General features: G+C 28.2%; 4 protein-coding genes, 1 long non-coding RNA gene and 1 pseudogene across 11 annotated transcripts; 3 read left to right on the top strand and 3 right to left on the bottom strand.

Annotated features, from left to right (window-relative positions):
* Positions 1-52619: 52619 nt before the first annotated feature.
* On the bottom strand, positions 52620-79046 carry eIF2Bepsilon (eukaryotic translation initiation factor 2B subunit epsilon). The gene is made up of 15 exons (XM_087161074.1): positions 78646-79046; positions 74846-74970; positions 70998-71183; positions 68007-68181; positions 67755-67910; positions 67200-67285; positions 66015-66134; positions 64302-64402; positions 62394-62539; positions 61141-61264; positions 59828-60070; positions 58602-58692; positions 58279-58483; positions 53704-53847; positions 52620-52794 (listed from the first exon to the last, which is right to left on the bottom strand). The coding sequence occupies exons 1-15, from the start codon at positions 78745-78747 to the stop codon at positions 52738-52740; spliced, it is 2061 nt and encodes a 686-aa protein (XP_087017200.1). The 5' UTR covers positions 78748-79046; the 3' UTR covers positions 52620-52737.
* Positions 75099-75926, bottom strand: LOC147810949 (protein GVQW3-like; annotated as a pseudogene). The gene has a single exon (XR_015433051.1). The product of XR_015433051.1 is annotated as a protein GVQW3-like (transcript).
* A 5532-nt stretch (positions 79047-84578) lies between the features above and the next one.
* Positions 84579-88214, bottom strand: LOC147810948 (uncharacterized). 4 transcript variants are annotated; one of them, XR_015433050.1, is made up of 5 exons: positions 88040-88214; positions 87067-87305; positions 86913-86925; positions 84869-84892; positions 84579-84697 (listed from the first exon to the last, which is right to left on the bottom strand). It is a non-coding gene; the product is annotated as an uncharacterized LOC147810948 (long non-coding RNA). The 4 variants fall into 4 exon arrangements; XR_015433048.1 differs by having other exon boundaries at positions 84579-84892; XR_015433047.1 differs by having other exon boundaries at positions 84579-86925.
* An 18-nt stretch (positions 88215-88232) lies between these two features.
* mus101 (mutagen-sensitive 101) lies at positions 88233-101835 on the top strand. Of its 2 annotated transcripts, none has more exons than XM_016047678.5 (4): positions 88233-88545; positions 89983-90059; positions 93054-93515; positions 97681-101835. In XM_016047678.5, exons 3-4 carry the CDS (start codon positions 93065-93067, stop codon positions 101691-101693), a joined length of 4464 nt encoding a protein of 1487 aa, XP_015903164.1. In that variant the 5' UTR covers positions 88233-88545; positions 89983-90059; positions 93054-93064; the 3' UTR covers positions 101694-101835. The 2 variants fall into 2 exon arrangements, with proteins under 2 accessions (XP_015903164.1, XP_015903165.1); XM_016047679.4 differs by having other exon boundaries at positions 88233-88560.
* An 8276-nt stretch (positions 101836-110111) lies between these two features.
* Positions 110112-116097, top strand: LOC107436103 (uncharacterized). 2 transcript variants are annotated; one of them, XM_087161071.1, is made up of 3 exons: positions 110112-110232; positions 113691-114017; positions 115987-116097. In XM_087161071.1, exons 1-2 carry the CDS (start codon positions 110221-110223, stop codon positions 113994-113996), a joined length of 318 nt encoding a protein of 105 aa, XP_087017197.1. In that variant the 5' UTR covers positions 110112-110220; the 3' UTR covers positions 113997-114017; positions 115987-116097. The 2 variants fall into 2 exon arrangements, with proteins under 2 accessions (XP_087017197.1, XP_087017198.1); XM_087161072.1 differs by lacking the exon at positions 110112-110232 and adding an exon at positions 110725-110825.
* A 13132-nt stretch (positions 116098-129229) lies between these two features.
* Positions 129230-143401, top strand: LOC107450724 (uncharacterized). The gene is made up of 3 exons (XM_087161069.1): positions 129230-129284; positions 140400-140808; positions 143278-143401. Exons 1-2 carry the CDS (start codon positions 129273-129275, stop codon positions 140784-140786), a joined length of 399 nt encoding a protein of 132 aa, XP_087017195.1. The 5' UTR covers positions 129230-129272; the 3' UTR covers positions 140787-140808; positions 143278-143401.
* The last annotated feature ends 778 nt before the right edge of the window (positions 143402-144179 follow it).

Below are 144179 nucleotides of genomic sequence, written 5' to 3'. Positions count from 1 at the left end.
ATTTTAATAATGTAAAACAATTTGTGCGCTAAAATTCAAGAAGTTTTCAAAATCAATAGTAAATAAAATGGCAAAAAATGATAAATAATTATTAAAAAATTAATTTGCTTTAAATTATCCTTTAATAAATGATTTTAACAATTATTTACAAAAGTGATTTGATTCAATTGAATAGTTTCAGACCTATGACGAGCTGAGCACTAATATTAATAAGTTTAAAGTGACACTAATATTAGGAGGCTTAAATTTCACAAAATAACCTATTAAATTAATATTTCCCACACACTGTGGCTACTACAAGGTTAAAACATCCATATCCATCGGAAAAAGTGAGTTTTCGAGTGAAAGTACGTTTTTGTTTCCGATTTTTTATTTTAAAACAACGTCTTTGAAAGAATTAATTAACAGGATAAAATTTAGACTCATGAACAAATAAGAATGCATTTTAGTTACTGCAAATTTAATCGTGAGATAAAAGGCTTAGAAGGCTTACTGCTAATTTATTTTCAACTTTAGACATCAAATGTTAATATTCATTTTCTATTTCATTTGTTTAACTAAGAAATAATTTAATGTCATCGTATATATTTGTCCAAAACTACGTCTTAAACTAATGAGTTAAGCAAATTTGCATTCATTAATTTTCAGGCAGAAGTTAGTAATTTAAGAACTAAACGAGTAAATGAAATTGTTTATATAAGTTACCGAATTTCTTAAACCAAAACCTCACTACAGCACTTAATGCAGACAAAAATTCTTAATTTTACCAACTAAATTTTTATAGATATTTCATTCTATAAGGTTTATTTAGGCCAATACAAACTATATAAGCCCGTATCAAAAATTTATAGCAATCATATATTTTCTTCAACCTCTTTTTCCTTTTTTTCTTCTTTTAAATCTGAAGTTAAAATCTTATCTAGTAAAAAATAATAAACACAAACGAACATTAGGCAGCTTTTTCAAGGAAATAAAATTATATTTTACGTCTTTTAACATTTTAAAAATTCTTAACTATTTAAGGGATCAAACCATAATCAAATCAAGCGATAAACCTCTATGAAATGTACGCTTTTCTTGAAATTGTGCCTATTGTAAAGTTCTGATTGGTATATATCAATTTCTTTACATTAAAAAAGAAAGAACTTTTGTACTTTTTATCGTGACTATAGTAATCATTTTGATGTTGAATCGATACCAGTTATTTTTAACTCTTCCTATTTTTCTACAAAAAATCTCGTTTCTATTGAAATTTATCTTATTATTTTTTCTGTTTGTGTCAATATTAAAACAATTGTTTGTAGAAGAAAGATATTATTTTTAAAATGAAACGTTTTCCTTTTCAGTCCCTTTATGCTTTTCGTCTTAAGTATGAAAAAAATGGAATTGTTTTCCCCTTTTTTAAATTAATTGAAAAATATCGCTTCATCATCTTTTATTTTATTTTATTATTTATATATTTTATTACATTTCATTATTTATTATACTTTTATTATCATTATATATATATATATATATATATATATATATACATATATTATATAAGGTGACCCATAACTGGTCTGAAATCACGTCGTAACGTGCTAGACGACGCAACGTGAAAGAATTTTTTTTTTGGGGGGGGGAGGATCATACAGTTTTTTTAAAGGCTATAGTTTAGATAGTTACTTGGATGCACGTCATTATAGTTATTTGGAAAATACCATGCTCGTCAATCTGCAAGCCACGAGCTACAGAATTGAAATTTGATATTCTAAAAGAATCATATTTAATTATGAACTTAACATAAGGTTTTTATTTTTTTTTTTCTGAATTTCAATTTTTTTACGTTACATTTAGTTTTACTGCGCAAAAACTATAAGATTTAGAAATTTGAAATTAGGAAGTCGTGTAAAAATTTTCAAAGAGTGTGATAAAAAGTTGTTAATTTAAAAATTATCAGCTGTTAAATCTGTAGAATGGGACAACAGTACAATGTTTAAATTTTCAGTGCATAAAAGTTTATTTTCAATTTTAAATTTAACGCAATTTTTTTTTCTTTTGAAATTCCGATTGGCTTTAAGGTTAATGTAATTTTAAGAGCTTTTCAAGATTTTTTAAACGTTTTTTTTTTTTGCTATAAGTAATAACTGTTTACCCAATATTGAAGAAAAACTTACTTATTTCTCTCGAGATTTTCATTTTATAAGCTCACGTTTAACTTAATTTTAAAAACAACGAAAAAGTTAACAAATAAAATTTTTAAAGAAAATGAGTGAGAGAGACTTTCGATGTTACCGTATATATGTCCTACCATTTGTGTTGAAATTTCCAAAAATGAGAATGACTCGAAAGATATAAAAACCGCTTCCAATTTTAATTGCTATATACTGCACATGGGTTAGACAATAATAAGGAAACACTTCTAAGCTGACTCTGTGTAAACAATCTTTTTCGTAGAAGTAAATGTTTTGGAAAATTTTACTAGGCAAGATACTTTTAGCTTTTAGAAATGATGTTTTTTTTTACCCATGCAAATTTCCGGTTAACCAAATTGGGGAGAGGAAGCTTATAACTTCTCTATAGCTATAATACCAGCAATTTTGAATAAATTTTTATAGAATTGCGACAGTTATATGAGAATAGTTTTAAAATTATAGTAGTATTAAAAAGGAAAAAAGGTTTCAAATTTCCACGCTAATTTTGTTCGATGCACATTTCGCTCGAGTAAAAAAGTCATAATTTTTAAAACTATCAAGCATGATTTTTCTAATTGTGCCAACAGTTTTGATATGCAAAAAATTCCAAAACATTTGCTCCTAAAAGGAAAATTGTTTACTTAGGGTTAGCATACAAGTGTCTCCATATTTTTGTCCAACACTGGTAGCGTTATATTTAAATATAAAGTTACTTCATTCCTATTTCTTCTTATTGTGGAACACGTTCTGTATTTCTAAGTATTTTTTTCAAGTAAAGTTGAATATATTCCAAATCTAAGTAATCGATTATTTTGTTATAATTAACATATTAACAAAATGTTTATTTGATTAAGCATCATTGGGATTCGAATCGCAGGGATCACCTCATTGGAAGGTGAACGCTCTATCCCATAAGCCACCACGACTCAGCTTTAAAAAAACGGTGGATTTAAAAACAACGGTGTAACATACTTTTATGCCTGAATTTTTTCTTCTGAGTCTAGACTTTTACGCCTGGACTTTTTCTTCTGCAGTCATATGAAAAACTACCCCATCTGCAACGATGGTCCCATAGATACAACTGAAGATCGTGTTGTCCAGATTTTCGTAACTACTGACACCATAAGAAAATGTCTTGGGTTTTCGCCAATGTACGGCGGCCACACTTTCGTCCGTGTGAACCCTAAGTTCATATTCGTAACTACTGACACCGTAAGAAAAATGTCTTGTGTTTTCGCCAATGTACGGCGGCCACACTTTCGTCAGAGTGAACCCTAAGTTCATATTCGTAACTACTGACACCATAAGAAAGATATCTTGGGTTTTCGCCAAAGTACGGCGACCACACTTTCGTCAGCGTGAACCCTAAGTTTATATTCGTAACTACTGACACCATAAGAAAGATGTCTTGGGTTTTCGCCAAAGTACGGCGACCACACTTTCGTCAGCGTGAACCCTAAGTTCATATTCGTAACTACTGACACCATAAGAAAGATGTCTTGGGTTTTCGCCAAAGTACGGCGACCACACTTTCGTCAGCGTGAACCCTAAGTTCATATTCGTAACTACTGACACCATAAGAAAGATGTCTTGGGTTTTCGCCAAAGTACGGCGACCACACGTTCGTCAGCGTGAACCCTAAGTTCATATTCGTAACTACTGACACCATAAGAAAGATGTCTTGAGTTTTCGCCAAAGTACGGCGACCACACGTTCGTCAGCGTGAACCCTAAGTTCATATTCGTAACTACTGACACCATAAGAAAGATGTCTTTGGTTTTCGCCAAAGTACGGCGACCACACTTTCGTCAGCGTGAACCCTAAGTTCATATTCGTAACTACTGACACCATAAGAAAGATGTCTTGGGTTTTCGCCAAAGTACGGCGACCACACTTTCGTCAGCGTGAACCCTAAGTTCATATTCGTAACTACTGACACCATAAGAAAGATGTCTTGGGTTTTCGCCAAAGTACGGCGACCACACGTTCGTCAGCGTGAACCCTAAGTTCATATTCGTAACTACTGACACCATAAGAAAAATGTCTTGAGTTTTCGCCAATGTACGGCGACCACACTTTCATCAGTGTGAAGCCTAAGTTCATGTTGGAGACTGCAATTTTGAGCAGTTCCTTTGAAAGAGGATCGTAGTTTTGTTTTTCATTTTGTTGAATAAAATTGTTTTCTTCATTTTATCGGTTTCTTTAAATTCCATCTCTGTCTCTCTTGTTTCTTATCGCTTTTATGACATGAAATATTTCGTGCTTTAGCGCTTTACGGTGATTTGTTGTCTTCTTTCAATCTCAAACGTATGTACCATGAATTTTGGAACACCCTGTATATAAACACTAAGGCAAAAATCAGAACAAGCTTGTTTTTATTGGAAGACTTCATTTTGGTCAAAAATGAAATCTTTCAAATCCTCAGTAATACCTAACGTTAAAATAACTAAATAGACTGAATACGAATTCTAAAAATTTTGCTAAAGTGGAATCAGATGAGAATTCTGGAAGTGGGATCAGTGGAATTAGGTGAAAATTTGTTAAAGTGGAATCAGGGTGAGAATTCTCACCCTGGATTCCGGGGTTCGAATTCCAGAAGAGGAACATAAGAGTGTGTCGTAATAGTTATTCTAAAAAAATTAACACCTTCTTTACCAGAATCTAAAAACACTGTCGTGAGAAAATGTTACTATTTAAATACTTCTATTTCTAGTACTTAACTTAAAAATTAATATAATAATATAACTTGTAAAAATAACATTTGGCTAAGGTCGTTTTAAGATGGAAATATTTAACCGAAAAATAAATTACCGAGAAATTTTTAACCTATCCATGTTTATTATGTTAGTGTGCTACAATAATCAAAAGTACTTAACTATTAAATAAGGAGATTAAGAAATATACCGTTTCTAGTAATATTTTATGAAATATAAAAATGTGAGGAAAGAAGGAAAAATTATAAAAAGGGATAAAATTCATTTAAAAAAGAGTGTTTTAATTGTATTTATTAACCTATCGAACCCTATTTACTTTTTGCAGGTTTTACTTACGTAATGTGTGAAAGTAAATAATAAAAATATACATTGAATTGTATTTAATCCTAACATTTTCCTGAAACAAAAAATATTATAAAATTTAATTTTATTTACTTATTTTTTTATGTTGGAGATAAAGAAAATTAATTTCATTCTATAATGCAATAAAAGAGCATTACAAAATTCGATACAAATGTTAGAAAAAAATAACAAAGTTATATATGTCTAATGTTAAGATTAACAATAAATCATCCTTTCTTAAAATAAATTCACTATTTCTTCAGTTTTTTTTTTCTTTTGTTTTGTAAATCTTTTGTTAAATCACATTTTCAACAAATCGAAATTATTCTTTCAAACGTACCTATATAACAGCCTGCAAAGTTTAAATTTCAAATACTACTAAATAAAGGAATAAATAACTTTTCTGGAAATACTTGCATCAAAAGAAAAGCATTTTTTTTGTACATTTAGTTCTCAAACTAAGAAACTTCTTCCGTGAATAATTTAATACTTTACGACTTATTTCAAACTATATTTCATCCTTAGTGTCATTCAAGGATATGAATATTTCTAATAATTCTTCATCTTTTGCCAACTTTCATATTCTTTTTTTAGAATCCTTACTTCTCAAAACAAAACTTTCATTTTAGAAGCATTCCATTGAGATTCCGATTGCTTTTTTCCCCCTCTCATCTTTATAACGTAACTATAAGGATTTTATTCGAAATTTCTCTCTATCTATTTTAAGCTTTGTAGGTAAATGTTTGAAATTTCCATCTATCAAGTTCGATCTATCAGTACAATTATGATAATGTAAATCGTAAATAGAACTGTAAAATGCTTGTTTCTTTAAGAAATTATACTAACCAAAAGTTGCCAAAATTTCTAAATTTCCTCACAAATTCAGGATTTTTTAGTTGTTCTGATATTCTTGATTTTTCAGAATCGAAAATATTTTGTCCTTATTTGTCCTGATTTTTTTTTTTTATCTTTATATTCATGATTTTTGTAAGTGTTTAGAACATGCTATTTTGATCGAATACAATATATTTGAAAAATCAGAAAATATTGAATTTTGATGCATCTTTTTATTTTACTTAATAATGCTAGAAGAAATCGCAAACTTTGATAGTTCAAATTTAGGGACTTTCTACTAATTATATACATGGTTCAGGCATATATCATCGTCCACAGAGTTTTCTGTTAAAATCTTTTGAGGAGTACAGTCAATCTATGAAAAAGGAACTCAATTAACATTGTATATAATCAAATATTTATGGTGATGAATTAGGTGTCGTATGCTTATTTATTATTTTTAGCAAATGCATTAACAAAGTTCGTAAATTGGACTTTTGTAGCTCTACAATTATTAATTCGTTGCTTTTATGTGATTTTAAAAACGATCTACTGTAATCAACGTTACAATAATCAAATCGCAGAATATTGTATGATGAATTTGGGGGATCAACAATTAATTGTACTTTGATATAAAAATGCTAAGTGACATATACACTGTGTTTACATTTCGAGACCATTTAAAACTTATTTGATTACTGAAATCTTGAATTCAATTATGAATTTTATTTATGCATTGGCATGAAATATTTTTAACTGGTTGAATTGTTTATATTTTAATACAACAGTTTAATACAACTTTTCCATGCTGATTTGAAATCACTATTATGAATGTTATTCAGTATAGTGTATAGTGCAAAATTAGGAGAGTTATTAAGTTATTATGTCTTAAAAGTGTCCACTTTTTAAGACATATGACCACTTCTTTTCAAAAATGGAAATTAGTAATTTATTTATGTATTGGCATAAAAAGTTTTAACTAGTTGAATTGTTTATATTTTAATACAACAGTTTAATACATTTTTTTCATGCTAATTTGAAATTACTATTATGATTTGTATTCAGTATAGTGCAAAATTAGGAAAATTATTAAGTGATTATGTCTTAAAAGTGTCTACTTCTTAAAAAATGGAAATTTTAAGCAATTAAAACAAAACTATGAATAAAGTAAGACATTTCTAATGAAGCCTTTCTCAAAAGACAATATATTTTACAGGATTAATTTTTAAAATTGAGCAACAAGCATGAAAATAAAATAATTTTCAGAATGTTATAAAATATTCATAATAATTCCTTATTTATGAAACTAATAATAATAACAAAAAATAATTGCTTAACCTGATCCAAACATTGCTTAGCCTGATCCAATATTTTTTACAGTGAATACTAGCTCAGATTTTTATTCCAATGCTGATGTTTCTTTTTTCATATTTCTTGCATACAAGTCTCTAAGAACCTCTATCTTATGTGGAAGCATCAATGTTTTCTTAAATGATTAAATAACTGTCTATTGTAAGTTTTCCCTAAGAATGTCCAATTTGAAACTAGTATAACTAATTGAAAACTATTAATAAATTATTTCCCAAATCGGTACTAAGTACGTGATTTAAAGTTGTTGATTTTCATTTTATATTTTTTATTCATATCCTAGTTTAATTAATATCTCTTTTTTATACAAATCAGAAAAAATCATATAGGACAATTATTAAAGATCAGAAGGAATGATTTTCTCCCATAAACGAAATACAAATTAACTAATTATTTAGCTTTTTATTTAAATAAGTAACACAATTTATAAATTTGTCAAATAATTTCAAAAAAGTAAACTAAAAAAGCGATTTGTTCGTAAAATGTCTACAGTAAAAACCTTATATTTTATAAAATATAAAACTAGGTAAGAATACAAATACTCTTCTAATAACTTTTGGCGTAGTTTTATGCCTTAGGGCATCATTATTCTAAACGGCATCACTAATTGACTGTATATCTGTCAAACCAATTAGCCATGTTTTATCTGGTAAAAGAAATATACGTCCTGAAACATTTTTACCCAATTTTATGACGAAAATAAAAGAACGGTAAATATATGAGCAAAGGAATATACACACTTAACTAATAAGTAATAATAGTTAAAAAAATCCTTAAAGAATAAATACCTTAATTAAAAGAAGTTTTTTTTTCAGTAATGAGTTAAAACTTCTAATGCAAATCAAATTCTTAACTTAGATGTTTTATTGCATTTAGGTACATGTCCACTTCATTAGTATTCTCTTTAAGAAACATCATTAAGTAAACTTTTAAAATCATAAAGCATAATTTTATTCTTTATGGTTCTTCGTAATTATCAAACAACTGTAATACAATGTATTTTTTGTAATACAAGGTCTCATTTTACTACGAAATGTAGTTAACTGAAAAAAGAAAATTCAATCGTTAGAGTAACCGACAACTTATTAAAATTTAAGAAACTAATTTATTTGTTTTATTATGTGTAACACCTTACAGACAACAAAAAAAGTTTATTATTATTTTTTAAATGGCCATTTTCAGTAGAAAAATAAGACATTTCTTAGTATATACACTAAAAACTGTGAAATAATTTCTATCTCCGAAAACGAAAAAATCCTTTGATGATTGTATTTAGACGGCTATCAACTATATTTTGAACTATTATCTTGTAAACAAGTTGATATACTGAGTTAGGGACAAATGTAGTTTAAAAAAATTTAAATTCTTGTCCTTATGACAAAAAAAATGAAATTCCACTTTTTTCTCTTAGTCAGTGGTTCAAAACATGTGTGCTATAATAATTTATTTTTTCAAATGGCAGGCACTGAACATTATTCTTCGCCTTAGAAGATGCCGGAATTGTTACTCACTTCACGTTACCCAGTGGGCATCGGTGAACCAAAGTGACGGAGGCGAGCAACATTACCCACGCCACACTGACACAAACCCGTCTATGGGGTGGGCCACATTCACACATCACACGCAACAGCGGACAACACAAGAGAGAAAAACATCCATGCCCAGAGCAGGATTCGAACCTGCAGCCATTGGCTTCGCAGTCAGGCGCGCTAACCGCTCGGCCACCTGCCGACGTGCTACAATCATAAACACTCACGAAAAATTGTTGTCACTAATGTAAAAAACAACATGAGATATCGTGTTTAGGGTGGTGTAAAATGTTAAAATATCTGATTTTGAGATAAAGGCATTTAAAGACTTAATATCACTAGTCTATCTACTGTTATCACCTTGCACCAAAACTGCTATAATTTTATAAATAATTGGAGTACAAACAAAAGTAAAGTATTTTTAGAAAGCTGACAGTACAGGAAATCCAAATTTATAATAAACTCAATTACTCTATTTAGTTTTGCAGTTGTTCTAGTTAGAATGCTCTAGTTAGTTTTGCACTATACCTCAAAAAAAATGTAGTATTAAAATAAAATGGGAGGTATGTATTTAATTTTTGATTTAAAAAATAACAAAAATTAATAAGGTGTATTGAAAAAGAGCTAAATGCAACTTATTTGTATAAAATTGCAATATTTTTAATATTTTTACTCAAAGTATTCTAAATTGATTCATTCCACATTAAGATTTTGTACTTAAACTTTAGAAATAGCACTTTATTAAAATACCTTTTAATTTCAAAATTAAATGATTAATAAAAAAACTAGTTTCATATTATTTTAGTTATACGAAGAATTTCTTCGCTATTCATAATTAGTAACACAGCAAATTAAAATATACAATTTATAAAAATGGTGGTCCAAATTTTTCTCCTAATCTATTAAGACATTTTTCCAAATTGAGATTCATTTAATGTTTGGATTAGTTAAAAATTTCTATTACTTTATCAAGCTCCTTCTAAATCTATTTATTTCTTAAAAGTTTTTTTTTAAAAAAAAGTCTTTTCTTTGGACTACGCTAGGAAATAAATTTTTTGTTGCATTTATACTAATATTTGCTATTACCAAATTTCGTATCTGAAGTTAGTTTTGTTCCTAAATCTTCAGATGTTATTTAAAATTACACTTTTAGTCAATTTTTGTCTTATTGTACAAGTTTTAGGACGTTATTTATAACAGGGGGTCACATAAAAGTTTCGACATAATTCTTGGGATTAAAATTGCATAGAAACCCATACCCGGAAATGTCGTCATACGCGAATAGGGACGCTTCCTCATTATGACCTGTTTGAAAGCACAGGACAAAACTGTTCTTTATAAAGAAGCACCTTAGTGGAGTATGAAGACATTTCCGGGCAAGGGTTTCCATGCAATTTATATCCAGATGATTCTACTCTTCCAGAAGTTGGCCGCACCATTTACGCAAAATTATTACATAAAACTTTTTGTAACGTGTACAGTACGACAAAAACCGTCCTTTAAAAAGAAAAGCGTAGCTTGGAGAGGAAAACCAATTGCAGATTTGAAATCAACTATACAAAAATATAAGACCTGTTAAAATAATATCATGCAACAAAAAACTTTAAAAAAAAAATTTTCTTCAGTGTTATCCTCTTTTAAACATTGAAGTCTTGTTCTACAATTATGTTACTAAAATATATTAAACATTTTATTTTTGACAGTGTTAGGATAAAGAACATGGATATTGACTCTCGCACCAATCCCATCAAAAGTAAAACACTTAAAGCTACAAGAAATATTGCAATCTTGCCTAAGCATACTTCTTAAATAAGAAAAGAACACTGACATTCTTCTCGATGGATAGAAAATTCCTCCCTGTGGCACAAATATGAAGTTCTGATGCGAATCTTTTCTACTTTATTCGTTTCGTTAACTATTCATTTGGGAATTTCTGATACTATGAACTTCAATGCCAAAAGACAACTGACATGTCAGTGAATATTGAAACTCATGTTTGATTAATGATTTTTATAAAAGGAATTCTTTCCACGATTTTGTCTCGAAATAGGAAGCATTAAGTGGCAATGCTAATTTGTAATTTTCAAAACGTTTAATGTTATAAATGAGAAGTATACAATGCATTTTATACTAATGGTATATAAAATTGACAAAGAATTTGAGAACTGTGGTATTTCGTTAAAACACTAACAGTGTCTATAACTGCTTTATTTTATTGATTCAATCAACAGTTTAGTTTAACAAAGTACTTTTATTCATGCAATTTCTGTTTTAAATTTCTTTATTTATGTCATTATTTTTTGTTCATCAAATGATGATCACTAAATTATAATTTGTTCCTCACTTATTACGTCTAATTTTATTAACTTAATAATGAGCCGCACTTACTCAAGGGATAGAGCATTCGTCTCTCAATGAAGAGAGCCAAGTTTGAATCCCATCGGTGGCTTGTTAATTCAAATTCTGATCCCGGTTTGCACCGACAAAAGTGCTTACGTAAAATTTCTTCAGTGGTATAAATCTTAGGTGAGAATCGCCTGATCATCTGGCTAACCATAGGAGGTTTTCTTCTCCATGCTACGTGAATGTGGGTTAATCCTATCAAAAAGTTCTCCCTGAAAGGTAGTTAGTTCCAATACTTGAACCAAGAATCACCTTGTCTTCTGGGTTAAGTTCAAAATCATAAAGCTACGGAATTAAACATAGATAGTTGTAAACTCCAAATTTGTTCGGCTGTTCAATTCCGGTTTTAAAACAAAATACTAACAAAAGTTGACATTCGATTGCACATGGAAGTTTAATGGTTGAAATAAATCTAAAGAGTAGATACAAATTGTGTGAATAAAAAAATATAAATTCAGATTTTAATCATCGGTTGGAATCCCCTGTACCGCCAGGCTAACCAAGGTAGGTTTTCGTGGTTTTTCTCTCCATGTAAAGCAAATGCAGGTTAGTTCCATCAAAAAGTCCTCCACGAAGACTAATTTGCAAAAATTCTTGATCCATGAATTCCCTTGTCTTCTAGGTTGCGTTCAAAATATAAGACTTCGGAGTTGAACATTGATAGTTGTGAAATCAGAATTGGGACAGCTGTTCAACGCCTCTCATTAAAAAAATTTTATTGGAGTAATTATGAGAGCCAAATTTATTTCTTTACTCAGTTTCAAAACTCCATAACTCTTATTTGTAGAGCAAAACTTCTTTACGTCTAGGCTTAAACAAATTTTGAAACGTAAGTCTTTTAATTCAGCGAAATTTTTCCCCCTTATAAGTTTCACATACAATTTATTTAAAAATCTCAGATTCCATTAGCAAACAACAGTTATCAGACGAACTACAACGTAAGAGACAGCAAAGTAGATAATGTATGCTAGGACTTAATTAAGGATTATGAATTCCGTGTGAGAGGTACATTCTCACATTTTTGTCCTGAAATAGAACTCCTTGAGAGGAAATTCAAATAAGGAATTCCTCAAAAAGCAAATTGTTTTATTCATTTTAGTGTTTTATCATTTTTCGAATCGAAAGAGCTATTCCAATTTGAAACACTTTACAAGAAGCTAAGCTGAATAACTTTTAGTAGTTTCTGTTTCATAATAAACTTTTTATGTGTGCTTGTTATTTTTAAATAATCGAACGATGTATAAATTATAAATACTCTACATTAAATTTCTAACTTTTAGAAAAAACTATATTTTTAATAGCTTATAGGGTTAGAAAATTCAATAATAAATCAAATTTATTTCTTCATTCAATTTCAAAACTTTTAAATAGCGAAAATTTATTTGGTGTAAACTTAAGAAATTTTCATTAATATTTGCCTTGATTCAAAAAATGGTGAACAGTAACGCATAAAATAAAATTACTGATTAATTTTTACTTAAATGCTTCTTTGTTTTGGTATGATGTCCTTTATTTTCTCAAAAACGCCACTGAATAAGTTACTCTTTAAAAAGGATTTATTACCCTGCTTTATAAATGTTTTATAATATCTATAAATTTGATTATTTGTAAAAATTATTTGATTATACGTAGATTTGAAAGATTTTATATTAGTTATAGCCTGTTTCTTTTGTGCGCGAAAAATATGTTAAATAAAATCGCTAATACTTGAAAAACTAGTGCTTTTAAATTCGGAATTATTTTATTCAAAGTATTGATTGCTAAGAGAATTTCGTTATTTTTTAACAATTTCTAATTTCTGTTAATTTCTCAGCCTCTCAGATGACATTTAATATTGATTTTTTTAACTTCTTTATAAAATCAAAAATCAAATCGAATTAGTTAATAAAATAATATTTTTTCTTTTGAATAAATACTAGATGCTACTAATTTAATAGTTTAATTTTGAAATGATTTTTTTATTAATGTATAGGTTTTAACATTGATTGAAATAAACTTAGTTAAGAGTATTTAATCAAGACTGTATTTTTGAAATAAAATTAGTTCTATTTTGGTTTTACTTACCATTTTTATAATTAACAGTCAAAAGAATTTATCAAATTTATGACGTCCATATTAACCTCAGATTATAGAGTGAGTAGGGGCAAAATAAAGAAGAAAAGTATACATCCAAATAACTTTATATCTTTCAAAATTAAAATAAACTTTCAAATTTTAATTAAAAAATGTATTGTGTCCAAGATTATGTTTTGTAAATTTGCAAATAGGCTTATAAAAATTTTCATATTAGCATCCCTCTTTTCTACTTTTAAATATGGTTAGACACAATTAAATAAATTGTGCTGATTTATGTTTTATGCTTTCTTTCACTCTATACTGTAAAAATTCCAGATCAAATTGAGGTAAAAAATATTGCATTATGAGTGCAGTAACAGCAAGATCCATTTTACAATAAAATTAATTTTACCGTAAAATTATTTTTCACCTCAAAACTTCATTTTACCGTAAAATCAATTTTTACCATGAAATTTTGAATCATAATTTTTACAGGAAATATTACTGTTATATAATATTACTGTATATTATTATAACTGTAAATTAATATTAATAATAGTGTGTATTTTATTTTACAGTATTATTAATATTACTGAAAAACATTACAGTAAAAATTACGATCTATCATATTTTCAAAATAAATATTACCATAAAAATATTATATATATTGTAAATTTAAGTAATTTTTAAGGTAAATATTAATGTAAAAATTATGATATATCATATTTTTTGTACCGTAAAATTTTACGGTAAGAGATACTGACATCCTGGGGGTACGTTTTACCGTAATTTGATCCGGAAATTTTTAAAGTGTATGCTGTTTATTGAATCATATATGCATCGCTTTGTATTTCTTAATGCTTCTTATTAAAAGGTGAATTTTTGAAATTTTGAGTTGTCTAAACCAAATTTCTAAATAATAAAAATTTAGTGGTTTTTTCCCAACCTTGATTTTCAGCTTTAACTGATTTTTCTATATCTATCAATATTCAATTCTTCAACTCGTCTAAATATAAACTTAAGAAATAAATTCGTTTTTAAAGAAAAAGCATCGTTACAATAATTTACATTAAAACCTAAGTTTAAAAACATTTTTTTAAAAAAAATGTTAAGTAATGTTTAAAATTAAATTAGAAGCCAGAAAGAATTTTAATTTTAAACTGTTACTTTAAAAAATGATTAATTTAGAAAAATTTTAAAAGTTTGATTATCTCTAAAAGTTTAATTATTTAGCTTTTTTGAATCAAATTACTTTATTGAAAAACCAGCTGTTAAGCTTTGCATTTCTTTAATTTAAACTAAGAGTGTATTTAAATTTTCTCTTACGGTCGTTGCCCGAAGTGTAGTATTAAGAGTTTAATATTCTAGTACAGTTAAAGAGTGTTTATGGTTGTTTTGTTTCATTCCGTTAGAATGTATTTTTTTTAAGTTATTGATCTTTTAATTCCCAAACAATATTTTTAAAAAAAACACATTAAATATTTAAATAAAGGATTACTTATAGTTTTTTGCCCTTAAGTCCAAAACGTGCTTTAAATTTTTAGATACGATTTCTAGAATTATATTTCAAGTATTTTTAAATATTTTTTATAATCTTCCTGGATAATGAACTAATACATAATTCAATTTCAATAATACCTTTTTATAGTATATTTTTAATTTGAATTTTCCTTTTAATATTTTTTATCGAAAAATATTCTTTTATGTTTCAAAAAAAAAAAAAATTAGGGTCTTATAATTAAAGTTTAATTTTTCTTAAGTATGCATAATAAAATCATTATTTTTCTTGGCATATTTTGCTCCATTATTACTAATTATATAACAGCATATCTTACACTATTAAAATGATTCTGATAAAATTACCGTACAGAATGGCAAAGCTATTTCAGGTTAAAAAAATACAATCTGGTAACAAAACCAAAATATGCGGTATTTAAACCATTTATTCGTCAACTTTTACTTTCTTATAGTATTAGTTTACCGGAAATTTTGATTTCCAACATTATAGATAACATCATCGAAATTTTGATTTCCAACATTTTTACCACATTTTAAGAAAAATACAAAACTAATTGTAAATTTAACCGTATATATGGTTTTTACCCTATACTCTAAGGCATAATGATAAAATTACCAATTTTTTCCATATTTATTGAGCGTTAGCTCATATTATAAGCTATTAATTTGTTGTAAATGTTACAAAAATCATTTCTGAAGCTTTTCGATAAAAATTTACCGTGATTTTTGATGTTCCCTTAGAGCCAAAAATACAGTAAGTTTTCTTATATTCCCGTAACTTTACCATACTTTTCCTCTCAATGAACATAAGTAAACACTTTTTACATTTCTACAGCACTACAAAATATAATTTTTATCTATAATAATTTGTTTTTGTTTTAAATTAAATCATTTAGAGTAAGTATATATGTTACTGGCAAAGTATGAAATCCGGCATTATATATAATGCCTAAAACTAGCCGGCAAAGTATGAAATGATTTTTATTTCACAAATGTCCTAGGCATTATATATAATGCCGGCTGCTATTTAGGCAAAGTATGAAATAAACGTCCTGATGAGGTTATTATGTAAATGATGTGCATGTTACGGTGAATGACCGAAATCGGTGATTGTTGACTTTCACCGGTGAATGTTGACAATCTCATAGTCACTTTAGTGAATGTCCGAAATATTTATTACTTCCGATTTAATATTAATTTAATCGCGGATGTAATTACATTTATTTGATATCTTAATACTTGCTGACGATAGATTAGAAAAAACATCAGTGTTTGGAGTATCGGGCAAATGCATACCGGTCAATGGCCCTTGACCTTAAAATAACATCAGTGTAGGGTATACCGGGCAAATCTATACCGGGCAATGGCACTTAACTACACCCAGTATATATTTCGGACATTCACCAAAGGTCTAGTCATACTAGGTCTAGTTAAGTGTCACTGCCCGGTATACATTTGCCCAGTATATCCTACACTGATGTTTTTTTAAGGTCAAGGGCCATTGCCCGGCATACATTTGCCCTGTATACCCTACACTTATGTTTTTTTTAAGGTCAAGTGTCACTGCCTGATATACATTTGCCCGGTATATCCTGAACTGATGTTTTTTAAGGTCAAGTGCCATTGCCCGGTATACCCTACACTGATGTTTTTTTAAGATGAAGTGTCACTGCCTGGTATACATTTGCCCTGTATACCCTACACTTATGTTTTTTTAAGCTCAAGTGTCTTTACCCGGTATACATTTGCCTGTTATACCCTACACTGATGTTTTTTAAGGTCAACTGCCATTGCTCGATATACCCTACACCAGGGATCACCAAACTTTTTTGATCATCGACCCCCATATAATTTTTCGAAATCTCTATCGACCCCCACAAAAGTAATTTTCTGTTAATTAAAATAAAACTCAAATAGATACTGTGTTTGTACATTTATTTTTTGATTTTAAACATTTATTAAAGTAATAGTACATTGTGTAACAATAGTTTTATGAAAAATATATTAATATTGAAATTTAAATACCTTATTATTAAATAATAAGTAACTATGCATAAGTAGATATAATAAGTACAGTAACTAAAGATTTACTGCTTCTTGATCAATGAAATGGGTGGGCCTGGTGTTTTTTGCGAGGTTCGCTATATTATGTTCAAAATTGGTCAATTTTAATTTTCGTCAAAATTGGTCAATTTTGTAATTTTCGTAAAGTGTGCTATAATAGTGTGCTATAGTTTTGTCACGGGGTGTATTAATCCATATTATTAGTGCTTACCTTCTTTTTTGTGCATTGATAATTGAAATTGATATCTAAACTAAACGAATGGTTTTATCGAAACAATAACTAATTATCCAAACTATAAAAGTTTTAATAATGACACTGCAAATATTCAACACAGTTTGCGAAGATAGCTAAAACTGCGTATGATATTTGCATTTGTAACGTCAATGCTCGTCACACGTGACATTTGGACAAGTGCACATATGCATATGACTTATAAACTGCGCTGAGTTCGTGCCACTGCGCGGTGGTACGTAAATACCCCAGTAAATATACGTTTATTAATTTATGTTTTATAAAGAAACTGATATTGAGTCAATTATAAAAAAAATTCAAAAATTTTACATACATTTACATACAAATTTTACATTAGGTGTGTGTGATTTGCGTATTGAGAACTGTTTTTTTTTCTTCGACCCTTCCGATTCGGATCGACCCCCATTCGCCCCCCTGTCTCAGATCGACCCCCGCTTTTATTAAATAGACCCCTGGGGGTCTATATAGACTTTTTGGCGACCTCTGCCCTACACTGATGTTTTTTTAAGGTCAAATGTCATTGCCCGGTATACATTTGCCCGGTATATCCTACACTGATGTTTTTTAAGGTCAAGAGCCATTGCCCGGTATACCCTACATTGATGTTTTTTTAAGATCAAGTGCCATTGCTCGGTATACATTTGCCCGATACTCCAAACACCGATGTTTCTTCTAATCTATTTTCAGTAAGTATTAGAATATCGAATAAATGTAATTATATCCGCGAATAAATTAATATCAAATCGAATGTAATAAATATTTCGGACAGTCACCAAAACGACTATGTGATTCACCGGTGAAAGTCAACAACCACCGATTTCGGTCATTCACAGTAACATGCACATCATTTACACAATAACCTCATCAGGACGTTTATTTCATACTTTGCCTAAATAGCATCCGGCATTATATATAATGCCTAGGCAAAGTATGTAATTCTTCTCATATTTCATACTTTGCCTAAAAACTTCAGGCATTATATAAAATGCCTAGGCATTATATATAATGACGGCATTTCATACTTTGCCGGTAACATAAACATAAAAAAATATCACTTTTCTCGTCTTTTTTTGCGCCATTATTATTCAATTTAAAAGAACTTTATCCACAGAACTAAACTTTTTTCTAAACAATCTAACTGTTAAAATTGCTGTTCTCGTATTCATCTGTCTCCTAATTCAATTTACGGTGATAAAAGTTTTGTTTTTAAGATAAAAATCCTTCTTTTGTTTACAGAAACATAAATTGTTAAAAAATTCGACTTAAATTTTTCGAATAAACTGCTTTTTACCAATTTAATTAGTAACAAAACACCTTTCTTTACTTTTCTAAAATTTAAAATTAAGCTTAGTTTTCCGCTTCAGATAACATCTTACTTAAACTAGAATAGGACACATTTCATAATGTGCAAAACTTTTTTACGTGTTGTACGTTGATTAGTAAAATGAGAGTAAAACTAAAGTTTTTAATTAACTTTTTTAAAGTTTAAGTGCCTTTATAATCACTTTAAGAGATTTAAACAAAATACATTTTGGTTTAGGACATATTTTTTTCTGATCTCAGAAATTTGCTGAATGTTTGTTAATTGCTCTTCTTATAAAATGACTTTCATGCAGTATACATCTTTGTTTTCGTACATATTTATTTTCAAATATTTTTTTTAAATTATTGTTTACTTAGGGTTTTATAAGTAAATAACAGCGTCAGATATTATAATCATATTCTATATATTTTTAGGTTAGTGTGAATATATATTTTTCATTTTATTTATTTTGATGCTGTCAAAAGGAAAAATATGTATGTTTTCCTTCTATAGCCTGCAGTTATATTGTTCAGAAATCTTTTGCATAGACCTTAATCAGAAATTTGAATAAACTCCAATTGCATTTCCGTTATGTCAAAAGGAAGAAGTACTTTTAGATTTTAAATGAATCAAATAAAGCATCAAACAGTAATTAAATTGAAGTTGTAAAAGTGGTATGATTAAATTATCTGTTAAATAAAGTTTTTTTTTAATTATTAAAGGCATCATTGAAACCGCATTTCTTTCTGCATATTTTATTTATCACTAGAAAGTTTAACCATTTAATGTTTTATAATTAAACACTTTATTAATAAAAATTTACATTTTAAATCTTGAATGTCATTTAAAATTAAACGTTTTTCTTCCCAAAGTTGAATAAAAAACTTTATTTCAATAAATAAAGTTTTTAGAAATTTGTAAATTAATATATATTTATTACGAGTGAGTGCAATCATGTAAAATTTTATGATAAACTACTTCATCAACAAAATTTTCATTTAACCATTTGCATTTGAATATCAATTTGATAAACTAACGATAGGTTTTTTTTCGAAATTTTAATTTGTAACCTTATTTGTTTTAATAAAGAATTATAGTTTTTAGCTAAAAAAGTCTTTGTTTACTGCAACAGTAGGTTAAAATTAGGCAAATTATGTCGATGCAAATTATGCCTTTAAAAAAACTGTATATATATTGTGTTTTAATTTGTTTCACATTAATCCAATGCTATAACGTGAACTGTAGAGGAATAATTATTTATTACTCTTAAGATAGTTATTTGATCATAATTGCAGACATTAATCTCAATTGCATTTGTTGGCAGAAATTTAGATAAGTGATAGTCATCAAGTAGCTTCTAGAGACATTTAAATATATCAATGGAAGGCTTATCTCGCATATAATATTATCAGATAAGATTTTTGGTAACATGAAACAAAAATTTGTCTAGAGACTTACTTTCAAATATGTATGACTTGTTTTTGCTGTTTTGAATATATTTACTGAAATTGAAAATCTTTGTGTACTTTAATGATTTGCTTATCTAAAAATAGTTTTATATATTTCTTATAACTATTTAGATTATTTATTACATTAAATGTTGTAACAGTTTTCCAATTAGACTGCTATAATATTTTATTCTTGATTTTAGTCCAAACTTAGCTGATTTGTCGAAAAACCATTTATTAATGTCCTTTAATACCCACAAATTTTAGAATATACTTTATTCTATGCAAAAAAATAATGCGAATAAAGCACAAATTAAAGTACATAGTTTAAATAATAGTTTAAGGAAATTTAATCTATGAAAATGAATTTTAATAGATGTTAAAATTTTAACATCTATTCAAATTTTAACTAGTTACCAGAATGTACAATTAATTTCTATTTTAAAAAAAACATGCTCTAAATAATTGATTTGAATCTAATATAATGAGCACCGGAATATTTGTTCTAATTAAGTCTTCGTTTATCTCATGTATTTGAAATTAGTATAACTCTCAAAGCTAAAATTATGATTTACATCTTGCTTCAAACCAGCATGTTCCTTAATAAGCTCTTGAATTGCATTTAGTATATTTTGCTAAAGTAAAAATTTAAAAAGTAAGATATGTAGTATTAGTAGACAAGGAATGCGTAGTAGAAGTTTATATTAAAAATAATTGTAATCTCTTCAGATTATTTTATTTTATCGAGATTGATACAATCATCCAAATCTAGTCTAGAGCAATAGTCAACTATAGTATGTGCCACGCGTCATTCAACATAAACTTCTGTGAATATCTTTAAAATCAATGTACACCGAAGAGCCATTACATTATGACCATCCTCTATCTATAAGAATGGGCTCGCCCAGGTTTTCATGGTTTTTCGCCCAGGAACAATGTTTTCATGGGGCACATTAGGACCCATAATCTTCATAACCCACAATCCCTAACGTCTGTGAGCTACTTGAACATAATTGCAGACCAGGTTTACCCATTCAAAGCAACAGTTTTTCCTGGGGGGATGGTGTTTATCAACAGGATAATGCACCATGTCATAAGGGTCAAATCGTTGAGGAACATTCCAGTGACTTTCAGGTCATGTCTTGGCCCCCAAATTCACCTGACCTTAATCCAATAGAGCATTTGTGGTCCCACTTGGAAAACCAAATTCGTGCTGCCACCCTACCCCCTCGCAATATGAGTGAATTGCAGGACCAGTTGGTGAGCGCTTGGTACCAGATACCTCAGACTACCTATCAGCACCTTGTGGAATCAATGCCACGGCGGGTGCTAGCAGTTTTGAGGGTTAAAGGTGATCCAACGTGTTATTAGCGGGGTGGTCACAATGTAATGGCTCTTCGATGTATATTGTTTACTGTTTTCCCTTGTTTGCGGTCATTTTCTCTGTTTCCCAAATCATCATGAAAGAATTAAAGAATCAATTAAAAATATTTCTGACCATTTATTTCAAAACATCCTTCGAATCCAATATTATTTTTCATCAAAAAATAAATAATGTTATTAAATAATATCAATCAAAGTTTTTTCATGATTCTTAAATAAATAATACATGCATTATTATAAAGTATTAATTTCTGAGTGCGTTGTTTGATTTCTTAAAGGAATGAAATCAGTGATTAATTTCTTATTCATTTCTGCAATACTTCAAAGAGAATGAACTTTTAACGATAAACACTTTCTCATTTTCCCTAAGCGTTAACTTGATTTCATTTTAATGTAAGTATAATGGAGGAGAGAATAAATATCGAATAGGGATTTAGGCTACTGTAATTTTCTCTTTTAAATCACATTTGCGCGTTTTAAACGCCAGTCAGAAGGCAGGCGTTTCTTACATATGTAATACACAGGTGGTTATCAAAATAATGGAAACACCCTAGATTTTGAAGGAATCCCTTATTAATATGGCCGTAAATGTTCTCTTTATGAAGAACATTTACGGCCATATTAATAAGGACTCCTAACTGTAATTGTTGACACTGGAGAATCCAGATGCTGATTGAGCTCTGCGGTCACTTTGGCTGCAGTTGTTTTCTTTTTAGACATTACAATCCGCTTCAATACCCGTCGGTCTCTTTCACTCAGCTTCTCCTTCCGTCCACTATTTTGCTTTGATGAGCTTGTCTTTTCGCGCTGTGTGTATGCTGTCATGACTTTAGACACCGTACCTCTAGAAACGCCTAAAAGCTGGGATGTTTCGGTCACTGTTGCTCCAACTAGTCGGGCTCCTACAATTTGGCCTCTCTGAAAATCTGTGAGGTCTGACATTTTAAGCTTCTGACAAAAAATCAAAACGTAGACAACTCTGCTAAAGCTCTCTCATACCACCTAATATATGTACTTTTTGTATTTAAAAAAACTGGTAGCTAAGATTATATTTTAATGCTTATGAAGCGAATTCTTAAATGTCCCTTTTATTCACAAGTGTTTCCATTATTTTGATAATCACCTGTATATCTCCTGCTTGACTCACTTATAGCCAAGAAAGTTAGTTCTCAACTGAAGTTAGGATTGGAAATATGCAACCTAGAGATGACGAGTGATAAAGAGCATGGAGTGGTAAATACCTAGTTTTCAGTATATTTTAAACATTATCTACGGGTATCGCCATCTAGTCAGAAATTATAATCCAAAAAACTGAATCAGCATAAAGCATTAATCATAACTCGCTATAACAAAAGCATATGCATAGAACCTTCTAGTAAAAAAAATAATATCTTTGAGGATTGCCATCGAGAAAATTACATTTTATATTTTGTATAGACATCAATAACTTCTTAAAACGCTTTTCAGCGAGTTAAAAATCATAATTCTAGCATTATGTCATCATAAAATATCAAATCATAAACTATAATCCTAACTATTCGAAGTCATAGAATCGTCTGTATAAATATTTTAAAGGGGTTGCATCTAAAATGCAACGTGTCATTCTACATTTCCGTGCAAACTCCATTAATCTATGAGCCAAAATTCATTTACATAAGAATTCCACGAACAGGCGGATGTATGCTTTTCAAGTAATTACGCGTGCAACATACGTGTTACCCATAATTCATAATGAGAGAAACAAGTCTGAATTTGTAATTTTGCAGACTTGAAAAGCAAGTTATATAATACACTAGTTAAAATAACGAAGCTAATATCAATTCCTTTCAAAGTAAATTAATGAAATATTTCTCATCATTCAATCAAAGAATATATTTCCTTCAATCTCCACTCGAACTCCTTAATGTAATAAGCAGAATCGTATCCATTCTACCAAACTTTAAATATGAAAAAGGAAACTGATTAATTATGTATTTTCAGAGGGAAATGTTAATGTGCTCATCGGTATAATACGAAGAAAAATTTTTGGTAGTACATTAGAAATTTTAAATTGAAATTTATTTCAAATCACACAAAGAGTTTTCCGTACCAGAAACAAATTCGAAAGTGCTGAGGTATTTTTTTTTTTAAAAAACTAATTAAATTAATAAAGAAATTCCTCAGTCATTTTCAAATGACATCAAGCTAAGAAATAAGTTTAGTGGTGAATTAAATCTATTGAAATATTTTAAATTAAATATAAAGAAATTCGAATTAAGAAATGATTAAAAAAAGTTGCCAACGAAAACAAAATGATAGGGATATCAATTAGGGAATAGAAAGTGTCTCAAGTGATTAATACAAACCTCAAAGACACCAAGATATGCTGATGTAAGAAAGATTTCTTTCTACTTCTGATACTTCAAAAAAAAAAACAATAATAATAACTGGAAAGGGAAAAAAATGCTGCTCTTTCTCTCTCAAATAATCACATGTGTCTTAAAAACTTCACTTGTTGAAATAATCGCATGCATTTAAAAAACTTTACATATTGAAATAATCGTTAAAAAAATCCACTTATTGAAATCATCGCATTTGTTTAAGACCTCCACGATCGGTTAATTTTCAAGAAAACGGTCATAAAAGTGCATATTTTGCCAAATGCACATATTTGATTAGTGCTGACATCTAATTTAAAATGAACTAACTATCTACAATTACCATAGAAATATCCTGGTACTGCCATCTGATGTGTAAAATGACAAATAAAAATTTTCCGGGCAAAAGAAATGAATTAGTTTTATTCTTATTGGCACGTTTCTACTGAACACTCCTGACCGGAAATTTCACAAGAGCGAGAAATAGAGGGCGAAACCTCACCCCGTCATTTTCATGGGAGCGAGAAGGAAGGGGTTAAGAAACTTCACCTATTGAAAATAATCGCATGAGTTTTAAGAACTTCACTTATTGACTAGACATCGATATAGAATAAAAACATCCTTTGTCAATATTTTCTGGTAATAAAAAAAAATTTTTATTAAAATATAATCAGTGCTTCTAAAAATAACAATATGTTTCGTGCCCTCGTCGTTTTTTTTTTCGTTTTATTTAATTTTTAAAGACGTAAGAGAACGCTACATTTTAATACAAATTGGGTTTTTTTTATTTCATGTACTGCGATTCAGTTTTACACAAGAAAAACATGTAATATAAATATTTAAAAAAGTAATCTAATATTCACACTCAACTTAAAACAATTTACCTAATAATATTTAAAAATATTTCCATAGTTTGGTTTGCTCTATTTAACTAAAACGCTTCTCTTCAAAAAATCAATTTCCATTTTCATTTTCCCTTTTCAGTAGAAACAACTCATCCTATCTTCTTTTATAATGATGATGGATTTACATTTTATGCTTAAAAACACTGTCATGTTAAAAACTCTAACGTTTCCTTAAGTATTAATCATTCAAAGCAAAGGCTTAATTTTTTGTGACGTATATTTTTAACGCTTGAAAAATGTTTCAATTTTCTCTCTATAATTTAAGAAAAAATTATAACCATATTAATTTTATTAAAAAAAGATTAAAGATTAATACAAGTAATAAATGAAGAAAATTGTAGTACACTGTAAACAATTCCAGATCAAATTACGGTTCAAAAGTGCCGGCACTCAGAGAGCCAGTACTTTTTACCGTATAATCCATATATCTGGAACATGCTACGGAACAAAAAATCAAATATACCGTAATTTTTACAATAATAATTACAGTAAAGTCACTGAATCACTCTACAGTATAAAACTACTGTACGTTATATTACGGTGAAATTAATTTTACGGGTGACGAACCCCAAATCGCTGGTACTTTATACCATGTAACTACAGGGAACTATATTCCATTTGTGTTAAATTACAAATAAATAGTAGAAGAGTCTCATGTAAAAAGTCCTAAGTAATAGTCTAAAAGCTCTAACAACTTCGGGTTTAAAAGCCAGTTACGATCAGCTATGAAAAAAACATTAAATATTAACGGCAAGTCTTTATTTAAAGTGGTTTTTAAGGTGAAAAATGTTTTAAAAGTTGTTTCCTGCGGGAGCAATATTTTCTAAAGTTTGCCATTCGTAAATTCGGTAACTATCCCTTAGTACCCTTCCTCTACAAATTCTTTTCAATTGCTAGTGGGAAAGAATTGATTTGGGAATTGTTTTTAAATATTATTTAGTTGTTTCATTAATTGTTATTTAAAGAAACAACTGTAAAAGATTTACAAAGATAAAAATGAATATTTATATAGATATTTAAACTATAAATGTAAAGCTATCACTCAATTATTCACAGTAAAAAAAAAGTTGGTTCATTGATTACTATTTAATGAAACAACTGTAAAAGATTTACAAGATAAAAATGAATATTTATATAGATTTTTAAACTATAAATGTAAAGTTGTCACTCAATTGTAAATAGTAAAAAAAGTTGTTTCATTAATTACTATTTAATGAAACAACTGTAAAAGATTTACAAAGATAAAAATGAATATTTATATAGATATTTAAACGATAAATGTAAAGTTGTCACTCAATTGTACATAGAAAAAAAAAGTTGTTTCATTAATTACTATTTAATGAAGCAACTGTAAAAGATTTACAAAGATAAAAAGGAATATTTATATAGATATTTAAACTATAAATGTAAAGCTATCACTCAATTATTCACAGTAAAAAAAGTTGGTTCATTAATTACTATTTAATAAAACAACTGTAAAAGATTTACAAAGATAAAAAGGAATATTTATATAGATATTTAAACTGTAAATGTAAAGTTGTCACTCAATTGTACACAGTAAAAAAAGTTGTTTCATTAATTACTATTTAATGAAACAACTGTAAAAGATTTACAAAGATAAAAAGGAATATTTATATAGATATTTAAGCGATAAGTGTAAAGTTGTCACTCATTTGTACACAGTAAAAAAGAGTTGCTTCATTGATTACTATTTAATGAAACAACTGTAAAAAATTTACAAAGATAAAAAGGAATATTTATATAGATATTTAAGGTAAAGATAAAAAGGAATATTTATATATATTATAAAAAGGAATATTTACATAGACCTGACGGCAGCTAACGGAACTCTCTCTCTCTCTACATCACCTTTAAGGCTATGCAATTTGTTCAAAAATTAGTACATGGTGTTTCAGTTTTGAATCCCTAGGGTTTTCAAATTCGACTACTATTTGTTTTGGAGCTATTTCGACATATTTTTGCTCAATTTTGAAAAACCATTCCTTACAGTATACTTTTATTTTAAAGCTCAAAATTCTAAATTATAATCTAATCCAACATATCTAATTTAGTTTATAAGACCAAAAGATGCTTTATAAGTAGTTTTCTATAGTTGCTATATTTTCTGTAACTTATATTACTAACCTTCGAAAAATTTTACTTACAAAATTGTATATATACAAAATAACATTGCAAAACAGCAATATGTTTAATTAATATTAATTTTCAATTGTACATAAATATATTTGATGAAAGATACTCATGATGAAAAATGATTTTTTTACTATGTAAAAAACTTCTTTAATAGATCCTTTACAACATTGAAAGAACAAAGAGATTTGAAAGGAAATAAATAGCTTTGATAAGAAAAATTAAAGAAAGCAATTTTCTTTGAAAATAAAATCATATAAAGGATAATTGAAGAATCCCATGGCTTTCGAAATAATTCCTGTTTAGATCTTGTAAAAAATGGTTTTAATTATAATCCAAGATTTGCTTGTTGTAATCTTTAACGATATTACTAATATATGATTACTTTTTACTCTAAAGCATTCATTATGTATGTCATTAATTTTTGATATTGATAGAAATTTTTTTATTCCTCAACGTATAATTAAATATTTTTGTTTGGATTTCAGAAACATTTTTTGTTAATGCAAGCTCATTTTTATTCATTGCTCATTTGTTATTTAATACGTTTCATTCTTTTCAATTAGATTTTTTTTCAGGTAAATAAACTTTTCAAATAAAATTTGACGACATTTTAATTAACTTTTTTGCACAGAGTTAATTAATCTTAAAGAAAGAAAATATATTTTTATTAGTTTATTCTATTTTGGAAAAAGATATTTAATTGTAATCGAAAGTCAGATTTGTTAAAGTTTTTACAAATTTAATTTCATAATCTACCTTTTTTATAAATAATTTTTCTCGGAAAATTTTCTAAAAGAAATCATTTTCCTCTTTAATTGTAACGTGACAAAACCTGCCTTGTTTTAAAATTGAATGATTTAAAATAAATGATGTAAAATATATGATATAAAATAAATTATATAAAATAAATGATACAAAATAAATGATACAAAATAAATGATATAAATTAAATGTTTAAGCTCTCTTATGTCTAACGTGTAGTTTGGCACATTTCGATTAAACACTATACAAATTAAATTTTTAAAAAGTAAATGAAGTAAATTTTAAAAATAAAATTCAAGTGATTAAGTTAGAAATAAATAATTAGGTAAACAATTTAGGTTTCAAATCGGTTTCAAACAATATTTTTAAATAAAATATGTTAATATTTTTGTGCACTTTAACGAAAAGCGAAGTCCTTTCTGATTAGCATGGAATAAGTTATAAGTACACTGAGAAAAAATATGGTCGAAACTACCAGAATATGGTAAAATTTATCGTGTTTCTGGCTCTATAACAACACCAAAAGCCTCTAACCGAAGCGCTTTGATAATGTTTTTGGGAAAATTAAAAATGAAACATGTGTTTATTATATGTGGTAAAATTTGGTAAAATTTGATAATTTTATCATGATACCTTAGAGCATGACATGAAAACAATTTATTCACTACAATTTACTTTCAGGATTTGCATTTTTTATTAAATGCGTGGTAATAAAAACTATATAATTTTGAAAGCTTGAATTTCTTTCAAACCGTTAACATACAAACGGAAAGTACGAAATGAATGGTTTAAATACCATATATTTTGGTTTCACTACCAAAATTATGGGATTTCGTTTACCATAAATGTCTTATACAGTACGATTATTTTGAAATAAATTTTTTTATCTGTGCATAAATGGTGATAATTATTATTCCTTTTTTTCGTTTTCTAAATATACCACTTAAGCGTTTAGAAATCCGAAAACAAAGAATTTTCCTTCAAAAAAGTAAATAAAAAAAATGTAGCAAAATCCTTAACTGGTTTGGTTATTCAAAGTTGTGTTCTTAATTTAATACTGAAAAGAAGCATTTTTTGTAGGGTCCATTTTCTTTAATACGTTTTTGTGATGCGCCTATTCTCTTAAATACGCATTTTGTGCTCTGTCAGTTCTCTTTACTACGCATTGTGTTGAGTCTATTTTCTCAAATACGCATTTTGAGCGATGTCCATTTTTTAAAAATACACGTTTCATTCTAAGTTTATTTTCTTTAATGAGCATTTTGAGCAACCTCCATTTTTCTTATGCGAATTTCCTGTATGCATATTTTCTTAAATGCGAATTTAGACCTATGACCGAAATAAAAGGCTCAACAACGACATTCTTCATAATTAAAGTTAACTTACCATAAATTATAAATTACTATAAATTAGTTGAAAATTAATTAATTAAATAATAATAAATTACCTGTACAAATAAACACATGCTACATACAATTATATCTTTGTGCAAGAAAAATTTTTTATTTCCAATGAGCTGCATTATCGGTCCTGCCGATGAGCAGACCTAGTGCGTTCTCCAGAGGTGGTATCCACTCTTTCAGGACCACCACAATGGGTGAGATACCGCTGGTCATGTTAATTTGGACGTCTAGTTTCTGCCACACTAGATGGCAGCACCGAGACTCTATTTGGATGCTAAAGTGCACTAGGAATTTAATTTTGCCGGAAATGCCAAGAGCCAATAAGGCACTCCAGGGATCTTTTACATGCCGCATAATCAAGAAAAATACAAACAGTTTTTTTTTTCTTTTTTGGGGGGGGCAGGTAAATATAAAATTTTTTCTTCGTCATTTTCCCACATGGAGATAAGGTAACAAATACTTACAGCTTCATACAAACAAAATTTCAAAAAAGTATACAAATTCATTCTATCTAGTCTAATTTAACACTTACAAACATACAAATGTTGACTTTTTGCAAGAGGGTGGAAACAATTTTTATAAACGTATGAATATAACAAATTTTTTAGTATAACTTAACAACTACAAAAAAACTACACAATGAACTAAAGCTTCAAATAATTATAAAAAATACTTCATGAAAACTAATTGTAAACAAACCTTGGAAACAGAAAATTCTATCATGATTTTTAATTCAATTTAAAAAAAATGCATAAAATCATGCCTTGCACAAATATCAAATGTATGCTTCATGCAACCAGGATGCTAACAAAATTAGTAAACATATAAATAAAAACGTACTTTCTAATTCAACTTAACGCTTACACACATCTACCATACAAATACAATTTTCAAATCTATTTCGAACAATTTGTTTGCCACAGGACTAGACAAATTACTTTTTCAAAATAAGAACGCTCAGACATTGTTTCAAACAGCACCGAAATTACTTTCAAACACATTGTTTCATAATTACGTAAAAACAGGAAAATATTTTCTCTCTTGTGCGTTTTTTTAAAAAAAACAACCACATATCACGTCGACTGAATTTCATTTAAAATCGTCTGAGAGAAGAAGAAAAAGCAACCAAGAAAAGAAAAGCTTTTTGGTGTCCCGTTTTTATTTCAAACATTTGCGTGTTTGGGAAAATAAGTTTTTCCAGAAGCACAAATAAAGTTGCCGCTATTGATTCATGCATGTCCTGAATTGACCTCCAACACAAAATAGGATGAAATTCTTTTGAAGTAATATTCTCCCAAACCTGATTGAATCACCGGGACGCATGTTTTCGACACAAAAAATTCTATCATTTTCAAGTCAAAGCTGAAAGGAACATTTCATTTTTTATTTTGTCAGATATTGTATTTTCTTTATTTCAAACAAAGCTAATTTTCGTTAACAGCACAAATTTAGAAAACGTCACTAAATTTTTTACATTAAAATGTGCGCTCATTATGAAGTTTATAAGTTCATTAATCATTGGAGCCAATTTTGTAGATTTAGAACTATTCCACGCCAATGCTACCATATCTGGTATTTTAAATTTTATAAAATGACTATCGGATGTTAGGTGGTAGTCAGATTTCTGCATGAAAGTTCCTGTAGAACTACAAATTTTATTAAGGTGGTAACAAACAAATTAATTGACCTTACAACAGATATAATATTAACTAAAACAATGTAGCCAAAGTTTATTTGTTTAAACAGTTTTGAAAAAAGAATTCTCTTGTATTTAAACTGTGTCTAGAATAATATTTTCTGAAAAAATTATTTCTTAATTCCTATTAAATAAATATTATTTTTTGAATAAAGTACGCATTATCTATAAGCCTAAGCAAGATAATTTCTGTTTAAGTAGCACAACCAAACAGAAATTATCTTTTTAAAAGGCAAGATAATTTCTGCTTGTTTATTTAACATTTGTTGGGTTTTTAAGGGCATATAAATGTAGAATTATTATTTTTATATGTATTTTTAAGAAAGTAGTAAAACTTTTCATAAATAATAGGTTGTCTATTAAAATGGAACTACCCTTTAGATATTTTCGATAGTTATTAGTTCTAGTTCACATGATATAAACTGTATTGAGTTGTTTATTAATAAATAACATATAATGTAGATTGTTTCGGTATTTATGAGTTCCAGTTCTCAGAATATATATGTTACGGACGGGGAGTGTCGATGAAGCTTCAAAGCAGTCTAGGGTTGCATTTTAAAGCTTTTATTATGACAAAAAACACTTAAATGGCAGTACAAAATAATTAGAGCTGGAACATCTTAATGAGCTCGCTCCCCGTAGCCGTTCAGTGAGAGAATGTAAGGGAGTCTGCTTACTTACAGGTGGCGCTGCATGGCGTATGCAACACTCTGTCATCCTGACTTAGTCGGTCTCCGACTAATTGCTTTAAAGGTAAATATTAAACATTATTAAAGGTAATAAACATAAAATATTGATGACAGAAATATTTTGACAATTCAATTGAAATATAAAACAATAAATTTATGAAAATTTAAATCTTAACTAATTTTAAATAAGTAATAAAAAGATATTTTCAAATATATAAATCCACAAATTTTTTTTTTTTCACTTCTGAAAAATACGATCAATATGAATATATAGATCATTAAAATAGAAATTTGTCATTATATTCAGTTAACCCCTTATTTCCGAAGCGTCACGAAAAAACATCTACATGCAAACTCCGGATAGGTGTTGTTTCGTGACTCTCCAGGTGAATAAGGTGGGGAAGGTAGCTTCGCGGTTGTTGGGGTTCATTGGGGGAGGGGAGAAAATAGGATTGTCAGTTAACATCAATTAGTTCCCTCCCTATGCATTGTTGAAAAGTTTTCTCCTAAGGTTGCTATTGCAGGCAGGGCTCTTAGAGAAAGGGCCAAACACCAAATTTTATCTTCTAAAGCAAACTTCACAAAAAAGACACTGTTTTAAATCAACAAATGGACGTATCCTGTGCTATAACGAAATGCTTCACAGCCCTTTTTTATAAAAAATAAATAAATAAATAAATGTTTTTCAGAATTGATGTTAAAGTACTTACAATTATTTAATCAATAAGAATTTATAATTGTGTCAAATTTCAATTAAAACTAAAACATAGCGTTTTTTTATTCTTCGCTGGAATTCCTAAGAGCTGCTATACTTTAATAATTCTTTTCTCTTAGCCACAAGAGTTTTTCATATTGCAACCGTTAAGCAAACTTCGAATAATTATGGAACATATATTAATTTCTTCGGTTTAATAATTTTTCTTTGCATTAGCACTATAAACTTCAAAACGAAATTATAATTTTTTTCATATCACATTATGAAATTTTATTTTTGAAGCAAAAAAAAAAAAAAAAAAGAACCATTTAATCAACGGCTATGTTCTTTTGTGGCAATTTGACTTGTTAAAATCGTGCTAAATATAAGTATATATGAATTTAAAATTTTTTCTTTTAACTGAAACGTAAAATAAACTGTTGCCATATTGGATTTTCATGTCGAGTTTTTTGACAAAATAGCCTAAACTGACGAAACTGTACTTCACTCTAACCACATTAAATATTCGCTATTCATAGGAATAAGAAAGTTGTTTAATTAATTCTGTCAAACATTGATTAACATTTCTTTTACACTTGTTAAAATACATCCGTGGTTAAAAAAAATGAATAAATAAAAGAAAGAAGGAAAAAAAAACACTTTTGTAATAGAAAAAAAAAAGCGTTTGTTATTAGCGCATACGGAAATTTGTTTGATATTTCAACTTAATTACCTAATACAATTCTTATTCTCAAGTCTTTGGAGGTTATGATGCTTGAGTAATTACCTTATACTGAATTTTTCTTATTAAAAAGTGGAATGTACACAGAGGAAATGTAGTGTTTTATACGTACATATACGAATTAATGTGCTTTTGAGCAGGTACACAAGGAGACCTCAGGAACACTTACATAAAACTTTCGAATGATAAAGGTCAATGCTTTATTGTTAAATAATAATACGCCGCATAAATCGATAAAGGAAAAAAAAAAGATTGAAATTGAAAAAGGACTGATTTCTTGTTTTAGTTACTTTTTAAATTTAAAAATGTATAACAACATTAAAACTTATATTTTTCACTATGATATGCGTCGTTATGTTACTCGATATTGATCGCGAATAAAGAAACTTAGACATTATCTTTTAATATTTTATGGTGCATAAAAATATTGAAAATACAATACATTAATGTCTACAAATTTATTTCAATGTAAGAAAAGATACGAATTTATTCTAAGGAATTTTCAGTATTTCTACTTTTTTCAATATCTTTTTCGTTTATTTTTGTTCAGAAAATGTTTAGAAATAGACGACCTAACAAATTTTCGAAAATGTTTGAAAGCCTTTCATTTGTCATACAAAAATCAAGTTTTTATCGATCAAAATACTACTTTAATTTCTCATTGATTCTCAACCTCATTGATATCAAACCGTTTTAATGTTATTCAAAATACTAATGATTAGTGTTAATATTTTACTAACTTTAAATAATAAATATTTTCTTTTTTTTTCTTTTTCTTAATTATGCGTAATAATTTTTTTTTTCATAAAAATCATTCAGCGTTCTATTTCAAATTTATATTACTGTGGTAGTACTCCCTTAGGAATATTTCTTTCTTTTTTTTTTTTTTTTCGCGGCAAGGGAAAGACTAATGTTTGTAAGTATTCTGAGTAATGATTTGCACAATACGGTTGTCCACTATTTGCTTTACATAGAAAAATTTCACAAAGCTTTTTGACTCCTCTTCACCACAGGGCATCTAAACCATCCTACTAACCAACAGTTACCAGAGGCAGAAATTCTTTCAATACTTGTCTATTCCTTCTTCATTGTTACTTGTGGAATTACAATAGCTGCGAAAAGGCATTGTAAGGTATTGCACACAGTAAACGTCACCAAAGAAAAATACACAAAATTCAACCACTTCATTTTCTGTTGTTTTTTTTTTTAAATTCAAGAAAAAATTATACTATTTTTTTTTTTCTGGGAGAGAGAAATTAGCGATCATCGTAAAAAATAAGGAAAAAACACGGAACACCTTAAGAAAAAGATATAGATAAAACTGATATTGGAGAAAAAAAAGTTAGAGAAATTCAAAGATTGTCACACCAAAAGGTCGTGCAATTTTCATCAGATTTATAAATATAATATTAACTAAGTACTGTTGGTTTTTCTATGGTGATAAAATTAAAGATATCTAGCCTTTTTTCTATTGTATTTAATTAGTTTCTTTTAGTAAATAATGTCTAATAATTCAACTGTTAGTCTCTCTCTATTTAAACAATAACATGAGTTAATTAAATTTTAATTGTTTTAATTAGGGGAAAATAATATATACTTCAATTTATTAAGTGCAAATTTTTCATGCATTTTCAATTTCATATATACCTTCTCTGATCGACTACGTACCCTAGTTTATGGTGTTTCTCATAGATTTAAGAAAAAAAATAGAAAAAAATTTTATCCACACAGAAACAAAAATATAATTAAGTAAGTAAATAATTAAGCAGAGACATATATTGTTACTAATGCAAAGTAGAAACAGAAAATTATAAGAAATAAACTTCCTCTACTTAGTTATTTTTCTCTCTTCTTAAATTTTTTTTTTTCAAAATAAGAAATGTGATTTTTATTAGAAATAATGAAATTTAATGTCTAAAAACTAATACTTAAAAATTAAAAGATTTTAAATATTGTGGGCATTTTTTTTTTTTTTTGCTGGCAGCCAATCTTAAAACAGATTTAACAATATTTAGAATATTTAATAAAGATTTTGAAAACAGAACTTTTGAGGAATTTAAAATACTTGTTCAAAAAAATCTAATTGCGCAGAAATTATAATTTAAAACTTTAAAGATTTCAATGATATAAGAAATTACATTGTATAGTTATATTTAAATTTTAAATCACTTCACAAAATCAACCATTTAATAAATGTAAGCATATTCATAAAATAAATTTATTTCAATGGTACCATTCAATTGAAATTAATTCAAAACAATTTATTCAAAATCTGATGATTAATATTGGTAGACATAAGAAAACTCTATCATATTTTATGTAATCAAATCTTTTTTTTTTCTTAAAGAAAATTCTTAAAAAGAAAACAATAGTTGTTTTGCTGTCTTTTTAGCTTTTTTTTTCTCCTTTTTAAATTTTCTTTTTTTTTTCTAATAACGCAATTGGAAAAAGTTACCTAAGTTTTTTGTTCTGTTTCGATTTTAGCAATTTTAATAAATTTTAAATTTTGTCAATAAATTAATCATTTGAATACAATTTGAAAAAGACTTTAGTTCTAGTCAGTCATAATTTTCCTTTTATTTTCTTTTGAATAACCTCTTTGTCTATGTATGCTTAAATTAAAAAATAAATAAAAATCAACTGTCTCACGAGGGAGGAAACGAGGGGGATTAAGTCTAGTAATTTTCGTTATGAATGAATGTGGTCTGCCGTTTTTCTATGTGTTCTAATTTAGGAGAAAGTGCAATAATTTTTCTTCCTATATGAGGAATGGATAAAATTTCTAAAAAATCGTTTCCATTTCAAAAATATTTTGAAAGTTTGATTGTTCTAGACGACGTATAAAAGTATTTACTGTTAGCCTGGAAGAACGAGCGGGGATAATTTTATGACACCATGTATTCTATAAGTTCGTATTCCTGAAAAACTAGGAAAGAAACCTTTTCATCCCTTTCTTATTCGTAGCTTCCTCTATCTATCTTATTCTGTCCTTATCTACCTTTTGTGAGTAATTAAAATGATATTTGGGCATTTTCCTTCATCACCAATAGACGTTTTATCATTTCCCCAAATATCTTCCAGTTTGTTCTACCAATCATTTTATTTTTTGGTGGTTGCTGAGTTTAGTGTATTATTTTTTGCTCCCAACTGAATTTTCTTGAATTTGTATACAATGTTCACGAAAAGTTTTGCCGCAATACTTACAAGAACTGAGCTATCTAATAAAAATCCACAATTTGTACCTAAGACGCTATCTGTGAATGAAAATCAAAAACCTTGCTACGTCATTGATTAGAATTACGCGTTCAAATATTAAACGATTTTCGCCTGGAATCAACCAAAGTATAAAATAAAAACTTCTAGAAGTTTTCTAGACTAACGATTTGTGCCTTATTTTTTTCCGGCCCAAAACGTATGATTTCTGTCTGTAACTATTGTCTCTAATATAGCAAAATATAAAAAAAAAACATTATTATATACAAACATGTCTGCATTAAAACAATCATATCGAGTATAATATAATAATTTATATTCAAATTATCAGTGAAGTTAATATTACGCATTAAATTTTATTGCGAAAAAAAACAATGGTACACGTTTCAAATAATTTAGCAATAATTATTCAAAGTAAGTCTAAGACTAAAAAGTGATATATTTCTATAAAAAAATTGTAATTTTTTTTTGCAACGTATAAATGAATTTCATTTTGCGTTAATCAAATTTTGAATCGCACAATACTTTGGCTAGAGTTGAATAGAAAATATGGCTTAACTTGATGTTTCTTTGCGGTTGTAGCAAATTTAATCTTGCACTGATTTTTCTGACATTGCATGTATCTCTTCTTATTTTGTTTTAAGAAATTAGAAATGTTTTTACCTCATTAATTAAATTTAAAAAAAAATTATTTAGTGTGTTTATTTATTATTATTATTTTCTTTCAAGATTTAAGTTATTTTAATGCTATTAACCATGCAACATACTACTATTTCTATTTATTAAAATTATTCACGTTAATATTGAAAAAAGGAACATAAATGAAACATTTTACTTTTAAAAAAACTCAAGTATCAACAGGTTTTATTTAAAATGATAATATAACGGAATGGACATTATCACCTTCCCGCTTCCCGCACCAATGTGCTGTTTACTTTATTCATTTATTTAATTTTTTAAAAAACTGAGTGTAATAAAAAATACTTTTAAAATTTAGAAAAAGCCTTCCAAAATATTAAAATTAATCAGATAGTATCTTTAATTGTATTAATTTCTTTATCGTTTATACTTTTTTTCTATAGAGAAAATTTAAAAACAACTGAATTACTTTAGTTCTGTTTTGTATAAACTTTTGTTTTTGCAACAATAAACAAAGCTTAGCACCTATGTGACTTATTAAAGCATTCTAACGTAAGAAATAAATAAGAAAAAGATAATTAAGTAGATAAATTAATAACATTTGCAAAATTACGACAGCAATTATTTTTTTTAAAAATTATCTAGGGCGAAATGTTTCTAAAAATATACGAGCAAGAAGGATTCACATGCAGTTTCCGTTTTATTTATCTATTTTTTTTCGGAGAAGGAGGCCAGCACACCTTGATCGAAGAATATAGTGGTGTCAATCACCATACAAAAGCGAAAGAATTCCCGATGTGCGTTGTGAATGATTGAGCCGGTTGGAAAGGGTACTGAGTTGAGGCGTGTAAGACGAATACCTGCTGCGTAATGAGAATATAATAATATACTATGCAAAACACTTCTTGACATAAGATAGTAAAAGCTAAAATTTATTTTACTTTGGCCATTTTTGCTGAAAAGGATTGCAAACCAGCAAGAAACATTTTCTTAGAAAAATAACAGTTGGGCTGCATTTAACCATGAAGAACTAACCACATTCTTTAATTTATTGTTGAACGTTTACGCAAACAAATTCCGATTCGACGTCAAAAGTGGTTATTGGGAGAAAAAAAAGAATCTGTAACTAGACTTGTATTTTAAAACTTAGACTAAATAATATACTTTCAAACTACAAAAGAAAATTCTTTTATTTTTATTAAAAAATGAATTTAAGGAATTCTAACAACTTTGAAATTCTCCATTATCAAATATTAATGTCAACAAATTGCTTAATATTACACTTATACCGTTAAAAGTAAATTATGCCTGATAATTATATACAAATTAGCTAAGATGATAGTATTCTATTTTTTCACAGATTTCTTTTCACTGAAAAAAAAAAAGATACTAAACAGACTAATCCATCTTTCTGATTCTTCAATCATAAACTAACCATATATCTATAATAATACACACAAATAAAATGTGATAACTTGTGGCCACCAGATGCGGGAATAGTTTTTGTTATAATTTAATTTAAAGTTAATGAAGCCGATGACACTATCCGAATGTTCTTGCCTACAAGATAGCGAGCACGTTATGTAAAGGCTTAGTTCTTAAAGATGAAAACGCAGGTCTTGATATCATTCAGTTTTATTACTAATTTATTGAACAATATAAGATGTGCTCTGCAATAAAATGCTGCTCTAAATATTATCACTCAAAATTTAATAATTTTGAGTGATGATTCTATTTAATGAAAAGAAATAATACTTTTGTCTTAAGAGGTCCACTTAGAATATGCATATAATTTCATATAACTATTGATTTCTATGAAAAATTCAATACACAGGTGATTCCTCAGAATGAAAATAAATATTTTTCAAAATATTGTTGTCAGAAAGGAAAAGATAATTTGGAATATATGGCCTTCATAGATCAGTAAAGAGAAAGATTGAAACTTATACCTTTAACTATTATGCCTTTCTATTACTCTCTCTGAATCTAATTATGGGGATCAAAAAGTATTACTCAAATAGTATAAAATTTGTTTACACTAAGACAATTTGGTTGAAAATAAGTGAAAAATATTATATTTAGCATTTTAATAATTTATGGTTATGAAATAGAGCATGAAACACCCGTATCTTTTTCTGAGTTAACTAAAATCTTCCAAACACACATCACTTCCAAACATTATATATATATATTTTTTTAAAGTTTGCCTTTATTTTCACACACAGTTATTTTGATCTAAAAGAAACAATTTTCTTTAATTTTCAATTTTTACAATTTCTTTAATTTTGAAAATCAATTTCGGATAACTTTTTTACATGTATGAAAACAAAAATTTTGTTCAAATTATTATATTCATATTTCATATTTTAGTATAAATATAATTCTGATAATCTAACAGAGTTTTTTAGAAACTATCATACTGTTTTTTACAATTAAAAAATGCTGAAATAAGTTATAGATGGTAATTTGAGTGCAAGAAAAAGTATATATAAAAGGAACACCGGTGTCTCATCTTCGTCAAACGGTTAAAAAATAAATTCTAGTATTTTTTAGGGACTGTTCAACTGATCATTTCGAGCCATGGGTATTCTCAGTTATAAAACTAAGATAGCTAAATCGTTCAGATTCTGCAAAATATTAATCTTTAAACTTTAATCTTTAAGATTGAGCAAAATTTTATGATTTGATCTTTAAGATTCTGAAAAATTTAATGCAATATACTATTAAAAAACTATTTAATAAAAATCTCCATTTAATAAAAAATAATAGATTATTCAAATTATTTTTAAGTTAAATAAAATTTGAGAAAAGAAGTCTCGAGATTCGATATCGGAAGTGGTAAAACAGAGAAATTTGTGAGGTATGGTATACATATTATTTAAAGCTAAATTAATTATTCAGGAATTATTTGAAATAATGCAATGTAATAAAAAATTTATGGAAGAGCAATTTTTATCTAAACTTTTTACATTTCATGATTTTGTGAAAAAAATCGAGTAAAAAAAAAAACAATAGAAAAGATGTAAAAAGAAAACAAAAAAAGAAGGAAGGAAACTTTTACAATTCTAGTTATTCGTCGCCAAAAAAGTGCTGAACTAACGTTTTGGTAAATGGGGTGTTTTAAACTTATCCAACAATTTGTTGCTGCATGCATTTTTTCCCCACTTGACTGAGTTTCAATGAAGAGAAAGGAGAATCATTTACACCCCTTTTACTTATCTCACTGGGTGGGAACCGTGGTCGAGTTCAAGTGAAAAACCTTCCTTCTGAAAACTGCCGTAACAGGGGAACTCAAAATCTCAGACCCTACCGGAATGAAAGAGTTAAATATGTTCAATTAATTTTTGATTTATGCAATAAAATCCAAAATGAAAATAAATTTTAAAAAAAAAATCGAAAGTCTGTGTAAAAGTTCTTGCACAGTTAAAAAGTTCATATAAAAAAAAAGGAAAAAAAGTTTATGGATCTTCCCATGGTTTCATTAAGTCCGCTGATGTGGATGTGACAGTTGGTCCTTCTCCTATACCGATCTTGTGAACATCATATCTATCGTTGGGTCTAATTTTTGTCACTGTGTATGGACCGAAAAATTTTGGTCGAAGTTTCAAACCTGTCCCGAATTGGGTTCGTTTGATGGCAACTCTGTCGTGGAGCTTATACTTCGTTGCTGTCTTTCGTCTAGTATTATAATTGTGCTTGGTTTTTTCTTGCATCTCAAGTATATTGCTTTTTGCTTCTTTTCGCATTTGTTGTTGATTTTCAAGTAAAATATGTATGTGCTCTTCTTCGAGGATTTTCTTGATGTGCAGGTCTTCTTTATTTCTCATCTTAACTCCTGTTAAGAGCTCGAAGGGTGTAAACTTTGTTGTTGAAGAAACAGTGCTGTTGATTACACGTTGGACTGCTGGTACATGCTTGAACCATTTGCTGGGGTTGTCAAGGGATAACTTGGTGATGACTGAGATTATCGTAGCATGAAATTTTTCCACCTGTCCATTCCCACGAGGTTGACCTGTGGTGATTGTGACATGATCAATTTGTTCGTCTTCACAGTACTTTTTGAATTCTATTGAGGTGAATGCGGATCCTTTATCTGATATGATTCTTCTTGGATTTCCAAAAGTAATTTGTTGCAGTTGTAGTTTTTCCAAGGCATCTTTAGCTGATGTTGACTTGACTGGATAAATCCATAAGAATTTGGTGAAAGCATCGACGACGGTGTAAATGTATTTATAATTCTTATGTGTACTGGGTAAGGGACCAAGAAAATCTATGTGGTATGTATCAAGAGGAATGTCTCCTTTTGGGATGGGATGTAAGAAACCTTCTTGTTTTCCTACTTTACGTGATGAAAGTATACATGGAATGCAATTGGAAATTACGTTTTCAACAGTCTTTCGCATGTTTGGAAAATAGAATTGTTGTTTTAGCAAATTTTCCGTTTTATTTATGCCAAAATGTCCTTTAGAATGTTCAAGTTGTACAATTTGTTTTTGCATGTCAAGTGGAACTACCAAAAGTTCTTGATCATTGACTATTTTGTAAAGCACATTGTTTTTTAATGTATATAATCAGGTGCTGAAGAATTATTAATTAGTTGCTTTATACTTGCTGTAAACTCATCATTGATTTGTGCTTCTCTGATTTTCTGTGTTGTTTCGTTGTATTGTATTACCATAACTGGATAGCGGCTAAGAGCATCTACATGTTGCATTCGTTTACCTGGCCGATGAAGTATTTCGTAATCAAAATCTTCTAAGAAGAGTGCCCATCGTGCTATTTTGGGTGGTAGATCTTTTTTGGTCATTGTCTTTTGAAACGCCTGGCAATCTGTATATATTTGGAATTTTGTGCCTATTAGATAGTGTCTAAATTTTTTTAATGCTGTAACTATCGTTAAAACTTCTAATTCGTAGCTGGAATATTTCTCTTCTTGGGGAGAAGTTTTACGACTCATGTATTGTATGGGATGGAAATTGTTTTCAGAGTCCTTTTGAAGGAGTATAGCACCAAATCCTTTAGCACTGGCATCACAGTGGAGTTGTAATGGAGTACCTTGCTGATATAGATGTAAAACAGGTTCAGATGATAAAATTTGTTTCAGAGAAATGAAAGCTTGTTTCTGTGCAAGGCCAAAAATAAATTTGACTTTGTCTCGTAGAAGGTCGCTTAAAGGTCTTGCAATTAGTGCATAGTCTTTGATAAATTTTCTAAAGTATCCGGTTAGTCCTAAAAATGATTGAACATGTTGAGTTGTTTTGGGTTCTGGAAAGTTCATGACGGCGGTTGTCTTAGTTGCTGAAGGGCGAATGGTGTTTTGCTCAATAATATGTCCAAGAAAGGTTATCCTATGCTGTAGAAAATTGCACTTTTTGAAATTAAATTCTACACCATAACTAGAAGCTACTTCAAATACTTTTTTGAGTTTTACAATTCCTTCACTCTTATTTTTAGAAGGCACTATGATATCGTCCATATAAATTATAACAGTACCATCATTTAAAAGATCTTTAAAAATAATTTGAATGTATTTTTGGAATACGGAGGGAGAGTTACACAAGCCAAAAGGAACTTTGTTAAATTCGTATTGTCCAGTTGGTGTTACGAAGCTGGTAAATTTGCGACTGTCAGGTTCAATTGAAACATGGAAATAACCGTTCCTAAGGTCAAGGTTGGAAAATAACACTCCTCCTTGAAGTCTATCGAAAATGTCATCAATGAGTGGTAATGGGAATCTCTGTTTAATTGTTTTGGAATTAAGAGCGCGATAATCTACGCATATTCTTGTTGACTGATCTTTTTTCTTAACAAGAACCAAAGGTGCGGCGTAATCGGACGAACTTTCAGAAATAATTCCATCGGTAAGCCATTGGTCCATTTGGTTTTCAACGATAATTTTTTCTGTTTGGCCTAGCCTTCTTGGTCGTAACGTGATAGGTTTATCGTCAGAAAGAATTATTTTCATTTGTAAGTTGGTATCTTTAATTTTGTTTGGCTTATAAGATTTAATAAGTTGTTCAATTTCAGTACGCGTATCGGATTCTAAATGAGATAAATCAACATCGGTGTAAACTATATTTATATTAGATAAACAATAGTTTGTATTTTCAATAAACGCATTTTTAATCTCTTTATTTTCCGGATTAGAAGAATTAAAATCGTTTGTTTCTGTTTCGGCTGACGAAAAAATATCAGTTTCGGTTTGTTTGTTTACATCGGAAAGAGCACGGTGAACATTGGATGTGACGCAGCGATCACGTGTTTCGGTAGTATCCGCTTTCCTATTAGATGCAGACGTCATTGAATCAAACTCATTTATTTGTTTTTCAAATAAATTTTGAGTAGAAGTACTTTTGCATTCGCATAACAAATTTTCGGTTTCAGTTTGAAAAGGGAGTGGTTCATTATTATTCTCTATCTCAAAGAAAGACTGACCTTCGTCTAACTGACGCGACTGTATTGCACCCTTGTCGGATCTATTTTTAGAAACTGGGGGAGAAAAATTATCGTTTTCTGTATTGGAAATGAAAGAATTTTGATTTTCTTTTTTAGACATTGAGTTTAATTCGAAAGTATTTTGTTGTTCGTTTTTAGACAAAGGAAATTTAGTTTTAGAATAAGGAGAAATCATGTTTTCTTTTGAAATTCGATCATATTCTTTTTTTGCTTCATTTAAATCATCCAAAATATTTGGGGGAATTATTGAATCACAATAAAGATTTTTACAAACAGCTGCCGTTACTGTTATGGGATTTTCACGAAAGCTTGGAAGCGCTAATTTTATTTTTGAAAGTTCAGCTTGTACTTCATTTCCGAAAGCACAAGTTAATTGAACAGTTCCGACACTTTTAGTTTTGGAGGGAATTAAGTGTTCTCGTACGCAAATAATATTGGCTCCCGAATCAACTAACGATTGAACAACTAGTTTATCATTAACGAAAATTTTTTCATATTGTAATTCATGCTTAGACTCATTAAATATTTTAGCTTCGACTTTGCAAACAGGGTCTCGATTTGAGTTAAATCTACGATTTGAATTAGTTTCGTTTCTGTGAAAGCTTTCGCGCGGATTATTTCGTGATGGGTTTTCTGTATAATTTCTCTCATATGAATTACGATTAGAGCTTTGAAATGGGTTATTTTTTTGCTTGCAGTCGAACGGTTGTTGACGGTAGTGTTTTATTTCGGCAAAAGATTTCCGTTTCGAAACAAAGTATACATCGCATTCTTTCGCTAGTTCAGTTGGTTTAAACCAAGTTTCGTTTTGGCGTATCGCAATATGTTGTTGCGTTTCACGATCGAGGGTAGAAAACAATTTATCGGCTATCATTAATTCGCACAAGCTTTTATAATCATTAACGTTACGAAGGTTACAATAGTATTCAAAAGAGCTTGTCAATCTTGAAGAAAATTGTACGTGTGATTCATTAGGTAATCGTTGAGCTCTTCGGAAATTAATTAAGCATTCCTGGGGTGTTGGCTGAAATTCTCGTAATATAATATTTTTAACTTTTTCGTAATCTTGGAGTTCGTTTTCCGAAATGTAAAGTAAAATACTATTCGCTTTTTCACCGAGAATATTTATTAATATTTCTGATTTGAATTCTGGCGGAACATTTTTGGTGGTAAATGCGCGTTCTAAAGAATGAAAGAATAAGTTAAAATTTTCGGGTTTAGTAGGAATCGGCATACTAAGTGTTTTAACTGATTTAATTAGACTTTCGAGATCTGAAGATGATGTTGTAATTATCGCGTTTGTGTTTTCGGAATTATTTTGATTTGAGCCGGAGTTAATTGATGCTAATTCGATTTCTTTTTCGATTTGGGCTAACTTGATTTTTTCTTTTTCGCTTTGTTCTACTTCTTTTCTCGATTGTTCTGCCTCTTTTCTTTCTTCGACGATTAAATAAATCATATCTTTAACAAATTCTGGTTCATTTTTGAACGTATCAGTTTTTTCTATAAGTTCTTTTAAACAAATAATAGTAGCATTTTCTGGAATATCTATTCCTAATTCCTTGACGGTATTAACTAAATCTTCTTTTTTAGTATTACGATACATGGTTGATAATAAAAAGGATTGATCCTACCTTGTTTGAAGATATCGGTGTTTGTTGATATAAGTATTCACAACTGTTTCACTACGATGCTACGACTTTTATCGTTGTTGACGTTGAATGTCGTGACTTATGTAGAAGAGAAGTATCGATTTCTTAATTCGTTGAATTTTGATGTAGAGATTTCTTAATTGTGGACGGGAAATTGGTCACACAGGTGGTTGAATTGGCCTTGTTGTTGAACGTAGTTGTGGAAGATATTTCTTTAGACAATTAGGCGGGGAAATTGGGCTCTTGAGTTGTTGATTTTTCGCTGTAGAAGATATTTAGATCTGGAAATATATCATAGGCGGTGGAATTGGCCTTTTGAAGTTGAACATTTGTCAGCAATAGTTCGCTGTTTTCAAAGCGGGAAATTGGCTTTTCAGTTCAGGCGGGAAAATTGGCCTTTTGTAGTTGAATATTTTTCAGCAATAGTTCGTTGTTTTCAAAGCGGGAAATTGGCTTTTCAGTTCAGGCGGGAAAATTGGCCTGCGTAGATAAAATTGTTCGAAGATATTTTGAATTATGCGGCGGGGTTATTGGCCGACTAATGAAGTAGAGTTATTGCGCCATTCGGTTTGGGCGGCTATCGCTTTCAATTTTAAGCATCAGGTTCCGATGACCGGGTAGAGCCCCCATGTTACGGACGGGGAGTGTCGATGAAGCTTCAAAGCAGTCTAGGGTTGCATTTTAAAGCTTTTATTATGACAAAAAACACTTAAATGGCAGTACAAAATAATTAGAGCTGGAACATCTTAATGAGCTCGCTCCCCGTAGCCGTTCAGTGAGAGAATGTAAGGGAGTCTGCTTACTTACAGGTGGCGCTGCATGGCGTATGCAACATATATTGCATCAGAAGTGCACACATATGGTTACCAAGAGAGACAAGTTTTCATGAAACAAATCCTTATTTCTTGTAGAAGCAATGATAGGATGCAATCTCCTTTCAAAGATTTCAAAGACAAAGATTCTTCATAAATTATGGGTTGAACTCTTAAATTCGGTAGAATTAAATTTATCTGTACAAGATTGCAAAGATTTGAAAAGTAATGCCAACATTGATGATGTAAACTATCTTAATAGGGCAATTAATAATTTTTCCGAACAGAATGAAGAGGGTGAGTTAGAGGAAAAACCAAGAGACTGGATTTTGAAAAGTTTTATGGAACCACTTTACTCTTATTTCCCGATTCTCTTATTTCCCGATTTTTGGAGACTTTATTAACTGTGAGCAACGAGTATCGCAAATTGTTTTGTGGAAAGGGCACTAATCATAGTTGAACTTAAAAAACATTCTCCGTCCTGTTGAAGAATTGGTATTACATGAAAAAGAAGGAAAAAAACACTGGTAAAACTTACAAGAAAAAAACAACACGACGTAAAATTAGGCCTGATTAGTTAGATAATATGAATTAAATATTTTTAATTATATAAATATTTGATTTAATTGAAGATTATTTTAAAATTAATTTATATATGAGAATTAGTTTGAAGTTTACGAAAAGGAACCTTTCACATTTCATACTTTTCATACTTTTATTTCATACTCTTATATACGAGCTTTAAACATTTTCTAATAACAATTACACTTAGAGTACTGTGATATGATAATCAATTTGAAAGTTGCGTGATAATATAAAATTAATCAAAATTTGTGATTAAAATATTTTTTTCAGCGATGGTTGTGCAAACTATTCACACTTTAAAACTATTTTCGAGGTATGAAAAAAAAGTGCGTTTTCCTTCTCCTTATTAATGCTGGATCTGTAAAAACAAATAAATAAAAGTTAAACTAGAAAACGTTTTAAAAAATATAATATGTTTTTAAAAGTATTGATTTTGAACAATCTACAATATCTACAAAATCGTTACGATATCTCCCAAAGCGACAAGTCAAAAAGACTTCCATCAATATGATATACATAAAAAATGTCAAGAGATCTACAAATCAAGAATCATTGCAGTCAGTAAAGTCTATCGGACAGTTAATAGCTATATGTGCGCTTTCCTACTCTGCAACATCGGTAGATAATTATCTAACGCACCAAAAATAAATAAAAGATAACCAAGACAGTCTACTATATCTTCAAAAATATTGTGACAGCATCCAAAAAAAAATTAAAAACACAACATTGATCTGATTCATAAAAAACACTTCCAAGAGATATGCAAATCATGCTCGTTACTGTCAAGAAAAACTATCTGGAAGTTGTTAACTAAGCTCTAGGTTTTTGAATAAGAAATAACGCGAAATACATAAGGACAATGTAACATACTGCGATTTCAAAGCACGTACGCTCCCAAATGACAAAGTAAAGAAACATATTAACATATTACCAAAAATGCCTTCAGGAAGAAAAAAGAATCATTTTTTCGCTATTCAAAACCAACCAGAAATTCAGAAGTAAATAAAAAAAAAAGGATGGAACGAAATCTATTTACACATGCCCAAAATTCTCATGGGAGCTTCAGAAAAAGACTTAAGGATAAATATTTATCACCAGCCTTAATACGCAGAAAAGGAGAAAAAAAATCCAATACACTAACATTGTAGAAAAGAGAACTGAATATTAAAGAACCAAACACATCTTGAATTCAGATCGTTGCAAATACTAAGGCTTATGACGATATAATGTTCGAAAAAGATTTTTATTATACAATGTAAAATGTTCTAAAAACAAACAAAAAAATTTAACAATATCTAACCGATTTTTATCACAATTTATATTGTTTCTCAATAATTTCTAATGCGTTTATATTATTTCTCAATAATTTCTGATGGGTTCCTATCATAATTTATATTATTTCTCAATACTTTCCAATGGATTCCTATCCTATTTTACAATACTTCAACAAATTTTTTATAACAGGTTCTTATCATAATTTATATTATTTCTCAATAATTTCTGCTGGGTTCCTATCATAATTTATATTATTTCTCAATATTTTCCAATGGATTCCTATCACATTTTACATTATTTCAACACATTTTATAACAGGTTCTTATCATAATTTATATTATTTCTCAATAATTTCTGATGGGTTCCTATCATAATTTATATCATTTCTCAATATTTTCCAATGGATTCCTATCACATTTTACATTATTTCAACACATTTTATAACAGGTTCTTATCATAATTTACATTATTTCTCAATAATTTCTGATGGGTTCCTATCATAATTTATATCATTTCTCAATATTTTCCAATGGATTCCTGTCATAGTTTACATTATTTCAACACATTTTATAACAGGTTTTTATCATAATTTATATTATTTCTCGATAATTTCTGATGGGTTCCTATCATAATTTATATCATTTCTCAATATTTTCCAATGGATTCCTATCATATTTTACAATATTTCAACACATTTTTTATAGCAGGTTCTTATCATAATTTATATTATTTCTCAATAATTTCTAACGGATTCATATCAAAGTTTATATTATTTCTCAATTACTCCTAATGGAATCTTATTAAAATTTAAGCCAGTAAATTATTTAAATTTTAATGGGAAGGAAACATATTCTAAAATTTGAAAAATTATTATTTAGTTATTAGAAAAATTAAAATTAAAAAACATAAATTGTAATCATTAAAATTGACTTACAAATTTAACTACGATACGGAAAATTTATTTACAGTTGTCCTCATAATCGTCGAAGATCTGTTCATAATTATTATTTTTCAGCAAAATAGCTTCATTTCCTTGATAAACTTGTGGTACTCTTTTTCCCTATGCAACTTTACTAACAAAATCTTTAGGAATATTCAACTTCTGAACTATCTTAACCTTATTTAAACTTTAATAATCTCTGCGATGTTGAAAACGGTTATAACTTGGTTAAAACATTTTATTGTAATAATTAAAAATTGTAATTAAATCAAGGGGAGAAATTAAATTGAGTTTTTTTCCCTGTTTAATGATTTTTGCAGATCATTCACAGGTAAGCAACAACAGTAACGTGTACGACTTATAAAGACAATTTTTCCAATTCACTTTCAAAATACTACTATCAGTGATACAAAAATGTATGTTTATAACAATATACCCACTGTTGCGACATTTTTTTTTGTACCATTTTCGTTTCCTTTTTTAGAAAAGAGAAAGTACATTTTTTTATTGTTTTAATGCATTTTTTTATTTTATTTATTTTACTGTGCAAGTGATATAAAAAGGGTAAAATAAAAATCATTCATATTCGTTTCTGGCATCAATGCAGCAAAGGGAAAAATGAACATCATTTCACCATTGTGTGTAATCCTGAAGGATTATTATGTTATGCATGAGTGACTGAAAGTTACAATATCTTCCTGCCTACTCAAAATTCTGCTATTTTTAAGAATCCTGACATATTTAAAAATAATGCACTTTTTTTGACAACATATCCCTAATGTCCCTTTAATTCTCTTTTTGACAGCTTAGTATTAAAATCAATAGTCAGTGTTATTGACGATTTCTAAAACTATTGCTATTAATATTCCATAAAGATCCTGCTGTTTCCATGATATTTAATACATTTGTGCAGTGTACAAAATTTAAAAAAAATACCCTAAATAATGTTTGGCCTAATTTTCGGACTTTTCCTTAATAATACCCAAAGACGACGGCCTAACCATACGTATGACAATTAGTGCAGAGGACATTTTTATGAAATTAGACACTGGAACGTACTGTAAAATGCGGTTAATTTTTGGCAGGTAAGCTTAATTTGGGGTATCCACGATTTCTTGAGTTAAATGGATTCCAGCGATAGTGTATCTTCATTGTTGGATAAGCGGATTTTATAATTGTGTGCAAGTAACTTTTTGTGTCAGATTTCGTAACTTGTGGTTAGGACCTCAAAACATTGAGAAAATCTAATTATTTGATCAAAAGTTATTTGGGATGTTCACTTTTTTGCGCACTTAACAAATTATTATTCAAGAACTGCAATTTGAGCATAATTTTATGTTTTTAACAAATCATGTTAATTTGTTTATATTAATATTTCTGTATGACTCTCTAAGATGATTTAATTTTCGTAAAAGGGTTTTTTAAAAGAAGAAAGAATTTTTAGAAATACCCAATACAATTTTCCATTAGCATCAAAAATCTAGACCAGGGCATGAAATTTCAGTTCTAAAGTACAAGGTCAGACTAAAATTTATGCCCTATATCTTGGACCCCATTTCCAAGAGGTCGTGAGTTTAATCTCCGCCGGCCGAAGACTCCCCACGTAGTAAATGGTGACTGGTGCACGTTAAATCTGCCGGATCACAAAGTTTTCCATGTTCTCATAACAAACCTCTGGGGAAACTAAAGAGATTGATCGTTTTTTGGTTCAAACCAAAATTATGATCTGTGGATGGATATATGAATAAGCCCGCCCTTCAAATGAGCAGTGTAGCTGAAATCGTATTCTTGTCCACAGATGGCCCCAGTGAAAACAAGAAACGCACCCTCTGCCTTAAATTTGCTTGGTTTCACCGAGCAAGCTTGCTGATATCGACATGTGGCATTAGAAACAACAACAACGGAGTTATTTTAAGCAGTCTTCAGTATATTTTGACAGCTAAAGCTTCTCTCATGGGAAGAGATGATCACTGATAAAATAGCACAAAATTTATAATCTGGAGCATATCTCGATGAACATTTTCATATTTAAAACTCTCCAGCATCTGAGTCAATGCTAGTGAAGCTATATTTTGCCTACTCTGCTAACACAACATCCACTAGTTCATAAAATTTGAATTTAAACTTATGGAAAATTTCTTTATCTCCACTCTTCTAATTTCAAGAATTTTTAAACCAAAAACGCCAAAAGCATACAGAGATGTCTACACATCTGTTGACATACATTGCAATCTTTCTGTAATGCTCAAAGTGAAAAAAAGAAAGAGAATACCCTGAATAACTTTTGAACAAATTATCGGATTTTCATACACTAAAACTAAAACTTAAAGGTACACAGGGGTGACCGCAAATATGCTAATTATTAATTAAATACACATGATACTTTAAATTACGAAAACAATTGCAAAAATTTCTTTTCTCTGAATAAAGATGCCTTTCTTTTCTACAGATTCGCATTCTTGACCCTCAATACATGGTCCCAATCAGGACAAGAGAACCGTCAGATGTTTGAACTGATTCAAGATTTCTTTCACTTTTATTAAATTAAATCGTAAATAATAAATAATCATTAAAAATTATATTTTCCTTGAAATTATCATTGAATAAACAAATTGTTTACATTTGTGCAAAGAGTTTTCAATTCGCTTAAAAAGTTCTCGAGATATCATGAAATAAGCGAAAAATAATCACTAAAAATTATATTTTGCTTGAAATTATCATTGAACAAACAAATTTTATACTCGTAAGCAAAGAGTTTTCAATGTTACTTGGCAACTGACATCAAGGGGTCCTAACTTTATTTGCTCTCCTGACCAAACTATTGGGATCATATTTTCCGCATTATGGCAACCCCTCGTATTTTTAGGTTCAAGAATACAAACCTATTTGAGAAAAACTATGTCTATTCAAAGAAAACACGTTTTTACGTTTTGTTTTTTACGTTTGTTTTTTACGTTCCTAAGTTTTATCAATGAAAACAATTTGAATAAAACATTTTTATTTCATTATCACATAGAAATGTTGAATAGTATTGTGCATAGATACATGTAAATATTTTCGTGTATAAACAAACAACACAATTTAAAAAACAAAAAATAGTCAAGTTCAAAATATAAGTATTGTTCAAAATATAAATAATATGTTTAAAATATAATATATGTTTAAAAAACAAATTAAAGAGCAAACTGAAAATATGACACATTTTTTTCAATAATTCGTTCAATAACTGAAAATTTTTGAAAAGCAGCAGTACAAAATCATTTCATGTAAATGAAAATATATTAATCTAAAAGCTAATGATAAACATTATCGTGGAATAAAAATAGTGTTATTAACAAATAAACTTCTATGATATTCAAAAAATTATCATTTTAATCAGCGATTGTGATAATTTTTTTAAAATTTTACCAGGAATAGTACATTTGCAGATATATTCAATAAATTACATTATTAAAAAAGAAAAAGATAATTTAATACTATAGCATTTGTCTTCATTTTAAAAAAATATAATTTAATACTATTGCATCTGTCTTAATTTTAAAAAAATATTTTTAAACATCTATTTTAAAGTTAAATATTAGTTACTGAAGGAGTCTATTTTCATTAACACTAAATAATTTTTCACTGCTGCTTTTCACTCAGAAGATTTAGTGGATCAAAATTACAAGAAAATTTGGAGCATTTATTCATTACTGCACAATGTGCTTCAACATTCTAATTGCACTTTGATAAATGCATAATAGTGAGCACACAAGGATATATAAAGTGCTATACTTTATTTGAATTGACCCATTGAACATTCCAAGTGAAAATGAATCCATAATTTATCTTCAACAAATTGATTTTTGTCCACACTTTCTAGTTTATATAGAACATTTTTAAAAAAAGATTGATAATTAATGAGCAGTTTAAAAAAAATGAGATAAATATGTTTTAAAAGTTATACAAATTCATGACAAAAGGCATCTTTCAAATAAAGTTATACATTTTTTTTAATAAAAGTTCATAAAAGGTACAGGACATACAACAGAAATCTGGTTGTTAAGCACAAATTTGCCAGTGAAATAACATGGAGAAACACTGTATAGGTATACATTAGCTATAATATACATTTTCTCTAATTTACATTAATATTTTTCCTCCTACCTTTTAGAAATTCTTTCTCAAAGTAAAAAGATTTGTCGAACTTACAACAGCGATTTTATATTTCTTCCTTTAACCAAACAAATAATATGTAGGCTTATTTAAAAAATAAAAGAAAACTTCATTAACAGAGTACACAAAAAGAAATCAGCATACTTTATTAATTAAATAGGCAGTCAGTTCATTTTCATTCAAGCTTTATGCAAAAACGGTTATTCAAAGATATCATCTAGTCTTCATCTGATTCTTCATCTGCTGTTTTCAGCCACTGAATAAAAGCACTAGCCTAGAATTTTAAACAAGTTTAATATAATATTAAAGAATGCTTCAAAATTTAAACATAATTCTTTAAATAAATTCAGCACCTAATTCGGATATATCAGCTATTTATCCACTTTACCCCATTATACAACTTTATTCTTTCCGAAATAAATAATAAAAAAAAATTTACTCCATAGTTTCCTAACAAGCTCAACAAATCAAGCTTCAGATAGAACAATGCTGTGGAAAAACTATTTCAGAAAATAATTTTTATTAACAACTTATTTCGAAATTTCATTCAACTTTATAAAATACATAATTAGCTTGTCTTGATATTGTAATGTTACCCTGAATGAAAATGCTCAGTGCTGTGAATTATTAAATAATATTTTATGAGGGTTTAAGTGAAAAATCTGTATAAGTCGAAATAGAACTCTCAGAAATGTTCAGAGTTTCAATTGACCATTTCAACTAATGACACCACAGCCCTAATAGCAACCACTGCTAGTTAGGTTTCTCTGACTTCATTTTTGACACTTTCGAAAAATACACTCCATTTGAGGTTGTGCAAAGTCGTAATTTTTAAACTTGTCTTGATATAAACTAAATGAAATTGAAGCATCTAAAGAAAATCAAACTGACTTATAATGATCCCGGATTTAACAAGATCGTGGATTTAAGAAAGAAATCAAAAGCACTTGGTTGGTACAATATTAAGTCTATCGGAGCACAGCTCGCTTTAAACAAGCGAATCCCGGATTTAGAGAGTAACATTTTTGGAATCCATAAAATATCAGTGTAATTCCACCTCTCAAGATCAGCTTATCTATTCTTGGAAAAATTCTTAATCTAAAGTTAAGAATTTTAAAGAAAGAAAACCAAAAATGTGTAACGTAAAGCAAGTCTATGAATATTAAAAAATGATAATACTCACTGGTATTTTTATAGCTTCTTGTTCAGGAGTAAGACTATCGTACCACTTCACAATAACAGGTTCAGAAAGTATATCTTGATCATACCAAAAATGCATCACTTTAACAGCAGCAGGAGCTAAGTGTTTATATTTTTCAGTAAACTCCTGGAATTATAAAAATAAGAAAAATAAATACAGCATAATTCATTTCTATAATGGAACACCATAAATATAGTTCTTAGACGCTTTTGGCAATTTGGAAATAACTTGTAATTAAAAAATTTCAATTTTTTTCAAATTTAAAAATTATAACAAAGCATAACCCAATTGTTCAAAAAAAGGTGAGTTATGTATAGTGCATTTTGAAATGATTTCATTAATAGTGATATGAAAGAAATCATGCTAAATTGCTTATAAGCAATTATCTTTTTTAAAGTTATTTTATAAAAGGTAAGGGGGAAAATGTAAATATTTTAATGCAAGTGGTAATTTTAAAAATATAAATAGTTCAAAAATGTAAAAGGTATTAGTTTATTCTGAGTCAGGTTTTTATAATTTGAAAAGCTTTTTCTAATAATCTCTCTAATTATTCTCATTTTTAAGCCACTTGTCAGCTGTTCCCTGATTTTAAAAAGTTAAACCAAAACGCAATATGTTTTTGAAAAATTTTATGTAACAGTGAATACTTGAAGGATTTCCTATTCAAAATTCAACTAATAAAAACCCTGTTACACAATCTAGACTGCAATAAATAAATACTGAATAACAAAGCATGTAAAAATGCATTTCAGAAACTTTCTTTTAAAGTTGCTTATGAAATTTAAAATCTCTCATTTAAGTTATCTATAAAATCTATATTTTACATGCAGAAATTTCCATATTTTAAAAGATGTAAAATATCTCAACATCAAGGTAACAAGTTTTTTTGAATTAAAAAAAATTTCCTCAGTAAATTTAACAAATAAAGCTAAATTTTTTTTAAAAACATTTTTGTGTGAAATTCTGAATCTTCACAAAATTTTTTGTGATAATTTTTTTTTCAACAACTTTGAATCATAAATTACTTAATCATATCTACTAATTCTTAAAATAAATGATTTCTCTGGGGTATTAGTAATTAATGATAAGAAAACGCTCCCTTATACATCTTTAATGAGTAAATGCTTAACACCAACAGCCAGTGAAAAATTAATATTAAAATTAATATTATAAATATGAAATAATCATGGCATTATATCAGAAATATTATATTTGAAAAGTAACATAATAAAGCTAGGAAAATCTAAAACAATTGTCTTGCATTTAATTTTAAAACAGGGTGGCCACTCAAATCAGGTTTCAAATTTCCCTGATTTTTCCAAGTTTTCCAGACAAAAATCTTAAAATTTCCAGGTTTTTGTTTCTTTTTTCTTATAAAGTCTAGGATGTGTACAAGAAAAGTGTCTATATTATAAAATATTTTATTCACAATGTTATTATTTTTTTTAACATATTATTTTTAAAAAAATAATTTTTGACAATTTGGCAAGATATTTTAATGTTTTGGCACAAAATTTTGAATCAAAAATCATATATTGACCAACAAAAGAGTAAAATTAAATATTAATATATAATTGGTTCTTAAAAAAAACTTTTTTTCTTAAATTAAAATATGTTATAAAAGGTTAAAATGAAATTAAAAAAAAATTTGCATTACTGCAACAATTGTAACGATTTGTCGACAAACATTGCTGTTAGCGATTGTAAAAAAATGTGCGATGGGTTGGTTTGCTGAGAAAAAATAATTTACAGATTTCTTTGAATGGGAGTAGAAAAGCTTTCAGAAAAAGAGTGCAATATAAAATCTAAAAAATAATTTACAGATTTCTTTGAATGGGAGTAGAAAAGCTTTCAGAAAAAGAGTGCAATATAAAATCTATTATTATTAAATTATAACCAAATAACTTTTGGAGAATTTATAAAGTTGAAAATACAAAAACATTTTATCAAAATTACCACTAAAGCATCAGAAAAAAAATTGAGAAATAAATGGAGCCATAATTGGGCTGAAGCCCAAGGACAGAATTTAAAAACAGAAGCTAATATCCTAATCCCTTTTTCCACCTCCACCAGAATCTTTCCTAAATTGCACAGTCCCATAGCGGTCAAAGGTTTCCATATTCGTTTAGCAACAGTGAGAGAATTTTATGTGGCATTCTAATTTAACAGAGCTGTAATGGAGCAAATTTTGATGCAAGCAAAGTATTGCTAAGTTGATGATATTTCAACTGCTTGGCAATACATTTCCGTTTAAAAAAAGGGATGAAATAATTTAAATTAAGAAAATTAGTAAATTATTTAAATTAGTGAAATCAAAAAAATTATCAAAGAAAAAATTTCCAGGTCTTCTTTAAAATTCCCTGATTTTTTCAGGTTTTTATTCAAATTTCCCTGATATTTCCAGGTTTTTACCAGTATAACAAAATTCCCTGATAATTCCAGGTTTTCCAGGTGGGTGGCCACCCTGTAAAACCAAAGTATATAGCGTATGCAAAGTTAAATAAAAAAGATAGTTTAAATCTAAGGAATACTTAAAAAGAAATAAATGAAAAATAAAAATACTATCACCTTAAATTCTAAACCATAAGCAAAATTCATTATAAATAAAAACTGTCACAGAAACTAAATTAGAAAAAGATTTCTATAAAAAATATATATATTTTAGTTAGAAGGAGCATAATTATAAACTACTGAGTGTCACAAAAATGACAAATGATTTTAAAAATCAATTAAATAAAAGCAAAAAGAAATAGAAATGTACAATTTTGCTTCATTCTTTGCTAGGAAAATCAGAAACTTTATTCTTAACAAATTTTACAATTAGTTACAAAGATTGTCAGCAGACAGTGATTAATCAATATTTTATTAAAAAATATGAAGGGAAAAAACTTGCATAATTGTTATTGATAAAAAAAACTAACTAATACTGTTTTCAAACTTACCATTATTTACAGCAAGAACTTGGCATAGTCTGAAGACAAAATTAACAGATATCTCATCTGTGCAAAAATTTCAATTTGAAATGTCTGAAGAGCAGCTAATAAGCAGTACCATCTATTGATAACCTTTTCAATTAATTTTGAAATTATGTGAGAATACGCAACAAGCTTTCATAAGCAGAACATGGCAAAACATACATGTTTCGTTTTTCTTTAATAGATTTTTCAAAAAAACTAGCCCTTTTTTAGACAGGTACAAAATAATGACTTTAACACATTATTCAGGTTGTAGTGTCCTAAAGAAAATATCAATACATATTTGGAACTTTAACTAATCTTTTTTGTATTATTTTTTCAAAATTCTATTTCTTAATTCATTATTCAGAATGAAACCCATTGATATAATAATTCACATCTTGTTTAAAAAATGGATTAAAGAATGCAGAGCTAACAATAAGTTTTTACCCTTAAAGAAATAAAAAATCCCTTTAGAAACCTCAAATGATTATTCTGAACTATTATAATTGTTAAATTACCTCTCAGATCCCATGTGATAGGGAAGATTTACAAAACTGTCCCTTTAAAATTCCTTAATATATAGGACGAAGCTCGTTGATTTTGGTGTGAACATTGTTTTTGCTTACTCTTTTAAAATGATCCAATAAATCTGTGTTCACCCACATGCTTACATTATTTCCTTGTTTAGACATATTACATTAAATCTATAAATACATAGCAGGACTACTTTTAAAAAGAGTAAACGACAAACTTAAGAAACTATGATAAAATATACTATTTTTAATTTCAGAATTATTCTGCTTACGAACAAAAAATTCTGCAGTTTCGAGCAAAAAATAAACTTGTTAATATTCCCTCGGGCAATATTTAATTAAAATTTGTAATTGAGTTCAAGATTTCCTTAATCAAACAATTTTGAAGTAGAGTTTCAATAATCTTGAAACATAGACAGTAGATTTTCTACTTAACATCCTCAAACAAAAGTAATTTAATAAATGATCTCCGTGATATTATTACTGTATAGTAAATTGGAATTGATCGTTTTTAAAATCAGAGGAAAGAGACAGAACATAATTGCAAAACTACAAAACTCCACCTTAGATGAATTTTCTCTGCATTTCCCCAAAAAAAATATGTATATTTATGATCCCTAAATTCATCACCATAAAAAGTTGATAATGAAAAATTTTTAATTGGGTTTATTTTTTACAAAATGACAAATTCCCAAACTATAAGTCCTGTGTGTAAGACTATAAAGTATTCTGCACCATGTTATAATTAGAGGATGGCCCCTAAGTTCAAATTATCAAATTTTGCCATTAGGCAAGTGTTAATTGAAATAAAATGATTAAAAAAATTATATATAAAATCTAACTATTCTAATTGATTATTGAATCGATTGATTCTAATTCGCAACTGTATTCATAAAAATGAAATGTAATGAGCAAACACACAAATCAGGAATATCAAGATAAATAAGAACAAAAAAAATTTGTCAGAAAAATTAGGAATATAAGGACAACGACAAACCCAGCATTATTCACATTAAAAATTAGATAATTAAAATCAAAATAAGTATTAATGAAAATTTTGAACTTACAACTAACGATGCAAGACAATCATTTTGAGACTCCGCACTTTTCACGTAATTTGAAATAAGAGGCTTAAAAAAGTTTAAATTTGTCTTCATGGCATTTAAATATTGCTGAGATGTCATTGAGTCTTTTTGATCTTCAACTGGCAGCCTTAGCAGAGCTGAAACTACTAATGTGGTCACTTCTTTCATTGTAACATTGTAGGCATGTCTAAACAGAAATACACAGTTAAAACTATTTTTACAAACTCAAATGTAAGAATTATAATTATAAATTCAATTTTAATGCAAACATTAAAAAACCTAAAACCAAAAGAGTTTATACTTACTTTGAGGAATTGATTTCTAAAATCAAATTTTCACTTTTTATATTTTCTTCAATGCCCCTTTGAAGACTTTCAAACACTTCTTTATAAAAAACTAAAATAAAATTTTAAAAACTGAATCATGCATAACATAATGCATTAACTTAAAAAATATCAAAAAAGCTGAAAATAAAACAGTGAAACTTTTGCATTTAAAGATAACTTATCAAATTAATCTCACTGAATTACTAAGACACAGTTAAGTTCCACAATTAGGAGATTAAGTTAAAAATTAGTTTTTTAAGAAACGATTTCAAACATTTAATTAGGAAAGTTAAAGTTTATTGAAAACATTAAAGCAAAAAAGAGTAACCAAAGTTGGAAGATTTTTAAGGCAAATAATTTTTTAAAAAGAAAATAATAAACAAAAACTAAAATATTTTATTTTAAAAAAAAAGCATAAAATAAGAAAATACCCTATCAAATTTAAATAGCAATTGAATCTTTGCAAGCGATTCAGCCTTAAATTCTATGTAAAATGAAAAATTCACAAAATTCTTTATTATTACCTAACACATAAAATTTTAAAATAAAATATACAGATCAATAATTTTTAATATAAAACAGGCAGTGAAAATTTAAGTGTATTTACATAATACATATGTTTTGTTACTACAAGAACTTCTTAAAATTAAAGATAACTGTGCTCAAAAAATTTGTGGCAAATTAATTTTTATTACAAACAATAATTTTTCAGCTGAATTATTTACTCTTAAGCTTAGACTATTTTTTTTTTTTTTTTTTGGTTTTATTTTGAAAAACTTATTTATACCATAAAACCATTTTTCCTAGATATTTTTCAGCTATTTTTCCCCTTAAATAGAAAACTATCCTTGCCACTTTTTTTTTATTTCCATGGCATTTTTTTTTTAATGTTACTACATATATCAAGTACTTGAAGAAATAAAAAAACATAATTGATTCATAATGATCGATACACAATTAAAAAATTGAAAATTCAACTAAAATTGTGTACAATAGTTTATAATCAAACAGTTATTAAAAGCAAACAATTAATAGAAATAACAATTATAACAAATTATAAATCTAACTAGTTAATTAATAAATAAATAAAGTCAAAAATTTTAGAAGATTCTATGGTGATTGTTAAACAGCAGGCTTTCAAATTTTTAATGATCTTTTGTTAGCTTGACACTAAATAATCAGACTTAATAAATATTTATGCTTACACATAGTATCTTCATCATCCTCATATTTATCGATTTCCCCATCACTTTCTTCAGCTGCAACGTCATCTAAACTAGGTATTTCAGAACTGGAACTAATGCTATCATCATCATCTTCTGGTTCAAATTCCTCAGTTTTACCCCATATGTCTTCAACAATGTCATCATCTTCTTCCATATCACTGTCACTTTCTGATTGACACAAGTATCCATGCCCTTTTTCTCCAACCAATTTCTTATCACAAACTAATGATCAAAAAAAGAAACAGGTGAATTACAAGACATAGCAAGTTTTAAGAAATTTTACAGTGACAATAAATAAACCAAAACCAAACCAAATCTAATATGTTACGGAATTTAAAAATTGTTCATGTTAAGTAGTGAACCACACAGACATTTTAAGTTGTGTATTAAGTTGTGTATGATGCATTATGATTAACAGAAATTCTGATATTCCTAATTTACATATGCAAGGAAGGACAATGTTTAGATTTGGGGTGAAATATTTGATAGTAGCACACAGCACTGTGCTCTTAGGATGACAAGAACTTTTCTGAAACTTATCAAAACTTTAAATAAGTGGGGGGGAAAGAAAGAAAGAAAATATAAGAGGTAAAAATAAGAAAGAAATCACTCTAAAAATCTGCAAATTCGATTTTGATTTTTTGTTTCGTGATAAGACATACATAAAAAGAGTCAAATGCAATTATTGATGCAAGTCTTGTTCTATGACAAAATTTTCAATTTGACAATATATTCTTTAGTTCCTTTGATTCTAAAGTTCAATTAACAGTTTTCCTTTTTCCCAAAATTTTTCAGGGTGATTTTTAACTTATACCTATGCAAAAACATTAAAAAAAAATACGCATAATAATATAACACTGGAATCATAAGGTATCGTAAGTAAGAAAAGTAAAGTACTTTATGAAAAGAATGCTAGTAAAAAATTTAAATATGCAAATTATTGCAAAAAAATATAAATAAATTAATCAAAATTTCTTACAGTACTTTAATAATTCTTTTAAAACCAGAATGTAGATAAAATGGAAAATATAAACTTCAACCTCTAGAAACTGTTATCAAAGTCAGATAAAACTAATTCAAATATTTAATTACAGACAAAACAATTAATGTAAACAATAAAACATGCAACTTATTTATGTTGAACATATTATTTATAGATAACAACCTATTTAAAGTGAACATGCAATATATTTAACAAGTGCAATATATGAATAATAATTTTAATTTCTAATTCCCAGACACACAATAACAAATCAAATCACTTAATAATTTACTATAATCAAGACATATACCCTTATTGTCATTTGCTTTTGTTTCTTCTTCAAAATCCTCTTCACCAAAGCTATCATCTTCCGTATATACCTGAGACTGAAGTTTTGTACAAGGTGGAAGTGTAACGCCCTCTCCAATGACAACCTATATAAAAAAAAATAGAAAGTTAATTTTTGTACATTAAAAGTTACTTTTCTTCATGTAAACATTATTGTTTTTTATTTATTTATTTTTAAAAAAGCTTAATTTACTGAATTAACATTCACTGAACTCACAAGGAAAAAATATTGAAAAGGAATCTACCTTAATATACATATAGTATTTTACATAAAAAAATTTATGATATTCAAACTCTGATAAATATATTTATACATATATACATACAAATATGTGATATGCAACAAATAAAATATGAATATATCCCCATTGAATAAGAACAACTATACTTTTGAAATGATGATTCAATTTAAATATCCGAGTAAAATTATATCAAGTTACAAAAACATCAAAATTTTAAAAAAACCTTCTATACATTGCTAATAAATGCTTTATTTGCCTTAGAAACCAACTTAATCAAAATTGTTCAATGAAAAAAAAAAAGAAATCTTTTTTCTTGCGAACATATTTCATCTCTAAATTCAATGTTAATATTTTCTCAATGGCTAGACTTTTTTACATCGTCCAAACAAAAAAATTCCACTGTGTTTAATCAGACCTTTAAAGTTTAATACATACATATTTTGCTCTTATTTATTTATTTACTTTTTTAAAAAAAGTGATTTTTAAATCACTCTTTATTACTCAATTGTTAAGTTCTACTAAAAATAAAAAACAAGTTGTACACAATGTAATTTATTTCTTCTGAATAAAAAGTCATGGGAAACATGCTTTATACATTGAAGAGATATGCAATTGAGAGATTTGCATTGAATAGATTAACAACAGTTGAGTGATAGAAATAAAATTGAAAACATAGATCTTTTTCCCCCACAGATCGATTTAGACAATTTACAAAAATTTAAAAAGAAAAAAAAAAAGAATTCATAAATAAACTAAAGAAAAATTTAATGGAGCACACATTTTAGCATGTTTAAGTAATCAAATAGTTAATTAGATCCAGTCAACCATATGAATAAAAAATTAAGTTGGGAACATAATATAGCATCCTTTGAATACCTACAATGTTTAAATTGTTTATTAACACATACACAAACAGTTAAAAAAATAAACACTAACAGTTATAGTTAAATTGAAAATAAAGTTGCATTCTTACCTCACTTCCTAGAACACAACCAGGCTGTATATTCACATTAGAATTCAAGATAACTGTATCAGCTAACAAACATGTATCTAGTATGCAATTATCTTTGATAACTATGTTGTCCCACAAATATGATCCTTTCACCACAACATTTTTACCTAAACAAAATAAAGATATATTGAAGCTAAGTTAAATAATTATTTGAAAATAATAACATGTTATTACTCAGTAAAACAAGTGAAAGTAAGAATACGGTCTATTGTAAGAAATAAGGTCTATTTGTTTTAAGAGCCACTACATAACACTCAAGTTTAGGATGATATGTTAATGATGTTAACATAAAAACACGTGAGAAACATTACAAGAAACTACTAAAGCAAGAGGGGAAGAGACAGTAAATAAAGAACAATTAACCTATGATTAACCTAGCTTGAAAAGCTAGGAAGTAAATCTGAAAAAATGGAAAACTATGAAACAAGCAGCACCAAGAAACTCAGCGAAAATTGAAGCTAAAACTATGTTAGAAAATAATGAATAAAAATTTAATAATAATAAATATTTTTCGAGTGCTTAAAACACTAAATTCCTTGTATGCATAAAATGGGAATGTTAATGTTTACTTTAACATAAACTAGAATAAAAATACATTATAAGATATTTTTAATGATTTTATTTAAATATTTTTAAATTACTTCAAAAATTTAAATTTTGCAATAATAATAGACTTTTACAAAAATAGAGTCTTTTAAATTAATGCAGTGAGAAAGGAAAATTTTAAAATGCGTGTCTTCTACTTAAAAAACAAAATTAAAAACAATTTTCTGTAAGTATCATTCAAGGAAATAAGCAAACAAAATCATTGCATTTATGAGTTTGTTACATTGGTATCTTGATTTAAATGAACAAAGCTTGATTCAAATATCCATATACTTTTGTATCAACTGCAACATAATTGCAGTGTTTACCTATGGCATTTTTAGAAAGGTGGCTTGCCTTGCCTGCCTTTTGATCCTCCCCTCTTTGTCCTTTTTGTAAAAATAAGCCACCCATCCATAATGGAATATGAATAAATAGCCATTAAACTGGCTATTTATTCATATTCCATTTAAAAAATTCAATTGATTATTCAAATATAAATTACACATTGGTCAAATTATCTCTATGTATAAGTTTATTTCTGATTTCTATTACAAATATTTATTTTGTTAGGATCATTCTCACCTGGTAAAATTTTTTGTGAGTTTCTCTTTTTTGTTTGGGGTATATTAATGAATTTTTTAAAATTATTTTTAAGTACCTTTTTTTCAAAAAAAAAATTATTTTTTTTAAATGTCCATATAAGCATCTTTAAATCTTTGCATAGTTTTCAGTTTGAATTGTAAAAAAAAAAAAGGTTCCAAGCCTATAATTGTCTTCCCAACAATAATTCTTTTTTAGTTTACTTTAGTTGAAAAAAAAATTTACACAGAGATTGTCTCTTTTAGAATACCTTCATTTATTATTTATAAACTATAAATTTTTCACTTATTTAGATACTGAGAGAAAATAAATTTCTGAAATATACACATAAAACGGTGGTTGAGGGTTAAATTCAGTTATTACATGATATTACACATTTTGATAAATTTTTACAGTGTTAAGTGAGTACCGTTTCGGAACACAGTGTCCTTTTCTGTGAGGAAGCACCCTGCCCACTTTTATGCCAAAGGAAGAACTCTGATATTTGTAATCGATACCTAACACTATATGAATGCTTTATTTAAATAGCGGTTCAATTCCATAAAGCCAAATCTGAAGATAGTAATAATAAATTATCGAACAAGAGACTAAAATGCAATATTTACAATTTCTTTTTAGTGACAGTGAAATTTCTTTCATATGACAACAAAGATTTTTAAGAAACTGAAGAAAAAAAATTACCAATAGTGCAATTGCGTCCAATAACCGAGTTACTTATAAATGTATTTTCATCAATTTTAGTGCCACTTCCCAAGATAACATTTTTCTGCACTTCACAATTCCTGGAACATAAAAAAAAAAATAAAACTACATACAGATATACTACAATAGCAAAACACTGCTATTTGTATTCAACTTACAAAACACAAAGGCTGTGTTTTATGAAGACAAAAAACTTCACAGAATTACTGATGATAATGTACATATTACAATCGCAGATTCATAATGTATGTGTTACAATCATAACTACACACAAGTAATCCCTAATATTACAACTGGTGCTTTGAAATAAATATAATATTAATTATTTTGACTATCGATGAAAATTTTATTGCTTATAATAAAATAATTTGATTACTTTTCATAAGAAATCAATATTATTATCTCTTCATACATACATACTTACGTGCGTGTGTTACGCTTTGAAATCATAAACATTGTAAGTTCGTAGTGTGGCCAGTGCTTCATGAAAAAGATACAGGAAAATGCAGGAATCATAATATAATTTTATTGAAGTAAGGGCCAGAGCTCCAGAATGACAACCTTACTGGCTGGTGGATAGATAGAGAATAGCAAATTTGACCTTGGAAAGAGGGTTTTTATATCTTTCTGGACAATATATTTAAATAGTAATAGGTCTCAGTAGCGCGAGACTGATCAATTTCCCAAGCTACTAAAGTCACATCATCACATTTTCTGAGATAATTAGATCAATATTATTACTTTCTAGTGGGAATGGTTTTAAACATTTGAGCGTTAGATACAAGCACTATTTAGGGATTAGATTTAAAATACAATTCTTTTAACATTACATAATAAGGTTTTAAACGTTTGCGCGTTAGATACAAGCACTATTTAGCGATTAGATTTAAAATATAATTCTTTTAACATTACATGATATATATATATATATATATATATATATATATATATAATTTCTGAGCCAAAACACAAAATTTACTAAGAGTAACTACATAATTTGAAAAGAAAAATCTAGCTAGATACATCATTATATCAGGCAGAAATCAGCTTTCATAAAAATATTTTTAAATTTGCCTCAATAAATTTTATTCGTCAATAATGCTTTTCAATGTGTTTGCATGCATTCTATTAACATATTTTCTTTATTTTCATTCTTTGGAATATTGGGGGGGGGACTATAATTTACACATGTTATTAATATCACCTATCATAAAAAATGCATTATTAAATATTCTATTAGAAACAAAGATTGTCTTTTAAAGTATATCAAAAAAATTACAAATTTTAAATCAGTGCAATAAAATAAACAATTTTAAAGAACCTTTCGAAAGTTTTTTTTTTTTAATTTTAAAATAAAATTCATAAAATTATTCAATTATAAATATCCAATTAGGTCACATAGAAGGTCTATGATAAACAATAATGGGCAGCTGTAATCTAATTAAATAATTTTTTTATGAATCTTACATGCAAAAAAACTTGAGAAATATCAAGGTAATGTACATCCTAAAAATAAATTAGAGTTATTTCAATAAAATGTTATAATAAAAATATAATTTTTATAATTTTGTTATAATAAAAATATAATTTTTATAATTTTTTATAATTTTGTTATAATAAAAATATAATTTATTTTATAATTTTTAATTTATAATGTTATAATAAAAATATAATTTAAATTTAAAAAAATACCTTCCAATTTCAACATCAGGTTCCTTGTAAACATTTTGCCTGGTAAACGAATACTTGCTCCCATTCAATTTCAGCAAATCTGGCACAAGAGGATATGTCCATCTAGCCATTATATCCTGACTAAAAAAAAAAACACTTAATGATTAATAAAATAGATTGACAGATTATAATCAAGTCAAATTTTATAACAATAATTTAAACTAGCACATCTGCGCTAATTTAAATGTGAAAACTAAATGACTGAGATTAACTTTACTGTGAAAATCCTAAATGAAGATAATTTTCACTGCATAATAATTCTTGAGGAGAACCAATTTTCCCCATTATTAACTTATTAAAACCTAGTAATCCATAAAATGCAACAGTTGGTGATTCAATTATCATTTTTGAGAAAAAATTGACATAATCTATAGTTCCCCTTTGGTCATCAAGTAATAAATTTTCCATAATAACATAAATATTGCATTATATATTATATAAACATTGCACGTTCAAGATGATCACAATAAGCGTCAAAAATTATATTTGCCCTTTTTTTCAAAATTTTTGAAGATTTCATACATACTGATGTTTTGTACTTAAAAGAAAATAATTTATTTAAAATTATATATTTATCAATATTTAAATAAACCACTAAACAGCTTTACTTATAAACCTTTTAATTGGGGGGGGGGGGTTGCATAATTTTCTCAATTTTGGCCCTCATTTTTTTATAAGGTTAAAACCATATTTTAATAATTTAAAAATTTTCCAGTCAAAAACCCAGTTGTGCTAAAAGCACAGTAAAACAGTAAACTAATAAAATATAAATTATTATCAACCACTTAGAATTAGAATTCAAATTTATTATCATAAAAATATTATATATTTAATAAACTTATAGAAAATAGAAATAAAAAGCATTAACATTTAACTAAAAAGTTCCCTTCCTCCCTATTATAAAAATATCTAAAGCTTAAATTTAAAAAGTGAGAAAAATCATAAAACTTATTTAATTCTTAATATTGCTGTCCTTTAAGAAGAATTTGTAATTGTAATAACCTATCTATTTTACAGCTAATGAAAAAAAAGAATTTATTTCCATGTCACAAAATATTCATGATTCCTTTAGAAAATTTACATGATAATTTCACATTGGAAATAAATTCTGTGATTGAATAGTATGATGTGCGAACAAACAGTTACCTGATTGAATCATACATGCACAAGTTTGATATGTTAGAACCATAACCAGTCTTTGAAATGTGGATATACATGGAATTTCCCAAAAGCTGAAAAAAAAAAAAGAAATAAGAGATTATAAAAAAATATATATATACATTTAATTTTTATAATTTAGTTCAATATACAGTGTAAACAAACTTATTACAACATTTATTAAATGTTTCAAATAATACTCAAGCAACTAAAAGAGCAGGTACAAAAACTCACATTTTTCTTCTATTTTATGAAATCAAAATTTTACATCTTATGATACTGTTACATTTTTATTTACATTAATATTGTTTTAAAGTTAACATTTTCTATTTAAGTACAAATAAATTCTTAATTACTACTCTAATTAAGTAAAATAAATAATATCTATGTAAACAGAAGAAATTTTTAATTAAAAATCTAAACAAAAGAATCCAACTTCTTATTAGAGTAATTAAACGTTAGGCCTTTTCACAAGTTTGTATTGATAAAATTCAAATAAAATATATACTGGAGAGAAGTTTAAAAAAAAATCATAAAACTTACTTCTTCATTAACAAGAAGTCCTTTTACAAAATCATCCATTGTTTGATAATCAAAGTTATCAGAAAACAATGGTGGAACACAGGGAGAACAGATACTGATAGAACTATCCAGAAGGTCATTATGAATACTTATTTCTTCACTTTCTTGAAATATCTCCTACAATAATATTAAAAATTTCAAAATAAAACTGATGAACTGTATAAATATTTTTTTTATATGTAAACACACAAGTATCATATATAGTGTACGAACCAAAGGGAAATGCACAGTTCTCATTTTGTTGATTCTTTGAAAATACCTAATCCTATTACTATCTGATTCAACAGCAACAACAAAATTATTTTCCTTGCATCTATTGGCATGATTTGGCAGAGCTTTTCTGTATACAAGAGTAATAGCACTATTTTTATCCGTTTGCCTGCGATTCCTGTAATATACATTAACTATTGTAACATATAAGAACACACAGTACATAATTATTCAGACATACATTCTATATACTAGGGTTGTCCATAAAATAAGGTTCCCCACGAATTCTCACAATGAAAAACATGTTTATTGGCATTGAATAATACATGTTTGGAAAGCTTAGACTTCCCTCTTTTTTTCGGCATAATCGCCGTTTAGATCAATGCATTTTTACATGCAGTGTACCATCTTCTTTATGCCTGAGTCGTAGAACTCTGCCGCCGCTCTGCGAAGATAGCTTAAAACAGACAGAATTTGCTTAAACTTCTTCGGCTTTGGCGAGCATGGATGCTTCCACTAACGGGATTGTTCTTTTGTTTCCGGTGTCATGTAGTGGACCCAGGTCTCGTCCCCAGTGACAACCGAGTCCAAAAATTCCTTGCCATCGGTTTCGTAGGCATGAAGAAATTTGCAGGCGGCTTCCATACATTGCCGTTTGTTGTCATAGTCATCCGTCCGCATTTTCGGGACCCACCTTGCCCAAGCCTTGGCATATCCTAAGCGGTCTCTCAGAATGTTGTGAATGCAGGACTTACTGACAACAGGGATCATCTCGCTGAGGTCCCGAACCTTCACCCTTCGATCTTTCAGCATTGCTTCTTCCACTTTCGCAATAGCTTTGTCCGAAAACGATGGCCGACCAGAATGTTGTTCGTCATGGACGTCTGTAAGTCCGTCTTTGAATTTTCTGCACTATTTGCGCACAGTTTGCACACTCATACACTCTTCCCCGTACGCCTCACAGAGTTGGGAATGAATGTCCACCGGAGGAACGTTTTTTGCACTCAAAAACAAATCACAGAGCGTAATTCGCACCTGGCGTGAGAAACAAATGGAAGCTTTATCTTTCACGGCTACCAAGACAAGAATCAACGTTGTAGATACCTCGCCGGGGCGGGAACTGGGGCAAAGGGAGCTAAGTTACATGCCAGTCTCAACAAATCCCGCTTAACAGCGTTCCTAGCATCCGCACCTCCTTGGGAATTTTATTTTATGGACAACCCTCGTAATTCTATACAGATATAGAATATTAAAACTCAAGAGAGATGAAAAATTAAAAAGGCATAACATGGTTATAATTTTTGTGCTATCAATGCACTGATATTTTTTAATGAGTAAATTGCAATTTTGGAGAAGAATTTAGAAAAAGTTCATGTGCATTAACATCTAAGAAATTAGATGTTCTTGCATAGATTAATATTGCAGTACTATCAACGACAAAACAAATAACAATGGACAAAAATGTTTAGAATGTTCTGTAGTATCTTTATTAAAAAATATAAGTATTAATTTTAAAGAAAAATAGAGGACGAACACTTCACATTACACTCAATCAACTATCATAAAAATCCCAGCATTTTTTGTGTAAATAAACCATAATAAACAAACTTTTGTAACCAGGATAAGACCACAGCGCTTTTTTAGAAAGCCCTTCAAGGTGAGCACTCTACATCTAAATAATTTATTTTCTGTCAGGAGACAGTTTTTTTTAATTTTAATCGGTGTTAGTATGTTTTATGGGAATAAGGAGATGTACAAAGTGGGGTGGGGAGGAAATCGCAAAACTTACATATCTCTCTGGCTTTTAACTAAATAATTGATTGATTAGTGTGAGTGTATTCAATAGTGCATTTCGACAAATATCTTTTTTCAAGAACTTTATGGGACCAAATGCCTCACTGGAAGGTATTGCCAGCCAGTCTTTTTTATCACTGCACTTCAGTGATAAAAGTGTGAATTATTACTGAATTATTACTGATAAAAGTGTGAATTACACTTCAGTGAATTTATTTATCATTAACAAAGGAATTAGGAATCAAAATATTTTTAATGCTCCAGTTTCACTCCAGATAATAAGCTTAAGTTCCAGCTCTTGTAATTTTACTACAGATTTTTGTATTAATATTAAAAAAAACTAACATAAGCATCTGCTCACTTAGGATATACAAATGTAATTAAATTCATGGTTGGGTTATTTGCTCATTCTTAAGAGAAGAATTTAATCTAATAATTCCTTCTTCATATTTTATTTTAAATCATAATAATTATATTTTAATAATGAGAATAGTCGTTCAACATCAACTTGGCTAACAGGCAATGCCTCTACAATGAAACTGCAAGCGCTCTGGAGCATGGACCCTAGGAAAAACTCAGTTCCAAAGCACCCTGGCTCTAATTCCCTGTTATTAATTAGTTTATAAGATTTTCATCAATAGTTTAAATAGGATTGTTTGATTAAAAAGTTATTTGAAATATGTCACTAACATTAAACTCTGAATAAATAGAAAAAATGTTTTGAACTTATTTGGAAACTAAAATAGTTCACCAAAAACAATGAAATAGGAATAGAAATATTAAATAAATTAATGCAAAACAAGATCTAATGAGCTAAAACCATTAAAAAAAAATTATTATATTTTTTCTTTTCATTAGATCAATGTTAAATGCAGTAATGAGAGTCATGCAAGAAGTATATAAAATTTTCTTTTTATACAATGAGTTTTCCTTGGAACTATAACCATAATAATTTCATTAATATTAAATAAATATTAATATTATTCTCCACTTTTACATTTATTTAACCATCATATTCATTTAAAATGATTGACAACATTAATTCTTACAATTAGCATGCCCTTCCCCTTTTCACTCAAGAGTTTGCATTACTAAGATTTCACAATATAAGAAATATTAAGATCACAAATGAAACTAATTATTGCATAATTTAGTGCATTGAGAATACAAAACCGCCAAAAATAAAATTGATTTCCATACTTGTGCTCTTCCAAGATCTTTCCTAATGGAAAGTTTGTAATCACATCTCCATTGATTAAAAGAAAATCTGAACGAATAAGGCCTTTTGAATCCAGTTCTCGCATAATGTCACCCATTGACAAGAAGCAAGTGGAGCTGATGACTTGGACAGACATCTTGGAATCATCTTCAGACCATCGAGAGGAACTAAAATATTTTAAAACAAATTCATAAAAATTAATTTTTAGAAGAATAAAAAAGAACTTAAACAGTCATTTTAAATGAGTTTTTCTTTTAAATAGCTACAGAAATAATTGTAATAAACAATTCTTGAAATAATAGAACAAACCAAGAAAATACAAAAACTTGTAATAAGTTTGAAAGCTATGTTAACCTTCTTTGCTTATCACTGAAGTCGAGATTTTCTTTCACTAGTGCCTGTTCAGGACTAGAGGGTATTTTGCTGTTACGCATGAACCATTAAATCACCAAAATATGAACAAGTACTGAGCATATTCAGAATCTGCTATAAAATAGATATGTGACATACACTGTACCTATTTTTTATTTACTTAAGTTTGTTTTTTTTTCGATTAAATACGTTTTTACACCATTTCTGCAATTTCAAAGTTAGTTAAATATTTTTGGCACTTCGACATTGTAACGGCAAAAAAAAAATTTTACACCTATAAGACACAATCAAGTGAAAAATGGACTGCAAACCAAATACACTCTAGCAAAAATAAAACTCTCCCACATACTATAAACTAACACTACATGCTAATTTTTTAAAAAGCCATCTTAAAGCATACGATTCAGAAACATTCCTTTATCCTCATATTTATATAATCAATAACCAAATGCGAGTCATATATCTATCATTACGTGCAAAAAGTCAAATCAACATGTATCTCAAATCATATGAACTTACAACATGCCATCTTGTGCCAAAGAATTATAGTTTTTAAAATGATCCAGAACACAGTAACAAGATGTGATGGACAGAAGTGAGCTCAGAATCACTCAGGCGTGTCCCATGTTGGCCAGAAAATAAAGGCATTTCATGCTGGCACATATAAATGATAGTCAACGCAAAGGATTAGGTTATAAATAATAGAAAAGGTTATAAATTTGAAATATAAAATTCTCATGAGAATCGTTTTTAAATATACATTCATTAATAATAACAAGAAATGAAATAAGAGTACTTTAAAGATGTTTTTCAATTAAATAATACTGCAAATAATTATGCAAGTTATAATAACAGGGTGGCCACTCAAATCAGATTTCAAATTTCCCTGATTTTTCCAGATAAAAATCTTAAAATTTCCAGGTTTTAGTTTCTTCATTCTAATAAAGTGTAGGATGTGGGTACGAGAAAAAAGTCTATATTATAAAATATTTTATTCAAAATGTCATTTTTTTAACATATCTTGAAAAAAATAATTTATTTTGATAATTTGGCAAGCTTTTTTATTCATTTTTAATGCTTTGGTATAAAATTTTGAATCAAAAATCATATATTAACCAACAAAAGAGTAAAATTAAATACTAATATATAGTTAGTTCTTAAAAAAAACCTTTTTTTAAAATTAAAATATGCTATAAAAGGTTAAGGGAAAAAATTAGCATTAATGCAACAATTGTAACAATTTGTCGATAAACATTGCTGTTAGCGATTGTAAATAAAAAATGTGTGATTGGTTGGTTTGCTGAGAAAAAATAATTCACAGATTTCCTTTAATGGGAATAAAAAAAGCTTTCAGAAAAAGAGTGCAATATAAAATCTATTATTATTATTAAATTATAACCAACTAATTTTTGGAGAATTTTATAAAGTTAAAAATACAAAAACATTTTGTCAAAATGGAAAAAAATTACCACGAAAGTATTGGAACAAACTTAAGCCATAAATGGATTCAGCCCAAGGACAGAATTTAAAATAGAAGCTAATATCCTAATCCCTTCTTCCACCTCCCCCACAATCTTTCCTAAATTGCACAGTCCATAGCGGTCAAAGGTTTCCACATTCATTTAGCAACAGTGGGAGAATTTTATGTGGCATTCTAGTTTAACACAGCTGTAATGGAGCAAATTTTGATGCAAGCAAAGTAATTGCTAAATTGATGATATTTCAACTGCTTGGAGATACATCTCCGTCTAAAAAAAGTGGGTATAATGGATGAAATAATTCAAATTAAGAAAATTAGTAAATAATTTAAATTAGTGAAATTTAAAAAATTTCCAGCTTTTCTTTAAACCTCCGATTTTTCCAGGTTTTAATCCGAATTTCCCTGATTTTTCCAGGTTTTTTCCAGTATAAAAAAAATTCCCTGATAATTCCTAAATCTTTCCTAAATTGCACAGTCCATAGCGGTCAAAGGTTTCCACATTCATTTAGCAACAGTGGGAGAATTTTATATGGCATTCTAGTTTAACACAGCTGTAATGGAGCAAATCTTGATGCAAGCAAAGTATGCTAAATTGATGATATTTCAACTGCTTGGAGATACATCTCCGTCTAAAAAAAGTGGGTATAATGGATGAAATAATTTAAATTAAGAAAATTAGTAAATAATTTAAATTAGTGAAATTTAAAAAATTTCAAGCTTTCTTTAAACCTCCGATTTTTCCAGGTTTTAATCCGAATTTCCCTGATTTTTCCAGTGTAAAAAAAATTCCCTGATAATTCCAGGTGGATGGCCACCCTGAATAAGCACATTTTAAAATGTCACATTTAAAAAATAAATGAAATATTAGAATATTTTAAAGGGTTTTTTTTTTTTTTTAATTCAATGCTCTAAATGATTACGGAAGTTATAAGCATAACAAGTGCATTTTAAAAAGTCAAAATCGGCAAATTAACTCCTAAGTAAAGCTGATTGACACAAATTAACTTTAAAAATTAGCTATACATGAAATTGACCAAAGTTGTAATTTTTCAAAACAGTATTTTACACTTTCATGAACTGACAAGCACAGGGAGTAAGCTCTATAACATGAAGCTAGTGGGACACATTCAAAATTGCTTCAACTGTCATGTTATACACATTTGCTTGAGAACCTAGTTTATTATGCAATATCACAATTCTTTACTTGTTATTAACTCTTTTTTCGAAATTTAAAATATTTCTATTCAAAAAAAAAAAATAATAATATGTGTACACATTCAAACCCCCACAAATAATATTTTATTCATAATTTTCAGAAACAACCAGATCTGATTCAGTTGCTAAATTTTACCAAATAAATTTTGGATTTTTCAATAAATCTTTTATATAAATTTTCATTTCAATGAAAAAATTTCAATAAAATTACAACCTAAACAATGCTAGTTAATATTTTCTAATGTCAATAAAAATCAACTATTAAAACATTTTCTTTAATATTAATTAAATGGTTAATATTAAACCATTTGTTCACATAAAGAGAAGGAGAAATATTTCTACTCTCTAACATATATACTATTTGACCTTTTTCACTTCTTAACATACAGCAACAGGTTTAACAATTCAAAATACGCTTCTATCTTAAAGAAATCACACTGTGTATAGAAAATAAATTTTCACTTTAGTGTAAAACGCTGTTCTCTTTAATTTATCTTTGCTAAAAGAGTTTATAATTCATATGAAATAAATAATAACACATAACTTTAGAAAATATTCAAAATAAATATGTTTATTTTATCTATCAAAATTATTTTTACAGAATTATTTATACAAGTAGATGTTTTTTTCTTATTATTATTTTTTTTAAACATTTTATAATTTTAGACTGACAAGTGTTACTAAGTTATGCTAATCTGCAAAAAATAATTAAAAATATGCCTTAGTGAACAATAAATTAGAGTATGGCTTATAAAAACATACTTAACATAACTTCGAACCAGATGATTATTTGCACAACAAAAAATAAAAGTTTCTTGGATGCCAGATTCTTCCAATGACTGCAAAATGAAATCCAAAACAACTCCATTTGCAACTGGTAAAAGGACCTTGAAAACATCAAAAGAGTTATTTTATGACATCAAGTAAAATCAGCAATATTTAATATACGAGGCCTGTCTGAAAAGTATCCGACCTTGGGCCGGAAAAAATATTTCGAATACTTGACGGAGTTGGGACCCTAATACCCTTCAAAGTAGGCCCCTTGTGCTTGCACACACTCAGCCCACCGATCCTTCCACTGATGGAAACACCTCTGGAAGTCTTCTTTTGGAATGGTGTTCAGCTCCGTCGTCGCGTTCCGCATTATCTCTTCTCTACTCTCAAAACTGGATCCTTTCAGTGGCGTCTTCAATTTTGGATACAACCAGAAGTCTCAAGGAGACAGGTCTGGAGAGTAGAGAGGTTGGCGAACGGTTGTAATTCCATGTTTGGCTAAGAAAGTGTGGATCAATTGGGATGAATGTGCAGAGGCGTGCTTTTTGTTCCGGCGACAACAACTTGGGTACGAATTTTGCAGCCACTCGGTTCATGTTCAAATCTTCACGCAAAATTGCATGTGCAGAATCTTTACTCACTCCAACCTCTTCTGCAATCTCCTGCACTGTCAAACGATGATCTGCCATCACCAAATTTCACAACCTCTCAACATTAACTGCACTCTGAGCAGTTTGAGGCCTGCCACAACGTTGTTCACTCTCCGCTGATGTGCGGCCATCTTTGAATCGGTTGAACCACTCCTTAATTTGTGTTGCACCCATCGCTTCTTCTCCAAACACCTGCTGAATCTTACTAATTGTTTGGCTTTGAGAATCACCAAGCTTTTGACAGAATTTCATGCAGTATCTTTGCTCAATTCGTTCAGTCATCTTGCGAGAAAACTAAATCCGACGAACTCTACGAACAGCACCTTACTTGGCGACCACCAGCCAGCGAGTTGCACAAGCGAACACGGTGAAAAAATTCAGTCATGTGCATTAAGGTTCCTCCTTCCACTGTGCACTAAGGCGCCGCCTTAGAGTCACTACTTTGCGCAGGAAAAATTAAGGTCGGATACTTTTTAGACAGGCCTCGTATGTATAAAAAAAATCTTTAAGTTTGAAAAATTGATTATTAAAACATAAAAAAGTTCTAAATTTTACTAGAAATGTGAAGTAAAAAAAGCAATGTAATTTTCAAACAATTTAAATCCAAGCCATTCAAAATTACTTATATAACATTTTACAAAAAAATAACAGTAATGCAACAACTATCATTATTATTCAATTAATTTTAGTTCCAAAGTTCAATAACTTATATCAAAATACAAGTTTTAAATAAACAAGAGAGAGAATACATAAACAAAGTAAAGAGTAAATAAGAAAATATCTTTAAATGAAACAAATAGGCAATAGAGCTCATGAACAGCATAAAATAATTAAATTAATTAATAGTGTTGATCGATAGCAACTTGTCAAATAATGCTTACATAAATTGTAGTCACAAAATGCTTCATGTTTGGTCTATATTTTCATCCATTTTTATCTTAGATTTCCATTACTTTCTAATTTTCTCCTTATTTTAGATGAAATTTTATTGACATAAAATGTATAGCACATTAGATAAAGTATTTACACACAGACCTGAATAATATTCACAAACACTGTTTGTGGAAAATTTGTCACCATTGCAGAAATTTTTTTACTGTTACTAATGAATGAAAAAAAAATTTGCTTTTTTGCTTTTCCCTACCAATGCAAACGTTATTTATAATTATATTTCATATTTAAAATCACATTTTTAATTTCTATAAGATTTAAGATTGCCGATCATGTTTAATATTTTCCTCTTTTTCATATCAATTATTGAGTTTCCCATTATTGTAATTTAAAAGCCAACAAGTGAGTTCAAGTGACTTAAAATTATACATCGGAATTAATGTTCAGACAATTTTTAAAAAAAAACTTTGAGTTTCTCATTTGCGTATCAAACATCAAGACAAACATCGCGCATCAAACATCGTATTCACAGGACGTTAAAATTTAACATTCAGATTCGTAACAATGTGATTTTAAAATTAAATGTCAATGCTTGCTTTTTGTGACTTCAAAATCCGACATTGAGATTCATATTCACAGAATTGAAATAAATTAATAAAATCTCATATTGATATTATTATTAAAACGTTGCTAATATTCTTTGGATTAATGTTTCCTACATACACACAATTTTTTCTTTCTTAATTTCAGCTTCAATGTCAGCTATTTTTATTTTTCAATTACAGTGCAACCTCGAAAATCCGAACTGCTGGGGGATTTGGAAGGTCCGGATTTTAGATGCCTTTCTTAAATTGATAGAATTATCGAAGTTGCGAATTCGCCAACCCGATTCTGCGATTAAATACGCGTGTGTTGACCTCCGACGTCAATTTTAACATAAATATACTCCTTAAATAATAAATAAGAGACACTAAAAATTTAACTTTCGTCATCTCCCCCCGTCATCAATCGTTATAATATTAGCAATTAAAACTAAAAATATGTGCAGAATTTCAGCTTATAACTGAAACAGATGCTTCTACACCAGATTGTACCAGCTGATACTAATCCCTTTTTTTTGTTGGGGGATGAAAGAACTTGTCCTCGCCTCCTAAGCTTTAAGGTTAAGAAAAAACCAGTTTTCTTTCTTCACAGTTGGGAAAAACAAGGTGGTAGAAAAATTCCTCCTCCTGAGGGGATTCCCCTTCAGTATTTCTCTTTATATTCTTTGTTATCCATACAGAGTTGATAAGAATTACTGGAATTTCCTTATCAGCTATAAGCTTTCATTCATTCCTCACCCTTACCTCCTCAATGCTTCATTGTTGGAGAAGAGTTGTGGTTTTTTGTCTAAATTTTCATTTTAAGTTATTTGCTTTTGTTTTTTTGAAAATTTTCTCTGGCGAGTCCGGATTTTAGAGATTCCCGCATTTCAGAAGTCCGGATTTTCGAGGTCGCACTGTATTTAAAAAGTGTTTATATACTAATGTTTTATATTCAATGATAATAGTTAGTGAGTCAGCAAGTGCATTAATAATTTGGAAAAAGTTGTAACGACAAGTTATTTAAAAAGTTAGTAGTCCTTCGGACTAGAAAGCATTAATGTGTTGTGGTCAATTATTATATATGATTTTACAATGAGCAAAAATAAAAAATGGGACTCTGAATAACTTTTCATCTGGTGGTGGGACTTTTCACTTTAACTTTCAGCAGAATTTTGTCACGGATAAAAAAATTTACAATGGAAACGAAAATTTTTTGCACGCGATTATAAAAATTCCTTTATGCAATATATTTTTAATATTTACTTTGTATAGTTTTACCTAATAATAATTTTTAAAAAAATTGTAAAACATACAAATTTCTTTATCACTTTCTAGATTGTAATTTAAATGATAAAATACAAGATACTCAAATTACAAACAATCAATCAAATAGTTATGAGTAATTTTCGTATAGTCGTCTCAAGGTTTACTCGTTATTATTTACTCTTACTAATCGAAGAGGGGTTGCAATGGTCTTGAACTAATGGACCACTAATGATTTTGAACACTGCTGAGTAATTAAAGAATAAAGTTTTAAAATCAATCATTTATAACTTACGAAACGTCAAAAACAGTCATAAACATATTCAATACTTTTTAAAAATCAAAATATATATATACAAAAGAACTATAATAATGAGAATTATAAAGACAATTATTTTACCTCTGGTTTCAAATTCGTCAGAGGCGCAAGCTTGCGATTGAAGGAGTCTGCAACAATCACAGCTTGATTTATTTCTTGTCTTTTCAATTCGTTCTTAGACATAATTTTATCAATGGTAGAAAATTAAAAACTATTTTTAAAACTGGTCACGTGAATTCAAATTGAGTATTTAATTTAAATATCCAAGAAAAACGACTAAAGAAAATGTAAAAAATACTTTTTAATGTTCTACAACTGATAAAGCTTCCTTCCTTTGTTTACGAAATGCTAAATTAAAATAGATTTTATCAAACTAAATCAAACTGAAACATATGAACAACTTATTGCATCAGAATTTTAGATAAGATAAGATAACAATAAAAACAAGCGACGTTCAAAAAACGGATAAATACGTTGGCATTATTAACCTCACATGCATTATTAGCTTATAGCTTTCATAGTAGATATTAACTTCTTTTTTAAATCTGGCAATAGTATTTTGTGGATTTGAATACGCGCTCTTGTAGTGCCGTAGATAGGAGGAACCCGCAAGAGGAAGTGAAGGTCCTATCTTCCCGATGGCAACGAAAAACCGGTTTTCAGGTTTGCCTTATTTTTGTGGTTTATCTTATTATTGGCGTTTAAAAAAAATTTACTACCATCTTTTTTTGGTGAGTGTTTAGTTGTACTAGGTCTGATTTAGAATATAACAATATACTAAAATATAAAAAATGGATAATAAATTATATTTTTTTTAAGGTTAATAAACTTTCAACTCGATTTAGAAGTATGTATTAACTTAGTTAATTACTTATTAATAATTAATTTGATAATTTAATTTTACAATTCTAAACTACTGACAGAGCCTTTAGTGGAGTGTATTTTAATGCAGAGCTGCCTTCTAGTGTTGGAATTAGTAAATCCCTTCAGAAATGAAATGAAAATAGAAAGTTATTATTATTGTTATTGTTAATTTACGTGGCACTAGAGCTGCACAATGGGCTATTGGCGACGGTCTGGGAAACATCCCGGAGGATAATCCGAAGACATGCCATCACAATTTTGATCCTCTGCGGAGGGGATGGCACCCCCGCTTTGGTAGTCCAACGATCTGCGCGCGAAGTCGAGCACTTTACGGTAGCACAGTTTAACGAGGACCAATACCGCACACCCTCGGTCCCTACGCAGACTGATCTAAGTGGTCACCCACCCGCACACTGACCGCAGTCAGTGGTGCTTGACTTCGGTGATCTGCTGGGAACCGTGTCTTAACGATCAGTCCACTGCGGGATTTTACTGTACTTGAATATTATTTCAAGAGCACAATAAGCTTGAAATCAGAGATTTTCTGCCCACGCTGAAAATGCCTTAAACCTTCTTAGGAGAAGCATTATTGACATGCAATTGCATTTCTGTGAAAATAAAAAAACAGATTAGTCGCATATACATGAATTGGTTTTTGAATTTAGATATTTAAATTTAAGCAAAAGGAGGGAGCACATTATTCTTAATCTATAGTTTTAAAAATTATCTTGTGTGTGTGTAAAATTATCTAAAGTTAAAGTTAGCCTCTTCTGAGAAAGAATGGTTCTTCGAAAATTCGTTGTCTTGACGCTTCAGCTTTTTAACTTCGTCTAAAGAAGGAACATAAATTATAGTCAATAAAATTCAAGCGAGAAAAAAACAATATCTGTGAAAACCAGCAAATCCCAGTTTTGGGGTAAATAACGAAACATTATAACGATTTTCGGGTGGAACAGAAAGAAATTGAAAGGAGATCGGTAGAACTATATCTAAGAATCATTAGGCAATCAAATTGGTTTTGCCGTTTTTTCATCTTTTCTTCTTAACTAGGAATTCGATAGTTTCCAACTATCTTTTTGTTACTCCTCGCATATCAGTTTGCGACCTATAATTGAGTATAATATTTAGATTAAATTACTAATATACACTTATATAAACAATTTATATTAAGAATGAGAAAACGGAACACTCTGTTCACATATTTTAAGAATGCTTGTGGCACTTGAAGTCGCAATTTGATTAAAAACTTCATGTTTGGTGACGCAAATAAATGTTTCAGTCAGAATTTTATCAAAATCTAAGGAATCACTGTTGAGCATATAAATGGATTTAAAATTAATTAGAAAAATAGCAATAATCCAATTTATCAAACTAATAAATTATACCAATCCAAATAATCAAACTAATAAATCTAGCAATCCAAACTAACTAATAAATCTAGCAATAATCACTTTACATCCCCATTTAGTCTACGGCATACAAACTGGTCTTCATACATGCTATCTGTGACTGAAATAAAAAATTTTTTTTTTTCGTTTAAGCATAGGCGTAGTAAGCATATAATTTTTCGAAGTCCTTTTTTAACACCCTAAAAGATAACTTTTTATGAACAATTTAAAAATTTTAGATGGTTTTTAATTTAAATCATTTCACGATTATCACATTCATGTAAGTGTTACTGTAAATATCATTTAAGGATTTTTTTTTTAAAAAATACATAATAATTCAAATAAAATTTTTTAGTGAAACAAAACAAAATTTATTGGTAATTTTTAACTACATTTGAAAGTTCGGGGGAACCACGCAAAAACTGTGGAACTTTGGCAATTAGATTCGTTCGTGCAGGGTGAAAATGTTTTAACTGTTATAATTTTTTTTTCTCTCAGGTTTTTGTTATTTTATTATTTTTTTTTCTTCTCTTTTTTCATCATTGTTCTGTAATTTTCCCCTTGTTTTCTCTACATTTTGAATTTATTTTATGAGTTCTATTTACTTGCAGCTTAAGCTCAATAAATAAAACTTATTGTTTTTCTTAATTTTCTTCTTATTTATTTAGTATACTATATATATACATAACTACTTTTTCTTTCTGACAAATATTTTACAGCATAATTGTTAACGTGAATGACTGAAATCAAGAGAATGTCGATTTTCACCGGTGAATGTCAACAATCACATAGTCGCTTTTGGTGAATGTCCGAAATACTTATTGTATCCGATTAGATATTACTTTATTCGTCGATATTATTTTATTTATTCTCTATTTTAATATCTTTAACCTAAGAAAGTACGTGCCATAACCCAAAACTTTTGATTTTTTAAAAAAAAATTCTTTCTTTAAATCCATAAAATAATACTTTTTATGAATTAAAAAGTTATATAATTTATATGTAATTTAGCAAAGTAAAAATTTAACAATGCAACAAAATTTAAGCATTATTGTTAATTGTTGTATTTATTTAGGTTATAATTATAGTTATTTGCTATTTACGAAAGATAAATTTTCTTTTAATTACTTTTATTTTCCATTAATACAGTGACATAATTTTTAAAGACACCTTTGCTAAAATCAAAAGTTCAATTTCGATTTTTTTTCCTTTTACAATTTGAAATAACTTACTACAGCATTATCGAATTCAAAATTTAAATTCTGATTTTTCAAGGATTAATTTCTTGATAAAACGTGATAGACTATGATGAATGTTCTTAGAATTTTTATCTAATAAGTTCCATTTTATACGATATATCCTTTTTTTTACTATGAATTAATGTGAAATATGGCGCAAGATTTTCTTACATTTCAGCAAATGGTGGTGCTTAAAACTATTTTATTTCATTATCAAATAACTTTAAAAAATTTCATTTCGACCTTATAAGACCGGATTGAGTCAAATGCTTAACAATATTAAGTGGCAGATTATGCAATTTTATTCTTTTAGCTTTTAAGGACTAATTACAAGGTAACTGTAATTATATCTAATCATACTGTAATTATATCTAATAATTACAAGGTTAAATAATAAATGTATGTTATAAAATGTCTTACTTTCTCAAAACTGTACGGAAATAAGTTACGAATGAAAAAAAACTGTATTTAGCTTTTTTACATTCTGATTGTTCTGGGCAAAGAGATTATTTCGCTAAATACAAGCCTAGACAAATTTATGTAAATACCCAGTTTTTCTATTGTATTTCATGATAATTCACGCTATTTTTCAATCAAAACTGAATTAAGTTAAAATAAAGTATTATTTGTTATATTTACTCTTACAGGAAATAGAGTATTTAAAAGTGGCATTTTTGTGTATACAACACTTGGATTGGTAATGACGTCAAGCTTTTCTTAAGAATCTTAAGCTTTTACTGAAACTAATTAGTGAGAAACTTTGTGTAGTCTATTTTTTTTATAAAACAAAACATCAAAATTGAGGCTTGCTATGGCTTCTCAACATGCCCTGAATGCCTTAACTTATACTTACATCAACATGTCTTATTACTTATACTCGCATTAACTATTGCCGATGCTGGCAAAATTTCTGTTATTTTTTGGGCTCTAAAAATTTCAAATTTTTAACATGATTTGTACAAACATATATCAATTCAGAGCATTCTTATTAAGAAAAAATTAAGATTATAAAAATCATTAAGTAAGTAACGGCGAGTGTATGCCTTTTAATTTTGCATACTTAAAAACGATGTTATAAATTTTCATATCAATTATTTTCTTAGGCTCAACGATTGGAAACTTTTTGTATTCGTATAAAAATAAAACATTATTAAGGAATATAAAAGAAATAGGTGCCTCAGTGAAATTATTTATCTATTTAATATCAATTATAATTTATCTATTAAGACTTAAATAGTTCAAATTTTTTTTTCTTACCCTTTCCCATCCAATCATATAAATTTTCGGGACGCTTAATTAGTATTTTAGGGTTTTTTCAATTTATTATTCTCATTCTCGTAGAGGTAAAATACATGCACCGGAAATTTAGGGTGATACATTTTTCTATAAAATGCATGACTTATTGTTTAATCTAAAATTAACTAGTTTCTAAAATAAATAAATAAAAATAAATGTCTCTTTGAAAAATTGTTCCCGCTGCTTTTAATATTATATTTTTTAACCATTGTTGAAATAAAGTTAGCATGAAACGAAATATCTATTTTATTTTTATTTACTAATTAATTTTATACGTCGCGTGAAATTTTTTGACATATTTGCATCGAATGGATTCCAAAATACTTTTTTAGACCGTCAAATAATTTGGAAAAACAGCGGATTTAGAGAGGATCAGATTGCAAAATGCTTCAAATACAAAGGATGATAGAAAAATGTAATCCATGACCATAATTAAGTATTTTATCTTCTTAGTTTTTATTAATATCCTAATTAATATCCTAAATAATAAGTACAAATATAAATTATGATGCGAATCTTCTACACGCTTCCTCAATGATGATTCATAAGATTTCGAAAAGCTTATTTTCTTCCTTGTCATCCTATTTCTGGGTTACTTTAAAAAATTCCACATCCATTATTTTACAAGAGAAAAATAATTTTTTTGAAATGTACCATAAAAAGTATAACCTTTATTTTCTGACTATATTATGCTTTTTTTTTTATAAGTATTTTGTGTTCTAGGTGTTAATAGCTCAGAAATTGTTCCAAGTAGAGTTATTGCTGAGGAATTGTTCCATCTTAATGGATCTGATAGCATTTCGTATGGAATTTCTCAAATTGTTTCATTACCTGAAGATCAAACGTTTAAAAAATGTACTTAATATTGATAAGGAAAATAGGACAGAAAATTTTTCTGAAAAATTGCAATAAAAATTAATAGAATTTAAAAGTGTAGAATTTTAAGTTGGTAGATATCGCAAATTGATATTTACACACTGTTTTCATATTTCAAATTGATAACTCAAAACATATTCCAGTAGATTTTTTTAATGAAATATTTTAAGCATTAAAAAAATAAAAAAATATCTTTACTAATTTTATTTATTTATTGTACAAAGATACTGTAATCAACTTCTTGTAGCTGCATTGGGTATGAATTTTTACTTAATAAATAATTTCATACTTAAATAAAATTTTTTTTAAGTATGAAGCTATAATGAATGAAAGAAGTCAAAATTACTACTGGTCATATGAACAATTTTAAACTTTATTTAATAAAATAGTTGTCACAGTTTTCCATTTTTCTGAAATTTCAGCAGACAGACATCACACTTTCGATAAGACTTCAACTTAAATACACTTCACCTAAATTAATAATCTCAAATAAATGTATTAATAAGCATACAAACAATAGTTTTAGATACAAATATAAATAAGAATTTTGCACAAAAGGATTCTTTCCTTCATAGAACGGTTTTAAAAATTATTAATTAGTGGTAGCTTCTTCAAACATGGGAATTATATTCAAATACATACCAGGAATGGTAAACTCTTGTCAGGCTAGAAAAAACTGATTATGTAAATCAACCCAATACAAGAAACTGTCATTTACAAGAAACATCTAATTTAAAAATGGAAGTTTAATATAATTCACTCAATAATTCTATATGAAAATCTATTTTATTAACTTTTAATGTTATATTTTACATGCTTAAAGAAACTAGTTTAGAAGAAAAGAAAAAAATATTAAATTTCGTTTGGGTCTTCAAAAGAAAAAAAATTAAAAAAAATTCACAAATGAAGTGCCATTGAAAATAAAAGAAAAATTCAGAATAATATTTGCCATTCATTTAAAGCCTACTCATAATTTTAATTAGGTATTCACAACTCTAAAATATTACTTATAGGTTTAATAGTAATTTTTTCAAACTTTATTAAAACAATATATTTAAAAAAAAAAAACTTGAAACATGTGTCTTAGCATTTTATAGTATTTTGTTTCAAACAGAACACTGGACATATCTTTAAACTTACCTACTAAGCATGGCAGTAATATTAGTTTGAGAAAGACAAGCTATAAATGCTTAATATAATTTTTAGATTCAAATACTTAGACACATAAATATATGGTTAAGCATTTACAGAAAAAAAAAATTTAAATTTTCGAGAGCATAACAACTAATATAACACAATAAATTTATCAACTTTAGTTTGCTTAATCAAGTACAGTAGACTTAAAAATAGAAAGACATTTAAGGAAATACATTTACCTAAATATTGTTCTGAACTTAATTGCCTAAATAATTAGACAAATTATGAAAATAGTTCATTGTTCTTGCGTTATTGCAGAAATTCTTAACTGCAATTTTTATTGTTTACACCAGTGAAAGTTAATGTGGTTTATAGAATTTCATTACATAGATTTTCTACTTTAAATAAATTACCAGCATATGAAAAAAAAAAGTTTCACATACATAAGCAAGTATAAACCTTAATAACTATATTTGAAATTGACGAAACTCTCCTCTGAAAAATTGTGAAATCATAGCTGACAACACGGATAGGAAAAAAATCCAGTAGATTTCACGAAATAATATAAATTTCATAACTGTTGCAGAATGTACTAAATAATTGACACAAAAGGGAATTTTAAAGAAATTTTCTAGTTATCAAAATAGAAAAATTGCAATATTTTCCAGTTAAAATTGATGTCATACTTGAAATTTTATGTGTTACGTTTACTCATAATTTTGAATATTAATAGGCATTTAATTAATCAAATATAATTAAAAGATTCTATTAATATAATATATTTAAAAAGAAAATTCTGAATAAATTGAACATTTTAGAAGAAAAAAAGTTTTGACCCGATTTCTGACAATGAGGTTTGCTTCATTATGAATTACTAATACTTATGCAAATGTGCTTACTGACATCTGTTCTGATAGATGTCCCAATAACTAGCTTTTACACAATTAAAAACATTCATAAAACACAATTGTTATAACTTTCATCCCATAACACAAAAAGGCTATATAAGAGTTTATACACAGGCTGTGAAATTAATACATAACTTAAACAGCAGACAATAAGATCATGCATATGTTTGATACATTATACCTGCTTTTTTCATTTCATACACAAAATTAATTTTACTTTTAACAAACTGTACTTTTACCCTACAATAAAGAACTTAAATTATCATCAATGACTTGATCATTTAATCATGTGCAATTTCAAAAACAATACTTAAATTTTTATAAATTAGAAACAATAACCTTACTCCCAAACTGCCGATTAAATTTTGTATAATTACGAAAAATCAGAACTTTGGATTACATTTCATGATATGATTATATGTACACAACTAACAAAAGGAGAATAATGAAAACTCCAAATGCTTACAAATATATCCACATAAATGTGAAATTATAAATAATTGACAATATAAATATAAAATTACTAGAAGATAAGCTGATTTTATATGCATTACAGAAAACTTTCATATCTTTAAAGATCAAAATTAAACTAAAAATATTTTGATAAAACTGCAATGTTTTACTCGAAAAAGGGAACTTACCAGTTTCGGGAGTCTGTAAAAATGGCACATAACTTTTATTGTTGTCATCAATGCAAAATTAATTGCAGTATGAGGTAAAAAATACAGCTAATGTAATAATAAGTTTTTTTAGAACAATCTTAAATCTAGAATTTCAATCTAATGAACGACTTACCCTAGAAAGTAATTAACATCTAGTTAAGTTTGCAAATAAGCTTTAGTTGTTATGCCGAGCTTGGAAAAACAATAAAAAGATAACCATTTTAAAAACATCTATATAGAAAGTTTAATAAACTATCTAAATAGGCAGTTCTCTAGCTACTGTTTCACCAAGTTTATCTTCTCCACAATCAGCTAACTGTATTTGGTACATAGAGATGCTTCCAGTCTTTCCTGTACATGAATCATGAACCACTAGAGAAAAAAAGTATCATTAAAAATACTATGCATTAAAGAATTACAATGTCAAAAGGGATAAATTTCTCACACAGACAAAATTTACAGAGTTAACTAATTTATTTTGAATACATAAATCTCATCTATCAATTTTGAAATATATAAAGATCTAAAATACTTGTAACTTTAATCACCACATCTTCTTAATACAGCTATCCTAAAAAATGCAACCTTCATATTTCAACATTCCTTATTATAAACTAGACATTATATAAATTTTAGCATCGTACCTTAATTTTAATGACAAACAGTACAACACACAAGCATTTCTCTCTATATAAGTTCATTTATTATTATACATAAATAACAGACTATATAATTTCCAAAAATTTATGCAAGCTCATTTTTGCTATATTACCGCTGATTTAACTAAAACATTCTTAATGATCAAAACATTTATATTTTAAACAGAATAAATATTCCAATATGAAAATATTTTTAGGTTATCAAAAATTTTCCTCTGCAAAAATTATCCAACAAATGTTTTAAACAATAACCGCTCAATCAATTAATACATATAAAAATAAATTTCTAGTAAAGTTGAATTATAAAATTCATTCTCAATGGAAAATAACACGTGAAAGATGTTTACGTTTTATAGAACGTAATATATTAACATTCATGCAATGTTTTAAAAATTAATTAGTTAAAAATAAATGTATAAAACTAACATATTAATAATTTTTACTTACCACAACAGATTAGATTTCTACTCCATGCAGTAAAATTTCGGCACGTGAAATTAACAACAAACATGCACACGAACACTGGCGATGTGGCGATTTAACAGATAGAAAAAGTCGCCACACTGATTGAAAAAAGTAACCCATTTTTCGTTGCCACCGGAAAGATAGGACCTTCACTTCCTCTTGCGGGTTCCTCTTATCTATGAAACTCCGCGCTCTTGAAGTCGTGTTGTGTGTTTACATTTGTTGTTAAGTTCAAATTCGAATAATGTGTTACAATTTTCTTGGGATTTATGTACTCGTAATAGTTTATAAAATACGAATGTAACCTCAAGCGTTCTATTCATTTTACGAAACTTCTACACATAAATAAATATCACTTACGATAATTTGAATTCAAGACTGCAGATATGATGTAGTTCTATTGATTGCAAAAAAATTTAGTTAAGAAATATGTATATACATGCCAAAGATGCATGCAATATCAAAAAACTCAAGTATTAAAATAAATGGTAAAATACAATTTAGTAAGAACTTCTTTTGTTACTTTTTTATGAAATTTACTTTGTTTATGAAATCGGTTGGTTGTTGAATAATAACTGACCCTTGAGAAATTCCAGAAAAGAGAAGCGTTCCTATAATTTTGATATTCTATATAATAAATGCAATGTATGCATGATTAGATTTTAGCCAGCATCAACACTCATAAAAAGTTTGTCAAAAATGTTACTAAGCACATGATTTAGTTCTATTTTTCTTAATAGAAATAAAAAAAATTCTTTAATAACAATTAATATTATTATTTTTATCTCTGTCTAAACAAAAAGAAATTTTCCCATATTGGTAACTGTTTACTTCTTGCTAACTGAAATTACCTAGCCTGCAAAAAAATTACCTTTACCTTGAATTAATTTCTTTGTGATTTCCCACCTACTGATTTCTTTTTATTTTTTAAAGTTGATTTCTTTTTATTTTATTGTTTTTATACTCATATATTTTGCCAAAACTTAAACACTGATTTAGTACTGGGATGATTATAAAGTGACCTGTGGTGTGTGGTACAACCCTCGTCAGGGTTGGCAAGTTTTTGACAATTAGCGGTTTTAACCAATGTCAAAAATTCCTTTTTAACGTTTGTCAAAAAACCAAAATTTTAGAGTAAGGATAATTAATCTATTATAAATATGAAGTATTTATAAATAAACTTACTGCATGTTAAATTTCAAGTGATCAATCCATTATGTTCTTCAGTTATATTGATATTAAACTCTTTTTTTTTATTTGACCATTGCTGTTAAAAACCAAAATTTTGTAGTAGAAAGTATTAAAATATGTAAAATTAAAATTTATCCAATCTATAATTTTGGTTATTAAATAAAAATACAAAAACAATCACAAAAAAAACACTTAATCAATTTATTTATCATATAAAAATCAATTTTTATTTACTCTTATCTTAACTCCTTTCTCTGAAGCATATGATTACAAAGAAATAGTTTTGTAATCCAAGTTCTTTTTTCACTTTTGTATGAATAAGACCAAAATTATTCTTTTGATTGATGCTGAGCTGCATGGACTACAATGCTACCTGCTGAAACTATTATTACATAAAAAAATAAAATGTAATTAGGAAATTTATTCTAAAAACTAGACTTGAAAATTTAAATTTTTAGTTATTGACAGATTTACTCTTAGTAGCCTCTTTTTCCTCAACTTTAATAAGTCATTGATTGTCATTGATATGTCCTTTTTGTTTAATAGCCACTTTTTCAAAATTTTTTTCCCTTGGTTTGAATTATTTTTTCCAAGATTTTATAAATCTGTGTTTGTATATTGTTATCTATGTTTGCTATACCAATTTAAAATTATCTATAGTTTCTATTAGATAAACAGTACAGTTGGTATAATTTTTATATTATAATTTTAACATTTATTTAAATATTTAACAGGTTAGTTTTGAAATTGTATCTTGGCCAGAAAGAGGTCTATACGAATTTGTATTTTCTAACTCAGCACGTGCTCAAAAGTAAGTAATTATTCTAACCTATTTTTAACTCCATCTACTACTTTTTATTTTTAGTGTTTAAGTTTAAAAGCATAATAGTTTTTTTAGAGTAAACATTGCTTGACCACTTTTATTGTAAATTGTTTGTGTCTTATGCAATTCTGGGAATCTATCTTTTGCACTCCTCCCCCTTTCAAATTGGAACAGATTAAAATTTATATGTTATATATTTTGTAAATATAATTTCTTAAAGACTAAGTTACTTTTTTGGTTAAAAAGATACTTATCTGCTTAATTTGTCTTTTTAAGATATTTTATTAAACTTAGGGATAATCTCAAAAATGACATTTTTTTCATGAATAAAATTAGTTTTCAAAATATTTTTTCATATATTTGTTATAATTTAAGTTTGCATTTTAGAGAATAAGTTTAGCCGACAGATATTTTCAAGTATTGTTCATATTCATCATATTTTTTATGTTAGTCCTGTTATTAACTAAATTGATGTGTAATTTAAATGATAGTCTTATCAACAACAACAAAAAATTTAACAATTTTTTTTTAATGAAATTTATTACATTATTCGTAATATCTTATAAACCTATGTTTTGAGCTTTTTATGTCTAGCATATCTTTTTAAAACTTGTATATAGTCTATGTACACAAAATTTTGATGTATGTGTCAACTTTTTAAGTATTTACTGTTATTTTTGAACTTGTTTAAGTAATTAGTAAAGAAATTATATTTTCACAAAACTTCATTTTATATTTTATTATTTTAGACAAGATTACAATCAAATCGATTTTAAATAATTAGGTTCTTTTTTTTTAAAAAAAAAAAAACCTAAGTTAAAGATGTTGATACTTGGTTGAAATTTCATTCTGAAGCTTAATACAATTTGAATGTACTACTGTTAGTTTTTTTTTAATATTATTATTTATTTTTCAGAAATATTAATCTTCGGTATGTCACCACTATAATTAACTTATTATTTAATGCACAACTACCAGCTTTTATTATTAATTGTTATTTATTTTGCAAAAATATTAATTTACTGTATGTTGTGAATGTCATCAATATAATTAACTCATCATTTAATGCACAGCTGCCAATTTTTATTATTATTTATCTTGCAGAGATATTAACCTTCTGTATATTGTGACTGCCACCACTATAATTAACCTACTAAACACATCAAGAGCAAAATAGGTTTTCTAATTGTATCATCTTGAAAGTTATTTACATTTTAATTTAGTTTAATAGATTTTATTGCAAATAAATACTATTCCATCAGTTAAAAATATTGCTTGTCAATTTAAATAACCACTGGTTAGTGAAATTAGCTAATGTCATTAAATTCTTAAGAATCGAATAACTTGTGTACGATAGCATTCAACGTTTGTTGTTATCAAATTGTGACCACCAGATATCTGTAAAGTGAGTTAGATGCTTTGAGATACAGCTTGATACAATAGATATGACTCAATACAATAGATTCAATTCGAAAAATATGTTTAAGAAGATGAATATGACTCAAAATGCAAGTTAAAGAAAATGGGCATTGTGGGAAAAATCCCACTCAGTGTATAAAAGCTATCAAAGAAAATAAATGCTTATCTTTGTTTTTTGTGTGCTCATCTACCTTTTTATATTCCTTAATATTGTGTGAATGAAGTTGTAGACTTACTCCAAAAAAAATTGAGGCATTATCATTTTAGTAAATATTTAGATTATATTTTAAAATCTAAGCATACTTGATATTAGTTGATGAACTAGTGTTTTTAACAAGTTGAAGGTTGATAAAGTTAGCGAACTGAATATGACACTTATTGAAAGTTAGTATACATTACATCATTAAACAGTGCCATCCTGTCACAAAAATAATTAACATTGGATTGGAAGATTACCTGATTGGATGTTAAATCAAAAATTTGAACAGCTGAAGTAGGGATATTATTTATTTTTTAAGTATTATAATAATTACAGAAATTGTAGGGTAAAATCTTGGACTCGGGGATTAAAGTGGTTAGGTGTATTTCAAAGTGTATTTTCATAAAACGTGAAGCCCTGGGTTTCAAGCTTTGCATTGTAAGGATTTTCTACTGTAAATATTTTGCTAAAATATATTAATGATGAAAAAAGACTTGTTCTGTCTTGGATAAATTTACGATATTTTTTTTACTAATGTTTTCTGTTGTAAACTAATTTACTCTTTATTGGATATCTAATTTATATGTTCCCTCTCTATCTTTAAAATTCATGAAGATGTTAAACTTCAATGAAATAACTGGTTTTATTCACCCAGTGTTAATTTTATAATAATTAACCATTTTAGTTTTAAAAAAAAATTATTGCTATTTTAGCTATAGTATTGTTTTTAAATAATAATTAGTAAAAAAAAACGTTTATAATATGCTTTAGTTGGTTTAAAAAAATTCAATTTAAATCAATAAATCTGTTTTTCTTTTCTTTTTTTTTAATTTTAATTCTTGTCACTTTTTAGAAACAGAAGTATTCACACACATATATATATATAAAACACCTGACAATTTTGTAAAAAGTATATCTTTTGAAAATAGACTGCTTGTAAAAAAGATATATACTATGTGATTTATGTTAATAGATGGCATTGCTTTAAAAAATTTTTGGATTTTATTAATTAATTTTCAAAAAAAAAAATATGTATATTTATATAAAAGTAGTTTAAAAATTTAATCAAATTCTATGTCGGTTTTCTTAAATATGCATTTCGAATTTTGATAATTTTCTTAAAAACACATTTTGAGCTGTGTCCAAACTAAAATGCTCTCTGAAATGCAATACATCATTTTTATTTTCTTTTACCAATTTATATACTTCAAAATTTACTAAAATGTTATTTAACTTTTACTCATTTAGCTCTTCAAATCAGGAATGTAAATCTGATGCAGATGTTCTACTGATTTTTTTTTTTAATGACCAATATTTAAAATCCAGTTCTTATACTCTCATTACATGAACTTCATCTTTTTTAGATCTAAAAATCATGCAATCTAAAGAAGCTGTCACGTGTGACATTTGTTTTGTATTAAATGGTGATAGTCCTGCAGAATCAACTGAAAACTTAAAAGATGCATTTGATGCTGTGGATTCTCATCAGATGGAACCAAATTGGCTGCCTGCAAAAGAATGTTTAAAATTCGCTTCAAAAGAAACCAAATTATTTGTTATGGACCCATTCGAAGGTGAAGTATTCGAACATTTGAAATCCATTCGCTGCCGTGTACTTGGACCTCTCTGCATTCTTTACTGTCTTCAGTATGGTGATGTTCTGCCTAAACGTCCATATCCTGTTTATAGCGTATCTATGAGAAAAATTACTGTATCCTGTTCAAACATGGATAATGCTCGTAGAGAAGATATTTTCCGGAAGGTGGAATTGATGGGTGGATTATACAGCAAGGATTTCACCAAAAGTGTTACCCATTTAATTGTTGGTATGTATGAAATTGTAAAACTATTTATGTAAATGCATATTTTGTGTGTGTTTATTTTTTTTATTAGTGTATGTTTGTTCAATTTTTTATTTCTGTTAATCTAATCTAAACCATTGAATTAAACATATTTTTGAATGTTTCTAAATTTCTATTAATTATGCTTTTGTCAAAGATATATCTTCTTTTATGTAAACTGATATGAAACATATGATCTTTTCTGAAAGAAAAAAAAATAAATTCATGCCTAATATATGCAAAACCATTTGAAATTGAATACATCATCAATTTGTTGTTTTTTGATTATTGGTAATTAAAATTTTGAAGCCATGTACGTAAATAGTTTAATTAAATAAATAATCCCTTAGAAGTGAAGCGGTAAAGTATTATTTGATTAAAAACAAAATTCCGTTGCCAACTTTGTATTTCATATTTCAAATACCTTTTTTTTTTCTGTCTTACTCATTTGGCAAATCTGGAAAAATGGGTGTCTGCTTTGGGTGCTTGAAATGTATCCAAGGTTACTTCCTGTTTAAAAAATTTTAAAGCAAATGATCTAAAAGTAACTAAATTGCCTCCTCAACTTGTTGAATGCCGGCCTTGTATGCTCCTGGAATATCTGGGAAATGTCAGAACAAATAAGATTCAACAAAAAAGTTAGAGAAAATTGTAATTTTATCCTGAAATCTGGAATGGTCAGGTAATTTTTCAGCACATCAAATTTTGCGAATCAAAAGCTTTATATTTCAAGCTTTTGTTTGCAAGAAAATAATAATAAATTTAATTGCCGAACCGACAATTACTTTATAGACTTTCAGAAGATTAGAGAAAGCAATAGAACATGCGTAATTTAAAAACAAAAAACTTAAAACTCCTCTTCTCTTCATATTCTAAGAGCAATGTTTTAAGATCAGTGATAGAGCACAATTGCATTTTACAGTTAACTCACTATTTCTGGGTACATTTGCCATCCTCCGAAATAGGGTTGTAAATTTCCCAAATTTCTGCTGGGAGGGCAAACATAAAATTTGTTTGTTATTTTCTTCAAAAATAAATTTTATTTTCCTTTTTCTCTTTTCTTGTGCTATTTTTCATTGTAAGTATAATTTAGATTTCTATTAAATGTAAGCTTCATTTTTTTAAAATCTGGAATTTTATGTAAATTAGCTTGAAAAGTCAGAAAACAAAAGTCGGAGTCTTGACTGGGAAAGTCAGAAAAAATCCTTCTTTTTGAGTATGAACCCTGTAGCTAAAAATTCATTTCTGCTCAACTAATTTCTTTAAAAAAATTTCGTTTCATTTTCTACGAAGGTATTTTACCTTAATCGTTTAAAGTTTCAAAACTCTTTTACTACATAAAAAAATGCTTTTTCCTCACATAGTTACATTAAAAAGATGCTTAACAATTTCACTTAGTTGTATTACAAAATGTTACATCAATGATTTTTTGATTTTTACCAATTCTAATTGTAAAAAATTGAAGAAAAATTCTTTGTTATCATTTAAACTTACTGAGATTTTATTATTAATTTACAATTTTACGTCGTTATTTAATTCAAAATATCTCACATAACCAAAATGATCACATAACCAAAAACATACATGAAAGAAAGAAAACAAATTAATGGCACATGTTGAAGAGCTACAATCAGTTGTTTTATTATTTTGTTTTAAACGCAAATTTAATAAAAAGAGGACAAGGTTTTGATCCGCACAATAGGATTATTTTTGACTAACCGTCGAATAGTCTTCTCTTGTCACATTTTATATATACTAGGAGGCTTCGCCCCCTGCTCGCTGGCGCTCGCCAACCCCCGGAACTGCTTTCGTCTTTCATTTCGGATTGCTTCGCAATCCAATGCTCGCTCATTGGATACGTTCTTAACGTCTAGCTTTTGTATACTTTTTTGAATACTGAAGTTCCGAAAACTTTTCACTGTAGAAAATTCTAAACCTGAACATTTCAATATTAATTTGAAATTGCAAACAGTTCACATATTTTGCTTAATCACACTATTCTAAATTTCAGTTGCTGAGAAAAGTAACTGTTGTAAGTTTTGTTTTAAAGTCTTTCCCACCAGAGGGCTAAAGCCATGCGTTGTAAAACAATATGAAATAGTAGTCTGCCACTGAACGCCGGATGTAAAGCATCGGCTTCGATGAAGATAATTTTGTATTTTTAATTCTCTGAAGGGCGCCACCCTAATAATATGGAATTTGTAAAATAAATGTATATATTTGATTGTTGATGAAGCCCATCATTTTGTGTTTTCATCAGTGTTCAGAAGCAAAACTATAAATTTTTTATTTTATCACAAAAATATAAAATGTATAAAAAACAAAGAAAAGAGTAAGAAAATAAGTATAGTCATAGAAAAAGTTAAAATTATAACATAGTATTTGTCAGTTAAAATAAAACTTTTTGTTTAAGTCATTGTTAACAATTCAAATTTCTCCGAGGCAATTCTAAACCTTAATTTTATTCTAAATGTCAGTATTCAGACACACAACAGAAGTTTAATATGACGTTGTAATATATATATATATATATATATATATATATAAAAGGATCATCGTAATTTTATAAGTAAAAATTAAGGTAGTATTGTTAAGTTGAAACACAATATTTTTAGTTTTGATGTCAGCAATACAATTCAATTTTTCGCAAAAACGGTTGTTTCCATTATTAAATTCAGTGTCAACAATTCAAATTTTTCTGAGGCAACTCTTAACCTCTAAACATTTTTTTTTTTATTTACACATTTCTAAATGCCAGTATTCAACCACAAAACAACTTAATGTCCTCAAATTTAGCATGAAGTTGCAAAATATAATGAAAGAGGGTAATAGCAATAATGTAAGTAGAAGTAAAGTTAGTACTGTAAAATTAAAACAATATTTTTAATCAATGAGCCAAGTTCTTCAAAAAGCACTTGTAGAAGTAGCTGGATAGAAGTTTTTTTATTTAAAACTTTTTATAGAATTTCTTTAAAAACACAATTGTTAATCTGGGCATTTGGCGATACAACACTTATAGATTTGAAGGATTTGTTACGTCAAGCGCTCGGGTATCATAATTTTGATCTAGTTGCGCTTCTATGTCATTTTGATTTATGTTGCTAAGTTAACTTTCAAAAAATTCTATGGCTGGCAACAGTATTTATATTTTTTAAGTTGTTAATTTTTATTTCTTTTAGAATTCGTTCTTTTTTTAGCGAAAAGTTTTTTAACCTAACAGAATTCTTTGCCGACTGTTCTCTGTATACATATATGAAGAAAATAAAGTAAATATTTAAGTGTTGTGAAAAGAATCTTATTTAGTTGTACAAAGTACTTCTTTAAAAATGAAAACTGTTGCCACCGGCGGAAAAGAAATGCAGCTAAAATTTGGGAGCCATGTAAGAGAATTATATATATTAGATATTGTCATAATGCTAATGAAAAACTAATACACAAAATTGTAACTTCCTTTTTTTTTGCAGTCTATGTTACACATCTCCCCTGCATGGAGAATAAACAATTGATGCTAAATTTTTTGAATATTTTTCCTTGTTCTTTCATTAAAAAAAAAAAAAAAATTTTTAACCTAAGATTTGTTTTATATTTTTTTATTAAGCACAAGTTCTACTCTTCGCAGAGTTTGACAGCTTCTAGTCTTAAAGTACTACAACTGTTTACTCTGTCTGCCGAAATTTATTATGGTACAAAACTTGGATAGCAAAATAAAAAGTTTTAATTGGGGCAATCAATTTTACTTTTTTAAAAAAAAATTAAGCATTAACTGGCATATGTGTACCAGTTATTATATTAAATAGTTAACAATATTTTGCTAAGGGGATGATTAGAAATTTATTTCTCTTCTTAGCCATCAGGCAAATAGTTAGGATATGTACTCTTTTGCTATTAGAAGAATATCTCCACTGTGCTTTCTAAATGACAATACTGTCTTTTTCATGAGGATTGAAAGGTTGCCAAGTATGGCTACCTTTTTTTCATTTAAACTACTGTGTATGTTTGTTTATTTTTTAACAAATTGAGAAAAATTTTAAAAGTTATAATTAACTACATTAGAAAGTATATTCCTAGTTAAGGTGACAAATATTTAACTTGGATGTGTGTTTTGTTAATGAGTCTCCTTTGAAAAACCCCTTTTTATTTATTTCTGTAGGTGAAGTTGGGTCCAAAAAATACCAAGTTGCTGCTGCAAATTTTGGTTTACCAATCATGATACCTGAGTGGGTAGATGATGTCTGGTCAGATGGTCAATATAAACGAATTCATGCTTCTGATAGTTGCTATGATAAGTACAAATGTCCAGTTTTCAAAGGCTTAAAGATTACTGTTTCACAATTAAGTATGGAAGAAAGAAATGCCATTCAATCCATCATTGAGACACACGGGGGTACGTATTTACCTCCATTGAAAGCTCATGAAACTACTCATCTTGTTCTAAGCGAGCCTAGTGGCCAGAAATACCAATACGCTAAAACTTGGAAAATTTATTGTGTAAATGTGAATTGGATTTATGAAAGTGTTAAAGCAGGTTACTGTAAAGATGAAAATCTTTATAAAATTGAAAATTGTAGCAGGACAGCACAACCAAAACGTTCAACCCCTAATAGGGATTTAACCTTTGAAATGCCTCCTGTAGAATGTAGTGTTATAAACAATGTTTCAATTGTTTCCCACTTAGATGAAACTCTCAGAAGTGATGTATCTGTTGCTATCGTCAGTAAAAAACAACTAAAAAACTCTGTCTTAGAAAAATTTGATTTAGCAACTTTGCCAAGAAATGGTCAATTTCTTGATGGTTGCAAAATCTTTCTTTATGGTTTCAACCCTTCTCATCTAGAAAAATTAAAGAAAATAGTCAATGCTGGTGCTGGAATGAGATTTAATAAATACACTGATAGTGTTACTCATATTGTATGTGATGAGCTCTCAGATGATGTTATGAACATAGTTAAATCTAGCTCTACAAAGCCATTTATTCTGAATTCTAAATGGCTAATGGAATGTTGCACCAAAGAGCAACTAGTCGATGAAAAACCATTTCTTTTCATGGATTCAGCTATGCTTAGTCCTGAAAAAGAGGAATCTAAAAGCAAAGCTGCCTCATCAAATAGCAGCTACAGTTCCCTGCAAATTGCAGCTCCTGTTCCCGATAATATAACTGAAATTTTTAACCAGTATATGCCTAATAAATCTCAAAATCAGGATTCAATCGTGGAAAGAAAATCTGATAAAATCAGTGATAATTCAAAATCTAAGCCAAATATTTGTAATGCTGACCCATCCACATCTGATCCTCAATATGATGTTCCTGAAGTGATTGACCTTGCAGATGAAGGTCCCACTCCAAGCGTAGCTGCATTATTTTCTGGGCTTAAATTTGTTGTGGCTGGATTTGAGGAAAAAGATTCTGATATTCTTTGTAGAATGATAGAAAGTCATTCTGGAGTGGTTCTCTCTCCACATAGCTCTATTGTTGCTGATATTGCCATAGTTCCTATTATTAAGCACGAGTATGAGCTGCAAGCTTCAAACATAATTACGAACTGTTGGCTTCAAAAATGCCTTGAAGACAGCAGAATTTACGATTTTGAAGAAAATGAATTATTTTCCCCAGTAGCGATACACGCAGGCCAAAAACCATTTGTATCGTATGTAATATCTGTTAGTCAGTATACTGGAACTGAGAGGGACTGCTTAATGCACTTAGCTGAAGTAATGGGAGCAACTTGTCAGGAATATTTTGTTAGAAAAGCTAATAAGTCTAGAGGAATTTTGTCAAACACTCATTTAATTGTTGCAACTCCCGAAGGCAACAAGTATGAAGCTGCTAAAAAATGGAAAATACCCGCTGTTAGTAAACAATGGGTTCTAGATGCTGCAAAACTAGGAGTTGCTCCACCTGTGCACAGCTATTTAATTGATGTTTGTGTTAAGAAATGTGTTGTTCGTGAAGATAATCCTGCTGAAAATACGTCAAATTCTCAGATTAATAAAAGAAGTCTTGCTAAAACATTTTCCAATGAGTTTCAAAAGAATTTATTGGAACCTCAAGAGCCATTACCTGAGCTATCTACAAATGCCGTGCCTGCAGGGGTTGAATTTTCACCTGCTTTATCAAAAACTTCGATACCAAAGCTCAGATTACAAAAAAGTGATCTGGAATTACAAGAGCCATTACCTGGGCCATCTACAAACAATATTCAAGCCGAGGTTAAAATGTCTCCTGTTTTATCAAAAGCAATTGAAAGAGTCTCAACACCTATGCTGCCGAAAACAGTTAATAAAATTTTATCCCCTCATTTCTCTAAATCAGAAAATTCTATCAATGAGAGCTATGAAAGTTTAGATTTAAACAGATCTTATAAATATAAGTTTCGGATTAGTGGTTTACTAAATGAATTAGATTCGAGCACCCCTGCCAATGATCGCAGTATGAGGAGGCGTAGCCTTGCAGTGGAAGATATTTTTGGAAAAAATCTGGCATCTGCAATGAAAGGCTTGAATTGTACAATGGGTTCTGAATCTGAGTATAGTAACATTGATTGTGAACAGATTGTAAATGAACAAAAGCTCATAAAGAGTGAAAATAAAATTTTTAAAGATGTTGTTTTATGTGTTTCTAAAAAACTAAATAATTTACAGCATGAGTTGAATGAAATTGTCACTTCATTAGGAGGGGATTATATATGGTCTTATGATAATTCTTGCTCTCATTTTGTTTTTAGTGGTAAGCCAAATGATCTGTCTAAAGATTTCCGTGAAGCTAAGTCTGATGGGAAGAAAATTGTTTGTCCCGAATGGGTTTATGCGTGCCAAGAAAAAAATTGCATTTTAGATGAAACCCTGTATCCACACACATTAAAACTGAATATGTCCCTTACTAATGAAATATCTATAGTCAAAAACAGTAGCAATAGAAAAAGTACAGAAAAAGAAAATATTACTATTGACGTAAAAACTCAAAATAAAAAAGATCCTGACTTCAATAAGCAGTTAGAAGAACTTTTAGTGGCTGCTAAATCCGAAAAGAAACGAAATTCCAGGCGACTTGTAAGTTCTGTTTCCAGTAGCCCAACCACTGAAATTTTAAGCAAAGTCCCACGACCTGTTTCGGACTCTTTTGTCAAACCTCTTTGCGTTGAAGAGAATGCTAACACAGAAGAACACTCTGGCTCTCAACAGTTTTCCCAGCCATACCCAATTGTGTGGGATGATCCCACCGGACGGTTAGAGAGGGAAAAAATTGCCGCCATGAATGCTAACACCAGAAAGTTTGAAAATCTATCTAAATATGAAGAAGAAAGCACGAGCAGATCGGAACAAATTTCTGACAAAAAATTTGAAGAAGAGAGTGTTTTTGAAGATGAAAAGCGTGCAGAAATGAAAAGTGTTGTTGAAAGTGAGTTTTTGAAAATTAAGAAGTTCATGTTTACTAATATTCCAGAACCAAAGAAGTTAAAGTTCATCGAAATCATTAGTGATCTTGGTGGGGAGGTTTCAGACGAAAAAGTTTTCGATTTGACTGCAACGCATCTAATAATGGAGAAGCCATTGAAAAATGAAAAACTTTTGTCCAGTATTGCGTCAGGAAAATGGGTACTCCATCCTCGATATCTGTTGGCTTCAGAAGAGCAAAAAAAGTTTCTAGCGGAAGAGGATTTTGAGTGGGGTGGTTCGGCCACAAATGAGTTTGCTCAGAACTTGCCAGCGATGAGTAGAAAAATTGCAAACTGTCCATCCAGATGGAGATTGAATCTAAGTTCAGATAGCAGTAGAAAAGGTGCTTTCGAAGGCTGGAGTGTTGTAATTATTGCTGAAGACAAAGGAAAACAAGCAACTTACAATAAAATTCTCGGAGCTGGAAGCGCAGAAATAATTTCTTTCGAAGCATCGAATTCATTCTTAGATAAAATATCTCATGTCATTGTTGATATGAAAAAGAGAACATTATCCCAAATCGACTTAAGTCCTTTTATATCTCATAATATTTATTGTATCAAACCTGAATATATTGCTTTTTACCTAATTGATGATCCACCTCCAAATGTCGAAAATTTTGTTTTACCTGAGGCTAAAGAGTTGTTGAACAATTCTTTGACGTCATCAAAGCGACGAACTTTAAGTATGACTACCAGAGGCAGTAATAAAAGAAGTAGAATAGCCTAAAAGCAATTAAAATATTTTAGTTTTATCCATAATTTCTATATTTATTCTGTAAATTATTTTGTACATAGCCATAATTTGTAAATATCGCACAATTCATAAAGAATTAGAATTTATATAAATAAAACATTTTTTGATTATTTTTTATCATGAGTTTTTCTAGAAAAAGAAACTGCATTTACAACTTGTTATTAATTTTTGAAGTTAAAGCAAAAACATTATATATTGCATCCCAGCAAGAATAGTGTTATAACTCTAAAATGCAGCATTTGAGAAAAATCTACCTAAAGAATACTATAAAACTTATTCTGAAATAGACAGAAAACTGACACAATTACCCTCAGCTGGATAAATTGGTAGTTAGAGATGTGGCACTTCATACGTATTTTTTATTGACATAACCTCAAAATTACTGTTTTTTCCACTTTTCTTGCCAGGATGCGATATATTTATTTAATGTGGAAAGATTTGAAAAATTTAAAGAAAAAATATAATCAATTTTTATTCTCTGTTTAATTTTTCAAATTGGAAATGATCCCTTATTTTTATTAACTCTTACTTCAAGATAATATTTATTCTTACAGTATTTTAATTTAAGACAATTCTTTAAATACTCTTGTTTTTAAGGTTTTGAATGTTAGTTCTTCACATAATAAACTGTATAGAACAGTGATTCTCAACTTTTTTTTTGTTGCGGCACACTTTTAACGATTTCGAAATTTGACAGCACACAATGAAAAAAATTAGATTAAAAGTAGTTTAATTACCTATTTTACACTGTGTTAAATAGTTAGTGATAATAATTTTGAATGTGAAATAAAATAATATGTACTACAAAAGCACATTTATTAAGGGATTAATTATTTCTTTCGATCAATTTTTTATTAGTTAGTAACAGTTATTTATTTTTTTGCTAGTTATTAATTGTTAGCTTGTTTTCCATAGTTATTAACTGTTAGTTTTTTTTTTTTTTGCATTAACTGTTATTTTTTTGTGATTTCTTGTTAACTAGTTTTTTTGCTAATTTTTCATATAAAAAAAAGAGAGATTGTCTCAAGTTCTACATTTAATTTAAAAACATTTCTACATTTAAGGCATTAAAAAACATCTTGAGTCTTTTAATTTCAATCTTGTAAAGTCAATCAATAGTTTCTTAGGTATGATTAAAATATATGTAATGAGATTTTTATGTTCTTTATTACATCAAGACGTAAAAGTTATGAAAAGTTCAGCTGAATCATGATACATGAAATGCTTCAATTTAATATAGCTGTTTATTTTTCATAATGTAGTAAACTAATTTTTCTTATAATTTAAACCATTACAATTTGTCTCAAAAATGCAAAATACAGTGGGTGATCGGTTAACGAACATAATCCGTTCCGAGATTATGTTCGCTATCCGAATTGTTCGTTAACCTATCATCGATTCACCATAGACTTCTATGTGAAATCGATTAATTCGTTCTGGAGACCCAAAAAAATTAAAGTTTAAAAAATGAATAATTTCTTAGTAAGTTTTTAAAAAAATAATACATACATATAGTCTTGCATATTAATCAGTCCTTTTCATTGTATGCTTATGGGGCGTTGAAGAGCATGTCCAATGTCGATTGCTTTTCTCTCTTCTTCAGGATTTTCCGGAAGTAATTAATAGCATTGTCGTCCCTACTGACATCAGCTTGGTTTGGGTGCCATTCTAAGATCATTGCTCTGACATCCTCCCACTTTTCAAAAGATCTTTAATGGCAGATGTCGGCATTGGTCCTCTTTCGTCTTCCTCTTGTTCAGAAGGAGACACATTTCGCTGTGTTTCTTGGTGTTCTTCGTTCAAAATTTCTTGGAGTTCTGTCGTCAGTTCATCTTCATGTCCCATTATGAGTTCTTCTGTGTCATCCTCGTTCACCTCCAATTCCAGATCTCTAGCAGTTGTCAAAATTTCAGAGGTGTCTCCCTGATCACCTCCGTCTCTTTGAACGAAGGATAGACACAGCTTCCGCCAAGTAGAAATCAACTGTCGCTGTATGACTTCTGACCACGCCTTTTAAGTGATACGAATAGCTTCAAGAATGTCAAATTTTTCTTTCCGAAACTTTTTTAAAGTCATTGTTGAGAAGAATTGGCTTGCTTCAAAACACCGACGAAACAGCGCGCGAGTGTACAATTTCTTGAAAGCCGCAATAACCTCCTGATCCATCGGCTGAATCAGCGAAGGAGGTAAAAACTGAACTGTCAGCCAGGGAAAGTCTGTCAACAAATTATCTTCAAGATCCTTTGGGTGTCTTGGTGCATTGCCCAATAGCAGCAGTGCTTTCAACGGTAAGTCATTGGTATCAAGGTAGTCCTTGATGCTCGGGGCACAAACTAGCCATTCTTTGAAAAGATACTGCGTGACCCATGCCCTCTGCTTCGATCTCCACATTACAGCAGTTTGTTCTCAATTATGGAATAATTTTTTTTTTGAATGCTCTGGGATTCTCAGAGTATTAAACGAGAAGTGGTTTAAGCTTCATATCACCATTAGCGTTAGCTCCCAAAAGTAACGTCAATCGGTCTTTCATAGGTTTATGCCCAGGAACACTTTTCTCATCTTTCGTGTTGTAGGTAGAATTCGGCATGCGCTTTCAAAACAAACCAGTTTCATCACAATTAAATATTTGTTGTGGACGATACCCTTCGGTTTCAATGAATTCTTGAAATTTTAGACAGTACTTTTCAGCTGCTTCTTTATCTGCACTAGCAGACTCACCATGCATTAATACATGTTTAATTCCAGACCTTCTTTTAAACTTTGTAAACCAGCCAGTGGTAGCCTTGAATTCTAACTCCTCGGATGACGAACCTGGAGTTCGCTCTTTCAATTTCTCAAAAAATTTTCTAGCCTTCTCTTGAATGATAGGCATACTAGTTACATCTCGTTTCATTTCCCGTTCATTTAACCAAACTAAAAGCAACCTTTCCATTTTATTATGGATGGCACTTCTTTGCTTCGCAGATGTGATTTTCGTTACACCTTCATTGTACTCCTTCATTCTCCGTAATTTAAGTTTCATTTAGTAATTATCAATATACTAAGCATGCTTTAAACATTTCTCCTTTCAGTAATCTTATTTTGTATGCAAAATGATAGCAAATGTTTAATATAAATTTTTTTTCAGGCCGAGAAGTGTTCGTTAGAATTCGTTTTGTTCATTATCCGAATATGTGTTCGTTGTCCAAACACAAAAAATCTTTCTTGAAAGTGTTCGTTATCCGAATATGTGTTCGTTATCCGAACACAAAAATCTTTCGTGAAAGTGTTCGTTAACCGATCACCCACTGTATAAATGTGAGTCTTTTTTTTTCGTATTTCACCTTATCTCTGATTTTAATTGTTTAAATTGAAAAGCTTTGGTACCAAACTTGTATTGATCTCTAAGCTTTGGCATAGTAAAGTGGGTGTTTTAGATTTTTTTCATTTTATTATTTAAGAGGAGGAAAAAACCAATGTCGTACAACTCAAAATGGTTTCAATCATCATTAAAATGATTATTAAATAGTTTTTTTTTCTTTCAAAATATTATTTTTGAAATTGTTAGTTATACAGATGTGGGCAAAAGCCTTTTGATTCCAGCAATTAGTTACAGTCATGCGAAAAGTAAAAATTACATAAAGTCCACACTTTAGACTGTTCTAACTAAACCTTTGGGGCTAATTAAATATTTAAATTACCAAAAATTCAAATTCGGCCTAAAAAGGGTATGTTATTGCGTTTAAGAGAGCGTTTTTCAATCTGATTCCCTAGCTTAAATTATCGTCTGCACTAATTAGCTTACAAGGAATCCTCTAATCATGAAGATAGTACTTTAGTATCTGCCTTTGATTTTTAATTCAAAAGTTATTCTAAGAGTTACAATCTTTATTTTTCAAAAAAAATAAGTCAATTCTATAGACCAACTTTTTTTAAATTTAATGTAATATTTTAAATACCACAGAAATGTTTTTTAGAAATTCATTGCACGTGTTTGTTTATTAATACTATACACTTCGGAAAAAAAAATTCTTTTATAATAAGGAAAATTGATTTTAGGTACAGTATGGTGTCCTTGGAAATCCGTATGTTGAATCTTAGACCAGCAGTTCCCAAAACACGTTCTACGGAATCCTAGGGTTCTATAGAATGATCACATGGGTTCCGAACTTTGGAATTTTTTTAAACCATTGATAATTACATTTATATCCAATCCATAATTTATATAATATTTTGATTGTTTATTAAAATTATTTGTGTAAAATGTCAATAAAAAAGTTGTAAATTAAAAAAAGAAATGTATAAATTTTGAGATGGATATGAAGTTTATGAAAAATTCTAAAAAAATTATAAAAATTCCTGAAGCTTTTCGATTCTAAAAATATAACCCAATACAAGAATAGGGAATTATGTTTTTCTTACAAATACTCTCAACGCTTATAACAGTTTTTTTAAACCATGATTCAGCTATTTTTATTCTTTTCAGCACACAATTGATTACAGTCATTACAGAACAAATTTATAATTTCAAATTCACTGCTGGAAAATTGCTAAACACGGATCACAAAATTAAGCGTGATTAAATGCCAAGTGAAATAAAAGAATGTTAGATCATTTAAAAAAAAAGTTAATTTATTGTGTTCTGAGAGGGTGGCGGAAGATTTGAAATGTGCTCAAGGAACAAAATAGCAGTTTTGTGTTGAAAATTAAAAACAAATGTACCATTTATTTTATATCCGTCGTTGAACAGTCTACCCAATTTTTGGATTTAAAACTACTACTGTTCAACTCCGTAGCCTTGTAATTTTGAACCCATCCAGAAGACAAGGAAACTCCTGGTTCCCAATTGATTTCTGATGGGAACATGGAGGACTTTGCGACTCGACAGATTTAACGTGCATCAGTCACCATCTGCCACACGGAGAGTCTTCGGTCAGCGGGGATCGAACCCACGACCTCTTGCGCATGGGCCCAGTGCCCTATCAACCAGGCTATCCCGGCCCCTGTAGGTACCATTTGTAAGCATCCTGGAGTAAGATGTCAGTATAAGGTATGATCACCATGGAGAGCGATTCAAGTTTCTAGACGTAGTGGCATGCTTTGCACAACAGTATTCAGTAGCTGTTGAGGCAATTTGTCCTATTCCTCTCTCAGCGCACGGATGTGGGTGATCTTGTTTATTGCAGGGCATTCTCGATCAGCAATACTCCTCCCCAAAGCATCCCGCACATTTACAATGAAATTCAGATCTGGAGAAAGTGCTGATCATACGAGGCGTTAAATATCCTAGACAGTGACTATCCATGACATGTCGCGTGAAATCTCTTATCAGAGCTGTCATGTGACAAACCAGATCGACTGCCCAAAATATGCATACAAAACTCGCGTCTTACTGTATCTCGCTCTTATGCTAATATTCACATTTTTCTGCATTCAATTTCGCGGTTGCTATTATCTGTCCTTTGTAATTATACATCAGCGTATTTCACTCTTCACGTTTAACATTTTCAAATTAATTGCTATTTTTTTAATTTGTATATTTACAGCTGGTAATAAATTATTTTATATATATACAGTAGGGAACCGATTATCCGGAACGATCGGCGGGACCATCGCTATTCCGGATAACTGATTTTTCCGGTTTTCTGAATCGCTACAAAAAGCCGTTTTTTTTATTGTTAAACCCAACTAAAAAAAAAATTTTTTTTGAGAAATATTCTTAAAAAGAAGAAAAAACGATGGAGTAATACACTAATGATTATTTCCAAAATGATGGTAAGGTAAACATCTTTCAAAAAAGAAAGAAAAATCTTATGAGGAAAAAAAATTTTTTTTAAAGAAATGGCGGGAAAATGTATCGAATTTCGTTCCGGTTTTTTGGTTTTCTGATTTCCGGATAACGGGTTCTGTACTGTATAATGAATGAAGCTTAGGAGATAAGCCGTCTCCTCCCATGAGGTGACACGGGTTCGAATTCCGCATCCGGCTCGCACCAACCACAGGGCTGACGTAAAATATCCTCCATGGTAGACTGATCATGGGTTTGAGTAACCGTCGAATGTTTTCGTGGTTTTCCACTCTTTGTTACGTAGATGTTCCACTCCTTGTTCCATCAAAAAGTCCTCCACGAAGGCAAATTTCTTCCGATAATTGACCCGGAGCTCCCTTGTCTTCCGAATCCGATCCAAAATTACAAGGCTGTGTAACCGTAATTCCTGCCATTTATCCGTAAACTCAAAATTGGGTCGGCTGTTCAGCGACGGTAATAAAATAAAATATGTATATATAATGATGCAGGTTTTCAATTAAAAAGCTCAATAATTTAGTGTTCAACAGCCGAAAAATATAGGAAATTGCTGTCTTAGACTATTGGATACTCTGCCTTGCCATGGATGGTACTCATTTTGAGTTTGGATTTGAAAGTTGATATGAATGCGATTGAAAGATTTTTAATGAAATTTTCAAGTAATATTAAATTACGAGAATTATTCTTTGTGATAAAGTTACATATCATTAAAAACACCGTCAAAAATGGCTTTTTCAAATCACAAAATGGTAAAATTTTTATTATAACCTATACTCGTTTCGGTCTCGATAGTGGTTACATATCTGTATTACTATTCGCTACGCAACGATGGAATACGCTATCTGGAGAGAAGTCCGGTTTCATGTCTTAACCTTCCCTCTCCTCCTCTTTTAAGTTGTACGGGAATATAGAATATACTACGATATTTTCCTCTTTCTTAATATTTTTCGTATTTAATTTATCAAATATCTTGCTTGAAAGGTCCATTTTTTTTAGGAAGAAAACACAATTTATTTTTCAAAATTCCAATTTGTTCGAAAATAAATGCAATTTTAATTAAGTATTGCTCTGTAGCCCGCAGAAATGCAACTAAGGAGTTGAAGTTTTTTACGTGCTGAATGGATTATTTTTATTTGTGAACTTAACAGGAGCTCTTTTTTAAATCAAGTTTTTTCGAAAATTATTGCTGAGTGCTTTTTTACCACTTTTTGTGCTTTACATAATGACTTTGTTTTTCCAAAGCTGTAGAAAATTTTTATTTATCTCTCTCGAGAACTTTATTTTATTTGCTCGCTGTCGAATTGATCGATGTTCAAAAGTCATTATAGAAGAGAGAGATTAGATAATGCCAGATCTTAACATTTTTATTAAAATTTCGAAAAAAAAAACCTTGTTCAAATGAGATAAAAAAAAACTGTTTCTTATTTGAAGAGATAATATGACAAGATTGTTGTTATGAATCGATAAAAACTGTTTCGTATGTGAAGTGATAATGTGACAAGATTGTTGTTATGAATCGATAAAAAGAGATAAAAACTGTTTCTTATTTGAAGAAATAATATGACAAGATTGTTGTTATGAATCGATAAAAAGAGATAAAAACTGTTTCTTATGTGAAGTGATAATATGACAAGATTGTTGTTATGAATCGATGAAAAGAGATAAAAACTGTTTCTTATTTGAAGAGATAATATGACAAGATTGTTGTTATGAATCGTTAACGAGTACAACCAGTACTCTTTTATTTCTTCTTATTTTTACACACATTCAATTTTCCCAAGTTTAAATTTTTTTCAAGTGACGTTTATCAAATAAAAGTAATCATTCTTTTACTTGAGATTAACATATTAGAAATTTTTTTTTTATAATATATTATAATTTATATTAACAAAACAATCTTAGTTTTTTTTTTTTTTAAATTGTCGACTTGTAACAAAAAAGGAAAAAATAATAATTAATAAGAAGAAATTATGAGGGTTGGTGAGCAGAGCGATCAGGAAGTAAAGCATTGTAGTTACTCAAAATAGTGTATCTAAAAAGATCAACACTTATTAATACACAAGTACAGTTGACTATTTTTCAAATTCTGGTAATCATTTATTTCGTTACCATTAACACATTAACAAAATGTGCATAAATAAAATTCTAATAATTATAATGCATATTTGTTAGCAATGTGATTTTAGCTTTTTTTGAAAAATATTAACTTTAAACAGAACGTTCATAAACATATAAAAAACACATATATTCTAACTATATTACTTATTTGTATAATTCTGCTAACATATATAAAATGAATTTGTAAGTTCACTTTTATAATTACATTTTTTACTAAAAGATTTCAATATTTAGCAAATGCAGTTTCCCAGAATTTTAACAAAAATTCTCGCACATTTTTGTTCCTTGAATATTTTTTTTATTTTTTTCCAACGCTCGACACGTGCTCTATTTTCATCAAAGTTTGAAATCATTTTATTTTCAATTGAAACTAATAAGGATAGTTCGATGTCTACACTTATTGTCTAATTACTGCTGCTTATGCAAAAGTTTACTGAATATCGAATGTTCTGTTTGTCTGGAACAAAAATTGACATTAAAAAAGACAACAGTATTTCAAATCACCAGCACTATATAAACCTCGGCATATTGTTCGAACTTATCAACTAAACCTTTCACAGTAGCCTTGGAGCCCAATCTTTCCTCCTCTCTTCAATCATGAAATTCTTGGTAACTAACTTTTTTTTTCTTCTTCAATTTAAGCCTTATGGGGCTGCTAATATTGCTTTCCATTTCAGTTACTATCATTTTAGCTTATTCAATTTTCACAACGAACATTTGAATCGGTCAAATTTAACTTACTCTTTCAGATAATTTTTCTACAATCTACATTTTAAAAAATAGAGTCGATATTGATATATAATTATATTTTCTATATTTAATTATATTTTTTAATATTTTTTCGGTTCTATATACGCAATCAAATTAAATTTGTGTTCCTAAATTTCTCTAACGCAGCATAAACATATGTTTTAGTTGCGTTTATCGACAATCATTATAATCGTTTCATTTTTAGTTAAAAATATTTAGCATACTTCGCCGTCTGAACTTGTAGTCTAATGATTGCTGCATATGCAAATGTCCAATGGTCAACAAATGTTATTTTTGTTTGTTCAACTATTGATATTAAAGCCAGACGATGGTATTTCAAAACACCAGCGTTATAAAAACCTGGACATACTGTTATAACTTATCAACAAAACCTTTCACAGCATAGTCTGACAGTTGAATCTTTCTTCCTATCGTCAATCATGAAATTCTTGGTAACTAATTTTTCTTAAATTTAAGCATTATGGTTTGGTGATATTGTTTACCATTTTCACTATTATCACTTTAGCATATATCAATAGGTCTAATTTATTTTACTCTGTCAGATAACTTTTCCCCAATCAACATTTTAAAAAATTGAGTCTTCATCGAAATATAACTATATTTATAATCATCTTTTTTACCTATACAATTTGGTTTCGATTCTATGCATACAATCAAAACAAATTTGCGTCCCTAAAATACTGATTATATTTTTTCTAACGTTTGACCACTTGCCATATTTGGCATTCTTCGACGTCTAAACTTTATACTAGTATATACCGAGTCTAATTACTGTTGCATATGCAAAAGACTAATGGTCATCAAATGTTATTTTTGTTTGAAAAACAATTGATATTAAAACCAGACAGTGGTATTTTAAAACAGGAGCACTGTATAATAAACACAGTCGGACTTATTTCACGGCATAATCTGACAGGTCAACCTTTCTGCCTCTATTTAATCATGAAATTATTGGTAACTAATTTTTTTTTTAGTTTTAAGTATTATGGCTCTCTGTTATAGTCATTTCTATTACAATCTTTTTAAATCATATTAAATATTCCGGTCAAATATTTGAATAGGTCCAATATAATTTACTTAATTATTTTTTTTTTGTTTACTATTCATCAATCGTCGTTAAATTTAGTGTAAATCCAACTAACTATATACTTCCCATAATTATCTTTTTGCCCGTATAATCTCGTTTTGGTTCTATGTATGCAATCAAAGAAATTTTGGTCATTAACACATTTTTTTATATATTCCTAAGCGCATGAAAACATGCCAGATTTCCATTTGTCTTCGTATATTCAAATAGTTATACTGTAGACGTAATAGTAAATTATTAAGGGCTTCTGATATTCGTTAGCATTTTTACTATTATTATTAATATTCTCTTTCAAATATTGAAATCAGTTAATCTTCCTATGAGACACCCATGTCCCTTTTATAAATATATTTTTTTTCTGTTGCTCTAATTACAAGCAAAAATATATTTTGGTATTTTTTATTTATAGTAAACTGTTTAATTAATACTTAAAAAAGTCTGTTAGATTATCGGAATTATATTTGTTCTAAAATTTAATATCCAAAGCTAAAATTTTTTTGATTCATATTCAAAAGTGCAACTGTAAATTTTAAAAATTATTGTTTGAAAGTGAGCCATGTTAGGAAGAATTTTACCTTTAATGCAGAAAGAGACACAGGTGTTTCATGCTGTATTTCCTAACCATAAATTGTTAAATAAATATTATATAATTATTATCTTAATATAATATTTATCTAAATAGAATATAGAGGGTATTATATATTCTTAGACTTAGGTTCACAGGTACCCACTGGGTAACGTTAAATGAATAAAACTTCCGGCACCTTCCTAGACAAACGAACGTAAAAGTTCAGTGACTGCCATTAGAAAAAAAATAGTTTGGAATTAAGAACTTTTGAGCTTGAATCATTCAAGTTTTACACACTTTTCCGGTTTTTTCATTTGATTACAATTTGAAACAGAGAAATGATTTTTAGCCATCGCAAGTTTTCATTTTTCAAATTAAATTAACTGTACCATTGCGAAAGAAAAGATATATAATCGTTGATTTTTCGATAGAATTCTATCCCAAAAAGAGAATAAATACTATTTTCAGGTAAAAATATTTGTCATATCAATCAACATTACCAACTCACTGATGATAAGCACTGAAACGGAGTATGCAACAAATTCCCAGCAACCTTAATAAGATGCTATGTTGTACCACACAATCGTGTAATTTTAACCATACTAAACATGATTTTACGATACTATAGTTGAAATTAAAAGTAAATATAGTTCATGTTAACACTTTATTATGATTGTAGCATAATAACACGATATATTATGGTGCAAAACCGACATTATAATTTAACGTTTACTCCCTTTTTTATTGAAAAAATATCGCACAATAAATTTTTACTTTCTCGACATTTTAACTATAGTCATGCTTCGAAATTAAACTTGAGATTTTTGTCTTAAACTGTCAGAAGAATCGGTTCAATTCTTAAACGAAATATCATTGTTTTGATTCATTCTACAGTTAATTTTAGCTATAGCTTTAATAAAGCATTAAACCGAGCAATCGAAACTATAATATCTAATAAACAAGTTTGAAAATTACGATAATATTGATGAACATAACACCTTAGTATGCTGAACCATATTATCGTTGCAGAATTGGCTGATATTATAGTTTAGCTTACATTTATATTTTTAACAGAGTACAATGAGAAAAAAGCATGAACAAAACAAATATGGTAAAATTTACCGTCTTTCTGGTTCTATGAAAATACCAAGAGGTAATTTTTTGCGAAGTGCTTTTGTATAAATTTTGGTAAAATTAAGCAATATTATAATTTACGATCAAATTTAGTTGGAAAAAAGGATTCCCTTAGAGTATGGCATGAAAACCATCTATTCGGTTAAACTTACTTTTCAGTTTTCTTTTTATTGTTAGATGTGTGATAATAAGAACTATAATTCTGAAAAACAGAATTTCCGGAAAACCGTCATCATATTGACGGAAAAATTACCAGATGAATGGTTTAAATATTGTATAGTTTGGATTTATTACAAGAACTACGTTTTTCTTTTTCCTTTTTTTTCTTCTTTTTTTTTTGTTCTTGGCCAGAAATGTCTTTACTATACAGTCCGGTAATTTTTTCTCTGTATACAATATTAATTTCTTAAACACAATAATTATTTTTTATTAATTAAATTTAAAACAGTGTTGATTTGTATTGCATTTTAAGTGATAATGAAGAATATATTGAACAATATTTTGCAGGTACTTCTCTTTGCCGTTTTAGCCTCTACTTATGCGGTTCCTCGACCCATTCGGCCAATACTACCTACATTACCCCTAGCTGGTCCTCCCGGATATTCATCTTTTGCCTCATCCCTCGGAAACGCTCCAGTTGGTTTAGTTGACAGGAATGCTCCTGGTTTTGGATCACCTTTTGCAGGTTTTCCATTAGGTAGATTCCCTTATGGAGGATTCCCATTCGGAGGGTACCCATACAATAGATTTGGCGAAAATTTATTTACCTCTTCTTTGGGCGATGCTAAAGTTGGAGCCGTTAGCAAAGCCTAACCCTGGATCTCGACTAGCAAAGTAAGGAAGTTCTTTATGTCACACTAGGTTATTTTATTTTATTGCCAGCATCGAGCAGTCGCCCTAATTCTGAATTTATGACAATCAGTGTTCAATTCCATAGCCTTGTAATTGAGAAACCAACCTAGAAGACAAGGAGGCAGGCACCTAGATCAAACATTGGAGCAAACTAACCTTCGTGGAGGAATTTCTGGTGGAATTGATTCGCATTTACGTTATGTAGAGAGAAAAACCAGCAACGGCGAAAGGATTCTAACCATTATTCGTCTAACACTGAGGATATTCTAAGTTAGCATTGTGTTAGGTGCTAGTAGTGAGCTGAGTTCGTATCAACCAATCAACGCTAGAATTTATACGAACCTGAGTCACCTCGGAGTGCTCCATGTCCTGAGCCACAGTGTAGCATTGTGGGCCATTGGCAACCGTCTGGGAAACACCTCTGAGGATGTTCCGAAGACATGTCTTCACAATTTCGATCCTTTGCAGAGAGGATGATTCCCCAACTTTGGTTATCTGACGAGCACTATCCGGTAGAATAATTTAACAAACACCGATGCCGTGCACCCTCGGTCTCTTCGCAAGATGATCAAAGTGATCCCTCACCCTCTCACTGATCGCAGCTAGAGATGCTTGAGTTTGTTGACTTAATGGGAACCGTGTCTTCTTCTTCAGTCCACTGTTTGGCTGAACAATATTTGAAAAACACGTATTGGAACTTTAAGAACAAATATGCCTTCTAGCAGCGTCTGGGAAAAGTCGAAACTCTTTCGCAAAGGAAAATAAAAAAATTCCTATTTTGAGTGTCTTAAACTTTAATTTTAATCCTTATATACTATCTTCCTCAGAACAAAAAAATTTCTAATTTATAACACTATTAAATTTATTAAAAAATTGCCAATTTCATATATTTTTCCATCTGAATAAAAATAATTGAAATTAATAACTGAGTTTATGATTCTAAACAATGCAATGGTTGAGTAACTTTTCAAATATTAAAAATCAAGCGAAATTAATACCTAGGAAAATACAGCATTTCTTCATAATGACACGTTACGTTATTTTTATAACTATCATAGAAAGAGTTGGATAATAATGGAAAAACCTTAACCTAATATAATTAAATAACTATTACAAACTCACTTCTGTTATAAAAATAACAAATTCTATAATAAATTGCTTTGTTTCGCATGATGACCGAGTCTTACATTGATAAAGGAAAACAATGACAAAGAAATAATTTTAGCCATGAAATAATGTGGAGCATTAAAGAAATTAGCATATGAAAAATAATTATCTACTGATCTATTTTTCTAAACAGAGAAATCTTCTGATTGAAAGTTGGAAATTTTATAAACGAAAATAACAAAAGAAAATTAAAAACTTTACATATAAAAAAGTAAGACTATTGTTTTAAAATTTCTAAAAATTTGATATAAAAATTATATTTAAATTATCTTTCTGGTTTTGCACAACTGAAATATTAGGGTGTAGAACAATTTGTCATGCAGCGTGTTATTGAGATCAAAAGCAAAAGTTCAAAATCTAAAATTTGAAATCGATTCTTTAAAAGGGTTTTTATGAAAATATATAACTACGTATTGCGGAATTCTTTTTTTAATTGTTTTTTAACTTTTTTATAAGATATAAAATTTTCAGAAATTCAATTAGGAGATTTGTTTTAATTTATCACAATTTATTTAAAATTTATAATTACATATTTAACTTGAAAAGTTTCACGTATACATCTTTCTATTCAAAATGTTTATTTTTTAATTACGTAATTTATCTTTTAACAGACTAACTATCAATTGATTAAAAATAAATTATCTTTTTCCTTTAACATACGTTATTACGGTATTATATTTTCTTATTTTTGATAATGCATAATATCTTATAATCCATAATTTATGCGTAATTAAAACATACTATTTCACTGTCAAACTTACCTTGTATTTTTTTTATTTTTCAGTTCAACTCAGACTCTATTTTGTTAATGGCAAGAAATCTGCATTTGTACGGCTATGTATATGGAATAATATGTTAAAATATATTGTTGTTAAATAAACAATGTTTATGATAACATCTGTCTTTTTTATTTTTTTCATTTATGGAATCAAAATATTTAAGTTTTATTAGGTTAATATGAACAATCAGTTATTGAATAGTTTTTGTCAAAGAGGACTTCAAAAATGAAACTTCTGTGCCAGTTTCATTCTCTTCCGACTTCAGACATAGTAAAAACTTCAAATCCTAACTCTAAGTTTTACAAGGTTTTGTTGCACAGAACCTTCACTCTCTTTTGAACTTTTTCATGAAATCAAATTTTTATTTGAAAACCTTATATAAATAAGTTCACAGACTTAAAGATTACTTCAAACATTATGTTGCAAGGAAATGCCTTTCTACTTTTGCTACAACTTTTTGCTAAAATTTGTTTTGTTATTGCACAAGCTCATAAAAACTGTTTCTGTTTATGATCTAAATTTAAAAAAATAATAATAACATACGTATAAAATTCTAGTAGCTATTTTCAAGTCATCATTTCTAGTTTCTTACTACGTAAAATTAGTTAATGCTTGGTTGTATATTAGCATTTTAATCAAATTTTTGCATGAGTTTTAGATTTAAAATTGAGTGCAAAATCTTTTTTTCTTTTGTGTCTGTACATCAAACTTAATCAGAGCATTATGCATAAGTACATATGAATATATTGAAAATTTGAACTTATACACTCAGAATTCGGTATTTAATAGTTAATGATTGTAAAATTAGTTAATGCTTGGTATTAATACACTCAGAATTCGGCATTTTAATTAACACTTTGAAATTAAACCAAATTTGTCTTTCATTTACTGACTTGTGATTTTAAATCTCTTTTGAAAATCTTAATTTTAATAATCACTGAATAATATAAAAAATTAAATTAAATATTTACTTTTCGAAATAAGAAATTAAAATTTGTTTTACTTGTTAAAAATTGATTTGTCATGCTTCTCGGTGTTTCCATCATATTTTATAATAAAAAAAGTGAAATGTAGTTAGAATTATCACTTTTTGAAGGAAAAAAATCCAATGTAGCTCATATCATAGTTGTTATTATAGAGGAACAAGTTGCAATGAAGTAAAAATACGTTTTATAGAAGTTAATTATTTAAATGTCCAGTATAATTAGACATTTTGTTTAGAAAAATTAGCATCCAATATTTTTTTTTCATTTAAATCTTTTTTCTGTAATTATAAATGATGTTTGATATCCTTCTTTGTACTTTTCCCCTTTTTTTCCGGAAAAAGAAGTGATTAGAGGGGGAGAATTGAATTTCTGAAAATCTGGCAAATGAGCTTCACTTGTTTGTCAAGAAGAATTTCAATTCTTCCCATTTTCCTCAAATGGGGGAAGAACGCAAAGGAGATTAGGGTATAGAGTTTGTCAAGTATAATGATGTTACAAAGCTTTCTATCAAAATATATCTTGGATACTAATTTCTCCCAAGAAACATTCTCCTTTTTGGTGCAATTACTGCACTGAATTCTCGCACTTTGCATTTAATATTACCGATTATTCTCAATGATTTTATAACTTGATCTTAAAAACAAGTAGCTTCATCATAAGACAAAATATGTGCTATTGACGCTAATAAGCTGTTAGTACTGGAAAAAGATTATATTTATTGTAATAATGACTTCCATATGAATTTGTTACCCATGTCTTATGTAATATTTTTTTAAATATAGTAATAAAATTGCACTTCGCCGTTTTTACGTATATAAATATTACTTTTGGCAAGTACTTATGTACCCTTTATACAATGGTACTTATCAGCTATTTGAACATATAATATATATTTTCCGAGCTAGTTATTTATTTTGAATTGAATGTGACCAACACAAGTCAGTTCGAATTAAGAAGTTGTAAAGGATTTATGTTCAAAAAATGCAATTTTGAAGATTTACACAAATTCAATTGCAAATTTGTTTTATGCAAACAAATGAGTTGTCTCTTATGTATAGAAACGCATAAAATGTACTATTTTGTTTCCCTTCGTATGAGATAAACTCTTATTTATAACTTTTAAAATACTTGTTTTGTCTCCTTCAATTAGCGTGAATATTTACATTAGAAAATTTTCTTCATATAGCTTCTAGATATTAAAGTAAAATTATGCATGCCTACATTTCAATAGTAGTAATACTTTTTATACATAAAAACTCCGGCAACTTTTAAATTCTTTATACTATTAACTCGTGTTTAATCTCATTCGATTTAGTAACAAAGAAAAATACGAAGGAAACAAAGAGTCATTTTTATAAATTGTAATATCAGATACGTAGATAAGTACAAGTACAAAATTGGACTTTTTCGTAAATAAGGCCCTCATAACGTCTTAACTATTAATCTGATTGTCTCTGGTTTGGTCTCATTCGTTTTAGTATTAAAGAAGAATACGAATGTGTGAGAGATTAATAGAGAATTGATTACCATATTTGACATCAAAAGGTTGACGTCAAATATCATAATTTATTATAGTTAAATATTAATTAAGTTACTGATACAAACACAAAACATTCAACTCGTCTTTTTATGGATTCAGATTCTTAATCATCAAAAAAGAAATGGTGGGAGAGTCAGACGTTGTTTGAAAAACATGGTTATAGTTTAGTTTGGACAGCGATCGGAAATTCAGAGTCTTTTATGTAAATTTTAAATTTCTGTACTTCGAATCATGGTGGCTTAAGGATAGAGCGTTCGCCTTCCAATGAGATGAATCGGATTCGAATCCCAGGAATGAAATTCGATACGAATTCCTCACCCGGCTCGCACCAACCACAGTGCTAACGTAAAATATCCTTAGTGGTAGTCCCCTTGCCGTTAGGCTAACTTTTGGAGGTTATCGCGGTTTTCCTCCCCATGTAACGCAGGGTTAGTTCCATCAAAAAAGCCTCCATGAAGGTAAATTTCTTCCAATACTTGATCCAGGAGTTCCCTTGTCTTCTGGATTCTGTTCAAAATCACAAAGGCTACGGAGTTAAACATTAGTAGTAGTAAACCCAAAAATTGGGTCTACTGTTCAACGAAGATTATAAAATAAAATAAAAAAATTTGTACTTCTTCATATTTTGGAAACTTTTTAAGCGAATAGAAAACTTTTCTCACACAGATATAAAATTGGTTTACCAAAGGATAATTACACGTACAAAATAAATTTATTATTTATCTATCATTTTCCTTTTAAATTTTGGCAGAAGAATTTTGGAATTGCGGAGCACACAAATTTTTGCATTATTTAAACTATGTAGTTTAAAAAGACAAAACTTGAAGTTCATAAGATATTGGTTATACATTGAAGTAGATAAGATATTGAAGTTCGTAGGCCTTAAAAAAGACCGATTTCTTTCAAGTTTTGGACTTTTTCATTTTAAATTATTTAAAAATTTATATACTTTGCATTTTAGTATTATTTCCTTCATTACCAAATAAAAAAAATTATAAACAATTAAAAACTGCATTTTATTTGAAATTGTCTTTGGATAAATGGATTTTATAATTTTGTGTAGCGATTTTTCGTTTCATCTAAAAAGTTCTCCAGATAAGGCGAAATAAGCAAAGAAAAAGAAAGAATTAACATTCAAGAGCCCGAATTTCTGGAAGCTCTCCTGGATAAATAACGGGAACCATATTTTCCAGACCACAGTCCTGACTTTAAATATCCTCAGTATTAGACGGATCATGGGTTATCATCAGAGTATCAGTGACATTAATGACAAATATGAACAGTTGTAGATAGATTCTGTCGAATCAAGTTGCTGTTATTTAGCCTCAAATATACCGACTCAACTTTGACCCATTATATAACTCCTTCACTAAGAAAAAAAGTATGGTCAAAACTACTAGAACATGGTAAATTTTAGCGTGTTTCTGTTTCCATCGGAATACGAAAGACCTCGGTAATTTTTACCGAAGCGCCTTGGTAATGATTTTAGCAAAATTAATAATAAAAAATAGTTTTATGATACGTAATAAAATTTGATAAATGTAGTAAAATTTGGTTATTTTATCATGATACCTTTCATCAGCTGTATCCAAATGGTGTTCAGTGGAACTCTAGAGTTCTGGGGAAGAAACGGGATTCCGCAAGTTATTACATTTTGTAACCACAGTCTTGAGTTTTAATCCAACTTATAACTATTAATATTTTAATCTTTAGGTTGCCAGTACGAAATTATTTCAAGTAACATGCCAATCAAATAGAAACGGCATTTTTTTTTTAAAATTATTGTATTTCCAATGTCAATATATTGAACAAATTATGAAAAAATCAATTTCGAAATAAATCCTAATTCGTCTTATTTTATAATATTCGTCTTATTTTTTTATGTTCATCTTATATGTATAAACCAAAAGCAAATTCGTAATTAGACTAGATAGAACACCAGGAATTTTTTCACATTTTAACTGCCGGACATAAAAAACATTGAAGACCTTACTTGCATTAATAATAAAACGATAAGAAAAATTTCATTCCGCAAATTAAATATTTTAAAAATAATCTTTTTTATAGGTCATAACGTTCACAAATACCTTAAAACTTTATTCATATAGTTGGGATTCCTCCAGAAGAAAGTTAATTATTTATAATTCCGTAGCAAAAAAAAATATTAACCACTACCTTACAGCATGGCATAAAACTATTTATTCCGTTAAATTTATTTTTCAGTTTTTTTTAACTAAATATATGGTAATATGAATTACACAGTTAGTAAAAAAAGTTCATATGTGGTTCTTATTATCTTACATCAGTAAATTTTAAAAACCAGAATTTCTAGTTAATCTTCACCATATAAATATAAAATTACCAGATTAATAATTTAAATACCGTATATTTTGGTTTTATTACCAGAGTTATGTTTTCTTGAAAACCAAAAATTTTATTTATTATTATGCATCGTGAACATCTTAAGCATTGTACACCTTATAATTTGAACATGTCTTCTAATTGTAGTTGAAGGTGGTTCAATTTGGATGATAATATAGCTCGTATTAGCACCTCAATTAGGTCACAGCAGGTTTGCATGATATTGTGATTCAACATACTTCTAAATTTCTGACAGCACAGCGTATTGTTCAAGCAAGCTGAAACTAAGAAAACTCATTTTTCTTAAATAAGGGTTGAGACTTTAACACATTAATTATAAGAAATATAAAATGCCGACTTAATAAGGCCATGCTAGGAAAATAAAATTGGTTTTAAAAACGTGCTAACATAGTTTTTTTCATAGCAATAATCATACTCGAAATGTCAATTTTACAGCTAGCAAAATTCTGAGCACAAAAGAATTTTAAACTTAAAACCAACTGTAACTTGCATAAAATTAAGTATTTTAAGAAATAAACATACATTTTTTTTACAAAAAAAAACAATTATATTTTTTAAATTAAGAATGCATAATTGCATTAAAATACACTCTCTCTTGAAGTCTCATTTTAATATTGTCATATGAAAAACATATATGACAAATGTAAATTCCTTTTGTCAATTATGCTTAAACACACTCTGCGGATAATATCAAAATATGCAAACTGTGAAAGACCATTGAAGTGTCAAATTTGATTTTTCTGAAGTCAGCACTTTTACACTTGTCAAAAACATAGAAGATTAAATAGTGCTTTCGACACATAATATTATATCAATAACTTTTTACATTCCTTTTACAATCATAATATCTTTAGAAAAAGGAGCCAAAGATTGTAAAGTCTTCGCTGTCGATTATTTTAGATCAGCTTTTTTATAAATCTTAAAATCTGAATTTTCCAATAATAATTTTTTATGAAAAAAATTTTAATTGAACGCATTTTTGCAAATAAAGGAATATCTGCTGGTTTGCATTCATTTTAATTCACAAGAAAAGATACAAACTCGAAAGTTTAATATCTTACTTTTTGCAAATGAAACTTGCAAACGTCCAGAAAATAGTTTATAGTAGTATCAGTAACAGATATATATATATATATATTATTCTACCCTGTCCCGCCCCCGTCAGGGGGCATCCAGGGAGTACTGATAGATTACAAACATAATTATAACACGGAGAATTTAAAACATAAAAGAACATAAAATTGAAAATATAGTGGATGGAGAGAAATTACAGATGGAAAGATGAGTTAATATTAAGCTATAATTAAGGTAACAGTGAATCATGAATATTTACAGATGAAAAGAACTCAATTCACACACACACACATATATATATATATATATATATATATATATATATATATATATATATATATATATATATATATATATATATATATATATATATATATATATATATATATATATATATATATATATATATATATATATATATATATATATATATATATATATATATATATATATATATATATACATATATATATACATATATATATACATATATATATGTACATATATATATGTACATATATATATACACATATATATATACATATATATATATATATAAACTCCTGTTTGTGAAAATTGCAACACCATGAAGGAATCGTCATAATTGAATGAAATTTACTACACAGTTGAGTGGTAGGGGTACAAATAAATGATTAAACTTTCAAAGGAAACAAACAATAACAAGAGATCGAAATCAGTATTTTGTGTAGCCACCACGCACAGCAATAGGCGCTGCTACACGACGTGGCATGGAGTCAAGCAAATTTTGAATATCTGTCTGAGGAAGAGCATTCCATATAGTTTGTATGCGTACCCAAAGTTTGTCTGTAGAAGCAACAGGACGAGGATCACGAGCGAGGCACCGACCGACAAAATGACACACATGTTCAATCGGTGACGTATCTGGGGAATACGCAGGCCAAGGAAGAAACTGTACCTGCCGCAATGCAAGGAAGGATTGAACAGTTCTAACAATATGAGGGTGGGCATTGCCTTGTTGAAATACAGCGGCTGGCAAAGCTTGAAGGAAGGGAACAGCTTGGGGATGTAAAACTTCACTGATGTACCGGTTGTTGCTCAGATTACCCACAATTCGTAGCAATTGAGATCGTCCATGATATGCTATGGCACCCCAGACCATAACTCCGGGTGTTCGTCTACTGTGGCGTTCGATAATGCACTCCGGAAGGTGGTGTTCACAGGCATAGCGTCTGACACGAATGCGGCCATCATGGTATCACAAATTTTGCGGGATTCGTCAGAAAACACGACATGCTGCCAATCAGCACGCCAGTCCTTATGCTGATTGGCCCATTGTAGCCGTAGGCGGCTATGGTTTAGCGTGATGGTGATCCTGTATAAATAGGAGTCCTTTGCGCGCAGTCCACGCTGCAGTTGACGTCTACGAATTAATGAAGCACACAAGGAAACACCTGTAGCTATTGACCACTGCCAGTTGTCTAGAGGGAGCCGTACGGCCAGTCAGCGCCATGCGGACCAGGTGTCTATCATCGCGAGCTGACGTGACATTTCGGGGTCCACTCCCGGATTTCCGAGTTGTCTGACACTCGTCCGTCCACTGCTTCCAAACACGCATCACTGTGCTGCTGTTACGCTGCACACGAGCGGCTACTGCACGATGAGACAATCCAGCTTCACGAAGTTGTTGAAAGTTGTTGAAAGTTGTTCCGTAAGTTGTTGAAATCTCGCTCTCATTCGTCGAAGAGGCATAAGTAACGTCTGAGCTAACGTTTACCACCAGCAGATAACCACCGATAACCATACACGCCTCGCTACAGCCGTCTATTTATTCGGATCCATCCGCCGTTCAGAGGGCGCTGCTCAGCATACGCATGTGCTACGGGTCTGAAATTTTAATCATTTGCATATTATGCTCTACTTTGGATTTCCTGAAAATTTCAACTCACTCGCATAAGTCCTTCATGGTGTTGCAATTTTCACAAACATGAGTTTATATATATATATGGGTCATTCTCACGAAAACTGTCATTTTTCAGTTCATAAAATCCCAAAAAAGTAAAGTGAATAAAAAGCTCTGAAACTTTTTATATTAATAGAAATATATAATGGCATTATCTAGAAAGTATATATCCTATAAATTATACTTAATATTTAAATTAATTAATTTTTTAAATAATTAATTTATTATTAATTAATTTATAATAATCAATAATTTATTAATTAATTTAATAAATAAATTAATTAATTTAATTAATTAATTTTTTAAATTATTTTTCAAATTAATTAATAAATAAATTAATTAATTTCACTATTTAAAAAGTGAGGGAATGACACTAATAGTGAGGGAATGATATTTTATTTTAATACATGTTTTTATACATCTACCTAAAGTTTGAAAATGATAACATACTAAGTATATCTAATATTTATTATAATTTAGTCTTATATATTTAATAGTTTTTACAGGTTTGGGAAATAAAATTGGCTGGCACGATTGAACAAAAAAAAAATTTAATAATATACTCATCTTGAATCATTCCCTCACTTCAGCGTCATTCCCTCACTTTATTCACTAGTGAGGGAATGACGAATTCAATAAAATTTAAAAATAACAGTTAGGCCTAATTAATTTCTGAAGTCAATCACATACAATTATATTCATACAAGAAAGCAACATATAATTATCCACTTTCTCTATGAATATGTATTTTATTTTATTCTAAAAAATGACATGAGGGAATGACAAATGTAAAAAAATTTACCTGGTTTGATTCATTCAAATTTATTCCACAGCAAAGCTTCTTTAAGTTGAAGATGGAAACATACTGCTATTTTGTTCTATGATGCCAGTTGTTAACTGCTGAAGTTTTTATAAAAATATTTTTATTCTAAGAAGATTGCAGGTGATAAGAACATTGTTGTGAGGGAATGACGCGAAACACTGGTGACAAAGTTTAAAATAGTGCTGTGTTAATATTTTTATCAGAAATTAAATTTAAAATTGATTTTCTGAATTCTATATTTCAGTATTCTGAAATAAAAAACACGAATTTGTAAAAAAAAAAAAAATTATTTCAGAAACAATTTTGTTCTTTTTTTAAATCAGCAGTGGGGACAAGTGAGGGAATGACATATTGGTATATTTTAATTACTTAAAATAAATAAAAAATAAAAATTGATGATTTTATTTTTATTCTTTTGTTAGCTTGCATTCTGAAGGACACTTTCCCTGAAATTTTTATTTCGTACGCTGTAAAACAAACATAAAAACATAAAATATACTGGGGACATGAAAATGACTGTTTTTGTGAGAATGACCCACACATATATATATATATATATATATATATATATATATATATATATATATATATATATATATATATATATATATATATATATATATATATATATATATATATATATATATATATATATATATATATATATATATATATATATATATATATATATATATATATATATATATATATATATATATATATATATATATATATATAGAAAACACTAAGAAAGTTAAGAAAAACAATAAGTTTCATTTATTGCGCTTAAGCTGCAAGTAAACAGCACTCATTAGATAAGTTCAAAATGAAGAATAAAACAAAGAAAAATTATAGACATATGAAAAAAAGGGGGTGGGAAATAATAAGTAAAAAAAATAAACAACATTTTATTAAAAAAAAAAAAAATGAAATGTTAATTAAAAAACCGGAAAAAAAGCCGGAAAAAAAAAAAGATATAATCTTTTCTTCAGCCCACACGATTATATCCGCAAAACAGAGTGCTTTCTGATATTGTATCAATAAAGCCAAAGCAAAATATATTAATACAATAGTGTGAGGAGCACTCAAAAAAATTTGTTTATAAAATAACTACATAAAAATAGATTATAAAAAGTAAAAATAACATGTAAAAACAGTTAATAAAATAAAATAAAAAGAAAAAACATTAAAAAGGGGGGACTATAATCATTCTTGAAAAATATCCGTCCATGTAAGTTGTTATGATTTTGCTACTCGCTTTATAGTCCCCCCTTTTTAATGTTTTTTCTTTTTATTTTATTTTATTATCTGTTTTTACATGTTATTTTTACTTTTTATGATCTATTTTTATGTAGTTATTTTATAAAAAATTTTTTTTGAGTGCTCCTCACACTATTGTATTAATATATTTTGCTTTGGCTTTATTGATACAATATCAGAAAGCACTCTGTTTTGCGGATATAATCGTGTGGGCTGAAGAAAAGATTATATCTTTTTTTTCCGGCTTTTTTTCCGGTTTTTTAATTAACATTTCATTTTTTTTTTTTTTTTTTTTTTTAATAAAATTTTGTTTATTTTTTTTACTTATTATTTCCCACCCCCTTTTTTTCATATGTCTATAATTTTTCTTTGTTTTATTCTTCTTTGAACATGATATATATATATATATATATATATATATATATATATATATATATATATATATATATATATATATATATATATATATATATATATATATATATATATATATATATATATATATATATATAGATATAAATTGCGGTAAAATGTACAGGCACTTCAGGTGCCGGTACTTTTTACTGTAATATTCATATTTTAACCGGAAATTTTGACGAAACTAAACATTTGATATTTCGTAATTTTTACAGTAATAATTACAGCAAAATCATTCAATCACTCTAATTATGTAAACATTACTTTACAAATTACGGAAAAAGATTTTATTGTGAAAATGAATTTTACGGATGATGCACCCAAAGAACCGGTTCTTTATATCGTAATTAAGAATGATAAGAATTTAGAATAAATAAAAAAAATTTACAATGTGACTAAAAAAGACATGACTTTTGAGTAAAATATGTAACTTACTTACTGCGCTCTTACTTGTAACTAAAAACATGAAGTAGAAAATTTATGTAAACAAGCGATACATAAGAAAAAATTTAAGTCAATACCTACTTAATTCAACCAAAAGAAATTTATTTTAGTTACTTTTTCTTAGATAATTAAAATTTTTTTCCCATAAAGAATTAAAATTAATTAATCGAATTTAATAAATGAATTAATATTTGAAAAAACTGTATTAACATCAAGTGCCATCTACTACAAGTTAAAAAATTGTATTTGAACTTGAGGGGATGAATAAAACGTATTTTATTAACGATTAAATATTTGAGCAAAATATATAAATATGTACAGGGAGAGTCTGAATTAATAGTAGAAGTTGAAAAATAAAGGCAGACCACTATAAAAGTATAAATTTGGTGACGTGGACCACACGAGCTACTACTTAATATTCTTTCTTGAATTTATCTGACACAGCGAATACAAAATAATTAAATATTTAAATATGTTTACAAATGTGTAAACAATAATTACCAACAACAAGCAAGTCTATGAGTACAACAAGTTATGGAAAATTTAAAAAATAGGTTACAAACATTGCATTATATAAGCACTAATTTTTTTTTTAATTTTTGTATTTGTAAAATTATAGAGTAAGGACTGAAATATTACTATAAAATAAAAAAAAATTATTAATTTAAATTAATCCTAATCGTTCCTAAATTCATGAAAAAAATCCTTCTTTTTTACAAGCTTCCATTTTGTAGTTCCTTCTTAATAAACAAAAGAAAGTATATTTAACAGTCATTCGAAATATCCCTTTAATTACTTTAATAATCTTTTGGGACACTTTCACCGTTTTATACGGACATTTTAATAAGGCACCTTTACCTTTATTTTAGAACATGTTTTAAAAGCCGTTGTTAAAAAATATGTTGTTTTATACCAAATTTACCATTGCATTTTGTTTTATACAAAATTTAGCGTTATACCGCTGTTTAATAGAAAATTTAAAAAGAATAAATAACTTTTATAGTGTAATAAAACGTCTCGTAAAAAACTTTACTACAAATCACTAATTCAAAGAATCATATATATTTGTCCATTAATTTTTTCTTGATCGTAACATTTTTAAAAGGAACACCGTTTATCACACTTTTATAATGTTTAAACTACGATTTCAATGTTTAGATACACAAATTACACAATGTTTCGGTACACAGATATGGGAATCTGTCGAAAAAAAGGTATGTTTACGGAGAGAAAGTGCAGTTATGTGTCTGACTTAGTGACTTAAAATATCGTCTCCACTAATTAATTAGCATATTTGAGGTCACCCCTTCGAACCATTATAAGAATGAGTTTTAGAACGTGAAGATCCGATCATTAAATCAAAAGTTCTTCAGGCTGGTCCATTTTTTTCTTTTTGTGCTCTGGACATTATTTTGTCAACACATTCGACATTAATTTCAAAATTTAATGTTTAGCCAATGTGAAAAGCTCTATTTTAAGAGTTAAACACAAATTTCCAATGAAAAACAAAATAGCAATGTGTAGAACCTTTCAATCTTTGATAAATAGAGCCTTTAATAAATAGGATTCTTGAAATAGTTTTAGGAATTATAAAACATTTATTTAAAATATACTCTTAACAATATACATTAAATTTAAATTTCTGTTAAATTTCTAAACTAGAAAGTTTTTATTAGTTGAAATTTGAATTTTTATTCGAATGTCAAAGGCATTGATTTAATATTGTGAGTGAAATTCATGGTGAATTTCACATTTTAGAAACTATTTTGAAAAATATTCTATTTGAATTAGAAACTTAACATGCACTTTTTTAAATAAAATAAAATGTTTTAGCAGAATTATTAAGCCTAGTCATTCTCTTTATGTCATTATGCACTGTAAAAACATCGGAGGGGTAAATAAAAAATTCCGTAATTTCATAAAAATCATATTGATATAAAACTCTTTGATAAATGGCGAAAAGTCGAAAAATGTCGAATACTAACTTTGCTAAAACCAGGTTAGCCCCCTTAAAGTGATGTATTTTAAATTAATATCGTAAATATATGAGGAAAAATAATTATAAATTATATATTGCATTTTTGACTTTTTGAGCTTTGTCTTTCTTAAGGTCAAAATTCTCTGAAACGTATGGTATGTAACGATGTAGCAGTTACATCAATCAAATATCTGTTTTCAGACTGAATTTTTCTACCATTTGTTTATTTCATTAGTTAATCTCTATTGTTCATTTAATATTATGTTGACTGTTAGCAAATCGAAATTCTTTTTTTTTCAAAATTCTACCCAGAATGCAGACAAATATTTTTTTAATTGAAATTTCGAAATTGTAGCATATATAAACAGTGTCCATCGATTCGAAAGCATCACATCATCTCCATTTGCTAAGTGCTATAACCCAATCTTCTCTAACCTTTTTAATCATGAAAGTTTTGGTAAGTGCAAATATCTCATTTAAGTTATTAATACTCCATTTATATTCAATTAGTGTTAATATAAATTTAAAATTTGCTGTACATTTTTACATGAAAAGTGTCTTGATTTGCACTATTTTTTCCAAAAATGTTTTATACTGATTGAAAAAACAATTTAACAGCAAACAGTTAAAAAAAAAATTTTAAATGATTTTTCACAGTATTTTAAACTTTTGCTTTGAATATTAAAATAAAGTAAATCACGACATTTATCACGTAAAAATTATTTTGCTGAAAAAGTTCGCATTTTAAGCTACATTTAAAACCTGATGTTTTATATATTGAAAAATAATTAAATTGATTTAATTTAAGTTTAATTATTGAATATAATTTCTAAGTTAATAATTGGAAAATTATATGACTTCTGCACGAATAGAAAACATTTTTGGGTGATATAAAACATATTTTTAATATTATTTGTGCTATATAGAGGTTAAAGGACTGGCAGTATTCAAATTGTATTTAAGAAGTTTCACTACAAAATTTCAATTTATAAACACAAAAAACTCATCAAGTACTCCAATAATTTCATGTACTTCCTTTATCAGTGAATGGTTATTTTTTAAAAAAAGTTTTTGTATTTACGTATAGGCAGGTTTTTAGCAACTCATTTGCAATATTTTTAGCTAAGTTTAGATTAAACTTTGTTTGATATGTAGGTTTTGTGCAATAAATAAAAAATATACTTACTTAATAATAAAAAAAATTACTGTCATGTGTTTGATTACTCGTTAAATAATTTCTAGTAGTAATTAATATATTAAGTTAGCACATATGTACAGGGCTAAAGAGAATAGAAGGGCTAGTTCACTCCGCTCTTAGATCTGAAGCTACGATTTCCCTCCTCATGACGTCACTGTGTCCACAGATCTCGGAGATCGCAAGCAAAGATATGATAACTTTGCATCTTTCTCTTTGTAAAAATAAGTTAGACTTTTTCTGGTTATTAGCCTTCAAACTTTACGTAATTAACACATTATTTCCGTTCATAAATATAGTTCAAAAAAAAACTTTCTTGGTTATTATATTAAAAGAAAATACCATTTTAAACTTATAAAAATGTTTTGCTAGTTGGTGAAAATGACACGATAAATACTTTATTTTAAAAAGTTCAGTTTTAACTTTAACTATTAAGAAAAATGAAGGCATATATCGACACTTTTTTTATCTACATATTCTTTTATAACGATAAGTTAAGTTAAATTTAGAATCCCTGATTTCAAAATATGTCGTTAATAGCAATTTGTTCATACTTAATCATTAGGAAACATCAACCTTAAACGCTAATTACTGAAACAAAATAATAATTTAGGTTCATAATGACATTAGAAATTTTACAATTGTTTATAGACATTTAAATGTACGATGATATACTTTATAGATATTTCAATTGAAGAGAATATAATTTTTAAAAAAAAATCATAAATATTTAGAATAACTACATTAAAAAATATGTTATGAAATTAGGAAAATTTAAACTATATACTATATATTTTATTTATACTTTTTATTTACATTTTAATTTTCTTTGACTTTATCCATTTTTTAATTCTTTTCACCTGCCTTTCTTTATAAAGTAACGAGGCAGTTTCTATTTAGATAATGAATTTTTATAAAAGTTCTTTACGACAGAATAAACGTATTGCTGTTTTATATTAACTGTGTCATTTCGGAATCCATTCTTTACATAGTTGTTCATTTACTTTAGGGAACACGCGAAAAATTATACTTTTTCCTTTTGTTTTTGTATCAGAATTTTTGCAAGTTGCAATCGCGCAAACTGGCATTTCGATAATAGTTTTAAGTTCTTGTAAATTCACTGCAAAAACTGAGGAAAGTCATTATAGAAAATCACAAATGTCTTAGAATATCTCGAAAAAATAAATGATCCAATATTAGTTAGAGCTAGTAAGGCCAAACGCTCCGTTCTTGAAGTAAAAGTGCGAGCTTTGCGCCAAAGTGACGTCACTAGAGTGACGTCGGAGGATCGGCGCGGCGAGAGATACTTCAAAGGAGTGAACCAGCCCTTCTATTCTCTTTAGCCCTGACATATGTATAGTTCCTTTAAAAATTTATCTCTCAAATACCCTATTATTCAAAATATTTTAAAGAAATTTTAAAAAACTGCAAAATGTGCGACTGTAACATTTAGAAAAATTTTAGCTTGGTTTGATTCCTTTAATTGCCGGCATTTTTAATTTTCTTTAGTTGCATGAAATCCTAGCATTTTTGAGAGTCTTAAAAGTTCAGTTGCGTTTAAAAATGTATAAATGCCTCAGATTTACTCTTCGATAAGACGTCTCTGAAAAAATATGTAGTTACTGGGGGGGGGGGCAAAAAAGATAATTTAATTAAAGAAAAATTTGGAAAAATAACACATTCATAAAAGTCGAAATCTATATTAACCCCTTATTTCCGAAGCGTCACGAAAAAACATCTACATGCAAACTCCGGATAGGTGTTGTTTCGTGACTCTCCAGGTGAATAAGGTGGGGAAGGTAGCTTCGCGGTTGTTGGGGTTCATTGGGGGAGGGGAGAAAATAGGATTGTCAGTTAACATCAATTAGTTCCCTCCCTATGCATTGTTGAAAAGTTTTCTCCTAAGGTTGCTATTCTTAACTTTAAAAATTGCAGGCATGGCTCTTAGAGAAAGCGCCAAACACCAAATTTTATCTTCTAATACAAACTTCACGGAAAGACACTGTTTTAAATCAACAAATGGACGTATCCTGTGCTATAACGAAATGCTTCACAGCACTTTTTTATAATAAATAAATGAATAAATAAATGTTTTTCAGAATTGACGTTAAAGTATTTACAATTATTTAATCAATAAGAATTTATAATTGTGTCAAATTACAATTAAAACTAAAACATAGCGTTTTCTTATTCTTCGCGGGAATTCCTAAGAGCTGCTATACTTTAATAATTCTTTTCTCTTAGCCACAAGAGTTTGTCATAGTGCAACCGTTAAGCAAACTTCGAATAATTATGGAACATATATTAATTTCTTCGGTTTAATAATTTTTCTTTGCTTTAACACTATAAATTTCAAAACGAAATTATAATTTTTTTCATATCACATTATGAAATTTTATTTTTGAAGCAAAAAAAAAAAGAACCATTTAATCAACGGCTATGTTCATTTGTGGCAATTTGACTTGTTAAAATCGTGCTAAATATAAGTATATATGAATTTAAAATTTTTTCTTTTAACTGAAACGTAAAATAAACTGTTGCCATATTGGATTTCCATTTCGAGTTTACTGACAAAATAGCCTAAACTGACGAAACTGTACTTCACTCGAACCACATTAAATATTCGCTATTCATAGGAATAAGAAAGTTGTTTAATTAATTCTGTCAAACATTGATTAACATTTATTTTACACTTGTTAAAATACATCCGCGGTTAAAAAAAAATGAATAAATAAAAGAAAGAAGGAAAAAAAAAACACTTTTGTAATAGAAAAAAAAAAGCGTTTGTAATTAGCGCATACAGAAATTTGTTTGATATTTCAACTTAATTACCTAATACAATTCTTATTATCAAGTCTTTGGAGGTTATGATGCTTGAGCAATTACCTTATACTTAATTTTTCTTATTAAAAAGTGGAATCAAATTTTAATTACATAGTTTTTCGCGGAATTTTTTTTCAAAACAATATATCTAGTACACAGAGGAAATGTATTGTTTTATACGTACATATACGAATTAATGTGCTTTTGAGCAGGTACACAAGGAAACCTCAGGAAAACTTACATAGAACTTTCGAATAGTCTTCGAATGATAAAGATCAATGCTTTATTGTTAAATAATAATACGCCGCATAAGTCGATAAATGAAAAAAAAAAGGATTGAAATTGAAAAAGGACTGATTTCTTGTTTTAGTTACTTTTTTAAATTTAAAAATGTATAACAACATTAAAACTTATATTTTTCATTATGATATGCGTCGTTATGTTACTCGATATTGATCGCGAATAAAGAAACTTAGACATTATCTTTCAATATTTTATGGTGCATAAAAATATTGAAAATACAATACATTAATGTCTACAAATTTATTTCAATGTACGAATGTATTCAAGATACGAATTTATTCTAAAGAATTTTCAGTATTTCTACTTTCTTCAATATCTTTTTCGTTTATTTTTGTTCAGAAAATGTTTAGAAATAGACGACCTAACAAATTTTCGAAAATGTTTGAAAGCCTTTCATTTGTCATACAAAAATCAAGTTTTTATCGATCAAAATACTACTTTAATTTCTCATTGATTCTCAACCTCATTGATATCAAACCGTTTTAATGTTATTCGCGGCAAGGGAAAGACTAATGTTTGTAAGTATTCTGAGTAATGATTTACACAATACGGTTGTCCACTATTTGCTTTACATAGAGAAATTTCACAAAGCTTTTTGACTCCTCTTCACCACAGGGCATCTAAACTATCCTACTAACCCACAGTTACCAGAGGCAGAAATTCTTTCAATACTTGTCTATTCCTTCTTCATTGTTACTCGTGGAATTACAATAGCTGCGGAAAGGCATTGTAAGGTATTGCACACAGTAAACGTCACCAAAGAAAAATACACAAAATTCAACCAGTTCATTTTCTGTTGTTTTTTTTTTAAATTCAAGAAAAAATTATGCTATATTTTTTTTTTCTGGGAGAGAGAGATTAGCGATCATCGTAAAAAATAAGGAAAAAACACGGAACACCTTAAGAAAAAGATATAGATAAAACTGATATTGGAGGGAAAAAAGTTAGAGAAATTCATATTCAAACATTGTCACACCAAAAGGTCGTGCAATTTTCATCAGATTTATAAATATAATATTAACTAAGTACTGTTGGTTTTTCTATGGTGATAAAATTAAAGATATCTAGCCTTTTTTCTATTACACTTTTTCTATTGTATTTAATTAGTTTCTTTTAGTAAATAATGTCTAATAATTCAACTGTTAGTCTCTCTCTCTTTAAACAATAACATGAGTTAATTAAATTTTAATTGTTTTAATTAGGGGAAAATAATATATACTTCAATTTATTAAGTGCAAATTTTTCATGCATTTTCAATTTCATATATACCTTCTCTGATCGACTACGTACCCTAGTTTAGGGTGTTTCCCATAGATTTAAGAAAAAAAATAGAAAAAAATTTTATCCACACATAAAAAAAAATATAATTAAGTAAGTAAATAATTAAGCAGAGACATATATTGTTACTAATGCAAAGTAGAAACAGAAAATTATAAGAAATAAACTTCCTCTACTTAGTTATTTTTCTCTCTTCTTAAATTTTTTTTTTTTTTTTTTCAAAATAAGAAATGTGATTTTTATTAGAAATAATGAAATTTAATGTCTAAAAGCTAATACTTAAAAATTAAAAGATTTTAAATATTGTAGGCATTTTTATTTATTTATTTATTTATTTTTTTTTTTTGCTGGCAGCCAATCTTAAAACAGATTTAACAATATTTAGAATATTTAATAAAGATTTTGAAACAGAACTTTTAAGGAATTTAAAATACTTGTTCAAAAAAAATCTAATTGCGCAGAAATTATAATTTAAAACTTTAAAGATTTCAATGATATAAGAAATTATATTGTATAGTGATATTTAAATTTTAAATCATTTCACAAAATCAACCATTAAATAAATGTAAGCATATTCATAAAATAAATTTATTTCAATGGTACCATTCAATTGAAATTAATTCAAAACAATTTATTCAAAATCTGATGATTAATATTGGTAGACATAAGAAAACTCTATCATATTTTATGTAATCAAATCTTTTTTTTTTTCTTAAAGAAAATTCTTAAAAAGAAAACAATAGTTGTTTTGCTGTCTTTTCAGCTTTTTTTTCTCCTTTTTAAATTTTCTTTTTTTTTCTAATAACGCAATTGGAAACAGTTACCCAAGTTTTTTGTTCTGTTCCGATTTTAGCAATTTTAATAAATTTCAAATTTTGTCAATAAATTAATCATTTGAATACAATTTGAAAAAGACTTTAGTCCTAGTCAGTCATAATTTTCCTTTTATTTTCTTTTGAATAACCTCTTTGTCTATGTATGCTTAAATTAAAAAATAAATAAAAATCAACTGTTTCACGAGGGAGGAAACGAGGGGGACTAAGTCTAGTAATTTTCGTTATGAATGAATGTGGTCTGCCGTTTTTCTATGTGTTCTAATTTAGGAGAAAGTGCAATAATTTTTCTTCTTATATGAGGAATGGATAAAATTTCTAAAAAATCGCTTCTATTTCAAAAATATTTTGAAAGTTTGATTGTTCTAGACGACGTATAAAAGTATTTACTGTTAGCCTGGAAGAACGAGCGGGGATAATTTTATGACACCATGCATTCTATAAGTTCGTATTCCTGAAAAACTAGGAAAGAAACCTTTTCATCCCTTTCTTATTCGTAGCTTCCTCTATCTATCTTATTCTGTACTTATCTACCTTTTGTGAGTAATTAAAATGATATTTGGGCATTTTCCTTCATCACCAATAGACGTTTTATCATTTCCCCAAATATCTTCCAGTTTGTTCTACCAATAATTTTATTTTTTGGTGGTTGCTGAGTTCAGTGTATTATTTTTTGCTCCCAACTGAATTTTCTTGAATTTGTATACAATGTTCACGAAAAGTTTTGCCGCAATACTTACAAGAACTGAGCTGTCTAATAAAAATCCACAATTTGTACCTAAGACGCTACCTATCTGTGAATGAAAATCAAAAACCTTGCTATATCATTGATTAGAATCACTAACTACGCGTTCAAATATTAAACGATTTTCGCCTGGAATCAACCAAAGTATAAAATAAAAACTTCTAGAAGTTTTCTAGACTAACGATTTGTGCCTTATTTTTTTTCCGCCCCAAAACGTATGATTTCTGTCTGTAACTATTGTCTCCAATATAGCAAAATATTAAAAAAAAATATTATTATATACAAACATGTCTGCATTAAAACAATCATATCGAGTATAATATAATAATTTATATTCAAATTATCAGTGAAGTAAATATTATGCTTTAAATTTTATTGCGAAAAAAAAATAATGGTACACGTTTCAAATAATTTAGCAATAATTATTCAAAGTAAGTCTAAGACTAAAAAGTGATATATTTCTATAAAAAAATTGTAATTTTTTTTTGCAACGTATAAATGAATTTCATTTTGCGTCAATCAAATTTTGAATCGCACAATACTTTGGCTAGAGTTGAATAGAAAATATGGCTTAACTTGATGTTTCTTTGCGGTTGTAGCAAATTTAATCTTGCACTGATTTTTCTGACATTGCATGTATCTCTTCTTATTTTGTTTTAAGAAATTAGAAATGTTTTTACCTCATTAATTAAATTTAAAAAAAAAATTATTCAGTGTGTTTATTATTATTATTATTTTCTTTCAAGATTTAAGTTATTTTAATGCTATTAACCATGCAACATATTACTATTTCTATTTATTAAAATTATTCACGTTAATATTAAAAAAAAGAACATAAATGAAACATTTTACTTTTAAAAAAACTCAAGTATCAACAGGTTTTATTTAAAATGTTAATATAACGGAATGGATATTATCACCTTCCCGCTTCCTGCTCCAATGTGCTGTTTACTTTATTCATTTATTTAATTTTTTAAAAAACTGAGTGTAATAAAAAATACTTTTAAAATTTAGAAAAAGCCTTCCAAAATATTAAAATTAATCAGATAGTATCTTTAATTGTATTAATTTCTTTATCGTTTATACTTTTTTTCTATAGAGAAAATTTAAAAACAACTGAATTACTTTAGTTCTTTTTTATATAAACTTTTGTTTTTGCAACAATAAACAATGCTTAGCACCTATGTGACTTATTAAAGCATTCTAACGTAAGAAATAAATAAGAAAAAGATAATTAAATAGATAAATTAATAACATTTGTAAAATTACGACAGCAATTATTTTTTTTAAAAATTATCTAGGGCGAAATGTTTCTAAAAATATACAAGCAGGAAGGATTCACATACAGTTTCCGTTTTATTTATTTATTTTTTTTCGGAGAAGGAGGCCAGCACACCTTGATCGAAGAATATAGTGGTGTCAATCGCTATACAAAAGGGAAAGAATTCCCGATGTGTGTTGTGAATGATTGAGCCGGTTGGAAAGGGTACTGAGTTGAGGCGTGTAAGACGAATACCTGCTGCGTAATGAGAATATAATAATATACTATACAAAACACTTCTTGACATAAGATAGTAAAAGCTAAAATTTATTTTACTTTGGCCATTTTTGCTGAAAAGGATTGCAACCAGCAAGAAACATTTTCTTAGAAAAATAACAGTTGGGCTTCATTTAACCATGAAGAACTAACCACATTCTTTAATTTATTGTTGAACGTTTACGCAAACAAATTCCGATTCGACGTCAAAAGTGGTTATTGGGAGAAAAAAAAGAATCTGTAACTAGACTTGTATTTCAAAACTTAGACTAAATAATATACTTTCAAACTACAAAAGAAAATTCTTTTATTTTTATTAGAAAATGAACTTAAGGAATTCTAACAACTTTGAAATTCTCCATTATCAAATATTAATGTCAACAAATTGCTTAATATTACACTTATACCGTTAAAAGTAAATTATGCCTGATAATTATATACAAATTAGCTAAGATGATAGTATTCTATTTTTTCGCAGATTTCTTTTCACTGAAAAAAAAAGATACTAAACAGACTAATCCATCTTTCTGATTCTTCAATCATAAACTAACCATATATCTATAATAATACACACAAATAAAATGTGATAACTTGTGGCCACCAGATGCGGGAATAGTTTTTGTTACAATTTAATTTAAAGTTAATGAAGCCGATGACACTATCCGAATGTTCTTGCCAACAAGATAGCGAGCACGTTATGTAAAGGCTTAGTTCTTAAAGATGAAAACGCAGGTCTTGATATCATTCAGTTTTATTACTAATTTATTGAACAATATAAGATGTGCTCTGCAATAAAATGCTGCGCTAAATATTATCACTCAAAATTTAATAATTTTGAGTGATGATTCTATTTAATGAAAAGAAATAATATTTTTGTCTTAAGAGGTCCACTTAGAATATGCATATTATTTCATATAACTATTGATTTCTATGAAAAATTCAATACACAGGTGATTCCTCAGAATGAAAATAAATATTTTTCAAAATATTGTTGTCAGAAAGGAAAAGACAATTTGGAATATATGGCCTTCATAGATCAGTAAAGAGAAAGATTGAAACTTATACCTTTAACTATTATGCCTTTCTATTACTCTCTCTGAATCTAATTATGGGGATCAAAAAGTATTACTCAAATAGTATAAAATGTGTTTACACTAAGACAAGTTGGTTGAAAATAAGCGAAAAATATTATATTTAGCATTTTAATAATTTATGGTTATGAAATAGAGCATGAAACACCCGTATCTCTTTCTGAGTTAGATAAAATCTTCCAAACACAGATCACTTCCAAACATTATATATATATTTTTTTAAAGTTTGCCTTTATTTTCACACACAGTTATTTTGATCTAAAAGAAACAATTTTCTTTAATTTTCAATTTTTACAATTTCTTTAATTTTGAAAATCAATTTCGGATAACTTTTTTACATGTATGAAAATAAAATTTTTGTTAAAATTATAATATTCATATTTCATATTTTAGTATAAATATAATTCTGATAATCTAACAGAGTTTTTTAGAAACTATCATACTGCTTTTTACAATTAAAAAGTACTGAAATAAGTTATAGATGGTAATTTGAGTGCAAGAAAAAGTATATATAAAAGGAACACCGGTGTCTCATCTTCGTCAAACGGTTAAAAAATAAAATCTAGTATTTTTTAGGGACTGTTCAACTGATCATTTCGAGCCATGGGTATCGTCATTTATAAAACTAAGATAGCTAAATCGTTCAGATTCTGCAAAATATTAATCTTTAAACTTTAATCTTTAAGATTGAGCAAAATTTTATAATTTAATCTTTAAGATTCTGAAAAATTTAATGCAGTATACTGTTAAAAAACTATTTAATAAAAATCTCCATTTAATAAAAAATAATAGATTATTCAAATTATTTTTAAGTTAAATAAAATTTGAGTAAAGAAGTCTCGAGATTCGATGTCGGAAGTGGTAAAACAGAGAAATTTGTGAGGTATGGTATACATATTATCTAATGCTAAATTAATTATTCAGGAATTATTTGAAATAATGCAATGTAATAAAAAATTTTTTGAAGAGCAATTTTTATCTAAACTTTTTACATTTCATGATTTTGTTGAAAAAAATCGAGTAAAAAAAAACAATAGAAAAGATGTAAAAAGAAAACAAAAAAAGAAGGAAGGAAACATTTACAATTCTAGTTATTCGTCGCCAAAAAAGTGCTGAACTAACGTTTTGGTAAATGGGGTGTTTTAAACTTATCCAACAATTTGTTGCTGTATGCATTTCCCCCCCACTTGACTGAGTTTCAATGAAGAGAAAGGAGAATCATTTACACCCCTTTTACTTATCTCACTGGGTGGGAACCGTGGTCGAGTTCAAGTGAAAAACCTTCCTTCTGAAAACTGCCGTAACAGGGGAACTCAAAATCTCAGACCCTACCGGAATGAAAGAGTTAACTTACATGCTGAAATTCTTCTATGGAAAACAATTTATTATTACTTCTTATAAGGTATGACTAAGTTTTTTTTTATGAATTTGGGGAATATTTAAATCTTAATGACCAAAAACATGATTATAAAATTTGCTTAAATACTCTTATAAAGTATATTCTTATAAAGTATGTTCTTATGAAGTTTAATCTTATAAAGCACTTTGGTAGAGAATAATATTTGTCTTTTGCAAAATTTAAGTTCATAGTAAAAGTAAGATAGTAATAGATTTAAAGTTTTCGAACACTAAATAGTTAACAAATGACTCGTTTGGCTGAAAACTTGAGGCAATTAAATTCATTTTTTTCGCAAGTAATTTCTAGAAATTTATTTTTTTAAGCAAAATTTTAGTTAATTACTAGAAATTAAAATATATTCCTCACAGGTTTTCCTTTTCTCTGTGCTGGCCGTCGCCATTGCTCAACGATATGGTTCCGCGATACGACCAGTACGTCCGATACTTCCATCTCTACCGATTGGTCAATTTCCCGTACTTCCTGGCCCGGCTTCATCTACATTTGCTACATCTCTTGGTAACGCTCCCGTAGGAATTGTTGACAGAAGTGTTGGACAAGGATATGGTCCAGGATATGGTGCTGGATTTCCAGGATTTGGATTTCCTTTTGGATTCCCCTTTGGATTCCCATACTTAGGATTCCCTTATGGAGGACTACCTTTTGGTGGTTTCCCCTATGGCGGACTTGGAGAAAACGTCTTCAGCACGTCCTTGGGAGATGCTAAAGTAGGAACAGTTAGCAGATCAACAGCATAAGCAACAAAAATGGATATAAAGCGTAAGTCAACTCACTTGTTTAATTAAAATTTAAATTAAACACTTTGAAATTTTTAATTAATAGCACTATTTAAGTATATTGTCTTTTAAACCTTATAGAACCACCTTTTTCGATTAATTTTGAGTTAAAGTATTTTTTTTTAATTAAGATTGATTTCTATATTGTGATTCATTCAGCTTATTTCTTGAAATTTATTTAAGATTTAAGAACAGTTTTTGGTAGAAAAGCGAATTTACCAATTTTACACACTGTGAAAAAGTGGCCATAAACTTGAACTTCTGTGTTTATAACTAAATTGATAAATACTGTATTTATGAATACAAATAAGCGATGAAATGAACTAAATTATAATGCACAAAGCTCCCAAGTGTATGACTCTTTTCTTCGCCCCACGCTAATCTTTATTGTTAAACGTTTGTGTAAAAAAAAGCTGATGATAAGCATTCGTACCACTACCAACAAATAATGCAAAATTTGCAATCCTCAATTTATAACGCTAAAATTTTCCCTTATTCAAAAATAATTTTTTCAAATCATTGTCAATATATTTTAAAAATAAATTCTTCAAATCCGAAATAATTTTCTCATTTTGAAAAAAGTTCATTGTAGAAAAATTGGTACATTTTAAAGCAATTTTTTGATAAAATTATACTTTGTAGGAAAGATTGAAATGTCAAGCTATTAAAATTAGAATGGTGAAAATTATTATGGTATAAATTATGAAATATTTAAAAAAATTGCTTTCATTTTACAGTTTCTTGCTTGTTGTACGACTTATACCCACAAAATGCTGCAATATACTTTATTCAAAAATAATAATTTTATATGAAGGGGAAGAAAAATCTCCTTTGTTATTTTGTTTTTTAAAAATCACACACTTAAATATTAGTTTTTTGAATCCACTGTCTTATTTTTAATTTTAAACTTTTGTTACTTTAAAATTTTAAAATGTTTAATTTTCGTTTTTAGGTACCTAATTTTTTGATAATTAAGCAGCAATATCGTAATCAAAAGAGCAGAAAATTTTTTTTCTAGGAAAGAGAGCAATATTTAAGATTTTATTTTATTATATTTGCTAGTAGAAAAATAAATACTTAGTTTTTCTATGTCTTATAAATTAGGAAAAAGGACATAATTAATTCTAAGAAAAAAAATTAAATTAACTGTAATGAAATTTTTTTCTGTGTCGAGTGTTTGTTTAAAAATCAGGTCGATGTTTTAGTTTTATTTATTTATTTAATATTTTTTCTGCTTGTGTTCTGCTTAATTTTGAAATATTCAGATAAAAAAAAAAGACTTTATCCGTAGTTTTCAAATTTTTATTTTTTCCAAACACATTTCTTTATTTTTTCATAATTATACTTAGAAAACAACAAAATAAATGTAAATGCTTGAAAATATTACGTAAAATATTTCTTTTCATTATTTTTTTACATTTGTATTTTTTTTAAAAAAATGCACCTTATTATCAAAATTTTAGTAAACCATTTGATTCATATTTGAAAAAAAAAATATTTTTTAATTGTAAAAATTCTAAATACTACTTGAAAAACTTCATAAAAATAAAGTGAACCTCATATTTAAAATCTAACAAAATATTCAAACTAAAAGAATTTTGTAATGATGAAGTTTTGTGATAAAATTTATTAAATATTCGTTGTATCATACTCGTTGTTTATTGTTAAGTTTTAAAACCCTCATCAAAGTACGAAACTTTTTTTTCAAGCAATATGAATAATTTGTTTTAAAAAAACTCTTAATTTTAAAGCTATTAACTATAACGATGTTAATTTCAAAACGATCCACATATAACAATGTTAATTTCGAAATTCTTTTCTCAAGAAGAGCAAAGTTAAATTCAAACGTTTCAATTAATTATGTGATTTTTCAACTGAATCAGCCTAAGAAAAGTTTTTACCGCCTAATCTAGTGTAATAGTTTAATTAGTATAGACTAAATTACTTAGAATTTCAAGATTATTTTAAATGCATAGTATTATAGTTCCCCTTAGAACCATAAATTAAGGATGCAGCAAATCTTTCAAACATTATGGTTCAAAACGATTAAAAAATTATAAAAGTAAAAGCAAAAACTTTACCGGAGTAAAGAAAAATTTTAAAAATAAATATTATATTTCATTTTCGCTAACACTTATTTCTATGTCCTTGCAAACAGTTTAGCCTCCCTTTTGATTAAATCAGAGAAGTAAAATGTTATTAAACCATCTTCAATTTAGTGATAATTAACTAAATTTTGATGCACTTCTTTTCTTTTCAATTCGAACACACCATATGTGTTCGGATAGATGCATTTAACAAAATTTCTAACATTTTTGATTCGAGGGTGTCTAATATATACTTTTTTATGTAAATAATATAAAATTATTTATACGACTAGCTCATCTAGTATGTTCAATTGCCTTCTAATTGTTTCATCATTTAGTTTATACTCATTTTTGTTTCGTTTCAGGTCACGTGGTCTTAACGCCGTTTGATGATATAGTATGAAGAAACTGAGTGTGGATGTGATGAATGAATTTCTTAGATTATTGTCATTCAAAATTTTTATTTAAATAAAAAAAGTTGAAATTAAATTTTTGTTTATTTCTTCAGAAACAATTATAATGAATTGTCCAATTATTATCATACATTGTTTATTAATTTTCAGGATGATTTACATTGAATCATTTCTATACACTATCCAAAATCCGCAAACAATAGTGTTAATTTCAAGATTCGATGAAAGAAAAAACTAGTGTTCATCACTATGCTATTATATTTCAGCTATAAATAATTATAATTTAGTGTAGAACAGCCCTTGATAACTCTAACTCATGTGTACTCTTACATTTTTTTTTGTTTACAACTTGCAAATTTAGCTATTTTTTAGTACTAATTTTGAGCATTTTGAATTAAAAGTAATATTAGCAATAAGCTTACGCTTTTTTATATGTAAACCTAATTTTTAAGAATTAATAGAAAATTCTAACCTTATGTTGCACATAAAGCTTGATTATTAATTAGATTTTAAAAAGATTAGGATTTTAGAAATAGTTTTTATTACTTTAAATAGCACTTTTATGATTCAAATACGCATCTCATTCTTTTTGTATTGACGTTGAAGAGAGCGTAAGGAATTTTAACACATACTATGCTATAAATCATTTACTAACAATTAATAACCATGCATTGTTGGTGAATAATTAATAATAATATATTAATTAATAATAATTTATTAATTAATTTATTGATTTTATTCAGTGATTAAAAACTTATTGATGAAATGGGAAAGAGGTTGATAAATTAGTAAAATTTAACGCTTGTTCTTTTTTGTTCTATGAGGTAACCCTAAAATATGGAATTTTAATATCA

Source organism: Parasteatoda tepidariorum, chromosome 4, assembly GCF_982258835.1.
Source record: "Parasteatoda tepidariorum strain Cologne lab strain chromosome 4, Ptep-v5.0, whole genome shotgun sequence".
Taxonomy (NCBI): Eukaryota; Metazoa; Arthropoda; class Arachnida; order Araneae; family Theridiidae; genus Parasteatoda; species Parasteatoda tepidariorum.
The sequence above is the reverse complement of the archived record's forward strand: the minus strand, read 5'-3'. Positions and strand labels throughout refer to the sequence as shown.

Bases quoted from the DNA above. Each gene is read 5' to 3' on its own strand.
- eIF2Bepsilon (XM_087161074.1), bottom strand. From the start codon at position 78,747: ATGTCTAAGAACGAATTGAAAAGACAAGAAATAAATCAAGCTGTGATT. The intron at 74,971-78,645 runs GTAAAATAATTG...GATGTTTTCAAG, and splicing joins TGACGAATTTGAAACCAGAG to GTCCTTTTACCAGTTGCAAA. The intron at 67,286-67,754 runs GTAAGTTTTATG...TTTTTTTTTCAG, and splicing joins GACTTCTTGTTAATGAAGAA to CTTTTGGGAAATTCCATGTA.
- mus101 (XM_016047678.5), top strand. From the start codon at position 93,065: ATGCAATCTAAAGAAGCTGTCACGTGTGACATTTGTTTTGTATTAAAT. The intron at 93,516-97,680 runs GTATGTATGAAA...TTATTTCTGTAG, and splicing joins TGTTACCCATTTAATTGTTG to GTGAAGTTGGGTCCAAAAAA.